The sequence below is a fragment of the Delphinapterus leucas genome, chromosome 1 (assembly GCF_059928025.1).
Source record: "Delphinapterus leucas isolate spDelLeu-1000000601 "Yukka" chromosome 1, BTC_Dleu_Yukka2, whole genome shotgun sequence".
Classification (NCBI taxonomy): domain Eukaryota; kingdom Metazoa; phylum Chordata; class Mammalia; order Artiodactyla; family Monodontidae; genus Delphinapterus; species Delphinapterus leucas.
Window position 1 is genome coordinate 185,653,212 of NC_143129.1, and position 136,856 is coordinate 185,790,067.

The 136,856-nt window shown below is 43.5% G+C and overlaps 1 protein-coding gene, 1 non-coding gene and 1 pseudogene across 2 annotated transcripts; 2 read left to right on the plus strand and 1 right to left on the minus strand.

Moving 5' to 3' along the window:
* Positions 1–17,072: 17,072 nt before the first annotated feature.
* On the minus strand, positions 17,073–121,650 carry LOC111187206 (calmodulin-binding transcription activator 1). The gene is given in 5 exon segments (XM_089901868.1): positions 17,073–18,440; positions 18,443–18,470; positions 87,651–87,769; positions 92,967–93,036; positions 121,530–121,650. Coding segments are annotated over 5 exon segments (303 nt in total). The 5' UTR covers positions 121,575–121,650; the 3' UTR covers positions 17,073–18,399.
* On the plus strand, positions 36,728–45,445 carry LOC149750843 (ubiquitin-conjugating enzyme E2 variant 1 pseudogene; annotated as a pseudogene).
* LOC115803911 (U6 spliceosomal RNA) lies at positions 50,763–50,869 on the plus strand. The gene has a single exon (XR_004024710.1). It is a non-coding gene; the product is annotated as a U6 spliceosomal RNA (small nuclear RNA).
* Positions 121,651–136,856: the final 15,206 nt, after the last annotated feature.

Below are 136,856 nucleotides of genomic sequence, written 5' to 3' on the forward strand. Positions count from 1 at the left end.
CTGCACTTGGCGTGGAAGACAACTCCCCTGTCGGGGGCCAGCCTTTCCGCCTCCTGTGGAAGGACGCCAGGCAGTGAGTGGGTTCCTCTCCATTCTCCTCCCTGCCCCTCCCCAGGAAGGGAAGCCTGGGAGAGTCCGATCACCAGGTCCACTTGGGACGTGACAGGAAAGAGGCAATCCCTCTTCTTAGCATCGACTCTAGAAAGCTTCCAGATCCCAGAGTGGTCCCTCCTGGTCGTCAGAAGAGATGGTGGGTGACTCGGGGGGCTCCTGTGGCCAGAGCACAGACACTCAGACAGGAAAGTACAGCACCAGCTCCGCGCCCCTTGAGGCACCTGGGGGAGCCCCGAGTGTGGGAGCGTGGAGCCTTTCCAGGGAGGGAGAGGCAGGCGCTTCCACCAGGCTGCCCAGGCGGACTTCAATAACCCTATGTGAGCCCCTCTGTGTATGAGGCCCTGTGTATGGGCCCAGGACACACGAGTGAGAGATCCAGTACTGTCCCCAGTGTGTGTATACACACTCACGAATTACTAACAAAGAAATATGTGAAGTGCCGCACCAACCCAAAGCAGGGAACAACCCACTTTGCCGGGGGACGAGGATAACACAGGAGGGAAAATGTAACTGAAACTCACGGGTGCTCCCATCACGCAGGGACAGATGGGGCAGGCACTGCATGGACCAAGGGCTTCACTGTCATTCTAAGGAGCTGAGGCTTTCCCCTGCGGAGCGGGGGGAACTGAAAGCAGAAGTGGGTTGTAGAGAAAGGGGGAAGAAGGCAGGGAGACCCAGGAACAGGTCAGGGGGTCACGGGGGCCCACTCTGGGGCAGTGGTGGGAGGGATGGAGAAGACGGAAGTGGGGGAGGGACAAGAAGAACAGGCAGAACTGACAGATGTTCATCCACAGACTCCAGAGAGCACCAAAGGCACCAAGGAGCGGTGGGCCTGGGCTACTGGTCTCAGGGGACACCCAGAACCAGAGGGAACAGTGGCTGGAGGATTGATGAGTTTGGTTTGGACAGTGAGTGTGAAACGCTCAGTACGCAATGAAACACAGATGTGAAACTCAGGAGGGAGGCGGGGCCTAAAGATACAGATGTGGCGTCATGGGTGTACAAATGGACACTGAAACCATGAGAAAGAAACAGTTTCTTTTAAGCCAGAGTCCTCTTACAAGAGAAAGAAGGCCAAGGACACACACAGAGGCCCTGGAATCTCAAAGGGGAGCCAGGAAAAAGGCAGCGTCTGTGTGGTGAGCAGGAGAGAGGACGGCGTCCCAGACCAAGGGGGAGGACGGTTTTTCTTCGAGGAAAGAAAGGGACAATTAACATCAACAAATGTTGCAGAGAGTCCTAAAATGAGAAGGTTCTAGTGAATGGGTGGGGAGGCAGAGGCCCGACTTCTATGGTCAAGGAGAAGACGGGAAGGGAAGTGGAAAGAGAAAATAGTAGGAGGAAAGGTCCGAAACTTTATAGCAAGTGAGAACAACAGCACATTTGTGCGTAAACGAGAAAGAGCCATTCAGAGTAGACATCTAGATCTTTACTAGCCTCAACTCAGAAGAGAAGTGTGAGCTGCAGATACCTTGGGAATCATCCAAAAAGTGGTGATGGTTGAAGCCGTGCCCATGGACGACACGGCTCATGGAGAGTCCAGAGAGAAAAGCAAGGACCCTGGGGTTTAAAGGAGCTGGAGCAAGAGCTTCTTTTCCAAACCCATCCCCACATCCAGCTCAATCCATAAGGCTGGGATTCCAGCCACATTTCCTTCTAGAAGGGGGTGCCCCGATGATTAAGGCACATGGAAAGTCTTCAAGTTCTTTGCAACACTGAGGTTCTATAAATGGTGAAATGGGTAAATAAAGTCAGGTCCTATGGGACCCAGGGTCAAAAACACAGGTTACTTACCTGTCCCTTTGATATTCTGAAGCTTTGAGACATGTCAAATCAATCAATCAGAAGTTGAGCCTTCCCTATTAACTCCAGGAGAATACTGGATAACATCAACGACATGTACCAAATAGCAACGTGGGTTGGGCTTCCCTGGTGGCGCAGGGGTTGAGAGTCCGCCTGCCGATGCAGGGGACACGGGTTCGTGCCCCGGTCCCGGAAGATCCCACATGTCGCAGAGCGGCTGGGCCCGTGACCCATGGCCGCTGAGCCTGCGCGTCCGGAGCCTGTGCTCCGCAACGGGAGAGGCCGCAACAGTGAGACCCGCGTACAGCAAAAAAGAAAGAAAGAAACGTGGGTTATGCAAAGTGCACGTAATGATAACCAAACAGAAGGGACAGCTAAAAAAAGTCAGGACTCAACAAAATGTCTACTACCCAAGTGAGATTTTAAGATGCTTCCATTAAAGTACAACTGCCATACAATAAAATGTAGAGACCTTAATCTGACGAGTTTTAACTACCTATGCCCAGGTGATCACAGCCCCAATTGGCATCTAGTCCTTTTCCATCACTGAGGCAGCTTCCTTGCTCTTCCCGATCACTTGCCCTCCCTACCCTCAGGAAGCCACTTTACCACCATAGATTGGTTTGTACTTCTTTTGTTTTCCAGATCCATCCATATGGTTATATCAGTAGTTCATTCCTTGTATTGCTCAGTGGTATTCCATTGTGATAACAATTTATTTACCCATTTTTCAGATGATAGGTATTTGGGCTGTTTCTAGTTTGGGGCTTTATATGAACATTCCTGCACAAGTCTTTTCATGAATGTGTATTTTCTTCTAAGGTACTGGAATTGCTGGATCATACTGTAGATGTTCAATTTCATAAAAAGTGCCAAACAGGTCTCCAAAGAGGTTGTACCACTGAATGCACGTAAAACTCCACAATCTCACTAATATTTGATGTTGGCAGTCATTCTTATTTGAGCCATTCTAATAGGTGGTATCTCATGGTGGTTTTCATTTGTATTCCCTGATGAGTCAGATGTCCAGCACCTATCCACATGTTTATTGGCCATCCGGAGATCTTCCTTTGTGAAGTAACTGCTCAAAAGTGCACAGGTGTATACGTTCTGACAAACAGGGTTGTGTGACCACAACCAGAATCAAAATATAGAAAATTTCCATCACCCCCAAAAGTTCCTGTGTGCCCTTCTTGGTCAACTCACCTCCACATCCAATGCCCAGCAACCACTGAACTGTTTTCTTTCCGTATAGTTTTACCTTTTCCAGAATGTCAGATAAATGTTATCAGGCAGTACATAGCCTGTTGAGTCTCTGGCTTCTTTCCACTCACAGAATGCATGTGAGATTTAGCCACATTGTATCAGTCTGCTTTTATTACTGAGTAGTATTCCAACAAAGGTGTTGATTCATGCACCAGTTGAACGAATGCCATTTGGGTTTTCAGCTATTGGAAATCATGAATAAAGCCACTGAAAACATAACTTTTCATTCTCTTAGGTAAATACCTAGAAGTGGGATTGCTGGGTCATACTGTAAGTAGAGATTTAAAATTGTTTTACAGGGTAGATTTATAAGACACTGCCAAACTTCTTTCCAAAATGGCTGTGCCATTCTGCCTTCCCACCAGCAAGGCATGAGAGTTGGTATTATCAGGTTTTGTTTTCGTTTTGTTTTATATATTTATATATCTATTTACTTGGCTACACCAGGTCTTGGTTGCAGCACACAGGATCTTCATTGTGGCATGTGGGCTCTTAGTTTTGTCATGTGGAATCTAGTTCCCAGACCAGGGATCAAACCTGGGCCCCCTGCACTGGGAGCGTGGTGTCTTAACCACTGGACCACCAGGGAAATCCCTGTTTGTTTTTGTTTTGAAGGCATTCTAACAGGTGTTTACTAGTACCTCATTGTGGCTTTTAGTCTCATTTCCCTGATAACGAGGTTGAACTTCTTTCATGTGCTTTGCCGCCATCTGTACATCTTAAAGTGTCTATTCAAATCTCTTGCCCATTTTTAAACTGCGTTGTTTGCATACTATTGAGTTTTAAGAGTTCTTCATATATCCTGAATATAAGTCCTTTATTAGACATATGCTTTGCAAAAGTTCCCTCCCAGTCTGTATCTTTCCATTGTCTTAACGGTATCTTTGGAAGAAGAGAATTTAAAAGTTTTTTTTTTTTTTTTTTTTTTGGCGGTACGCAGGCCTCTCACTGTTGTGGCCTCTCCCATTGCGGAGCACAGGCTCCGGACGCGCAGGCTCAGCGGCCATGGCTCACGGGCCCAGCTGCTCGGCGGCATGTGGGATCTTCCCGGACCGGGGCACGAACCCGTGTCCCCTGCATCGGCAGGCGGACTCTCAACAACTGCGCCACCAGGGAAGCTCGAATTTTAAAATTTTGATCAAGTCTGAAATACATTTTTTTTCTCTTGTGGATTGGCCTTTTGGTATCTAAGAAATCTTTGCTTGTTCCAAAGTCACAAAACCTTTTTCTTTTTTCTTCTGGAAGCTTTACAGTTTTAGAATCTAAACTTTGGCCTATAATTCATTTTGAGTTAATTTTTGTACATGGTCCAAGGTATGGGTCGAGAGGTTCATGTTTTTTGCATATGATGTCTAACTGTTCCATTATGATTTGTTGAAAAGACTATCCTTTCTCCATTGAATTGCCTTTGCACCTTTGTCAAAAATCAACTGACCATGTATGCGTGGGTCTATTTCTGTACTGTCTGTTCTATCCCATTGATCTATGTGTCTATCCTTTTGCAATACCAAACTGTCTTGATTACGGTAGCTTTATAGGAAGTCTTGAAAATCAGGCATTGCAATCTTCTAGCTTTGTTCTTTTTCGAAATTGATTTGGTTTTTCTAGGTCCTTTGCATTTCCATATAAACTTTACAGTCAACTGGTCTAAACTCTGACTAGGATGGCACAGAATTCATCAATCATTTTAGGGAAAGGGGGCATCTTAACTACATTGAATCTCTCAATCCGCAGTACAGCCCTCCATTTACGTAGCTCTTCTCTCATGCTTCCCAGCAATGTTTTGTAGTTTTCAGTGCAGAAGTCTTTACACACATTTACTCAGTTTTACTCTAAGGTATTTGATGTTTTTGAAACGATTGTAAATGGTATTGATTTTTTTAATTTTTCTTTTTTTTCCTAATATATAGAAATACAATTGACCTTACATCTTGCAGCCTTGTTGAATTCACTCATTCTTTCATGCGCTGCATATATGTATATATTTATTCCCCAGGATTTTTCATAATCATGTTGTTCGCAAATACAGGTTACATTCTGGAGATAGATTACTTTGTCTGAAACTACAAAGGATAGGTGCTTTTCAATGATTAGAAAGTGTTCCAAATTTCGGGGGCGGGGGAAGCCTTGGAGAAAATTTAACTGTGTAAGTTGAGATGGCAGATTTTTATCTCAGAGTTTTATTTCCTTCTCTTGTTCGATTAACGCCCTCTTATGAGGGAGGGTGGGAGGCTGTTTCGCTGCATGGCAGTGGGATGCGGTCATCCGGGCATTCGGGTGGACGGGACAACCTACACACAGCTTCAGTTACTCCTTCTATACATCGCCTCTTTCTCCGGTGGTGTCAGTGTTGGCAACAAGCCTGCAGAACACCAGCAGCCCAGGGAACGAAGCAGACGTCTTAGTGCCTCTCCACCCCCTATCACCTGGATATTTACCATAAGCTTCTGATAATAAGATCTCGGTGGGCCTGGTAAACAAACTTTGCATTTCACGTGTGATTTTTCAAAGAGCTCCAGGGAGTGGGGCTGTTAATAGCACTTTTTCCACCAGCACATGAGGCACGTGATAAAGTCTCAATTACAGGTAACCAATAATCCAATGACAGTAAACACATAGCAGTGTTTGAAATGTAAACACTGAAAAGACCCTTGTTGAACAGGAAGGCAGCATCAAGTTCACCAAGTTTATGGCTCAATTACTGAAGTCCACAAAAACAAGGAAACAGATTAACTGATGAAAGACTTGACAAGGGATTGGGTTTTAAATGTATTTCTGCCCCCATCTGATTTTTTTCCATCCTGCAATCTTATATAATTGACTAACGTCCTCAGTCAGATCTACGGTATCAACCACTAGGATCTGTTTGAAGTTAATAATTGCCTCCATCACAAAAATCAAGTAATTACTTATCATGCTAGCGTTTCTGCCCAATAGCTTCACATGTGATTTCTCTATTATGAGGCAGTGAGACTATATATGTGTGTGCATTTGTGTGTTATATATATAATTGTTTTAACAGAGAAATAACTCTAGAGCACTCCGCTGTCATTCTATCAAATGCAAGGCAAGTGATTGCTGAGTTCCCAATTACGTTCAACCTTAAATCACACTGCTTGCTCTGGTTGTATATCCAGCCCTACAGGGAGCTGTGCAAAGGCATATATTTGGCAAGCTTTCAAAGCACGGCTACAAAACACGTGCTGAAGAAAATGACTGAAAATATTAAGAAAGCAGTCATTTATTTTAGAAAGCCTGTTCATGTGAGACAATACGCTGCTTCCCAGAATAGGCTCCATCCATCAGGAAAACACTACAAGCCAGCACACACTGGCTGGGGCCTGAGGCTCAGCCACTACACTGCCACGATTATGATTCAACATCCTCAGTGCATCTAAGATGGATAAGCGGGCTGGCCACGCTTCCACGATGGCGGCCAAGCTGTCCAGGGTGGCAAACCCTCCCCCACCCTGGAGGAGCACCCCAAGCACAGATGATCTCACGGACCCTAGAAAACCACCTGGTTCTCCCTGTGGATCCTCACGAGAGCACTGAGGCACAGAAGAGGGATGGAAGGCCTGAGCACCTTGGTGCTGGGTCTAGATCAGCTACTACTCCATTAAGAGATAACAGTTCAAACAAAACAAACCAGGGCTCCATGGCAACCAAGTACCTGTTGTCAACCAGGAGGTCTGCTATGTGATTAGAGGCCAGTGGCCCTTCTAGGGATCAGGCTAGCTGGGCCAGTTAACCTTGGCCAACTGAAGTAAAGGAGATTCCATCTGAGATGAGACTCGAGAAATCTCTTTCCAGTGTCTTCCCTGAACTCCCCCTGGAAACCTTCTGTACCACCCTGAGGGGCCAACCCACAAGCCAATTCCACCCAGAATAACTGTTCCCAATGACTAGCCCATTTTCTCACTGTCTGTGAGCTCTAACTTACCTGCCTGAAAGAGAGAATTTATAACCTCTCCTTCTATCACTCCAACCTGAGGAATGGGCAACAGATGAATCTTGTAAAGTATACATAATGATTAGTTTCCTCTAGATCAGGACATACTAAAATTTAGCAAATATTTAAGTCTCTCAACCAACTTTAAGAAACATTTAGGGACTTCCCTGGTGGCACAGTGGTTAAGAATCCGCCTGCCAATGCAGGGGACACGGGTTCGATCCCTGGTCCAGGAAAATCCTACATGCTGGGGAGCAACTAAGCCTGTGCACCACAACTACTGAGCCTGCGCTCTAGAGCCCGCGAGCCACAACTACTGAGCCCGCACGCCTAGAGCCCGTGCTCCACAACAAGAAAAGCCACCGCGATGAGAAGCCCGCGCACTGCAAGGAAGAGTAGCCCCCTCTCGCCTCAACTAGAGAAAGCCCGCAGGCAGCAATGAAGACCCAGCGCAGCCAAAAACAAATTAATTAATTTATTTATTTAAAAAATAATAAGAAACATTTAATGAGCCAACCACAGTACCAAGACAAGGAACATAAAACTGCATCTTACTAACTGAACCACTGGAATCTCAGCTTTCCTAAGGCAACCACTTTGAATCGGTGGGGGGTTTCAGATACCACTAAACACAGCACCTGCAATGAAGACGGAAGTTACCGGCTGGTGGACAGCCAGAAATGTCTGCAAATATCTAAGACAAGAGAGGACATACCAGAAAAAGACAACCAAGCAGTTTGTGAGCATGAAGTCATTTAGGCTCTTTTAAGGGTTAGAAAGGAGAAATGAACAATGGTAAATGTGTGCTCTTCCCTGCTAACATCCAAGGCCAGGGAAATATGGCCAGGGAAATGCAACCAGTGTGTCCATCAAGAAGGGCCAGCCTCACTTATTCAAGCTGGATCAGACGGCCCTGTCTGTTTCATTTTCAAACAATTAAATAACAAGGAGCATACACACTAAATGTGTGTCACACACACTGTCAAGTGTACCATACACACTAATTTCTAATAAGCCACATGGGGAAGTCACTGCCCTTCAAATACTTAATGGGATTATTGACCACTAGTAGCCAGGTATGTACGGGAATAGGTTTAGAGTATTCAGTTGACTAAGCCAGCATGTTAATTTCAAAAGCAATCAACCAAAGGGTCGAATCAGGAAAGGGAGACCATTTAAGAGTATGCAGTGGATGGTTTCTAGTGTTTGTTATCAGAGAAAAGTGGCTCCAGTGGAGACAGGCTTATTGAGTGTTCGGTAACTAGGAAACCAATGACTGACAGGCACTCCCAACTCTTCTCCCTGCGACCAGCTGACCCTAAACACACACCAGCAACTCATGGTGGGAACACTGCCTGCTGTGCTGCCCACTTCTTACAAACAGGACCCTCCATAAACTGGTCAAAACCCATCTTCCAGCCCTATCTACCCACCTTCATCTCACATGTCTCAATCCTGCACAGGCCAGGCAAGACGGGAGCAGGCAGTCAAGTGCCTTGACTTGGGTGTGTTAGGCTCCGTCACACGTGGAAGGGGGAGACTGTCTTAAACCGAGTCCAACGAGCTGATGCTCGAAAACGACTCAGCCCCTCCTGCTCAAGGGCTCTGTCCACAGGTCTGAGTGCCAAAAAGGTCCATTTCACTATAAATCATCTGAGAAGTTACTGCTTCTATTCATACAACCTAACCACTGTAACAACGTGCTGATCAAGGTAGCAGCAAGAATGGAAAGCTGCACAGGGGAGATTTTGCTTAGCAGACGGGTCTCCTGGGCTCTACAACCCAGCCCCCAACTAGCGCATTTGAGACCAAAGTAAATGCTTCAATCACCAGCATGGAATGGCATGATATAGCTGAGATTCAGTGAGCTGGAAATATGATTCTTTTCTCCCTGAGGAAGGTGAACATGAAGGGTTCAATTAACTACTTCCAGGCACTGTCACCAACTTTCTAGGTATCAGCAGACTTACCACATTTTCCTCCTAAAAATCTGAGATGTCTCCAGGAGGAAAAACCAAAGAAGCAAAAAGAAAGCTCCCCACCAAAGTTTAGATTTCTGCAAATATCGGTATCTTAGCAGATTTGTTCCCTCACCCCAGAATGAAGGTTGAACATAGCGTCCCCATCACGCTCCTAAGAAACACGCCACAGGAGAAAACACAGAAAATGAGGCCTGGCTTTCAAGCTGGGTGCAAGTGAGTTCACATTCAGCCTCTGGCAAGGGAGGCAGTGCCGCCCTGTCCCACGGCCCCAGCAAAGACGCAGAGCACCGCTGGGGGGGCACCCACTGAGAGCCAAGAACGCCGGCAACATGAACTCTTCACGGGCGGGGGCAACCACATTCACATCCTCCTCAGGACACAGGCCCATTCTGCTGAAGTACAGCCATTCCGTGAATCCCGGAATGCCAACTTTCAATGTCTAAAGGCAAGGTTTACAGCAGTGTTTCCTCAACGGTTCCCCAAAGGACTTCAGGACTGTCCTTCTAGGGACCCAGTTATACCAGGTCAGCGCTCCCCTAGAACAGCAGTGATCTCCGGGGTTCCTCGCCTGCATCCACTTTATCAGTGATGATCTTCTAGCTGCTGGGAATACAGCTGAGGAGACAAGGTCCCTGCCCTAAAAGAGCATGCATTCTAGTGGGGTGGGGAGGAGAGAAGTAAGGAAAAGAAAGATAAAACATTCTAGACAGTAATAAATGCTATCAAAAACACACACACAAAACCTGCCAGACGACAGAATGACGGGGGACTATGCTAGATTGGGTTGACCGGGAAGGGCCTCTCTAGGGAGATGACATTTGAGGGGAGACCTGAATGGCATGAAGAAGCCAGCATAGCAAGAGGGGGAGGAGGGGAGGGCATCACGCAGAAGAAACAGCCAATGGGAGAGAAGCACACTTGATGTGTTCCGGGTACAGGCAGCGTCAGTGTGCCCAGGAGGAGGGCAAACGGCGGGAAGTGTGAGCCGTGGCAGGACCAGACCACGAAGGCCGACTGTACATCACACGGATGGAAAGTCACCGCAGGGTTCAAGCAAGCTAGTGACCTCATCCTGATTACATTCTGAATAACTCACCCGGGCCCCGCCCAGGGAGCCGAGGAGCCCACCCGGGAAAAGGTGATGGATGTCCAGGCAAAGAAAACGAAGGATGCTTGGACTCGGGAGGTCCCCGTGGAGACATGCAAAGCGGAACACATCCTGGAAGGAGAACCGAAGGACCTACAGATGGAGTCCACGTTTGGGTTGGGGGAAAGGGCAGAATCAAGGACACTCCTGAGCCTCTGGCTTGAAGCACTGCTGGGTTTGGATGTCAGCCCTCGTCTTCACTTTCACAAGTATTCTCCAGGCTCTTTCCACCAACAGTGAACTTCAACCCTCACCAGCCACCTTTTAACAGTGGACAGAGAATACTGCACCCCCTGCAAAACTGAAAGGCAGACTTAGGAACTAATACTTATAATCATGCTCCAAAATGAAAGGTAAGTTCCAGCCTAAGGGAGGCCTGACAAGAGTCCAGAAGAAGCTGCCTGAGCTACTCACCCGACTCCGCCCGTGACACCACCCTCTGGACCGGGAGACTCCGTTTCCTGGCTCTGCCCAGGCCCGCCAGACGAAGAGCTGCTCACAGAGCATTTTCAGCTTCCTTTAACCAGGCTTTTTAAAACAGATACTTTTTCTACCCTAAGTTTGTCACCATTTAAAATGTTGTACTGGTTAGTGGTAATTATGTAAATGGAAGCAGCCATGTCTATTTTTAAAAGGGAACCCCATTTTGCCTTCTTACATCCTGAACTGTTTAAAATAGCTAGTCCAGTGATGTTTTCACTTTAGTCGAACCGTTTGTGTGGATTTAAATACAGGTTCAGCAGAAACCAAAGCAAGTCACACATTTACTTTCTATTAAACATCTAAATCAGAAGATTAAAAGCCTATTTTACATTTAACAGAAAGAAGCCGTCAAATCAGCAAAGCAACAGCCTCACCGTATTTACTACCAAGCAGGGCTGAGGTTTGAGAGGTAATCAATTTCGGAAGGGAGGGATGGGTTTCTTTAAACTCTTCAAAAAAGGAAAAATACATTTGAGCAAACCTTTAATTACAGTATCTTTCAAAGAACCTACAAAGCCTTTATTCTTTCCAAACCTAATGCTTTTTAAAGGCAACTCTTGCCCCTTAATTCCACATGAAATATTCAGTATAGCATAATTAAATTTTATTCCACGCTATTTTTGTTGGATTCATGGAAATAAGAGGGTGGTAGCATTTTTTTAAAAAAACTTCCCAGCAACTTCACTTTCACAGCGAATGGCTGGTTCTCAAAATTGAATTTAAAATGCAAACCCCACTCCAAATGCATATTTCAGTCCCGGACAGACAGGTGGGTTGTAACACCCAACCTGCAAAGAAACGAATGCCCCCTCCTCCACTCACTAAACTGCGTGTGCCACAAGGTACCTCTGAACACAGATCTCATTTCTCAACGTGTAAATACTGGGGCCTTGTTTAGTTCTTCATATGAATCTATCCGGTGGGTAAAGAAAACAGAAAGGAAAAAGACAGGGAAAGAAGCACCCATCTGTGGCAGAAAGACGTGTAATCTCAATAACTATTTGGGTAACTGGATCATTTGTGGGGAGTGGGCTTGATGTTTTTGATCATTATTGTAACTTACATAACCAAAATCTTAATCTCTTTTCCAATCAGTGTCAGTAAGCTACAAGTGGACACAAATCATCTCTCTCTCAGACTGGTGACCCAGGTCACAGGACTCAAAGAAAGAGAAGTGGTAACACACTTGTCGAGTGATCCACAGCAAAGTCCACCAGCCACAGGAAGCCTGGGACCCCATCTAGCCTGACTTTCTGGCATCAGTCCCATGGGAGCCCCCCCAATGGGACAAAATCCTATTAAAACATGCATCTCCCCCATAATGTGCACAGGAAGCTAAAGTCTTCACTTTACATTTTGCAAACATATCAATAGGGACCATCTCAGATCAATGGTGACCCAACCTCTCAGTCCAGCCAGACCATCCCATTTGCTCTGTAACTTCCTAAAAGGCACCAAACCTAAAGAGGGTAACCAAAACAATGAAAACAAAGATTTATCAAGTGACATCCGACATTGCTGTAAGACAGCAGCGTATCCACCCAGGCTAGAGGCCATTAGAAAAGCCACTGGGGATTTATCCCAGATGCTGCTCCAGAATTCTGAGCTGCCAGGCTAGAACCGGGCAAGCACCTGGATGCTTTGTCAGCTTAAAAAAATTTCTTTAAAAAGATGGTTCTTAATGAGACTGTTAGAACTTCAAAAGATTAAAATGTATCTTAAAATAATAAAATAAAATGTGTCTTAATTCTTACACTTGACTTTGGCTTTGTAGATTCGTCTACTTTATTGATTTTAAAAAAGACCACCGGGCTTCCCTGGTGGCGCAGTGGTTGGGAGTCCGCCTGCCGATGCGGGGGACGTGGGTTCGTGCCCCGGTCCGGGAGGATCCCACGTGCCGCAGAGCAGCTGGGCCCGTGAGCCATGGCCGCTGAGCCTGTGCGTCCGGAGCGGCCTGCGTACCGCAAAAAAAAAAAAAAAAAAAGACCACCCACCAAACTCAGCCAAGTGATCAGTGAGAACTTAACAGCCTGGGAAAAGCTGCCACTACAGCCACCAATGGGTTCCTCTGAACTCATGGTTCCAGAAGGGTTAAAATGAGCTGATAAAAATAGAGACCTAACCAAAGCCAAACAAACAAACGTGACGACAAAATTAAATTTTTAAACCACAGAAACAGGTATTCGAATTTAAAGCATCTACCCCACCATATTTGCAAAAACAATTTTTTGAGACTCATTTTTGTTTTCTGTTCAGATCTAAATGTTTAAATAAGACGTCTGCTAGCTTTTCAAAAAACCTGGCCCATTTATCACTTTTTCGAACTACATCATCTTCCCATTCAAATATCTCAGTGACTCTTGTAGGAAAGATGCTGCTCGTGTCCCTAATGTCAAGGTGTCTCTGCAGCACAGTGTGTACCCAAAGATCACAAACAGGATGCCGCCTCAGAAGAAGCTGCAGTTATACTGGGGACTGTGGAGGCTCGGTGACAGCACAGGCCAGTTATTTCCCCTGAAGGCACAGCATAGGGAGACTCTGTTAAATCAAGCCTAATATTGCTGATTTCACAGTACTCAGTAAGGGTCTGGGCTGAAACAAAATTCATCAACTGTCAATTAAGTATTGAAGAAGTGTTTTGCATATTAAAAGCACAAATATCACTGGGGTGGAAGTTGGCCAATTTAAACGGGGGAGGAAAGGAGCATTTTCACAGCCACATCCTTGCAGGAGCACCAGGCAGACATGGGCTGGAGGGGCTCAGTCTATATCTGCAGGATGCCTCTACTGAACTTCAACTCCAACTCTTGCTATGTGACCTCAACCAGGGGTGACAAGGCTTCCCCTGCCTCTCTCTCGGGGTTGTTAAGAAACCAAATAACATGTCTGTGAAATCATTTGCTTAACCGTAAAGGCACATAAAATTTGAGTTGCTGATACTCTGGGTTTATATAATAATGCTAATTATAGGTTACTGATATATTAAAACTAGCCAGTGAACTTTTAACTGGGAAACCCAGCAAGTTTCTTCCTGTATTTCTGAATATTAGAAATATTGGGGGATGGGGGGGGGACTGAAAATGCATGTGCTTCTACCTTGACTTAAACTGATGGTGTGAGAAGTAGCCCTGAGACTGCAAAAATGCCCAGTTGAAATAATGACATAAACTGCCTATTTCGTCTTTCCTTTGGTTGCACAGCTCATTAACTGCATAAACAGGGAAACTATTTAGGTGTTAAGATCCTGGAAAATCAAAGAAGGTATTCTGATGTCAAACGGTCACAGACATGGACCAACGTAAAAACAGAAAGATGGTTTGGAAGCAAATGCCACATCTACAGCAAAACTCAGGTATTCAAGCAGTGAATTGGCACTTAAAGCCTAATTTGATCAAAGTTCACAGGGATTATACATGAAAAGTTATCAGGAAAACTCAACAGTATAAAAGTGAGGCTTGCAGGAAAAACTAGGTAAGGAGTATATGAGAACTCTGTACCATTTCTGCAACTTTGCTGTAAATATAAAACTATTCCAAAATTAAAAGTTCATTTTTCGAAATGATCTGTTAAATTTAAAAAGGGGGGAGAAGCTTGCTTTTGAGGAAGAAAAGGAAGCTAACATATTTAATAGCACTCTGTGCAGTTCAATATAAGATTTTTTCACATATGAACTCATTTCAACCTCACAACCATCTCTTGACACAGGTTAGAATCAGCAGCAGCAGTCCTACCTGACATCTAAAGAAACTCATAAAAGAATGATATTCCCAGGGGATCCCACAGTTTTTCAGAGGTGGAGGTGGCATCCAGTTCCTGGTCCGCCTGACCACAAAGCCCAAAGCCCAAAGCATAACCAGGTCTGGCCAGGGGACCTAAGTGGGAAAGGGGGGGCTGCCCTCTAGGGAAGATGGAAACGGGACACGGACGTCCACGTAATACTAATCTACTGGGCAGGCTCATCTCAGCCGTACCAGTGAGTCACCCAAAGGCCATCAGTCCAGGAAGTGACATGGTCCCCTCCTTGAGAAGGCAAGTTAAGAGATACATGTAAAAATGGATGTCCTGGTGCCCCACGGAAAACCTTGACGTTGGTATACCTTCTTACAGCAAATTCACCTGAAAATGTTTTCAACCCAGAAATTGACCCACAAGCTAAGCTTCTAAAGAAGGCCCCCTGGGTACTTCCCTGATGGCAGCAGTGGTTAAGAATCCACCTGCCAATGCAGGGGACATGGGTCTGAGCCCTGGTCCGGGAAGATCACACATGCCGCGGAGGAACTAAGCCCGTGCACCACACCTACTGAGCCTGCACTCCAGAGCCCACGTGCCACACCTGCTGAGCCCGGGCACGACAACTATTGAAGCCCGCACGTCGAGAGCCCATGCTCCCTGACAAGAGAAACCACCACAATAAGAAGCCCACGCACTGCAACGAAGAGTAGCCCCCGCTCGCTGCAACTAGAGAAAGCCCGCGCGCAGCAACAAAGACCCAACGCAGCCAAAAATAAATAAATATTTATTTAAAAAAAATAAATAAAGGAGGCTCCCTGAAAGGCTGTTACTAGTGAACTCAGGGCCGCAGCTCCACGGAATAGGAAACTGACAAGCACCACACACGTGAAAAATACAAAATCACAGGTGGGCATAAACCAACCACCATGCAACTTTTCAAAACCCACCATAAGGAAAGCTCAGAAATAACCAATTATAAGGTGGCTCCCCTTTAGAAGAGCCATCTGAAGGCTCATGGGTCACCCTCTCTGCCTGATGTCCTGTGTGCCACCAGAGGGCACTAACTCATGTAATCGCTCTTGAAATTCTGAAGTCACACATTTTGAACTGCAGGAATGCTGAATGAAAGCTAAATTTCAAATTAATGAAAGGACAAATTTGATAGGGGCTTTAAGGACTTGGTAGTCATAAATTTCAATTTAATTCCATAAAACTCAGAAGTACACATATGACGCGGCAGAGTTGGCTAAAAACAGTAAGTTAACCAACTCTTCAGATTTATGAAAATAATGGATTTCAAAATAGAGCTAAGAGTTACACATTTGCTCCTGCATCTTTTGTCACTGGGGCTGTCATTTGTATAACATGTCCCAGCAGCTCTGACATGTGTACACAAAAGAGCACAAAGAAAAACATTTCACTTCTTCGTTGCTTTAAAAAGCCACTCTTCATTGAATTACCAGTGGACATGTACCATAATAAAATTATAGTAGTTTATTATGCATGATTAAAACATGATTTAATCTTTTGTACGAAAATCCCTGTAAGAATAAATAGCGAACATTTACCAGTGCTCATTACGCCCTAGGTTGCTATTCTGAGTACATTACACTTATTTAATACAACATCCCTCTGAGAGGCTGTAAAACTCTATTTTAGTAAAAAGTTCAACCTTGCATTTCTTGAAGGCAATCAAGAATTTTTCTTTACATTTGTGTCTTCCACCGACGATTTATTTGTCCACAAGACTATAAATTCAGATTTGTGAGTTCTGCTTCATTAACCCCCTTCTGCAATTATTTCTTCACCCCAGAATTCACACTTCTTACACTTCCATGTGACGATAAGATTACATAATCAAGAGTTCAGTGATCAGTTTAATGAAAAATGCATTATGCCCTGAAAGGGGTTTTTGTTTTGCTTTGTGGTACATAAAAATCATAAGAATCTTGGCTTTTCACACTTAATTTAAAAGGAACTGAAACATATTTACTGTTTGATCAGAAATGCTGGTTACTTCTCTGTGTGACATAAAATGCAAGTTCAATTGGTCCTGCTTTTTCTGCTTTTAGTTGATTCCTTCAGTGTCCAATAAATAACTGAAGTTTACACTGAAATGGACAAAATTGGACCAATAAAATATGCTACACCTGAAAAGAAGTTTCAGTTCTTTAGGCAATTCGTCACGAGCTGGTGCCACAAATAAACTCACCTTGAGATAACAGCCCACATCACGGGATACTGTCTCCTTGGCTGTTTTTGCGGGAGAGAGAGAGAGAGAGAGAGAGAGAGAGAGAGAGGGAGAGAGAGAAAGAGAGAGAGAGGGAGAGAGGGAGGGAGGGAGGGAGGGAGGGAGGGAGGGAGGGAGGGAGGGAGGGAAGGAAGGAAGGAAGGAAGGAAGGAAGGAAGGAAGGAAGGAAGGAAGGAAGGAAGGAAGGAAGGAAGGGAAGGAAGGGGGGAAGAGGGAGGGAGGGAGGGAGGGAGGAGGGAGGGAGGGAGGATGGAGGGAGGGAGGATGGAGGGAGGATGGAGGGAGGGAGGGAGGGAGGATGGAGGGAGGGAGGGAGGGAGGGAGGAGGGAGGGAGGGAGGAGGGAGGGAGGAGGGGGTGAACAACCTCCTCAAAGAACAACATCTTCAAGAACAACATGGGTATTCCAGCCTATGCCAACACACAAAGAATAAAGATGGAGTCCCTGTCACATTCATGAAGGTAATCTGGAACAAAAGTACTCTGTTACTAATATCTAAATAAATACCTTCAAGTTCCCTCTGTATCTTTGTTAATGCCCATTTGATCTAGGAAATATTTTGGTTTACCTTGTTTACTTGATGCCAAATTTTATTCTCTTAAATGATTAAATATCAAGAAAAGATTTTAATGTCTGCTTATTTTCTACCTCCCTATTTTCTTTTTCTTTTTTTTTTTTTGTGGTACGCGGGCCTCTCATTGATGTGGCCTCTCCCGTTGCGGAGCACAGGCTCCGGACGCACAGGCTCAATGGCCATGGCTCAAGCGGGCCTAGCAGCTCCGCAGCATGTGGGATCTTCCCGGACCGGGGCACGAACCCGTGTCCCCTGCATCGGCAGGCGGACTCTCAACCACTGCACCACCAGGGAAGCCCATACCTCCCTATTTTATTTTTCAATGTTTCTTTCTAGACTCTCATTAGATGTCTTGATATTAAAATATTCCAGACATGACTCATGTTTTTCCTGCATCTATTTCTTCATCAGGAGGCATGGATACCATAACATGTAGTAAGTTTTATAATCCATAATTCCAAGTCCTGATGTGCTCTTATGAACACCCTCTACTAGTCTGACAGTCATTTCAATCACAACAAAATTTTTATATTTCTCCCCAAATTTCACTGCTTTATCATTTTTAGAAGTCACGTATAAAAGGCAAATTAAAAGGAAAACGTTCAGGAAGGATGCAGTGCTAGGTGACCCATTCACCCGTTCAGCAGCATTTACTTAGACTCCATGCTGTGCAGGCTCTGTCCTACGTGCTGGGGACACAGGGTAGACATGACAGAGGCCCTGCTCTCATGGAGCTTCCATTCTCCCAGGAGTCAGGCCAACAAACAGACTGTTGCTCTTACAAAAAGAGCAGCTCGCTAAGGGGACCGAGAGTGGCATCTGGGCATATGGGTGGTCACAAGGCCTCTGTGACCAGGTGGCATGTGGACAGAGACCCCCTCTACCTGAGCTAGGTCAGGCCAGAGATCTCCTTCATAATAACTCTGGATGAAGCAAGCCTGGGTCACTTTAATCTTTTTAGTAACATTCAGTTCAAATTAATTTCAGGTTTTGAGTACAATTAATTCACTAATAGAATTGTCTTGAAGCCAGATATGGAGCTGGCAGGATGGCAAAGCTCTCCCTACGAATTCTGCCAGCTTTCATTCCAATATGTCAGCCCTCACGGCTCCAACTCTGTGGATCCCTCTTCTTGCTGCGCCCATGAACAAGTGTGTGGTGAGAGCCTGAAATAAATAAGTGTAAAATGGGTCAAGACCGTCGCTTCTATTTCTGTTTTAAACTGAAGAAAGTTTGCCCCATTTCCAGAGGCAGAGACAAGAGACCTCTGGGTAAAGGCAAACTAAAGTATATATTAAACGTATATATATGTATGTATATGTACATGCATATATGTACATATATGTTCCCACACATCTGACTTATTTCTCTATGGTAACTCAAAATTGGTTCTTTTACAGCCGTTCTTTTCGTAATCATTACAGCATAACTTTTATTGGGTTGTAGATTGTATCTTTAAGAGGCCACAAAACTTTTTTAAAGGATCAAATTAAAAATTAAAGGTTTGAAGATGATCAAGGTTCAGATTCAATTAACATTAATTTTAGAAGAATTTTTTACTGACTGTGCATATTCAGTAAACTACTTAAGTTTTTGTTTTGTTTTTTTCTAACATAGCATCCCGGGGGAGTCATTATGTACAATCAGCTCTCTAATTCAGATTAACGTGTCTAAGTACACATTGATATAACAGAACACAATGTTTCGAGAGGCTCCCCTGCTAGAGACTATTAGTTGAAGCACAGGACTAAAAAGGTGAACTTCTTAAACTGAATTCCAAGCACTCCCAATCGTTACTTCCTAGGCCAGTTTCACAGGTTAGAAAAATACAGGATTTCAAAGGATACAGAATAAGGAAACGGACTACCAAGTTGCTAATTATGTAAGATCCCAATAATAAGCTATAGGTGATTTCTACAGTCCCCTTAAAATTACCCAAATGCACACTGATGGTGAAGGAAAGCCTCAGATCTGTGTTCTCGAATCTGTCTCTCATTTACAACCCCTTGCTTAGGTACTCTTGGGGGGAAGAGCCATAAAGTGAGTGATTTGGGGTAAGACACTGAACACTGTACCAATGAGTCTTACAAGGCAAGTTGGGAACGCATCGTGCTCTGGGGGGAGTGATGCTGTCTGATTTGTTTTTTGATTTTGGGACTGATTTCCAACCAGTCCTCAAATTGACTGAATATTAGCACGACCATTGAATTCCAGTGAATCGAGGTAAGTAAAAAAGAACCATCATATTCAGGCACGTGTCCAATGCTCAGAAGACAGTCAATTTCACAAGCCTTGAAGGCGTCCTAAAAAGGACACATTACAAGAAGAAAAGAGCTTCTTACAAGGGAAGTTCTCATGACATTTATATCTATTTCCCTAGGTGCTATCCAATTAAATAATTAGTTAAGACAGCAGAACAACAGATGGAAGGTTTCAAGGCGATCAAATGTAAATTTTATATATACATATATGTGTGTGTGTGTGTATGTATATATTTTTTTTTTCTTTTTTACCATAACGTGATTGTCTCTATGGAATCAGACAGCAGTTTCTGACTTGTTTTCTATCGCCCTTTGCCCATCTGCTTTCTGCTACCAAAATTTTAAGATGTGTATCAACAAAAACAGTATCTATTCTCTTCCCTCAAAACAGTTATTAAGTGTACCTCTCTGGCTTGAAGGTACATGACCACAGTGTGTCACCTGCCCCATTCAGCCACCCACAACTACATGCAGATGCTGGGCTGGGTGCTATGGAAAAAGAAATAGGTGAGGCCCAGCACCTCCTCCAGACTCACAGTTTAGTGAATTAAAGATGCCGATAAAGAGAGAAATTACAATACAAGGTGGCAAGGGCCCTCAGAGGGATATGGAAAGCAGTGCCCATGGTAAGAGTGAACCAACAGGTCAGGCTGTGCAGAAAGGGTGTGTGGAGAAGTGACAGCTGGGCTGGCCTCTAGAAGGAACTTCTGCCAGATAAAGCAGACCTGGGGAGGAAGGGCCAGGGGAGAGAAAGAAACAGCACGTGTGAAGGACAGAAGTGTCCGGCAGTGGGGGTGAGGTGAGAGGCAGCTGGTGCAGGCGTGCTGGGCTGTGGGCTCTGGTATTTCTCTCCCTGCACCTACATCTACATCCAGAGATGGAAGCATCAGGTTAATGAGTGCGTTACTAGTAAGGACAGATGCAGATGACACACAGAACCATCCAGAGAGCTGGCATGCGTGTGGGCTCCCTGCACCCTGAGGAGGCAGGAGGGGCAGGAGCTTGCCTACTGCAGCCCAGACACCTGCCTTGGCTGAGGTTACCCCGACTACGTGGTTATAGCTTAAATTTCAGCAGTAAATCTCTGAAGGAATAAATTACAAATTTAAATGTTATACTCTGGATTTTTTGAGGCTAGAATTATAACAAGAGCACGCTAGCGACCCACGTCTAAATTTTTAAAAAATGAACAGATGTCCAAATGCTCACCTTCCTGGTCTCCTAGACACGCTGACCCTCACTTTCTAAGAAACCAGAATTGTGTGTGTAGCAAATTAAGTAATTACGCTAACGATGATTTTAAAAAGCTAATCCTTTGGCTCTCTAACGTAACGTGTTATAATTTACAAGTGGCATCATAAAATAGCTCTTCTTTTGCTGGGATACATTCCAGTCCATTCGTCATAAAGATGTGTGTGTGTGTAAAGGAGTGACTTGATAAGTAAAATACCACTTACTGGGGAGGAAAACCTCAAAACAAACGGCAATTAAGCCATTAACGTTCTTTTAATTTCTTGCTTAACTTCCAGCTCTTGGTATTCATCTCCCCATCAGATGGAAACATTTTAATTAGAATAAAGAGAGTTTAACAAAACTTATATAATGAGTAAGCTTTCATTATTACTAAATTGTGTTTACTGAGTTTTTTCTTTCGTGTGACTACAATGGGCGAGAAGGCCATCATACTTAAAAGATAAACTTAAAATACAAAAGTGCACAGTCAGGGACCAAGCGGATTCTCTGTGATACTGAGGGCATCGCTGAAGCTGGGATGCTGAAAACACAGACCACCAGGTGGACCCCGCTTCCTCGTGATGTCAGCTCACATGGAATCAACAAGCAATGACGCCCTCGACACTAAGTCATCCAAGGGCCTATGGTTCACAAATGCTCGGCTCAAAGTGGGCTCCCCCTAATTTCGGGGCTGATAGGACTTTTGAGGATTTGGGGGTTAATCTTAATACAGAAAACAAACTAAAGGGAACCTAAAGTAATTTCAACTTGATAAAGGGACAGCATCAGGGTAGCCATTCACCGTTTCCCCGGGGTTCATTATTGGTATGGGCAGTATTAAGAGCGTGTGTGCTGCTGAGGTGTCCTGTTCACTCTTTCCAAACAGCTCATCACTTTCCCTAGCCTACAAGGCTAAAAAATAGCTTTCCGACCTCACCTTCAATGTTGATTAACCTTTATAGACACATTGTGGATCAAAGCCTATACATACACGTACACACACACACACACAGAGGCATACCTCGTTTCATTGCACCTCACAATATCGCGTTTCTGACAAATTGGAAGGTTGGTGGCAGCCCTGTAACAAGCAAGTCTATAAGCACCATTTTTCCAACAGCATTTGCCTATTTCACGTCTCTGTCACGTTTTGGTAACTCTTGCAATATTTCAAACTTTTCTATTATTATTCTACGATCTTTGATACTACTCTTGCAAAAAGATTACGACTCGCTGAAGGCTTGATGATGGTTAACATTTTCTAGCAATAAAGTATGTTTTTAATTAAAGTATGTACCTTGTTTTTTAGACATAATGCTATTATTGCACACTTAACAGAGTACAGTATAGTGTAAACATAACTTTTAAATGCACTGGGAAACCAAAAAAATTCATGTGACTCTCTTTACTACATTATTTAATTTATTGCAGTGGTCTGGAACCAAACCCGCAGTATCTCTGACGTCTGCCTGTACACACACACACACACACACACACACACACACACACACACACGTATGTGAAGTCTTTGCATAATAAAAGGCTGACCACGCCTGCCTTTTAAAAGCATCAGACGGCAGGCAGGTTCTGTATACTCTATTACATGGGACTGCCTCAAAGCTACTAAATGTGGGCTTCTGCAGGGATTCAAACACATTTAGCATTGTTAAATACAATTAATAGAATTTGAGGAATTTGAAGATTATGCCAAAATACAGGTAAGACTCTAAAGGATAAAAGTCAAAACCCCAGTGAAAAGTTGCCATTTTGGGGAGATCCTGCAAAATTACGGCCTTGTGTTCTGATGTTTTCTGTGACTCAGAATTCTTGCCTCAAGCCCCTAATTCCAAGGAGTTACCACTTGGATCTGACTTGAGGCAAGAACAATCCCCCAGAACCTCACAGATGCTTTGAGAAGTGTAACGGCATCAGGGGCAGAAGGGCTCCTTGGTGGGTAGAAAGTTAGAGCAGAGGCCACTGCAGCAGCAACCCTACCAACAGCCCCGGTCTCCCTCTCCTGCCTCTCCGACCCTGCTCGTCTCATCAGGACCATAAGTGGTTTCAGATCCGCACAGACAATCCTTCACAAACCCTGGCCTCCCTGTTCCTTGACCCAATCCCCCCCAGTACCCTTGGACTGTATTTCCACGATCATTCCCAAGACCTACGCTGTCCAGTATGGTAGCCACAAGCCACATGTGGCTATTGAAATGTGCCTAGTCTGAACTAAGATGCTTTGGAAGCATAAAATCCATATCAAATGTCAAAGATGTAGTACAAAATAAAGGTAAAATATCTCAACAATTTTTATATTGATTACATGTTCACATATTACATGGGGCTAAATAAAATATATTATCAAAATTAATTTCGTTTGTTTATACTTTTTAAAAATATGGGTCCTAGAACATTACAAATTACACATGCGGCTCACATTATATTTCTACTGGACAGCACTGCCCTAGACCTTGATGTTAACCATAACTGCACCCCTTGGTGATACCAGATTCAAGCATCCCACTCTCGGACTGTCCCTACGCCAACAATTCCATGGCCCCACTCCTGGAGTCCAGCGACCCCAGGGCTTCTTGTTGCCCCTCGTCTCCCTCGTGCTCCACTTTTGCTCCCGGCCAGGCTCAGAGTCCACTGCCCACCGTCACATCAGTGCTCAGCTCCCTTGCCCCTCCCTCCCTTCCCAGCACTTCCCTGGCAAAATAAATCCCCATCCCAGGTTAAATCCAACTCTCTGCCCTCTCCTGGCCCGCACTGGGGCAGCAGAAAATACAACTTGAAAGCACCTGCTCCGCTTCCTCTCCTCCCATTTTTGCTTGAACCAGCTGGAATCGGTGACGGTCCTCACCATTTCACTCATCCGGCTCTTATCAAAGTCACCAGTGACCTCCACGCTGCCAGATCCAGGGTCAGTTCTCAGCCTGTATCTGACCTGACGTTTAGCAACACTTGAACACAGACGATCACGCTCTCTGCTTGGAAACACTTTCCTTCAGGACACCCCGCTCTCCCCGGTTTCCTTCCCTGGCGTTCCTTCCCATCTCCTTCGCTTCCTTCTCACCCCTCCTCTTACCACTGGGTACCTCCCGCACTCTGTGTCTGAACTTCTCCATCCATCCACACCCACTACGGATTTCATCTATCCCAGAGCTTTAAGAACCGTCGATACGCTGACAACACTGAAGACTGGCTCAAGGCTAGGCCCCTCCTCTGAACTGTGACTGCCTACTGGACACCTCCACGCGGCATCATGAAGTTAACACAGCCGAGACCTTTCTCCTCACCCACCTCCCAGCCTGCTGCTCCCACCGTCTTCCCCATCTCGGTGGATGGGAACTGCATTTACAGTTGCTCGGTGCAAAAACACTGGCATCGCCCCCAACTCCTCATGTCTGCAGAGAGCCAATCAGCTCTCCCTTTGAAACACATCCAGCATCTGATCACTTCTTGCTGCTCTGGCCCAAGCCACCCCCAGCCCCTGTCACAGTCTCCTCATTGGTCTCCCTGACTCCATCCCTATCCCCCTAAACCAGGAATCAGCAAACTTTTTCTTAAAGAGCCAGACAGTCAATACTGTAGACTCTGTGGGCCAGATGGTCCCTGCTGCAACTACTGAACTTGGCTGTTGCAGCCTGGAAGCAGCCTCAGACAATACGCAGACAAATGAGCATGGCCCTGTGCGAATAAGACTGGAACTTAAACGGACACTGAAATCTAGACTTCATTCAAGTTTCAGGTGCCACAAAATATTACTATGCACCTTACTTTTTCAGCCATCTAAAAACGTGGAAAGCATTCTTAGTTTTCTGGCTGCACAAAAACAGGTGGCAGGCTGGATCTGGCGCTCAGGCCTACGCAGTATCGCCGACCCCGGCCCTAGACTACTCTCTGCACTGCACTCAAGGTGATCCTTTTAATCACGTTGTTTTCCAGCTCAAAAGTTCGTGGATGGCTCCCCTTCTCATTCAGTAAAATCAAAGACCTTCCCACGCCCTATAAGGCCCCGCGGGATCTCGCTGCTGACCGCCTCATCTGCTCCTGTCCACTGCTCACTCGATGTGACCATGGCGGCCTCCCTGCTTCTCTTTTGCTATTGCCAAGCCCACATCTACCCTGGGGCCTCTGCCTTTGCTGTTCCCTCTGCTTGGAATGCTCTTAGCCCAGATATCTACATGCATCAATGTGTCACTTCCTTCAAATCACCTTAGGAGAGACACCTGCTCCAGCCATGCCAGCCAAAGCAGCACGCGCACGCACACCAATATCCAGGGACCCTTAAAACGGTTTACCTTGCTTTGCTGTTCTGCGTCACACTCACTGTCTTATGATATTTATTTAGGTAGAAATAAACTGATCAGGCAGCTTTTTAACAGGGAGACAAAATAGCATAGTGTTTAAGAGCATGGAATCTGGAGGCAGATTACCTGGGTTGGAATGCCAACAGCACCATGTACTAGCGGTGTGACATTGAGCGAGTTACTTTTACCTCTCTGTACCTCAGTTTCCTCCTCTGTGAAATGGGGACAATAACAGCCCCTACCTCCTCAGTGTTCTGAGCACTGATGAGGTAATAAATGTAACTGGCACATGTAATCACTCAGTTAGTGTTACTTGCTTTTTGTTTATTGTTTACTGACCCTTCCCAGAAAATAAGCTCCTTATGACAGAAATGGCCTTGATTTGTTTACTGCTTTACTCCGGGCACCTAGGACAGTGCCTGGTACTAGGCTTTCCATAAATACTTATTGAACGAATGTATAAACCTTTGAATTTAAGTCCCTCTCAGAGAGGGCAGAACACTCCCCCACCCCCAGCACCACACTGATACCAGGAAGGGCAAAGCTTTCTTAAAACCCACCGCAGAAAGAGAAATAAAAACCCTACTATTCCAGGTGTGTTTGCTGATGTTTCTCTCTGTGGAGAAACCTTGAAGTGAGCCATAACCGCCGTGCTCCGAGGAGCACCAGTGTCACTTCGTAAGGGGCCTTCTACGATCTCAAACTGTGCTGCAGCCTCAGAGGTCACGTGTTCAGGTCTCTAACCAGACTGGAGAAGAAACAGATTCAGTAGTCAGGTTCAAATTCCGCATGCAAAATGCCAACGCAGTAGCACAGTTCTGTACAGGCCTGACCAAATTTCCTGGATACAAGCACAAAAGACTGCTTACTCAAAGTAGCCAACATTTAATTGACTTCTAAAAACAAAGAACATCTCGTCAAATAAAAGTCTTTCCCGAGCAAAAAGGTGGTAAAAACATTTCCATCCACCCGTCATACACACTCAGTCACTCACAACCATCACAGTACTATGGATTCGGCCACTCTCCTAAGAGGACTGAGTTTTGATTTATAAATGGTATTAACATGAGCTAAAGTACTTCCGAGTTCTACCATTCTGGGGACGAGTCTTTAATGTGAAGATACTGATACATATCCTGGTGTCACACAGGCTCTTCTTCCAGTGAGAACCCCCTACTTCCTTTAAAAGAAACAGGAACGATAGGGTCACACACCATTAAGCAAAGCAGACAACTGCCCTCCTGACCCTCTAAGATGTTTCCCTGTGAAATAAGGAACATCTTCAGTATTGGTTCTACCAAGTGGGAAACAAATGAGTGAGATGTAGGTGGTAAAAACACACCTATAGGGCTTCCCTGGTGGCACAGTGGTTAAGAATCCGCCTGCCAATGCAGGGGACACGGGTTTGAGCCCTGGTCCAGGAAGATCCCACATGCCGCGGAACAACTAAGCCCGTGTGCCACAACTACTGAGCCTGCGCTCTAGAGCCCGTGAGCCACAACTACTGAAGCCTGCAAGCCACAACTACTGAAGCCCACGCACCTAGAGCCCATGCTCCGCAACAAGAGAAGCCACCGCGATGAGAAGCCCGCACACCGCAACTAAGAGTAACCCCGCTCGCCGCAACTAGAGAAAGCCCGCGCGCAGCAACAAAGACCCAACACAGCCAAAAATAAATAAATAAAATAAATTTTTAAAAAAAAACCCACCTATATCCATTAGTAGAGAGTTCAGGTGTATAAGTGCCTCCCTGTGCTGAATGCCAGAAAACCGTGTGCCTAGATAAGTAAAAGACTATGAGGAAGGGTAAGAAACTGGGGGTCAAGGAGGGGATGAACCCCAAGAGGTCAAAGTGAACTGCCTGACCCCTGCCTGCACGGCTCTGGCCTCCTGCTGACAGGGACATAGCGGAGCAAATGGCCAGGGTCACTGGGGGCAGGTTTTTCCCCAGAAATGATAAGACCTGAGATCTGTCTTTTCCTGGTATCCCAGTGATGGTTTCGTTTTTTCATTCTGCAGTTGGCTGGTCACTCAGGTCACCGTGACACAGCACAGAGGACACACATGAGGCAGGCAGCACCCGTCCCATCTCAGTCCTGCACTGCTACATGGGGGCAAGAACCTGAAAAGTCAGGATGATAGCGTGCTAATTTAATACTGTATTTAGCTGATGATCCTAAATAACACTTTGTCAGCTTTTGTGATCTAGCACAAAACCACATGCCTTGTGATATACCAGCTGGGCTCTGGTAATGCCCTTGACTTGAGGCTTAAAAGCTTTGGCTGGGACATAACTTTGATGTATTGAATTTCCATTTCAAACTGCGATGATTATCCCTGGCTTTGGCATCGCACAGAGTGCTACCAAAATTAGATTATGGCTAGTTAATAAGACTATCTCTCCCCTCTGGTCCACTTCTGGGAGCGCCGCTGCTACCCTCTGCTTTGCTTGTTTGCAAGATCAAAAAGCCATGGCTGTTTAGTTTACAGGATGCGGGGATAAGAACCATCTGCCTGGTCTGGTGCTTCTTTAATTAAAACTTTAATTACAGATGTATCTCTGCACAGATACGTGAAGTCTATCAGCTCCTGTTCTTAATTACCTGTGCTAATGACAGCTGAAAGGAGAGTGAACGTTTGAGTGAACGTTTGCTGGGTGTCTCCTACGTGCCAGCACTTGTGCCACATGCCGTAAAACATGCCAGAGCAGGTACGAGAAACCCAGAGTCAAACGGCCGCCAACAACTTGCCACCCTCCCTGCCAGTCCTCTTCCCATTGCTACGGAAGAAGGAGAAATGTCCTTCGGGCTTCTCCCAGGGGAAAATGAGGGTCGGAGAAGGGTGAAATACTCCAAAGGATCCATAAGAAGAGAGAGGAGAACTCGGCACCACAGGCTGACTAATACCCACGTTCTGTGCGGGCACATGTGTCTATCACATGGTGTATTTCTGAACCCACCTAGAGACACGTGTGGAAAGTGGAAAGTCTGGTCTAAATCCTGTGATTCGGAGGCATGTCACCTGGTGCCACGGTAACCAGGGCCACGGTTTCCCAGGGAGATGACACCCACAAACGAGCACAAACAGGAGATGCTGCCCCTTCGCTCCTGACTGAGCAATGATCCTGCTGCCGCCTTGGCCTTCAGTCGCCCCCCTGCTGGCGAGGGCAGATTCTCACTGAAGAATGACAAAAAATAACTTTTCACACTTGGACCATGTTTCTTGGTCTCCTACCGCCTCCACAGGGGTTAAACGCCATCAGAACTGCCCCCCAAGGGGCCTGCTCAGCGCAGGGGCCCCTCCTGCCCACCAGCCTACCCATCAGGGCTGGGTATTTCTCTGTCATCTCCCGAGGCACACAGGTCACCGCACACGGCCACAGGGCATCCACGCGCCCCGGCGCTGGCTCTGCTCCCCTCCCCGGGCAGCAAGTCTGGACTGGCTGAGGGCCTCCGGAAAGGGCTCCCCCTCTCAGGAATGGCTCCTCGTCACCAAAATGGGGGGCCTGACCCATGACCTCAGACCTTCAGCAGCAAATACACTAAAAGCCAGATGCCAGTGCCTCTAGAGGGGTCAAGTCCATCGTTGGCCAGCACTCTGTCCTAGTTAGTGACGGCGTTTCTCAAACTGTCATGCCAGATTATCTGAATTTTCAAGACAAAGCACCCAACTTAAGGTTGATGATCACAAACAAAATCTGACAACTTTCAAGGTGACTCAGGGTAGCGCCTTCACCTCTGAAAGATCCCAGGACATACCGAGACGCGTCAACTGCTAGGAACACCTGCGATGTGCCCGACCCCTTGCGGGATTTCAAGTATTTACGGTCTGATGACAGATACACTCAGAAGCATCTGGCAGACGATGGAGAAACAGAGGAAAGATAAGACAGGGAAGGGTTGGGGGTTGGGGAGGAGAGGGAAGGAGGGTTGTAAAAAATAAATGCACGCAAGTAGGGCAGAGAAAAGAAAGTGAAAAGGCGAAGGAGAAAGGAGACCGCCCACTGGTTCATTTCGCCCCATGAGCGATCTCAAACCTGGTTTTCGTGATGGTCAGATGCCCACTTCCAGAAGACTACATCCCACCGAAAGGACAGCTGGGACTCTTCCCACAAAAAGGCTGCTGGTTGCTGGTGAGTGCACCACCACACTGGCCCACAAAGGCCCACTGTAGCTTACAATGCAGCTAACTATAGAATTAACGGCACTGGCCCGTGTTCTGGATTAGTGATAGCTTTTCCTTACTTAGGAGTAACATAAACATCCTGCATCTTTGTGCTCTGATCGATGGTTCTCTGCTAGAACAGGCAGCTCAGAGTCTGGGATGGGGCCAGTGCTCCACATTTTAAAGCTGTACAAGGGATCCTGGACGTGCAGCCAAGAGCAAGGAAGCCGCTGCTACGCAGCCCCTCCAGGTGCCACGCGAACGGCGGGGCCTTCCTGGTGATGCAGGTGGTGGGGTGCTGGAGGCCTCACTAAGTAAGTCTGGGGCACTGACGGCTGAGGGACACAAATGCATGTGGAGGAGGCCCCTGCAACCAAATGGCAGGATCTCCTGTCAGGGGTGCAGCCAGGTTTGCCGGCAAGCACAAGGCAGCAGGTACCAGAAGGGCAGCTCCTGGATTCAAGTCCCAGTTTTGCAACCTACTAGGGGTGTGACCCTGCACGAGTTTAACCTACCTGAGTGTCGGTGTTCTCAGGTGCAAAACAGGGTTAACAAACACCACCGACCTCATAGATAAATGTATATAATTATGTGGAAACGCTTGGGAATATGTGACACACAGCGGTGACTTTGTCCCCCTTATTCTACTGAGGATGAAGCAGTGAAGCCTCCTACAGCAAGGTAAAAATCTCTCAACACATAAATGCTTTCTGACTCTGTGAAAGCTCACTAGACAGCTGACTGAAGCTGAGAGAATGAGTAAGTGCTGACTAAGTAAAGGATGGGGTCTCTCCCACGGGTCTTTCCTGTGCCTCCATAGCCAAAAATAGCTAAAACAAAAGAACCTATCAACAAAGGGCCAATAAGCTCTTAATTATCTCAACTTTTCTTCCTAAAAGGTTAGGAGCCCAGATTTAACTTGCAGCACCTGAACTTACATTTTTTTAGAGGTGCCTGATTCCCATAAACTATCCAGTGCCTCCTCCTGTAAGCATGACTGGGCCTCCAAGACAATAGCAGAATACTAACAGGGATACTCTTTCAAGTTTAGTTTTCTGCAAGGTGTAGAAAATTCCATTTCACGAAATTCCATTTCATGGGAACTCCCACACTGCCTGGGTTTCTCCTGGCACGCAGGATCGGGCCCAGATGCCACGGCCATGGCCACACTGCCTGCCGGCCGCTGCTCTAAGTACACACTTGACATGCAGCCGCTCACCTAGGACTCTTCAGGACCCTCTGAGTAGGTACTGTTATTATCAACCCCACTTCAAAGAGGAGGAAGCTGCGGCACAGAGGGGTTAGATAACTGTCTCGATCCGACCACTTGCAAAGGGCCGAGGTGGGATGCGACGCGAGGCAGCCTGGCCCCAGCGCCCACGCTCCCGGCCGCTCCCCAGGGGATGCACTACAGCAGCCTCTCAGCGTGAAGACTGCCGCTGCTGAGAGCACAGCCCTCGCGTGAGGTTTACTTTCAAAGGCACCTTTCTTCTGGGTTCCCAGGGTGTCCATCTCGCATTTTCATTTATCCTGCCAACAACCCTAAAAAGCAAGTAGGAGACGTACAATATCTACGTTTCACACAGGATAAAACTGAAGTCGAATCAGTGAAATGTTCTACACATTCCTGTACGTTAAGTGGAACAACTGATTTCACTGTTTTCAACCCTAACGTGGAAGTCTTTTGAAGTCTTGCTATTTGAGTTTCTGAGTTTTGTGTGTCGCTACCTCACAAGATACCCCTGGCACATCCAGAGACCCGGCTGGTCCAAAGCAGGTTTTCTGACTCTCAGCCTAGGGTTTTCTCACTGAATCATGCTCACAGAAACTACATCCATGTGGCTTACAACTCACCAGAATTCCTAAATACTAACCAAATAAGCACTGCTCATTGAAAATAGGTAATGAAGGTGTCCGTATACCAGCTCTCTTCGACGTAACTGCAAAATAAAATTATCACGATAAAAACATTTCTCTTGGGTGCCTATTAACGTCTCCTTAGCTCCTACTGGACTTATGAATAAAGTATTTGACTGTCTCTAGAGGACCTAGGAGCCTTCGGGGAGATGTCAAGAGGCCCTGATTCTGTCAACAGGGAGCTTGTGACTCTCATCAGCTAGCTCCCCCTCAGGGGTCGGGCAGGTATAGGGCTGCTTAAGCAAGAGGAGTGCAGAAGACCGCCACTCACAGCCCCTTTCAGCCCTGCGACGACTGTTCCATAAACTCCAAGCTACACATTCTTCTTCTGGTGCTAGAAGGATACGGAATGCATTCCTATGCAACTCTGAAAGCGTTATCATAAAAAAAAAAAAGTCACCTTAAAATGCAAGGTTGGATAAATAAATGCTCCTAACTTCTGGAACATTCATTCCATGTGCTTTCTGGCTTTGTAATCATGGAATGTTTTACCTACTCATACGTCTCAGCTCTGATATTTTGCAATTCTGTGAAAAGATACCCAACAGGCCAAAGGCAATTTCCCAGGGATGTAAGTATAACAGACAAAGACGAGCTAGTAAGCCTGAAGAAGTGTTCCTAAGAGTTCCAATCTCCACTGAGCAGCTCACTACAACTAATTTTAATTTGTGGTTCTAATGAATGACATAAACTTTTATAGGTATCAACAAAGCTCAGAGAGGACTTAAATCCATTTCAGTGCTCATTTAACAGCTTCAGCTGTGTGCAATTAAAGCATCAGCATTAAATGTTGGAGAATAAAATAATGAGACACTTAAAAAATAATCTGTGCTTCAGCAGGCCATGCTGGAGATTTCACAGGATTTTTTTTTTTTTTAAAGAACATGAATTCTCAGGAATATCTTGTCAGTTCCAAGAATTAACTCAAGTTTCATTTTTTAGATTTCAGTTTTTTTGCTTTTGAATAAGAATTTTTTGAAAAGTGGAATACAATTAAAAATGCATTGTCTGAAAAACAGTCATGAAACAGCATATGGCATAAAGCAATCTGGTATAAGGACCATCACAGCTGACTGACCAGGTTTCAGCAGAGACAAAAGGCCACTTTTGATCAGGTTAAAAATGTTGCTCGTTCTTAACTTATACCTCAAATAAAGAATAAAATACTGAAGGAGGGGGAAAGGTGAATTTTGGAAATGAGACAACTTTCTTATCTTCCAGTCCGTACATGGAATTAAAGGGCTAAACTTTTCCTCCCACCAACACTTGAAAATATAAAACATAATGTGAGGTTGTAGAATGTGGCAGCTGAGGCCAGTTAAGTTCAAGTTGCCACTATTTCTGAAAGATGAGTTAATCTGCAAAGGAAGGGGTGTGTGGTGATGGTGAGGGGGTGTGTGGTGATGGTGAGGGGGTGTGTGTGAGAAGGGGCGGGGCAGGGGCATGGGGGGGGGCGGGGGGGCTCTGGGTGTCCGCTGTGTATGCAAGTTATGTGTGAACACCAAGTTCATTTGGCTATTGCAAAACATGAATAGAAGAGGAAATATACTGCATGGGGAAATGCACTCATTAAACTTAAATTTTAAAAGGATGAAAACACAGATTACACTTTATTTTTAAAACTGAAATGAATTTTAATACAGAAAATGAAGACAGCATTTTGCAAATTTATCGCTCAAAGGGGTATCTCTATTTGAGGAAATCAGCGTGTTACACTTTGAGAGATGAAATGTTACAGCTTGTACACCAAAATCAAAAAATGAAATTAAATTAAAAAATGAAATGGTTACCAAGGTAATGCAGGTCAGGGGATCAAAGGTGAAGGGTCACACATTATTAAAAAGAAATCCAAAAGGACGGCTGCATCATGATCTCTGCAAAACAAAGGAGCTCCAGTAAGTAAAACTAATATCTCCGAGAATTTAAAATCAAGTTCTTGAAAAGAAGACTCCCCTGTAATTGAACACAGTCATTCCTGATTCCGTGTAGAGCCATTTTTATTTAGGTACAACACCAAATTTTAATTACCTTTTTGTAAAAATTTAACCATTCAATCATATTAAAACCCCAAATATCCCCCATTATAAGTGACTAAGAAGTGCTGACAATTCCACTGGACCCCACACCCTGTTTTCTGGAAATGACAGTGTTTGTTAAGTTGCCAACATATCAGAAATCTAATTTGGTCACAGCGTGGTGAGTTTTTTTCCTCTCCTCAAGGAATGAGTTCCAAAATTGAGTTTTTGCAAATTTGTTTCATTTGAAGTAGCTGCATAAAATTTCCATTATTGGAACATTTAGTATAACAATGTTCTAGAAGACAGCAATAAAGTGATACGTGATAAAATAAACTGTGTAACTATATCTATTAAGATCTGTTCTCACATTCAACTCTCACTGCGGGACGGGGTTGGTGGGGCGGGGACACAACATTTTAAGCAAAATAACTTGCTGTCTCCACTGGAATTACACAGAATTAATAGAAGCTTGACACCAGCAATATCTTAACAACAGAAAAAGAGTATATGACAGTTTAGGCCTCAATTTCCTGTTATTATTTACTCATCTCCCTCATTAACAAACCAAAAAGGACATTAATAAACCTTGAAAGGACAGAAAGGGCTAAGGTTTTGTTCTGCATCATGTGGCCACCACGGATATCATGACAAACATACTTATTAACTTTGCGGCAATAGCAAGCATAACGATTAGGAGTTACAGTAAATAATTTCCATATTCCTTTCACTAGTAAATAAAATGACTACTATTAGTGATCTTTAGTCTCATCTCTGAAACTAAACTTGAGCAGGCTACACTTTCCTGATTTCAGGATCCAAATTCCTTACTTGTTGCTGGACAGGCAACAATAGAAATAACGCCTCTCCATCTACGAGGGTAAACGAGAGCACCACTAGCCAAAAAGAACTGTAAGTACCATTCGTTCTTCCAGTCTCCGAGCTTAGTTTCAATCTTACAATATCTAACATTTGAGTTTACCCTGATAAAATCAAATTCCCCAAATACTTCCATATTAAAATATAGACAACTGCCCCAAAGGATTTTATTAAGAGGAACAGAATACTCTTTCTGGTGGCTTAGAGCAATCAATAAATAAACTCTATAAAGATTGTGTCCCCCCGATTAGGTTTTGTTAAAAAATAACTTGCAGAGCTTCATGCACTAGACACAAGTGTGTTAGCGCCTCAAGGCCACATTTCTAAAAAACGACTTTCTTTTTAAGTTCCAGAGATACTGAAAAGTAAACTAGCATCTCATTTATCTGGGATGCTCATCTCATGTAAAGTCTGTCACATACGTATTTGTTGCTGGGAGGCATGCAAGCAATTTTGAACACTATAGAAGGAACCAATACCCCATCAAAACAAGGCATATGTTGTTTTAGTAGCACTGTTATTCAGACCACTTTAGCACGTTTGTAAGAAAAGGCAAGAAGCCAGCAAGTATACCGTTAGCCAAGTTTTGTTTTATTAAAATATTTCCTATTAAAAATGAGAAAAAGTATATTCAGATCAAATATATGTACCCCTTCATTATCAAAACACATGTATTTATTAAAAAACTTCTGGACAACAAGAGGAGAATACTTATAGATGCTTCTCGAAATTCTAAATCATTTCTAAAATTCACCGACTCAGAAAAAAATGTGTTAGCCCAAATTTTCTACTAGCTTAAGCCCTGCCAAAAGTTGCACACACCAGCCTATGCCAACATGATGTGATCCCCAAATAGAAGGAACTGCTCTTTGAGGACCTGAAAGCATTACAACCAACGAAATTCCCACAAATAATTTCACGGAAATGAATATAATCTAAGTAATAAACACAAACCAAACAGAACACTCCCCACCTAGGCACTTAGAAGTTCCAACAATTTGAATAAATTTGTGCCAGTAATGATAACATTTTAGGTGATTTAAGAAAATCTGTAATATGAAGGATTTCAGCTAATGTTTTCAAATGTGTTTGCTATTTGGGGTGGAAGAAGGGAAGGGCTACCAGGAAGGAGTTTACCACGTCCCTAATATTCAAGGATCCTAGAATATAATTTAATAAGTAATAAGAGGGCTAGAAACAGCCAGGGGCCAGCACAACTGGGGAGCACGGATTCAGCAGCAACAACAAAGAGCTGAGGCCAGAGCCCCTTCGTGGAGGCAGGTATCTGGGACACACATCCTTCTTCCCACAGAAACAGTCTGACACCTGCCCACTTAACCGGAAGTCTGTTGAAGCAACAGTTCTGCTCCAAATTCTAGAGGCTATGGGACCTGAGGAGCTTTTTGCTTTTTCCCGAAGGGCTGGCCTAAGCTGAAATGTAGGAAACAGAACATTCTACTAGTCCCATTCCTGGGCCCCAGACGGAGTGCCTCAAGGACTACGAATGAACTGGATTCATACATACCAATACATGCAAAGATTCAGGGTGTGGGGGGGGGGCGTTCTTTAACCCAAAACAAATCCTAAGTGGCAGAACTAGCATTTTTACATCAAGGGGTAGAGAAGGAGAGTCCTCTTCAAATGACAAGCAGTAACTGAACTAAACAGGGAATGCTCAAAAACCCTACTAACTCCTAAAACCTTAGGAGCATAACTAGTATACCCTATCCTCAAGCTAAAACCGGAAAGAAAACTGTACCACAGGGCTGGTGAGTTATGTTACTGAAATAAGAGACACACCAAGTTTCACTTTCACAAGACCAACAAGTCACTGGAGCTCTAGCAAAGAAGACTTTGCCAGGGAAATTCTCACCCATATTAAGCTCTCACTTCCTGGACAACTTTTTGTAGGGATATGTTTTCCAACATGCTCAATTTGTACTCTAAGTTTTTGGTGGGTTGTTTTTTGCGCTTTTTGCTTTGGTTTGGTGTTTTTTGTTTGTGGTTGTTGGTTTTTGGGTTTGGGTTTTTTTTATTTTGGGCCAAGGACCAGCCAGCATTTATAAGCAAAGAGAATTGGTTCATTTCTCAACTAAGCAGACACAGAACAAAGAACATCATTTCTAATACAGTTAAATCATGACAGAAATGCTGCCATTCTCACCTCAAGCATATTACTTTCAAAACACATAGAAGAACCAGAAAGAAATAAAGAGCCAAGAAAATTCAGAGAGCCAGAGAACCTACGAGACAGTTGAAGAAGCCCATTAAAATAGAGCCCTATATATTTTACTAATTCTTTACAAAATGGCTATTAACTCAACAGAATAATGCTCTCTGCAGCAGAAACTAATCTCATCAAGTGTATTCAGAGAGTAAAAGGAGAAATGTCCAGCCAAAAGTTTATTATAGTGATGAGGCAGAAAAAAAATTTTAATCTATAAACATAAATAAATAAATCACCAAAACGTCACTCAATAAAACACGTAACTCACTAGAATAAAATGCACTTGAGCTAAGTATATCCTTCTGTTAAGTGGGGACTATATTTCTTTTACCCTTTCATGTTAGAATTTGTTAGTTTCTTCAGCATATTAGAAACTGCCTGGCTGAAAAACCAAGAAAATAAAAGCATTTGGTCTCCATGTTTGTGGCTCCTCCAAGTGGGGCCCAGGGCAGCACAGCCAGCAAGAGGTACCCCGTCCCTGACCCCCTTCCCACAACAGACACCATCTCTGCCATTTTTTTCAACCTTTCTGAAAATATATTTCCTCTGTCAAGCTTCTCAAAGATAGTGTTCTAAAATATGTGCCTGTTTCTCAAAACATTTTATAGATGATACAGCAACATACACCTACAATCATCATATTATTTCCGTCACAATCCTCAAAAAGAAAACAAAAGCTAAAACTACAAGTTAAACACCTTTCTACCTAGGACTTTATCCTCAACAATATAATTTTTTCCCTAATAGCTTCAAAGATTTCACAAAAGGAGAAAGCAAGCGGGAGGAGGGGCTGCCAGGAGCACAAGGGAACTCTTAAGAGTGACGGATACACTCATCCTGGTGGAATGGTGATGGCCATGGGGTGTGTGCATGTGCACACTTCTCAGAAGTACGTGCAATTTATTATATGCCAATTACACCTCAAAAAAGCTATTTAAGAATGGGGTCAGAGACTGAAAAACTCTAAATTCACCAAGCATTGGGCAGAGGACTCAAGCACTGTGTAGAAGGCCTCAGGAGTGGAGAAAAAATTAGCCTTAGACTGAGCACTACTGCAGACCCACCTAACAAAGCAAAACCTTAAAGGTTCAAACTGCTTAAAAGTAACTTAGTTGCATCCCAGAACAAAGTTCAAGAAGAATTAAAGGGTCCTGCTCTCTTAAATCTTGTCTGTCAATCTCCCACCTTTTAATCAGATATGGTTGGGTTTTAGTGAACCATCCGGCTGTTTTCTATTTATTTCCTGTGTTCTTTGTTCCTTTGCTCTTCCTTTCTGCCTTCTTTTGGATTAATCAAGTATTTTTAGTTTAAAAAAAAATTTTTTTAAAGAATGGGGGGCGGTCAAAAGACAGGGACTTTGCCCTCTCCCTGCACACTTTAAACCACACAGCCATGCTGTAGCCACTATGCAGAAGAAGCCAAGAGTCACAGGGGAGACAGTGGGAGCCACCTTCCAAGCCACTGAACCAACCAATTCTGGAACCACCTGGTTCTGGTCTTCTTAGGTGAAATAATAAAAGTAATCTCATTGTTTAAAATAAATGCATATAGCACAGGGAGATCAGCTCAGTGCTTTGTGATGACCTAGAGGGGTGGGAGGGAGGCTCAAGAGGGAGGGGATATGGGGATATATATATGCATATAGCTGATTCACTTTGTTGTACAGCAGAAATTAACACAACATTGTAAAGCAATTATACTCCAATAAAGATGTATATATAAAAATAAATAAATAAATTTTAAAAACTGGGCAAAGAAACTGGAAAAAAATTTTAAGTGTGTATGTATATATTTTTTTAAAATTTTAATAAAATAAAATAAATGCATAAATACATAAATATTATAAATTTAAAACATTTGATACTGATTACTAGCTTTCATATTAGCCACAAACCTGAAATTACCATAGTTTCTAAATTGAAAATCAAGGCACAATATGACAGTTTCTCTAAGAGAAAATCAGCTTTAGACATACTCCTAGCTTTGCAAATGATATGCAAATTCACCAAATATTCTTAAATTTCTTCCTCAGATTTAGCATTTATATTATGTCAACTCTATCACAACTGAGACCCGTTCCTTTCAGGTACTATCCCCACTAGGGAAAAAGAATAATACAATATATGCCAAATTTCCCCAAACACAAATTTATAAGAAATAAAACAAAAGCGAAACAGACCCACCCACTGCTGACTTTATTTCTACATGACCTGTTTTCAAGCTTACTAACCTACACGCAGTGCTTACTTTAATTGCTGTACTGGCTTCCTACAATGACAGTCGGAACGATTAGACTCCAACATTTCCCACTTCCTCTAGTCACTGATTCTCAAGCTTCAGATGAATAAGAATCCCCTATTTAAACCAAGTCATTTGTAAAAATAGTTCTCAAGTCCTTCCTCTAAGAGATTACAGTTTAGTACATCAAAAGAAGAGCTAAACAATCTGCATTAGTAAAACCCCAGGTGAGTCTGACTAGAACAGTCCACAATCCTCACTTTAAGAAAAACTGCCCAGGACTTCCCTGGTGGCACAGTGGTTAAGAATCCGCCTGCCAACGCAGGGGACACGGGTTCAAGCTCTGGTCCAGGAAGATCCCACATGCCACAGAGCAACTAAGCCCATGCACCACAACTACTGAGCCTGCGCTCTAGAACCCACGAGCTACAACTACTGAGCCCGCACACCACAACTACTTAAGCCCGCACGCCTAGAACCCTCGAGCCACAACTACTGAAGCCCACGCCTAGAGCCCATGCTCCACAACAAGAGAAGCCACCGCAATGAGAAGCCCACGCACCACAACGAAGAGTAGCCCCCCTCACCACAACTAGAGAAAGCCGGCGCGCAGCAATGAAGACCCAAAGCAGCCAAAAATAATTTTATTTATTTACAAAAATATTTAATGTTTTATTTATTTATTTACTTTAAAGAAGAGAAAAGAAAAACTGCCCAGGTGGGTCCACCCCATCCTCCAGTCTCCACACACACCCGCCTCCTGCAGACATCCAGGCACAGATGTCAGAGCTGCCAAAGTGTAAAGAAACAAATTCCAGCTGCTATCAGCTTAAGGTGGCCCTTAAGTTTTTAAATGCCAATGGATGCCTAAAAAGTCTCTAAAACCCCAAAGAATAAAGCTATACTGAAAGATAGGGTAGCTATATAAGATACAGGGAGTTCTTTTCCAATTAGAACCAATTCTAGGTTCCAGTAATAGCTCTACCACTTACTACTTCTATGACCTTGGACAAATTATTTAGTTTTTTTAACTAAGTCACATTTTCTTCATTTATAACATGAAGATAACAACATCCCTACCTTATAGGGTTGCTATGAGTATTAATGAAAATAAGTAATATAAACTGAGTAGCATGGTGCTTAGGACTTAAAAAGCAATAAACATAAAGATGTGGCAAATATATACAATGGAATATTACTCAGCCATAAAAACAAACGAAATTGAGTTATCTGTCGTGAGGTGGATGGACCTAGAGTCTGTCACACAGAGTGAAGTAAGTTAGAAAGAGAAGACAAATACCGTATGCTAACACATATATATGGAATCTAAAAAAAAAAAAGAAAGAAAAAATGGTTCTGATGAACCTAGGGGCAGGACAGGAATAAAGACGCAGGTGTAAAGAATGGAACTGAGGACGTGGGGAGGAGGAAGGGACGAAGTGAGAGAGTGCCACTGACATGTACACACTACCAAATGTAAGGTAGGTAGCTAGTGGGAAGCAGCCGCACAGCACAGGGAGATCAGCTCGGTGCCTGTGACCACCTAGAGGGGTGGGATAGGGAGGGTGGGAGGGAGACACGAGAGGGAGGGGATGTGGGGATGTATGTATACGTACAGCTGATTCACTTTGCTGTACAGCAGCAACTAACACAACAATGTAAAGCAATTATACTGCAATAAGGATGTTTTTTTTAAAAAGCAACAAACACTGGCTCTGTGATTGCTATGATTATGATGCTGATCATCTTGCATTCTTCTGCTTATCTGATTCTTTCCAAGGTTTACAAGAGGGATACTGCTATCCCCATTTTTTCAGATGAGCAACGGTTAAGGTTCAAGACATAAATCTTAAAAATGTCAGAGCTGGAATTGAAACTCCATCTGTCCAGGTCTGTCCTACTCCATGGCTCTGACCCTGACAGGTATGGAAGGTGTTCCGCCAGCCCTGACAGCCTCCCATGTCCGTGCTCTGCAACAGGGCTCTGCACACTGAGGTTCCCAATCACGTTTGGGGAATAAGGCAATGAATGAATAGTAAGGTCCTCAGGGGCAGCAGAGGGGAATGTACTCTTCTACATACACTACCGTACCTATCCCACCTCCCCTTACACAATGGATTTAGAAGGATACATGTGGGACTTCAATCTGGGGAACCACAGATATAAATTCAAGAACTTGCACACAAAAAAAGGAAGAGTAATGATTTTCCACTCTGCAGTTCTACTCACTAATTTAACTTAAAGACAAACTCATTCGTTCAACAAATGTATATTGAGCACCTAACCATGGGGCAGGCTCAGTTACCAGGTGCCCGGGACGTGTGATGAAGAGCAGAGAAGACGTCCCAGCTTTGTCTATCTTAGCCACTGAGGCGAGGATTCAGACACAGAACAAGTCATTTCAAGCACCACGAGCAGAGTGCAGGATGCTACAGAAATACACAGCAAGGGTACCTCATCAATTCTGCTAGGGGGTCGGGCAATTTTCCCTGGGGAAATAATGTTTAGCTGAGATCTGGAAGATGACAAGGTGGAGAGGGACCATATTCTAAGAAGAAGAAAAAACGACACGTAAAAGGCAACGTGGGAGGAAGAACATGAGTGTAGAAGGAACTCGGGGGGAGAACAGAGAACAAGGGGGGGGAGGCCAGGCAGGAGGCCGGGGGGGTGACAGACAAGATTACACAGGCCTTGAGGACCATGTTGAGAAGTTGGACGGTATCTTAAGTATACGATGGAAAATTATTCAAGGGATTGAGAAATGGGGTACCATAATCCAACTGGCATTTTTAAAAAACCACTCTGGCATCTGGGCGGAGACTGGGTTGGGAGGGGGCAAGGGTGCAAGTAGGGACAGGGGCCAGGAGATCTCTAGAAGCCGTCTGGGCACAGGTAATTGTGGCCTGGACTGGAGAGGTGGCTGTAAAGAGTGATTTAGACTGGAAATTTATTTGGAAATAGAGCTAGTAGTCTTGGATTCAATACATAAAAGATGAAGGAGGTGTCAAAAATGACCTCTGAGGAGCAACAGCGATGCAAGATGGCAGCCACCACGGGCTTGGACAATTTATGAAAACCGAATATACAGCCTTAAAATAGAATGTGGACCTAAATACCCAGAAGCACCCCCCTGTGTAAGATCTGTAACAAAAATTAATATGAATGGAGTTAACAGTTCTAATGGAGTGGTGGACCCAAGAGCCATATCAGTGCTAGCAAAATGGCAGAACTCATATAGCATCAAAGTTGTCCTGCAAGAGCTTCGGCACCTAATGACGTCTAAAGAAAATATGAAACTCCCTCAGCCTCCTGATGGACGGTGTTACAGCAATTAATCAAAAAGAAAAACCACAGGCCCTCCCCTACCCCCCATTCGATTTAAGCAGTCTTCGTTTTCCACTGTAGTAAATTTTCTAGATACGTCTTGTAGCCCTCAAAGTACTGAAAAGGAAGCTCCCATTCAAAGGCAGTTTATCTTAAGATACTGTAAAGATACTAATTTTTTGTCCATTTGAAATATATAAGTTGTGCTGTAACAAAAAAAGAAAAAATGACCTCTGAGAGGAAAAAAATAGTAACTCTAGATTGGAGAAACCTGATAAGCACTGCCTCAGCCAGGTGATGGAGGTAAGAGCATCACAGTGAGAAGTCTTGTTGATAGCAGGCACCCCTGATAAGATGAGATGAGAAGGGCTCTGCACCTTCAAGGTCTTCCTTCCCAAAACACATAATCCCAGCCTAATCACAAGCAAAACAGCAGACGAACCCAAACTGAAGGACATCAACAAACACCTGATCTGTCAAGGTCACCAAAAACAAGGGAAGTCTGAGAAACTGTCACAGTCCAGAGGAGCCTGAGGAGACATGATGACTAAATGTCAGGTGGCCTCCTGGATGGGGTCCTGGAGCAGAAAAGGACATCAGGGGAAAACTAAGGAAATATGAAGAATGTGTGGAGTTTAGCTTATAATCCTATATCAGTACTGGTTACTGGCTGGGATGAACGTACCACCCTAATGTTATTAGGGGACACTGGGTGTGTGGTACGCAGGAACTCTGTAATATTCTTGCAACTTTCCTGTAAATCTAAAACTACTCTAAATGTAAAAGTTTATCTTAAAACTGGCCCCCTGGTCTGACTTAAGCACCTGGGAGGTGCCCTTTATTGAGACAGGAGAGACAGACGGGAAGACCACAAGCTCATTTCAGACACATGAAACAGGACAAGATCCTGCACTGGAGGAATCAGATACCAGGTGGGCAGCTCTGGTGGGGCCCTCAGCAGAGAGAGCTGAGCTCAAAACAAATGCAGGAGCCCTCGGCAGGCTGAAACTATGGGAGTGGGTAGGGTCACTGAGAGCAAAAGTTGATATCAGGAGGTGAAGGGCCTCGGTTGCTTCCTGAGAAATATCCACGTTTACCAGTCACACAAGAAGAAGGTCTAGTCTCAAGCCCTGAGGAAATCCCACCTTAGGTGCTGGTAGAAGAGAGCAAGATGGAACATCCAACACGGGGGAGAAGAACCCAGGGGTGCATATGCCAACCCAGAGGCCAAGGGAAAAGCACAGTCAACCTGTGTGAATATGTCTGAGAAATCAAGTAAGCCCTGGAAAATGCTCCTTATCTTTAACAATTCTGAGATCACTAGTGATCTATGAAAGAGCTTTCAGAAGAAGAATGGGAATTAAATTCAGACTGGAATAGCTGAGTAAGAGGTGAAAAAATGAGGAAAAACTAACTCTTACAAGAAGTCTGCCTCTCAGATTTGCACACCCATGGTCACAGCAACATTACTCACAACACCTAAAGGTGGAGGCAACCTAGGCGTCTATCGATGGATGAATGGATAAACAGTGTGGTATATACATAATGAAATATTATTCAGCCTTTAAAAAGGAAGGAAATGACATGTGGATGAATCTTGAGGACATTATGCTAAGAGAAATAAGCCAGTCACACAAAGACAAACGCTGTACAATCCCACTTACATGAGGCACTTAGAGCTATCACATTCAGAGAGACAGAAGTAGCAAGGCGTCTGCCAGGGCTGGAGGGAGAAGGGAGCAGGGAGTTAGTTGCACAACAGTGTGAATTTATTTAATGCCAAGGAACTGTATACTTTAAAATGGTTAAGATGGTAAATTTTACGCTATATATGTCTTAGCACAATTAAAACTTTTTAAAAAGAGGTCTGAGTCTCAGAATGTTAAATTCATATCAAGCTATAATGATTTACAATGAAAAATATTTGAAGCTGGATACTTTAACCTAGATCAGCACTTTCCAAACACGTCCCTAATGATGTGTGTCACAACACACACAAGTCACAGATGTTGATCCCCTCATGCTCTGCAAGGGGGCCTGGGCCACCCAGACCCCGGACCAGTGGTCTCTGATCTCAAGAGTACTCATCCATTAATCCCATATGCCTTATAAATACTTTTATTTTTGATGTGTTCTAAGATGTGAGAAAAGCTGAGAAACAATGGCTAAAGAAATGAAAATTACAGATTATTTCAATTCTATTTTCAGTGGCAAGAAAAGTTGCTTTAAATTAGTTTTCTTCATCAACCCACAACTTCTGCTGCCAAAAGGAAAAAAAAAAAAAAAAGAAAGATTGTCACCTCAACTTAGAGAAACAAATGAACCTCTACTACAAAGCCACACCTCACTTTCGCTAGATTTTTAAGGATAGAATAGGAGCAACAATTTTCTCTTCACACTAAGTCAGATCAACGAAAACTAAATCAATGTGTAAGGGACAAAAAAAGAAAAAGGAAAGAACAATGTGGTACTGATGCAGGCATAAGATAAGCAGATCAATGAACAGAGAGCATCCAGATACAAAACCGTGTATTTGTGGAAATTTAGCACAAGGTAAAGGCAACATTTCAAATCAGTAGGAAAGGATCAATGATTCGATAATAAGCATCTATTTGGGGAGAAAAAAGAAATAAGAAGCTCTACCTCACTCTGCCAATATATACAAAATGTCTATGTGTATTAAACATCTAAGGATAAAAATTCAAAACAAAGAAGAAAATCCAGGGAGAATAATTAATAACTGGGGTAAGGAAACCTTTCCTAGGTATGCTGTCAAGGCCAGAAAGAGTCAAAGTTTGAAGGCGTGACTCACAGGACTGACGTGAGGACGCAACAAAGACAAGACTGAAATACAGGGCTTCCCTGGTGGTGCAGTGGTTGAGAATCTGCCTGCTAATGCAGGGGACACGGGTTCGAGCCCTGGTCTGGGAGGATTCCACATGCCACGGAGCAACTAGGCCCGTGAGCCACAAGTACTGAACCTGCGCTCTAGAGCCTGTGCTCCGCAACAAGAGAGGCCGCGATAGTGAGAGGCCCGCGCACCGCGATGAAGAGTGGCCCCCGCTTGCCACAACTAGAGAAAGCCCTTGCACAGAAACGAAGACCCAACACAGCAAAAATAAATTAATTAATTAATAAACTCCTACTCCCAACATCTAAAACAAAAAGAATTGTTTTTAAAAAAAAAGACTGAAATATAGGTTTCTAGCCAGGAAAAAATTATACATACACACTTTTTTAAGAAAAACACATAGAAATCAGAAATAAAAAGGGTGAAGAATCTACGAGAAAAAAGAACAAAAGAATGAACAGACAATTCAAAAAAGTAACACACGTGGCCAAAACATGTTAAATCTCAGGAGCACACACAAAGAAATGCAAATTAAAAGAAGACATAGGGCTTCCCTGGTGGTGCAGTGGTTGAGAGTCCGCCTGCTGATGCAGGGGACGCAGGTTCGTGCCCCGGTCCAGGAAGATCCCACATGCCGCAAAGCGGCTGGGCCCGTGAGCCATGGCCGCTGAGCCTGTGCGTCCGGAGCCTGTGCTCCACAACGGGATAGGCCACAACAGTGAGAGGCCCACATACCGCAAAAAAAAATTTTTTTTAAAGACATAATTTTTTCACACACTGGACTAAGAAAGATTTAAAAAACTGATAATCCCTAGTGTTGGTTAGAGTTTAGGGAGCCGAACATTCTCATATTCAGCTACTGAGAGTACAGATCAGTGCCTCTCTAGAGGGAATATGGCAAATGCTTGTGCTCTTTGGTGAGCAGCTATGTTGGCAGGCCCTAAGAAAATAACTGGAGAGGTGTGCAGAATACTGGGTAAGCAATAAGGGACTGGTTAACAATTTTTATAGAAACTCCATGCTCTGCAAGTTATGTACATCCACCTCCACACATATGCACTGGCAGGCAAGATGACCACAACAGATTTTGGCATGGGGAGAAAAACAGAGAAGAGGTATCTGTGATTCCTTGGGGGGGGCTGGGGGGGCCGCGGAGGGGAGTGACACACACACACCACACACACATACACACACATATACACATGTATACATACATATATACACACACATATACACACACATACATACACACACACACACACACCACTTTAAGGCAGTATAATGCTTAAAGCAAGACAGGCTGGAAAAGAACTTCAATATATAAATCAACATATAATTCCAATTTGATTTGATTTTAAAATTACTAAAAACAGTCACCTCTCAATTGGGTAATGCCTGGAAGGATGAGTAGATCTGTAAACTATATTAATACAACTGAGAAACAAAGAGTGGACAAAACTAATGCCATGAAACAAAGCTAACTCAAAGAATTCCAAATATAATTGGATAATTAAATCCTTTCAAAGAAAATATAATTGTAATTTGAATTGGGGACATCAGTACTAATATCCCTACAACATGCAGACCCTCCCTACAATAAATCTTCATCTACAACTAATCTCCTTCGGGTCCCTCAGTGTGGGATAATAGTTAAGTATATACTGGTCTCTGGCCCCAGTTCCTGGCAGAGAACTCCTAAAACCCTTGTAATTTCCTAAGTGTTAAGAACATCTTTTGTTCCCATATTTGGTCTTTGACCTGTCCCTGACACAGGGCTCCTGAAACCCTTGTAAATTCAAAGTGATAAGAGCATCTTTTGTTCTAGTGAGGCCACTTGTTGCGGGGGGCGGGGGGGGGGCCGGAGAGGGGGCCCTCCAGGATGGCCCTGGATGGGGGCTGGTCGCCAGAAAGACCAAGCCACAAAAAGAAGCTTGGAATTTTCAGCCCCGCCCCCCATTCTTCAGAGAGGGAGGGAGGCTGGAAAGGGAATTAATAATTGATCAAGAGGAAGCCTCCATAAAACCCCAATAGCACCGGATTCAGAAAGCTTCCAGATTGTGGATGTGAACACATCCACACTGGGAGAGTGACACACCCCAACTCCACAGGGACAGACACTGCTGCACTGAGGACCCTCCCGAGACCTCTGCCTGTGTATCTCTTCGTCTGGGTGTTCATCTGTGCCCTTTAATAAAGTGGTAGTAAGTAAGTACTTCCCTGAGTTCTGTGAGTGACTCTAGCAAATTAATTGAACCCGAGGGAGGGGGTCATGGAACCTACGGTCAGCAGCACAGGTGACAACCTGGACTTGCGACTGGCATCTGAAGCGGGTAAATAGACTTTTTTTCCTACAATGCACTTGGCAACTCATTTTATTTTTATCCTCCCCTTTAGAAATTAAGCTCCCTGCAGACAGGCTTTTTTTGTTTGTTTTTTCTATTCCAGGAGTTTAGAAACTGCCTGGCACAGAGACACTCGTGTATTTGTTGGGTTAATGATGGCCTCCTCTCCTCTCTGTGGTCTCTCCCTCCCAGCACAGGTCGCTCACACCTACCAACCTGCTCTAGACGCCGGCCCAGCCGCCCAGCCTCCAGCCCGGCTCCTCTCGGAGGCGAAGGCACAGAGCCGCTGTTGTCTGCCCTCTGCCACCCTCAGCACACCCTGCCCTCCAGCCACCCTGCCTCTCCCACTCCTTCAGACGTGCCAGGCTCTTCACCCCGGAGAGCCTTCCCGCAAGCCTGCCTCTGTCCACAACACTCCCCTCGCTGACCACTGATCTCTCTAACCCTCCCGTCCCTCCCGTCACAAGAAGATCACTTCCTGGGAGTCTTTCCCTGGTTTCTGATCTATATTAGGTCCTCTGCTCTTGAACAACCTTTCACAACCTTCATTTTGTAAATACATACGTATTCTTACAATTATCTGCTTAATGGCTGTTTCCCTTTAAAGGCAAACTGTGTCTTGATGACCACGCTATACGTCCCCAGGGACTGGAACAGTGTCTGAAAAAAGGAGCTCAACTGACCAACTGAATGGCTGGCTGTCCTACTAGACCACAGACTCGGCAAAAGCAAGTTCAACGTCTGTTTTGTCCTCTCTTATGTATCTGGTGACAAATACGCTGTCTGGCACAGAGAGAATGTTTAACATTTATTAAATAAATGCTGAACGAATACAGGGGTTAGGGACACCATAATCCTATTCCTGAGGAGAGGAAAAAGAAAAAAAACTGCTACCACTGTGACATCTTGTTACACAGAGCCTTCCTTCCGGATGATCTTACTTAGGTGTGTTCCTCCACAGCATCCACCTCCTACAGCGCAGGCGTCTTCACCCGCATGTGCAGCATCCCCTTCGCTCAGCTCCCGCCGTGCGGGCCGCCTCCCAGGCCTCTGGAGATGACAGCACACACAGCCCAGCACCCCCCCCGCAGCTTCCCCCAGGGCGCCTCCAGTGAGACATCTCCCCACGAGGCACCTTCCTCCAGCACAGGAGAGTGGCTTATGGCAAGTTCCAGAGGGCGGCTTTCCATCAAGTTCCACCAGTGTGACACCACCACGACTTCTCCGCCTTGCAGTAAGCCTCACATCACAGCCTGCCCTGGGGACGAGGCCTGGGTCTCAGCCCTGGGCAGGGTGGGACTCTTCCTTGGGGGCTCTACCTCAGCTCTAGAGGATGCAGCTACGCTGTACGTCTGCTATTCTTATATCCTTTAGAGTTCTCTTCACTTTTTATGAGCCTATCCCTCATTACTTCCATTCCCTGTTATGGTGAAAATTGTTCATTTTTTTAAAAATTATGTTTTATATCAGCAAAACGAAAAGACAACCTACTGAGTGGGAAAAAATATTTGTAAGTAATATGACTGATAAGGGATTAATACCCCAAATATATAAACAGCTCATACAACTCAACATCAAAAGAACAAACAACCCAATTTTAAATGTTCATATTAGGGCTTCCCTGGTAGCGCAGTGGTTAAGAGTCCGCCTGCCGATGCAGGGGACGCGGGTTCGTGCCCCGGTCCGGGAAGATCCCACATGCCACGGAGTGGCTGGGCCCCTGAGCCATGGCCGCTGAGCCATGGCCGCTGAGCCTGCGCGTCCGGAGCCTGTGCTCCGCAACGGGAGAGGCCACAACAGTGAGAGGCCCGCGTACCGCAAAAACATAAAATGTTCATATTAAACTTTTTCTTTCAATTTACTCTTTGTTTTTTTTTTTCTCCTGCTTTGATCCAGACTGATACAGATTTGGAATTAATGTGTGTAGTGTAAGGGTCGCATTTCTTTCCCCCTCCCTACATGAGTATCTAACTAAACACATTTATTGAAAAGACTGTTCTTTCTCTGCCATCCTGCAGCGCCTCCTGTGCAATAAACCAGGTGTCCAGATACGAATGGATCTGTGTCTGGACTATTTTGCTTGGTTGGTCAACTTGTCTAGCCTTTTACTAAAACCATATTATTTTAATGACTATAGCTTTACAGTAAGTCTTGCTACCCAGTATAGTAAGTCTGCTCAGTTTGTTGTTCTTCAAAATGATTTTGGCCATCCCTGCTGTCTGCACTCCTATGTCAACATCAGTTTGTCAAGTCCATCAAGAAAACATCTGCTGGCATTCTGATTAGTACTATACTGAAGGCATAGTTGAATTTGGGAAGAATCAGCATCTCACAACACTGATTCTTCTAATCCATTAACATGGTATATCCATCTATTGATTTAGACCTTTAACTTCTCTCAGTGTTTATTTTTTCCCTGTATAGATGCCTTACATTTCTTTACATTTATTCTGAAAAATCTGACTGTGTATGTTACTACAAATGATATTTTTATTTCACTTTCTATTTGTTGTTGATACACAAAATTGCAATTGTGTCCAGAGTTACTTTGAATCTTGCAACCTTATTTATTAATTACAATAAGTTACAAGGAGATTTTTTTTCTACATACACAATCATGTCATCTACAAAAACAGTTCTATTCATTCCTTTCTGATCCTTGTACCTTTTATTTTTCTTGTCATATTGAACTAGGTAGGGTCTCTAAATAAAATAATAAAGTAGTGGTAATGGTGAAGATAACTTATTTCTATTCCCAGTCTCAGGTGGAAAACTTTCAAAACTTCACCATTAAACATAATGTCTGCTATAGGATTTTTCTAAGTAATCTCTATCAAATTAAGGAATTTACCTTTTACTCATAATGTCTTAAGGGATTTCATTTTGAACAGATGCTGAATTTTACCAAAGGCAATTTTTACATCGATTGACATTATCACATTATTTTTCTGCTTTACCCTATTAACTCAGTGATTTCTACTTATTGATTTTTCAAATAGTAAACCTATCTTTGTAATAAGTCTGATGCTCTGATTTAAATCTTTTGAAATCTGTCAACACTTGCTTTATAGATCAGCAATTTTTATAAATGTTCCATGTGTATATAAAAATCATGTATAATAGTTATTGGGTGCAGTGTCCTATTTATTTCATATTTCATTTTATTCTGTATTTCATTTTCAATATTTGTTATTTTCAATCTCCTAGGTCTCTCCTACTGTATCTAATCTACTGACAAACCCACTGTGACCTCAATTAGGTCAAGATTGTTAGGTGTGTTATTGAGATCATCAAGTGATTCTTTGTTTATTCAATCAGTTAGTTAAGTGTATTAAGACTTCCCACTATGATTGTGGATGTGTCTATTCTTTGTTAGTTTTGCCAATTTTTCCTTTGTGTATTTTGAGGCCATGTTTTTAGGCACGTACAGATGTAGAACTATTGAATTGAGTATTTTATCTCTAATAATGCTTTTCTGCCCTAAATTCCACTTTATTAACATAGGTACACCAGTTTTCTTTCGGTTAGTGTTTGAGTGATATGTCTTTTTCTACCATTTTACTTTCCTTCCACTTTTATGCATCCTTGCAAGCAGTACAGAGTTGTGATCCACCTTTTTTTTTTAATTTAATCTCTCAATCTTTGTCTTTTAATTGAAATTTTTAGTTCATTTTTATTTATCAATAATATAATTACTGTTCTCGCTTCGGCGGCACATATACTAAAATTGGAACGATACAGAGAAGATTAGCATGGCTCCTGCGCAAGGATGACACGCAAGTTCGTGAAGCGTTCCATATTTTAAAAAGTAAATAAATAATAATGTAATTACTGATATCCTGAATGTAAATCTATCATCTTACCATTTGCTTCCTATTATTCCCACAAACTCTATGTTCCTTTTCTGTCTTCTTTTGGATTAATCAAGTTTCCTTGGGCTACTACTACTAACTACTACTCCTCCTCTTCTTTCTCCTCCTCCTCTATATTTCCTCTCCATTAGCTAGTAGGTATATATTATTTTACTGTTCTTTTAATGAATATCCTAGAGATTACAATATGCATCCTTGACTTATCAAAGTCTCAAGCAGATTAATAATTTTACTACTTCCTGGACAATGCAAAGACCACAGGATACTAACCCTATTTACAACCCCACAACTCGTATGCTATTATTAAAATTTTTAATTCCATACATATTTTAAACCACACAAGACATTATTATTGTTGTTTCATATATCAACATTCATTTGCATTTACCCTCTCTTTGGTCTTCACCTTTTCCTACATCTTAAAGCTGCCAGCCAGGATCATTTCCCTTCTGCCCAAAGAAGAATCTTTATTATTACTCCCCTTTAGTGCAGGTCTGGTGTGTATTAATTTTTTCCATTTTGTTGATCTAAAAGGATGATATTTTTGCCTTCCCTTTTGCAGGATGTTTTGCTGGGTATAGAATTCTAGTCTGGCAGTTTACCTTCCTGAAAATACTGTTTACATTTTGAAAATACTATACTGCTTACATTTTGAAAATACTGTTCCATTGTCTTCTGACTTCTGTTGCTTGTGTTGAGAAATCAGCTGTCAGCCTTACTGCTCTTTTGAATGTAATACGTAATTTTTCTCTAGGTATTTAAGATTCTCTCATTATCTTTGGTTTTCAGCAATCTTACGTTTCAGTGAAATTTTATTTGAATTTATCTGGTGCCGGGTCTACAGTATTTCTTGATTTGAGAGGCTTGTCTGTTATAGAGAATTCTCAGCCATTATCTCTACAAATATTGCTTCTGTACTATTCCTCCTTCCTTTCCTACTCAGATTTCAATTACACATTGTTAAATATTTTCACTGAATCCCATGTCTCTTAGAATCTTTTATGTATTTCCCATCATTTTTCTCTCCATATTTTATCATTCTGAATATTTATTTTCAATTTATTACTACTACAAATCTACTGTTAAACCCAACTATTGAGATCTTAATCTCAATTCAGTTATAGACCTTCAATTCTAGAATATACGTTTTGTTCTTTTTTTTTTTAAGTTCTAGTTCCCCGATTCTTAATCTTATCTTTTATTTCTTTAAACATATTATATACTATGTCATGGTATTTAATTACTCTATTATCTGGATCGCTGACAATCCATTGGCATAGTCTGCTGTTCCTCTTGATTTTCTGTCAAATTGTCCTAAATTCTCATCTGGTGGGTAAGTACCAGACACTGTAAATAAATCTAGAGATCATTTGAGGCTCTGGGTGATGTTATCTTCTTCCAGAAAAAATTCACATTTGGTGCTGTCAAGATCACCTTGATCTAATCAAGGACCGAGGAGATTTGAAATTCAACTTCAGTACTTCTCAGGGATCACTGTTCCCAGGATACAGGCCTTTGGGACTCAAAGCCTAAGGAGTTTTCCAGGGCCCTTTCCTCCCTGACTTATATATACCTAACTCCAATTTTTGTCCCCCGCTCTCCAGTTCCTTAAATCTATCAAAATCTCCTCAGCTTTCCAACTTCTCATTTGCTTGCTTCTTCTTGAATCAGCAGATCGATCCTCCAGGGCAAAAGTGGATGCAAATCTGGTCTTGCATCTATGAGCTTCCTTACTTCCCCAGATCTCAAGCCCACAAATCTTCACTGTTTTGTTACCTCTATTACCTTCACACAAATTTTGTTTTAAATTTTGTCCAGCTTTTCTACTTGCAGGAAAGAGGGCCCAACCACTCTGTCTACCATTAGCAAAAAATCTCCCCACTCCCATATTTTCTATCTTTGTGGGTTGATATTTTGTGATTCTTTTCTGTCATTTTACCAAAATTTTGGAAGGCAGATAAATACATCTTCGATGAGTAACTGCTCAACCTGTTACTCACCACAGCTTAACCAGAAATCTCCAGTCATTCATTTTACTGATAGATCTTTTATATATTAAGGGATATTAAACCTCTGTCAAATATGTGACAAATACTTCTCCTAGTTTCCCATTTACATTTTAATTTTACGGTATTTTTAGCACATAGAAATGGTGAGTTTATATGTAGTCCAGTTTATCCATCTTCTCCTTTCTAATTCTGATGTCATGATAAGAACACTGAACAATATGTAAATACGGACTCATATTTTCTTCTAGTGTATTATCATTTCCACTTTTTACATTTATTAGACTTATTTTGGTATAAGGTATGAGACAGACTTAACTTATTTTTTTAATTGGTAAGCCAACTGTCCCAAATTCATTTAAGTAATTAACCCTCTATTTCCTCCTCTAAATAGTGTATAAATCTCTTATAAATCAAAAACTACTTTCTTGATATTTGTATAATTTTACTTTGCTATCTGGCACTGCTGACCCTTTTGTTCATTCTCCTTGCTACTCCAACTTCCCTTGGTTTCTGTAACCCCTCAGCTCTATTCCTCTTCAACTAGTCCTTCTGAGTCTCCTTTACAAGCTTAATTTTCTTCCCATTTCCCTTATTCAGTCTCATGCTCCAGAGAAGATGACGGAAACCGTTCATTACTAGAACCTTTCTCTTCTCTCATTCTCCCTACTCTCCTTGTTCACCTATACTGTCAGTTTCTTCCAGCTCTCTCTTGACTTCCCAGATCTATATCCAGCTACCTTCTAAGATCTCTTCCTACATGTTCCACATGCACTCTCTAAGACACACTATACAAATATAATTTCAGTGCCTCCTCAAACCTACTTTTCTTTCTGTATTTCATTATCTACATACCACCATCATCCAAGCCAGAATCTCAGTAGTTCCTCCTCTCCTTTGCCATCACATCTTAGAGGTCATGATATACCCTACTGATTCTAGGTCTCTGGTCAGATCCTTCTCTACTGCCGCTGCACTAAAATAGGTCTTAATTATCTCTGGTATGGATTCCTCCCCAATTCCCAACTTCCCTCCAAACCATTCTCTAAACTGCCCACAGAGTGACTGTGTAAAATGAAAATCTGATCATTCTACTTTTCTGATTAAAATCTTTCAAGTGATCCTGACTACTTGTAAGGTAAAAATGTAAACCCACATGGCATACAAGGCTTTCTGCGAGCTGGTTGTTGCCTACCTCACTAACCTTAATTCATCTCTCTCTCTCCTTAAACCCTGACCCAGCCATACCTAATTACTCAAGCAAGCCAAACTACTGCCTTCTTCCAATCCTTTGCTCATGTGGTTCCTTCAGCCTGGAAAGTTTTCTTGCTGATTCTTTGTCCAGCAAACTCATAATCATCTTCAAAATACAGTCTTAGTGTCATACTTTATAAAACATCCACCACTTATATGCCTCAAATTTATCTTGTACACACATACCTCACAATTCCATTTTATCCCTTATCACACCACTTTGCAATTATTTTTTATGTGTCTTCCCCATATGACTGTGACACCCTTTTATTCATCTCTGAATGGCCAGGCTTACCTCAGGGCTTGGGCACACAGTAGGCACTCAAAATGCTCACTGAATAAGAAGATTAACAGACATGATGCTTACTTAACAAACTGGTTTATAAAAATTATCAAAAATATATTTCTTAATGGAAAACTATGAAGAGTGACATTTGACTCAAATTGTAATCTCATTAGGTAACAAATGTATCTCTGAAGTTTTACAAATAGCTTAGAAGCACTCTAAGTAATACTAATGAGGCTCTGTATTATAAATTTAACCCGTGTAAAAATCACTTGTTCAAGGGCTCCTGTTAGTTAAGGAGTTAAGTCATCTCATTCAAAAAACATAAGATAGATAGATATAGTTCTACACCAAAAAAAGAAGCTAAAAGTCTACATAACTACAGCAAAAATTTTTCTAGTCTTTGCATACAAATGGTACAAGACACTTTGTTTTTGAACTTTTGTAAAAACCTTCACATCTATTTCCTAACTATGGTACAACTACAGCCCCAGGCAGGACAGCTGCATATCTTTCTTTATTTGGGCAATTGCTTCCTCATTACAAAGAGAATAAAAGAGCCACAACAAACATTCAAAAGAAAAGTGGCTCCATGTAAATGGAGAGTAGATAAAGGCATTTTCCAATAAGTTAGATGATTAAGAATGTTTTGATTTCTCAGATTATCAAAAAGGATTTGATATGAAACTTTTAATAAATTTGTAAAATGTACTTTTAAGCACAAAGAAATCTTAGTTCAAATTTTAAAATCAAATATATACAGTGAAAAGTGACAGAAATATCCCATTAACCTGTTTTCAAAGCACTCACAGACCTGTCAGGAGACGAGAAGACCTTGTTAAAAAACAGACCACAGGTACTACCCTCCAGTTCAGAGTGACATGGATACAAACTGATAGGAAGCCATGACTACTGAAACTTCCAGATCTCAAGAAGGAGCATTTCAATCAGCCATGTTAACATCTTCCAGTCATTAAAAAACTAGAAAACGAAGACTACAGCATACGGTACCCCCATAACCTTATAAACGGCACTGATTTCCCCGCCTACCACACTAGACTGTGAATTCATGTCTTCTGTGTGTTCTGCAATATGTGTTTACACAAGACTGTATAATAATAAAGCAAACACTTGTGGAACGCCCCCCCCAACCTACAAGGGGGAAGTTTTTAACACCCCAAAACTGCTTTTCACAACCCCTCCTCTCTCCCACAGGTAAGCACTATCCTGACTTTTGTACCAATTATTTCCTTGCTTTTCTTTAGAGTTTTCACAACCTGTGGCAATTTTCTTTAAACAGCAGCTTTACTGAGATGTAATTCACATGCCATAAGGAGTACTTTTAGGATATTCACAGAGTTGTGCGACCATCACTGCGGCAGTTTTTATCTCCATCGATGTGGTTAAGTTGGAATTTCCCAGGATCCCCTTCCCTGAGTCTGCCCAAGATTTAAAAGGTGGAACAGAACAGCCTCCACTCTCTGAATGCCTGCACGGTTAGAGGTGGTGACAGATAGAAACTGAGGTGCCAGAGAGTTCCAGCTCATCCACATGTTTCCTCTTTGGACACTAGCTTTAGTTCCCCTAACACTAGAAGCTGGGCAGCAAACACACGAAAGGATAGCCTGTCCTCCCAGAAGTCTCCCAGACCCCGGCAGGCTGCCTGGGCCACCCACCCCAGTGTTTCAGGAGGTGGTTCATGACCCTTCTCTGACCTTCTAATTCCTCCTCTGCGCTCTATGTTTTCACCTTCTCCCAGGATTATGTACAGACTTACTTCTGTAATAAATAAATCCCTTATTCCATAATACTCCCAGTGGTTCTGCTTCCCTGACTGAATCCTGATACACACCAGCTACTTGTTTCTCTAAACAATAGCTCAGCATTGACTCTTTTCGACCTTCGTAAACACAGAATCAAACACTGTATTTTGTGAGATTCCTCCATGCTGCTGCACACAGCTGTTCCTTGCTCACTTCTCACTGCACTTTAATAAACTATTTTATACCATATACCATTTCAATGAACTTTTTACTGAAATGTAACATACAAAAAGAGCACATGTCATAAGTGTACCTGTGTCTCTGTACATGTATCACACCCAAAATTAGAACCTTCCCAGCACCCCAGAAGCTCCACTAATACACTCTCCCTACTCCCCAAAGGTAACTACTCCTGACTACAGCCATAAACTATTTTTCCTGGCTTTGAACTGTTCTGAACTTGTAACCAGAATCATATAATAAATAAAGTTGAGTCTGGTTTCTTTCATGCCATACTCTGCTTGTGAGAGTTCTTCGTTTCTTGAATATACCATCAGTTCATTCATTTTCATGGCTGTTGAGGTTACAGTATATGAATATATCACAATTAATTTTTCCATTCTGTTGTTGTGAGCATTCGGGCAGTTCTAGTTTTGAGGAATTTGGAATCACACTCCTGAGGACATTCTTGCACATGTCTTTGGAACGTATACTTCTGTTGGGAACACATACTTCTGCTGGGAACATACATCAGGAGAGGAACTGCTGAGACACACAGTGCAGACAATTCTAGATAATTCTAGATTTCCAGCACTGATGTAGATGACCGTCAGCAGTGCGTGAAAGCCCCCACTGCTCTGTTCCCTGCCAGCACCTGACACTGTCTTTTTGAATGCAGTCATCTGGGTGTGTGATGGCATCTCACTGTGGTTTATTCTACGTCTGTCTGATGACTGATGAGGTGAAGCACCTTTTCCCATGTTTCCTGACCGTCTGTGAAGTGCCTGTTCAAGTCCCTTGCCCATTTTCCAATTGGGCTTGTCTGTCTCTTTCTTACTAACTTGCAGGATTTCTCAAAATATTCTGATTATATTACATTCTGTTGGCCAATCCCACACTTTGACTTGACTTTTCATTCACATAATACCATCTTTTGAAAAACAGAAGTTATTTTAATGTAATCCAACATATCAACCTTTTACTTTATATAAAGTTAGTGCTTTTGGTGTCTTATTTAACATTTATATACTACCAAACATGGGCAAGTGAACAAATGTTTTATAAATATTATGTTACGTGTTGCCCCTGTTAACTCATGGAATCCTCCAAACCATCCTACAAAAATAAAGAATGATTCTCCCGGAGACACAGGGTGCTGGCAATGGACTGAACAGCAGAAGGGAGGCTGCCGGATCCAGCAAACAGACTCTTACCAGCTTAGTGCTGCCCACTCAGCTGTGCACACTCATGTGGGAGTACAGCTCCCACCAAGAGAGCTCTTACCACCACACCTCATCCTTACCCACATACACGGAACATGCACAGACATACATATATACAACATGCACATAACATTTCTCACGTGCCTAGGACACTCCCAGCCCACATTTCAAAAATTAAAAAAGTCAACCTGGGGGGATCTTCAAGATGACCGAGGAGTACGACATGGAGATCACCTTCCTCCCTACAAATACATCAAAAATACAACTACATGTGGAGCAACTCCTACAGAACACCTACTGAACACTGGCAGAATACGTCAGACTTCCCAAAAGGCAAGAAAATTCCCACATACCTGGGTAGGGCAAAAGAAAAAAAGAGACAAAAGAAAAGGGACGGGACCTGCACCTCTGGGAAGGAGCTGTGAAGGAGGAAAAGTTTCCACACACTAGGAAGCCCCTTCACTGATGGAGACGGGGAGTGGGCAGGGAGGAAGCTTCAGAGCCATGTAGGAGAGCGCAGCAGTAGGGGTGCAGTGGGCAAAGCACAGAGATTCCCAAACAGAGGATCGGTGCCGACCAGCACTCACCAACCCAAGAGGCTTGTCTACTCACCTGCTGGGGCGGGTGAGGGCTGGGAGCTGAGGCTCGGGCTTCGGAGGTCAGATTTCGGGGAGAGGACTGGGGTTGGCTGCGTGAACACAGCCTGAAGCGGGCTAGTGCGCCACAGCTAGCCGGGAGGGAGAATGGGAAAAAGTCTGGAACTGCCTAAGAGGCAAGAGACCATTGTTTCGGGGTGCAAGAGGAGAGGGGATTCAGAGCACCGCCTAAATGAGCTCCAGAGACGGGCGCAAGCCGCGGCTATCAGAGCTGACACCAGAGACGGGCATGAAACACTAAGGCTGCTGCTGCCGCCACCAAGAAGGCTGTGTGGGGCTTCCCTGGTGGCGCAGTGGTTGAGAGTCCGCCTGCCGATGCACGGGACACAGGTTTCATGCCCGGTCCGGGAAGATCCCACATGCCGCGGAGCGGATGGGCCCATGAGCCATGGCCGTTGAGCCTGCGCGTCCGGAGCCTGTGCTCCGCAACGGGAGAGGCCACAACAGTGAGAGGCCCGCATACTGCAAAAATATAAATAAAGAAAGAAAGAAGGCTGTGTGCAATCACAGGTCACTAGCCACACCTCCCCTCCCGGGAGCCTGTGCGGCCCGCCACTGCCAGGGTCCCGAGATCCAGGGACAACTTCCTGGGGGGAACGCACGACGCACCTCAGGCTGGTACAACATCATGCTGGCCTCTGCCACCGCAGGCTTGCCCCACATTCCAATTATAACTACCGTACCCCTTCCTCCCCCCAACCTGAACGAGCCAGAGCCCCCTAATCAGCCTCTGCTTTAACCCCATCCTGTCTGGATGGGAATAGATGCCAGAGGGTGACCTACATGCAGAAGAGGGGCCAAACCCAAAGCTGAACGCCAGGAGCTGTGCTAACAAAGAAGAGAAGGGGAATCTCTCCCAGCAGCCTCAGGAGAAGCAGAGTAAATCTCCACAATCAACTTGATGTACCTGCATCTGTGGAATACCTGAAAAGACAACGAATCATCCCAAAATTGAGGTGGTGGACTTTGGGAGCAACTGTAGACTTGGGGTTTGCTGTCTGCGACTGACTTATTTCTGATTTTTATGTTTATCTTAGTGTAGTTTTTAGCGCTTATTACCATTGCTGGATTTGTTTATTGGTTTGGTTGCTCTCTTCTCTTTTTTTATTATTATTACTTTTTTATTTCTTATTTATTTTTTCATTTTAATAACTTTTTAATTTTTTTTTTCTTTCTTTTTTTCTCCCTTTTCTTCAGGCTGACAGGACCTTGGTGCTCTTGCCTGGTGTCAGGCCTGAGCCTCTGAGGTGGGAGAAGCCAAACTCAGGACACTGGGCCACCAGAGACCGCCTGGCCCCAAGTAATATCAATCGGCGAGAGCTCTCGCAAAGATCTCCATCTCAACACTGAGACCCAGCTCCACCCAACGGCCAGCAAGCTCCAGTGCTAGATGCCGCATGCCAAACAACTAGCAAGACAGGAACACAACCCCACCCATTAGCAGAGAGGTTGCCTAAAATCATACTAGGTTCACAGACACCCCAAAACACACCACTGGACGCAGCCCTGCCCACCAGAAAGACAAGATCCAGCCCCACCCACCAGAACACAGGCACCAGTCCCCTCTACCAGGAAGCCTATACAAGCCACTGAACCAACCTTACCCACTGGGAGCAGACACCAAAAACGACGGGAATTACGAACCTGCAGCCTGCGAAAAGGAGACCCCAAACACAGTAAGTTAAGCAAGATGAGAAGACAGAGAAATATGCAGCAGATGAAGGAGCAGGTAAAAACCCACCGGACCAAACAAATGAAGAGGAAATAGGCAGTCTACCTGAAAAAGAATTCAGAGTAATGATAGCAAAGATGATCCAAAATCCTGGAAATAGAATAGACAGAGTGCAAGAAACATTTAACAAGGACCTAGAAGAACTAAAGATGAAACAAGCCACGATGAACAACACAATAAATGAAATGAAAAATACTCTAGATGGGATCAATAGCAGAATAGCTGAGGCAGAAGAACGGATAAGTAACCTGGAAGATAAAATAGTGGAAATAACTACTGCAGAGCAGAATAAAGAAAAAAGAATGAAAAGAATTGACGACAGTCTCAGAGACCTCTGTGACAACATTAAACACACCAACATTTGAATTATAGGGGTCCCAAAAAAAGAAGAGAAAAAGAAAGGGTCTGAGAAAACATTTGCAGAGATTATACTTGAAAACTTCCCTAACATGGGAAAGGAAATAGTCAATCAAGTCCAGGAAGCACAGAGTCCCATACAGGATAAATCCAAGGAGAAACACGTCAAGACACATATTAATCAAACTATGAAAAATTAAATACAAAGAAAAAATATTAAAAACAACAAGGGAAAAGCAACAAATAACATACAAGGGAATCCCCATAAGGTTAACAGCTGATCTTTCAGAAGAAATTCTGCAAGCCAGAAGGGACTGGCAGGACATATTTTAAATGATGAAAGGGAAAAACCTACAACCAAGATTACTCTACCCAGCAAGGATCTCATTCAGATTCGACAGAGAAATTAAAGCCTTAACAGACAAGCAAAAGTTAGGAGAATTCAGCACCACCAAACCAGCTTTGGAACAAATGCTAAAGGGACTTCTCTAGGCAGGAAACACAAGAGAAGGAAAAGACCTACAAAATCAAACCCAAAACAATTAAGAAAATGTTAATAGGAACATACATATCGATAATTACCTTAAATGTAAATGGATTAAATGCTCCAACCAAAAGACATAGACTGGCTGAATGGATACAAAAACAATACCCGTATATATGCTGTCTACAAGAGACCCACTTCAGAGCTGGGGACACATACAGACTGCAAGTGAGGGGATGGAAAAAGATATTCCATGCAAATGGAAACCAAAAGAAAACTGAAGTAGCAATTCTCATATCAGACAAAATAGATGTTAAAATAAAGACTATTACAAGAGACAAAGAAGGATACTACATAATGATCAAAGGATCAATCCAAAAAGAAGATATAACAACTGTAAATATTTATGCACCCAACACAGGAGCACATCAATACATAAGGCAAATGCTAACAACCATAAAACGGGAAATCGACAGTAACACGATCATAGTAGGGGACTTTAACACCCCACTTTCACCAATGGACAGATCATCCAAAATGAAAATAAATAAGGAAACACAAGCTTTAAATGATACATTAAACAAAATGGACTTAATTGATATTTATAGGACATTCCATCCAAAAACAACAGAATACACTTTCTTCTCAACTGTTCATGGAACATATTCCAGGATAGATCATATCTTGGGTCACAAATCAAGCCTTGGTAAATGTAAGAAATCTGAAATCGTATCAAGTATCTTTTCCAACCACAACACTATGAGGCTAGCTATCAATTACAGGAAAAAATCCGTAAAAAATACAAACACAGGGGCTTCCCTGGTCGCGCAGTGGTTGAGAGTCCACCTGCCGATGCAGGGGACACAGGTTCGTGCCCTGGTCCGGGAGGATCCCACATGCTGCGGAGCGGCTGGGCCCGTGTGCCATGACCGCTGAGCCTGAGCGTCCGGAGCCTGTGCTCCGCAACGGGAGAGGCCACAACAGTGAGAAGCCCGCGTACCGCAAAAAAAAAAAAAAAAAAAAAAAAATACAAACACATGGAGGCTAAACAATACACTACTAAATAACCAAGAGATCACTGAAGAAATCAAAGAGGAAATCAAAAAGTACCTAGAAACAAATTACAATGAAAACACAACAACCCAAAACCTGTGGGATGCAGCAAAAGCAGTTCTAAGAGGGAAGTTTATAGGATACAATCCCACCTCAAGAAACAAGAAACATCTCAAATAAACAACCTAACCTTACACCTAAAGCAATTAGAGAAAGAACAAAAAAACCCCAAAGTTAGCAAAAGGAAAGAAAACATAAAGATCAGATCAGAAATGAAGGAAACAATAGCAAAGATCAATAAAACTAAAAGCTGGTTCTTTGAGAAGATAAAACAAAATTGATAAACCATTAGCCAGACTCATCAAGAAAAAAAGGGAGAAGACTCGAATAGAATTAGAAATGAAAAAGGAGAAGTAACAACTGACACAGCAGAATTACAAAGGATCATGAGAGATTACTACAAGCAACTATATGCCAATAAAATGGACAACCTGGAAGAAATGGACACATTCTTAGAAAAGCACAACCTTCTGAGGCTGAACCAGGAAGAAACAGAAAATACAAACAGACCAATCACAAGCACTGAAATTGAGACTGTGAATAAAAATCTTCCAACAAAAGCCCAGGACCAGATAGCTTCACAGGCGAATTCTATCAAACAGTTACAGAAGAGCTAACACCTATCCTTCTCAAACTCTTCCAAAATATAGCGGAGGAAGGAACACTCCCAAACCATTCTATGAGGCCACCATCACCCTGATACCAAAACCAGACAAGGATGTCACAAAGAAAGAAAACTACAGGCCAATATCACTGATGAACAAAGATGCAAAATTCCTCAACAAAATACTAGCAAACAGAATCCAACAGCACATTAAAAGGATCATACACCATGATCAAGTGGGGTTTATCCCAGGAATGCAAGGATTCTTCAATATATGCAAATCAATCAATGTGATAAACCATATTAACAAACTGAAGGAGAAGAAGCATATGATCATCTCAATAGATGCAGAAAAAGGTTATGACAAAATACAACACCCATTTATGATAAAAAAGCCTCCAGAAAGTAGGCATAGCGGGAACTTACCTCAACATAATAAAGGTCATATATGACAAACCCACAGCCAACATCATCCTCAGTGGTGAAAAACTGAAACCATTTCCTCTAAGACCAGGAACAAAACAAGGTTGCCCACTCTCACCACTCTTATTCAACATAGTTTTGGAAGTTTTAGCCACAGCAATCAGAGAAGAAAAATAAAAGGAATGCAAATAGGAAAACAAGAAGTAAAGCTGTCACTGTTTGCAGATGACATGATACTATACATAGAGAATCCTAAAGATGTTACCAGAAAACTACTAGAGCTAATCAATGAATCTGGTAAAGTAGCAGGATACAAAATTAATGCACAGAAATCTCTTGCCTTTCTATACACTAATGATGAAAAATCTGAAAAAGAAAATAAGCAAACACTCCACTTTACCACTGCAACAAAAAGAATAAAATATCAGGGAATAAACCTACCTAATGAGACAGAGACCTGTATGCAGAAAACTATAAGACACTGATGAAAGAAATTAAAGATGATACAAACAGATGGAGAGATATACCATGGTCTTGACTGGAAGAATCAACATTGTGAAAATGACTACACTACCCAAAGAAATCTACAGATTCAATGCAATCCCTATCCAACTACCAACGGCATTTTTCACAGAACTAGAACAAAAAATTTCACAATTTGTATGGAAACACAAAAGACCCCGAAGAGCCAAAGCAATCTTGAGAAAGAAAAAAGGAGCTGGAGGAATCAGGCTCCCTGGCTTCAGACTATACTACAAAGCTACAGTAATCAAGACAGTATGGCACGGGCAATAAAACAGAAATATAGATCAATGGAACAGGATAGAAAGCCTAGAGATAGACCCATGCACATATGGTCACCTTATTTTTGATAAAGGAGGCGAGAATATACAACGGAGAAAGGACAGCCTCTTCAATAAGTGGTGCTGGGAAAACTGGACAGCTACATGTAAAAGAATGAAATTAGAACACTCCCTAACACCATACACAAAAATAAACTCAAAATGGATTAAAGACCTAAATGTAAGGCCAGACACTATAAAACTCTTAGAGGAAAACAGAGGCAGAACACTCTATGACATAAATCACAGCAATATCCTTTTTGACCCACCTCCTAGAGAAATGGAAATAAAAACAAAAATAAACCAACGGGACCTAATGAAACTTAAAAGCTTTTGCACAGCACAGGAAACCATAAATAAGACAAAAAGACAACCCTCAGAGTGGGAGAAAATATTTGCAAATAAAGCAACTGGCAAAGGATTAATCTGCAGAATTTACAAGCAGCTCATGCAGCTCAACATCAAAAAAACAAACAACGCAATCCAAAAATGGGCAGAAGACCTAAATAGACATTTCTCCAAAGAAGACGTACAGATGGCCAACAAACAATGAAAGGATGCTCAACACCACTAATCATCAGAGAAATGCAAATGAAAACTACAATGATCCAATAAAGATGTTAAAAAAAAAAAAAAACTACAATGAGACATCACCTCACACTGGTCAGAATGGCCATCATCAAAAACTCTACAAACAATAAATGCTGCAGTGGGTGTGGAGAAAAGGGAACACTCTTGCACTGTTGGTGGGAATGTAAGTTGATACAGCCACTGTGGAGAACAGTATGGAGGTTCCTTAAAAAACTAAAAGTAGAACTACCATGCGACCCAGCAATCCCACTACTGGGCATGTACCTGGAGAAAAGCATAATTCAAAAAGAGTCATGTACCACAATGTTCACTGCAGCACTATTTACAAGAGCCAGGACATGGAAGCAACCTAAGTGTCCATCAACAGGTGAGTGGATAAAGAAGATGTGACACATATATACAATGGAATATTACTCAGCCATAAAAAGAAACGAAACTGAGTTATCTGTAGTGAGGTGGACGGACCTAGAGTCTGTCATACAGAGTGGAGCAAGTCAGAAAGAGAAAAGCAAATACCATTCGCTAACACATATATATGGAATCTAAAAAAAAAAAGTTCTGAAGAACCTAGGAGCCGGACAGGAATAAAGACACATTCGTAGAGAATGGACTTGAGGATGTGGGGAGGGAGCAGGGTAAGCTGGGATGAAGTAAGAGAATAACACTGACATACATACACTACCAAATGTAAAACAGCTAGTGGGAAGCAGCCGCATAGCACAGGGAGATCAGCTCAGTGCTCTGTGACCACCTAGAGGGGTGGCATAGGGAGGATGGGAGGGAGACGCAAGAGGGAGGGGATATGGGGTTATATGTATACGTATAGCTGATTCACTTTGTGACACAGCAGAAACTAACACACCATTGTAAAGCAATTATACTCCAATAAAGATGTTAAAAAAAAAAAGATGCTAAAATAATAAATAAAGTTTAAAAAAAAAGTCAACCTGACTAAAGATTAAATTGTATTTCCAATGCAATCTCATAAAAGAGTGAAATGGTACAGGTCTAAACCATTTAGACTTGGCATCAATTTACAGAAAATGACAAGCAGATAATTCAATGGTACAGATGAATAATGCAAAAAAAAAGAATTAAACAGTAAGAAAATCAAAAATTAATGAGTGGGCATGGAGGAAAAAAAATATTTTGGTAAAAGTTAGAAAGCAAAGTGAGATTAATCTTCACTATATATCTGTGAAATATTTTAAAAATCATACTAAATTTGTTGTCATAGTGAGATTATGTCAGTTTCAGACAGAAACAGTACGGTAAAAGAACTATGGGAATGTACAATGAGGATGCTTATAATTACTTTCAGACTAGTAAGACTATCCTCAATGAAAAGTTATGAGAGGCCATTAGTAGCCAATACCTACCCTCTCAACTCCCTCCATGAGGTCTGAGCTAACGTCTTGGTCATTTTTCCAGATCTTTCCCCAAGCCAACAATATAAAGTTTTCTAACAACTTAAGTTTCTCAGAAACTGATCATCTTGTAAAGTACGGTGTCCTTCCAAACTGGATGGCCACGTCATCAGAAATGCTCACTGTCACAGCGTTTTGGGACTGGGTGGGTAATGGAACAGACAAAAAAGAACCTTAAGGTATGAATAAAGAAGAGCATCTAACTGATGGAGATGGACTATGGGAAGGAAAGAAAAAGCGATTTGTTACAAATAGGTGTTTCATATCAGGCTGAAATATTCAGAAGGGAAAAAAGGATAAAGAAGGCTACAGAAAAAAACAGAAACAGAAAACCTCTGCCCTCACAGACACCAGACTTTGATGTTATCTGTGGCTTAAAGAGTTTTAATCCAAATTCCAAAGTGTCAGTTCGTTCCAATGATCTGTGTTCTAATAAAGTAACTGCACATTTAATAAAGCCCACTTATCTATTACAGGTGTTCCCCTCCAGATTTCCTTTTGCTTACTTTTAACAACAATTTGTTTAATTACAGTGAAGACTTCTTCTGAAAGCAGTCAACAGAAGATTTAAGGCGGTGATTCCCAACCTGGCTGCACTTTAGAATCTCCCAGGGAGCTTTTAAAACCCCAAGCCCAGGGCCCCACCCCAGAGACCTCAGTTTAATTGCTCAGGGGTGGGGTTCAGGCCCTGGTATGTTTAAAAAGCTGTTCAGGACTTCCCTGGCGGCGCAGTGGTTGAGAATCCACCTGCCAAAGCAGGGGACACGGGTTCGAGCCCTGGTCCGGGAAGATCCCACATGCCACGGAGCAACTAAGCCCGTGCGCCACAACTACTGAGCCTGCGCTCTAGAGCCCACCAGCCACAACTACTGAGCCTGCGTGCCGCAACTACTGAAGCCCGCGCACCTAGAGCCCGGGCTCCGCAACAAGAGAAGCCACTGCAATGAGAGGCCCGTGCACCACAACGAAGAGTAGCCCCCGCTCGCCACAACTAGAGAAAGCCTGTGCGCAACAACAAAGACCCAACGGAGCCAAAAAAAAAAAAAAAAAGGCTGTCCAGGTGACTCTAACACGCGGCCAGGAGTGAGAACCGCCAACACAGAGACAGAGCGCGGGCCTGGGAGCAGGAGCAGGACTGGGCTTCTCGGGGGGCATGCTGACCACTTTGCACAGAATCACGGAACACCCACACACACACTCACTCCGACACCCCAAAAGCTATCCCACTTGTTGCTAAACACCCTCTGAAGGGGCAGCACCGGCCCCATGTGAGAGCCGCCGGTCCAGAGCGTGCATGGACCTCGTCTGCACTAACTTGGTCTCCCCCTCTGGGCGGCAGCTTCCTGAGCTCCAGTGCCGGCGTGGATGACAGCAGTCGTGTTCTAACCTTGCTTGCTAACAGCCAGGGTTAAGGGCTGGCTGGGGCAGCTGCCGCTGGAGGTGGCCAGAAGCCCAAGCGGGAGGAGCTGGCCCCACTCCCCAGCTTCAAGCAGAGCATCTCCACTTTCATCTGTTTTACAGATTCAGCTTACCCATAAGTTTATGTTTGGAAAGAAAGGCTCAAACACTCAAAAAAAATTTTTTTTAAGTTTGAAAACTGCCAGACCTTCCAGTTCAAAAATACAAGTATTCAACTGAGAAACACAGTTCCAAACTGCAAGCTCCTGTCGTGTTCCTCCTGTTTCTAACCCCAGCACTTGGCACATGGTAGGAATTGTGTACATGCTGGTGAACGAAAGGAAGAAAGAAAAGAGGAATGAGGAGAAATCTGAGGAAGACGTCCTCTCCCCCTTGTTTGAATCTACTACCTTGAACGTCTTCAGGACCGCAAATTCCTAAAGAGGTAGATTCAGCTCCTGCGTGTCGTGTACAGTTTGGCACACGGTGGCCTGACCACAGGGATTCTGTATGTGAGGCGTTTCTCTGGAGAGGCATGTGGAAATTTGTTTCTTCTTTCAAGTATAGGTGTGTGGGTTGAGGGTGGGGTGGGAAGGAGCTGGACCAGCTCTACAGTGGCTCCCATGACCCTGGCCTCCTGTGCAAACCCCTCCCCTTGAACGCGGGCGTGACTGTGAATCGATTCTAACCAACAGAACACAGCCAGGGGATGGGAGTGAGTGCGTGCGTGTGATTCCATCACATAAGACTGTAGCATCCTTCTTGCTAGGACTCTCTCCCCCTTGCTGGCTTTTAGCCAAGTGGCCGTGTTAGGAAGACACAGGTAAAGAGGCACTGAGGGCCATCTTCAGCTGATAACCAGTGAGACACCGAAGTCCACAGTACATTGGCTCACCTGGAAATAAGCGCCGCCGACAACCTCCTTAGCTACAAAGCGTCTCCTTCCACAATCAAGCCTTCAGATAAGACTCCACCCCTGCCCGGCAACCTGACTGCATGCAGCCTTAAGGCAGCGGGCCCAGCTAAGCCGGGCCTGGACACCAGACCCACAAAAACTTGTGAGGTAAAAAACATATGGTGTTTAAAGCTGCTAAGTTTATGGTAACACCGTCACGCGGCAATAGATTACTGAGTGTAACTAAGGGTGGAAACAGCATGTTCCAGGGCCCTGAGGTGGGGAAGAGCCAGGCACAGGTGAAGACCTGGAAGCAGGGAGGGAGCTGGAGCTCAGCAAGCGTGGGAGGGAGGGAGGGCCCCGGGTAAGGCTAGAGAGAGGCAGGCTCCGCCGGGCACCTTAATGTGCTTGAGTTTATATCCAGGGAGCAGTGAAAGCTCCTGAAGAGTGCAAGCTGGGGAAGAAACGTGATTTGATTTGCATTTTACTATTTTAAAAAGGTAACTCTGGCTGCTGTGGGGAGAATGAACCAGAGGAGGTCCAGAGTCGAGGCATGGCAGGCACGTAGGAGGCTCCTGTGGACGTGCTGGTGAGCAGCGGTGACAGTGACGATGGGAACTGGAAGGATTAAACAAGTGAAGATAGAACAGGGGGTCCATGAACTTGGATGAGAAAAGAACTACACCCTTATGTCAGTAACCTCCAAATGAAATACAGTATTGTGTTTAATTGTGAATACAGGCAACAACTCAGCAATACGGGCAGTACCTGTGACTTTTGAATCTCAGACTCTTTTTTAATCCCTGTTACTATCATTACTGTGAAGTATCATTTGTGTTTATCATTACTTCAAATTTATGGTAGCTACAGACCCACCACTAGATCTGTTATTTAAGAACATTTAAGAAGTATATATAGCACCATGTCACAAATCTGTGTTTCATTAAGATTTTTATAACTATTCAAGACTGATTCTGAAAACATGTCCACAGGCTTCCTCACTCGAATGCAAAAGGGCCCGAGAAACCCTGTGACAGAGAGAGGAGGGGGGCGGCTTGATAGGGTTTGGGGCTGCACTTGCTCTTGGGGGTGAAATAAAAAATAAGGACCACTGTAGGGGCAGCAGATCTGGGGAAAGACCGATAGTTCAGTTCTGGATGATTATGTCTGAGGTGTAAGTAAGGCATCTGAGTAAATGAGGAAAAGTCAGGGCTTAATTTGAAACATGTAGACAGTATTTTGAGCTCTGTTAGGAGCTGAAACTACTTAACGAGAGAACGTTGTATGAGAAGAGATGTGGAGGGCAGAAGCCCCAGGGAACTTCACCCTGGAAAGGCTGGACTGAGAAAAGAGATCTGATTGGGGGGGGGGGGGGGGAGGTGGTCCGAGAGGCAGGAGGAACACCCAGAGGAGGGTGTCAGCACAGAGAAGCATCTCAGGAGGAAGGGAGGGGCGACCACGCTGAAAGCTGTTAAGAGGCTGCATAAGGTGAGGATCGTGTCTCCTGGGTTTGGCGATTTGTATGATGTTGGAAAAGATGGGCAGTTTCGGGCAGGGGAGGGAGGGGGGACAGGAATAGGTGAAGAATAACTGGAAACCGATAAAGTGGAAGAAATATGTGGATTACTTTCTTGAGAAGTTTTGATGTTGAGGATTTTAAAATGGGGCTATTGATGGAGAGGGAGGTTGTTTATTTTCTGTTGCAGACTGGGCACACCCAGAAGACCTCTGTACATGAATCAGAACGATCTGGTACAAACAGAGGGACTGATGATGCAGGAGAACACAAAACAACCGCCGGACTGAAGTCCCTGGAGAGGAGAGGGTCCGCGTCCAGAGCTCACGTGAACAGACCAGCCTCTGACAGGAGGGAAGACACAGTCCCGGCTTGGTGGCAGGTAGCTCTAGAGCACCCGCTGCCTTTATTTGCTAAATGTTGGGGGGGATTCAGGGGCTGAGAGGCGTGGGGTGGCGGTGACGGCGAAGGGGCGGTCTAGCATGAAGAATGCAGGCAGTATGGCGTGGTTGTGGCGAGTGAGGACACGCGCGGCTGGAGGGAATCTCACAAAACTGGGGGTAGTGGTCACTGCCCACTTGACGCTGGGGGTCAGGAATTTACAGAGAGACGCAAGTCTGAGTCTTTATCTTGTTTCTCCAGCAACACTGAGCTGCTTGGGTGAAGGCACAGAGAAGCCAGCAGGTAGGGTTCATTCAGGATCGGGATTTGTCCAGCTCGATGTGAGAGGAGGAGGAGAGGAGGACAGGAGAGTCAAGGTACCTGTAAGAGAGTGACTATGTACTATGAACTCTGGAATTTAAGCCGGAGAAGGAAGAAAGAACGGAAAAGAAGACCTCTCAGAGAAAGAGCATAAGTGGGAATTAGCTCCTAAGAGCAGGGGTAACCGTGGGCAGCTGCGGGTAAGGAGCAGGAAACACGGGTCACCTCCAGCAGGTGCCACAGTAACGAGGTAAACAGAGGGTCCACCAGCTGGTTGGAGCACCCGAGATTTCCAGAAGAGAGTGGACCGCGCAAACTTAATGCCTCGCCTCCAGGGAGATGACAGCTTTATGACAGCTTCGGATGTACCCATTCGTTTGAGACAGGTCCTCCAGAAGGCAAGCTCCACAGAGCAGGGACCTGTTTTGTTCGCCCCTGTTTTCCCCAGAGCCTAGTGTTCGATAAATACTGTTGGGTATGAATGTCATTAAAACGTAATGAAGTAAGGAAAGGACAGGAAGGGACTGCAGCTCTGCACTGCACATAGGACACACTCTCACCGAAGCACTGAGTCGTGGCCAGACCACAGCCAGTCCCCGAGGGATAAAAGGCACGAGTTCCACGCTGACTTCAGAAATGTGGCCAACCGCCCGTGGGGTGACAGAGCACCTGACGTGGTGAGGCGCGGCCGCCGATGACCAGGGCTCTGCCCACTGGCCCAGGGGCAAGCAGAGAGGCATCAGTACGTCTGCTCCTTATTTCAGAATAACCACGTTAACTCTTTCTTCAGGTACCTTCATGTCTATAAACCACGTCTTGGTTCAACTCTGGGTTCTTCATTCAGGTAAGCTATCCCAACAGACACTACGCTCATGCCTGCCTCAGAGAGGCCTCCCCGCACCTCGGTGCTACATTAGGGCTCCCACTACACGCTGCTCCTCTGGAATTCGTAGCACAACTTTCTCTCCTTCGCTGCAAAACTCCCGGAAGAATCCTTAACACCTGCCATCCTCGCCTCATTGGCTCTTCTACCCACATTCCACTGGAACCATTCACCAGGGTGACCAAGGGCCTCCCGGTGCCCAAACCCAGCGGTGGCGGCCCCGCCCTCACTTGACTTGACTACTCCATCCCCTCTGACGACACCCTCTGTGGCACGAAGAACAGTGCCCCCTCCCAGGATAGCCATGTTCTAATCACCAGAACCTGTAAATATAGAACAATTAAGGTTGCTAATCAGCCGGCCTTAAAATAGGGAAAGGATCCTGGACGATCTGTGTGGACCCAATGGAACCACAGGGGTCCTTAAAACTAAAGAGGGAGAAGAGAGAGATCAGGTCGGAGAAAGAGAAGTGACGGCACAGCGGGGTCGGAGAGACCCCACGTCGATGGCTTTGAACGGGGAGGGAGGGGCCCCGAGCCCCGGAGCGTGAGCAGCCTCTAGAAGGTGCAGCAGGCCAGGGAACAGCCTCCCCTGGGGCCTCCAGGAAGGAACGCAGCCCTGGCCACACCGTGATTCTGGCCCAGTGAGACCCTTGCCAGACGGCTGACCGACATACAGAACTCTAACAATAAATCTGCGCTGCTTTAGGCCACTCGGTTTGTGGTCATTTTGTTACAGCAGCAAATAGAAAACCGATACAGCCTCCTTGGGCCTCTCCTTCTCCCGGCTCCCAGCTCCCGCTTGCCTGGTTCCCCTCTACTCCCTGGCTCTCCGCAGCCTGCGTGGCTGGCTCCCCACCGCTCCACTCAGGGCTTATCTCCTCCCTTCTCCATCCATCTTTTGCCCCAGAGTGATCTCATCCGGTCTAGCAGCTCTCCAATTTATGTCTCCAGACAGGACCTCACTCAGGCTTCGAGACAGTGGCCCACTCAGCACAGCCACTTCAGTATCTAAGAGACATCTCCAGTGGATACAGCCCGGGAGAGCACTAGTGACCCACCCCCGCCACGCCCCCTTCGGCCTCCTTTGTCTCAGCTATGAACACCAGCACCAGTGCGGTAGCTGAGGCTGCAAATGAGGAACCCGTCTTGATCTCTCCTCCCCCACCCCCCATATCCAATCCCATGAGTCCTGACACCTCTGCCTCCAAAAGACACCCCACTTTTCACCTTCTCCACTGCTTCCATCGTCTCTTCCCAAGATCGCCAATTACTGCAACAGCCTCTAACTGGCCTCTCTGCTTCCCCATCAGTCACAGAGCAGCCAGAGAACAGCTTTGAAAATAAAGAATCCACATTATGCCTATCACCTCCTGATAGTTCAGCCTCTGATGACTTCCTGTTACTCGTAAAATTCCAAGTCTTTGTGCCTACAAAGCACTTCAGGATCCAGCCTCTGCCTACCCTGCCGATCTCATCTTCCCGATGTCCACTCAGCTCCAGCCACAGTGTTGCCTATATTGTTCCTCAAGCCAAATGCATTCCTGCCTCAGCGCATTTGCACTTCTATCCCCTCTGCCTAAAATGTTCCCCTAGATCCTCAAGCAGCCCGCCTTCATCATTCGGAGCTCCGCTCAAATGCCTCTAAACAAAGGCCTTCCACAACCAACCCACCTCACGTGCTCACACCTCAGTATTCTGTTCTGTTTTCTTCTTAGCACTCTCTGAAATTCTTATCTACTTACTTGCTCGTGTACTGTCTTCCCTTCTAAACTATAAGCTGCATGACAACAGGAACCTCGTCTGTCTGGGATCCTTAGCACCCTCAACCAGTGCCTGGCACATATTAGCCCTCAAAAATATTGCCGAAGGCATGAATGAAGGCATGAAACCCAGTGGAATACCAGCAGGCTGAGGTCAATAAACACGATGCTGTGGCTTACTGTCCAAAAGGCCCAAGATATACGCAACATATTAGGAGAAAAGCCAGGCTACAAAACTACCTGTATAGTAAACCCATTCTGAGTTAACGAATAATAAAATACATGCCCGCATCAGCACAGGAAAATGTCTGAAGAGGCTTACATCAGAAAGTCGACTGTTCCTCTCTGATGGCAGGCTTCGGGGTGACCTGGCCATCTTTCAACCTGGGCTGCACTGTGTGAAGTCGGGGTGGGGAAAGTCCTCCCTCCCCCAAGGCTTCCTGCCTTGCTTCCGGCCTCACCCTCACTCACCCTGACGCAGAGAACCGCGGGGTCTGAGACAAAGAAGTGAGCGTGCTGCCTCAATCCTCCCTCCTGTGACGGAGGGAAGCTGGAAGCTGCTCGCGTGCAGGGAGCACACGTTCCCACCCTCTCCTCCAGGTCTCAAGTTCTTCAGGGGCAGCTCCCGTAGATCTGTTTGGCGACACCAATGACTATCACTAAGCCGGGCTGTCGCACTCAGGGATGGCATATTAGCAGCACACTTGAGTAGAGACCTAAACAGTATCTGTTGTTGGATTCTTCACGCACTCGTTCATTTAAGGAACAGTCACTGAACACCGAGTAGGTGCCCCTAAGTTAATTCTAAGCTCTTGGGATCCATCAGTGAACAGAGCACATGAGGAGTCCCGTCCACCAGGACCTGACAGCCTAGCAGGGGCAGCCACACAATACACAATAAAAAGAAGTAAATTATACGCTATATTAGATGATGATCAATGCTGATTCCAAAACACTTATGTCTCACTATCCTCATTTATGAAATAAAAGATACATAATCACCACACAGCAGGTTCTCTGAATTGCCTGAGGAATGGATTGTTAAAAATTACTGGAAAATGCTTAAATACAAAGTCTTGATTGATAATAATTAAAGCATTTAACAAAAATGATTCTTAAATGATTAGAGTTAGGAAGTCTAAATTTTGCTCAACAGCACAAAAATAAAATAAAACTTTAAAATGCACATTAACAACTGGTCTTCTGATGCCGGGAAAGGGGAGCCTGTCACCACATGGTTTAAAGACATGTCAGGAAAAGTGGGAAATGACTACACTCTGACCTCCATTTTACAGATCCTGCTTAATCTGAAGCTATTTTAATGTATCCTTCCTCAGAAATGGGAAGCAGATGACATTTTCCCTTTCTTTCAATTCTTTCTAAACTTGTATTTAAGTGTTTTTTCCCCTTCTCTTTCTGAAAAGGCAGCCTTTCCTAAATAAGAACCCCAGGTAACATCGGAAAGCCTCCCTCTTGGCAGCTTCTCTGTCCCCCACACAGCGCACTAAGAGGGTGTGACCTCTCAACACTTTGTCCTTGACCTTCTGTGTTGAGACTTTCCCCCTTCCCAACAGTGATACCCACTGAACTCTTTAAAAGAGAACTATTGGGCTTCCCTGGTGACGCAGTGGTTGCGAGTCCGCCTGCCGATGCAGGGGACACGGGTTCGTGCCCCGGTCCAGGAAGATCCCACATGCTGTGGAGCGGCTGGGCCCATGAGCCATGGCCGCTGAGCCTGCACGTCCGGAGCCTGTGCTCCGCAACGGGAGAGGCCACAACAGTGAGAGGCCCGCATATCGCAGAAAAAGAAAAAAAAAAAAAAAAGAACTATTTCAGGCATGAGCTACACACAAAATGATGGTCTCTCTTTCGGGGGCTTGGCTTCTTGAAAAATTCCTGGAGCTAATAAGCGATTATACAAGATTAATAATAGAAAGTCTATCACTTTCCTATACATCAGAAATGAACGAGCGAAATTTGAAATTTAAAACACAATACTATTTACATTAGCACACCCCCCAAAAAAGGAATTAGGTATAAAAACAAAATATGTGTAAGAGTTATATGAGGAAAACTCCAAAACTCTGATGAATTAAATTTTAAAAAACTAAATAAATGGAGAGATAGTCCATATTCATGGATAGGAAGACTCACTATTGTCAGTTCTTCTCAACTTGATCTATAGATTCAACACAATCCTAATCAAAATCCCAGCAACAAACTGCTTCTAAAGTTTACAAGGAGAGGCCTAGAATAACCAACTTAGTATTGAATGAGAGGAACAAAATCAGAGGACTGGCACCATCCGATCTCAAAACTTACTACGAAGCTACAATAATCACGACAGTGCGATACTGTCCGAAGAAGAAGAGACAAATAGATCAGTGAAACACAGAATAGAAAGCCCAAATATAGACCCACGTAAACATAATCAACTGATCTTTGACAAAAGAACAAAGGCAATACAGTGGAGTAAAAACAGTCTTTCCAACACTTCCAGACAGTGTTGGAATAAATGGACATACATGTGTCAAAAACAGTGAATTTAGACACAGGCCTTACATCCTTCACAAAAATCAACTTGAGGGACTTCCCTGGTGGCACAGTGGTTAAGAATCCGCTTGCCAAAGCAGGGGACACGGGTTTGAGCCCTGGTCTGGGAAGATTCCACATGCCCCAGAGCAACTAAGCCCGTGCCCCACAACTACTGAGCCTGCGCTCTGGAGCCCACGAGCCACAACTACTGAGCCCATATGCCACAGCTACTGAAGCCCACGCTCCTAGAGCCTGTGCTCCACAACAAGAGAAGCCCCCCAATGAGAAGCCCACGCACCACAATGAAGAGTAGACCCAGCTCTCCGCAACTAGAGAAAGCCCACGTGCAGCAATGAAGACCCAACGCAGACAAAAATAAAATTTTTTAAAATAAATTTATAAAAACCAAAAAAAAAGATGCTCCACATCACATGTCACCAAGGAAATGCAAATTAAGACAACAATGAGATACCACTATGTACCTATCAGAATGGCCAAAATCCAGAACACGGACAACACCAAACGCTGGTTAAGGATGCGGAGCAAAAAGAACTCTCATTCATTGCTGGTGGGAACACAAAGCAGTGCAGCCACTTTGGAAGACAGTTTTGGCAGTTTCTTACTAAACTAAACATAGTCTTACCATACGATCCAGCAATTGCACTCTTTGATATCTACCCAAAGGAGATGGAAACTTATGTCTATGCAAAATCCTGAACATGAATGTTTATATCAGCTTTATTCATAATTGCCAAAACCTGGAAGCAACCAAGATGTCCTTCAGCAGGTGAATGGATAAATAAACTGCAGTTCACCCAGACAATGGTGTATTATTTAGCGCTAAAAAGAAATGAGCTACCAAGCCATAAAAGGACATGGAGGAACCTTAAGTGCATATTACTAAGTGCAAGAAACCAATCTGAAAAGGTTACGTGCTGTATGATTCCAACTCTCTGACATTCTGGACAAGACAAAACCGTGGAGACAATAAAGAGATGAGCAGTTGCCAGGGGCTGGGGGGATAAACTGGCAGAGCACAGAGGATTGTTAGGGCAGTAAAACTAATCTAATCATTGTGTGAAACTACACTGATGGACGCACGTCATTATACATTTGTGCAAACCCACAGAATGTGCAACACCAAGAGTGAACCGTAATGTCAACTATGGACTCTGGATGATGATGACATGTCGATGACGTAAGTTCACTGACTGCAGAAAGGTACCACTCCAGTGGGGGATGCTGACAGTGGGAGACAGTGCACAAATGAGGGGGCAGGGGGCGTATGGGAACTCTCTGTACCCTCCCCTCAATTTTGCTGTGAACCTTAAACCACTCTAAAACTTAAATCTTAATAATAAAAAACAGCAAAAAATAGAAGGCGTGGCCTGGGTTCAAGGGTTTCGGCTGTGACTATACCTGGAGCCCAGCCCCTCAGGCACCTGCTCACTTTAACTTCAGGCTCAGGAGGCTCTAGTTTCCAGCCCAGGTCAAGCTACTTTTCAGCTTCCTGGTTTCCTGGACACAGGAACCTCTCCCTTTTTTCCATCAACTCCTTTGGAATCCCAGTAAAGTGAATTCAGCGCTAAATGAAGCTTGCCTCAGAATTCCACCTTGGTTCTACCGCAGCTGCCCGACCTGGACGCGCACACACACCCACTAAACCCTGTTCAATTCCCCAGAGCTGGAGCTTCTCCCACTTTCCACATTTCTCCCCAAATGTAAACAGCAGGTTCTTTAAATGTTACATTTATTTCAACTCTACACTCTTCACCAGACCAGAGAACACACAACCACTGAAGCATATGAGAAAGCTCCATGAAATCCACACATCCTGCCCATAAAATTCTCCCTAACAGAGAAAACACTCTCCCAAACACATACTTATCTTTCATCACATTCACCCCAGCCCACCTGTGGTTTCTCATCCATCTAGAAAGGAATTCTTTTTGCACTTTTTCTTTTTCCCCCCAGTCTTCTAAAAAGCATTAAAACTAGAAAACAGGTTATTTTTTTAGGAACTTCTTTTAAAATCTCCAATAGGATTTCATAATCACCAAGACAACATAATTTATCATTAGAAACATTTGGTAGGTAGTATTAAAAAGACTGGAAGGTGGTAGACAAGTAGGTAGGTAAGTAGGTAGATGCTGTCAGCTTTAGGATTCGGCTGTTTTCAGCTATCTGGGCCAAATGGAGATAGAAGGAGGGGATGGGGTGGAGATTATCCTTCATGCTCCCTCTTAAAAAAAAAAAGTCACAAAAATTGGAATATGCCTCCACATACCCCTACCACTGCCACCCATACTTTAAAAAGGGCTCCCTATATTAACTTTAGGTAAATAACCCAAAAATAACTGCATTTCCTGACTTCTAGGCACATGAGACATGAGAAAAAGACTCTAGAAAGCATAACTACATCCCATATAGCCAACGCACACTGAAATATACCTGAGTGGTTGAGGGGTAGCAAAGCTGAGACTAAAGCCAAGTGAAGTTGCTCAGAATACGTGTCGGGGAGTCTGGGATTCCTCATCTTGATGAGTTTCACCTGGAACACGTTAGACACGCCCATTCTCAGGCCCCACCCCAGACCTACTAGGGCAGAAACGCTGGGGTGGAGCCCAGCAATCTGGGTTCTAACAAGCCCTCCAGGTAATTCTGACGCCAGCTCGGCAAGAAAATCACTAAGCTAAAGAATGCTGGGCTTCCCTGGTGGCGCAGTGGTTAAGAACCCGCCTGCCAATGTAGCGGACACACATTCGAGCCCTGGTCCGGGAAAATCCCACATGCCACGGAGCAACTAAGCCCGTGCACCACAACTACCGAGCCCGCGCTCTACAGCCCACGAGCCACAACTACTGAAGCCCGCGCTCCTAGAGCCGTGCTCCTCAACAAGAGAAGCCACTGCAATGAGAAGCCCGTGCACCGCGACAAAGAGTAACCCCCGCTCGCGGCAACTAGAGAAAGCCCGCGCACAGCAACGAAGACCCAACACAGCCAAAAATAAATAAATTTTTTTAAAAAAAATTTTTTTAAGAATGCCAGCCTTTCCAGGTGTTCTTCCCTCTTCTGTCTCAGCTGACGTTTCAGTGGGGCTCAGCTTCTCCTCATGGGAGTCACCACCACCAAAATCTCCCAACATTACTGAAAGCAGTGGGCTCTTTTATCCCCACACAGCCCATCGATAAAGTCCACAGAATATACAGAGTTTTAATGCAACTGAAAACTCTACAAGCCCCTACCATCCAACTTAAAAAATGTGGGTCCAAAATGCATCCTCATTTGCACTTTAACATTTTAAAAAACAATGTCAGGAGACAGCGCTATACATTAAGACCTGGGTAAAAGCACAAACTCTTCAGTTGTCAACTCCAGTGCTAGACGGGTATGAAAACTTGGAGAAGATACCAAAGAAGAACAGGCAGCCCCCTGAAGAGAGGCTGCCTGCCCCTTGAAGGTGCCGACTCCACCAAGGCCAGAGGGACAGAAAACCCCCAGAGGGTGATGAAAATGTTGTGGAATTAGATGGTGGTGATAGGCGCACCACTTTGTGTACATACTACAGACCACCGAATTGTACACCTTAAACATAAAAATAAATGAAAGGATGATTAAGAGTTGTTTTTTTTTAAGGCCAGAAACTATCAAACTCTTAGAGGAAAACACAGGCAGAACACTCTGTGACATAAATCACAGCAAGATCCTTTTTGACCCACCTCCTAGAGAAATGGAAATAAAAACAAAAATAAACAAATGCGACCTAATGAAACTTCAAAGCTTTTGCACAGCAAAGGAAACCATAAACAAGACCAAAAGACAACCCTCAGAATGGGAGAAAACATTTGCAAATGAAGCAACTGACAAAGGATTAATTTCCAAAATTTACAAGCAGCTCATGCAGCTCAATAACAAAAAAACAAACAACCCAATCCAAAAATGGGCAGAAGACCAAAATAGACATTTCTCCAAAGAAGATATACAGACTGCCAACAAACACATGAAAGAATGCTCAACGTCATTAATCATTAGAGAAATGCAAATCAAAACTACGATGAGATATCATCTCACACCAGTCAGAATGGCCATCATCAAAAAGTCTAGAAACAATAAATGCTGGAGAGGGTGTGGAGAAAAGGGAACACTCCTGCACTGCTGGTGGGAATGTGAATTGGTACAGCCACTATGGAGAACAGTATGCAGGTTCTTTAAAAAACTACAAATAAAAAAAAAAAACTACAAATAGAACTACCATATGACCCAGCAATCCCACTACTGGGCATATACCCTGAGAAAACCATAATTCAAAAAGAGTCATGTACCAAAATGTTCATTGCAGCTCTACTTACAATAGCCCGGAGATGGAAACAACCTAAGTGTCCATCATCGGATGAATGGATAAAGATGATGTGGCACATATACAATGGAATATTACTCAGCCATAAAAAGAAATGAAATTGAGCTATTTGTAGTGAGGTGGATAGACCTAGAGTCTGTCATACAGAGTGAAGTAAGTCAGAAAGAGAAAGACAAATACCGTATGCTAACACATATATATGGAATTTAAAAAAAAAATGTCATGAAGAACCTAGGGGTAAGACAGGAATAAAGACACAAACCTACTAGAGAACGGACTTGAGGATATGGGGAGGGGGAAGGGTGAGCTGTGACAAAGCGAGAGAGAGAGGCATGGACATATATACACTACCAAACGTAAGGTAGATAGCTAGTAGGAAGCAGCCGCATAGCACAGGGAGATCAGCTCGGTGCTTTGTGACCGCCTGGAGGGGTGGGATAGGGAGGGTGGGAGGGAGGGAGACGCAAGAAGGAAGAGATATGGGAACATGTGTATATGTATAACTGATTCACTTTGTTATAAAGCAGAAACTAACACACCATTGTAAAGCAATTATACCCCAATAAAGATGTTAAAAAAAAAAAAAAAAAAGTAAACTCCCAAGCTGGCACTCTCAAACAACTCTGGAAGCAACAGTGATCTAGCTTCCAAAACTGGATAGCTGGGCTTAAGACAAATCTTTAAAGGTCTCAAAGCATAACCTCACACGACCACCAAAGACACAAAAGAGGCTTAGCAGGTATCATACCTAACACTCAGCTGACTGGGGGCAGAGCCAAGACTATACCTGTTTCTAACCTGCCAACTCTGTATCCTTTCCAAGACATCAGTGATCCTTGGGTTCACTAAGAAAGTTTTCATTTCACATCTTAATTCACAATCTGAAAAAGTAAAACCTATAACAAATATATTCTAACACGCGAATTCATTGCTCAAGTCTATGGTTTGCAATTACAGTGGCAGGGGTATCCAGTAGTGTCATTTAAGTTGTTCTTGAACTGATGAGAAAAACCAGAAGTGAACTTAAGACTAAATGATGTATTTGCGCCAAGGCCTAATGACAGACTTAGAGAAAGGCTTGCTGAGCAAAAAGCTGTTTATGACTAGTTCAGTGGGGGAGGGGCGGGATAACTGCAGGGCACACAGTAGTGCCACGTGCCAAATTCAAAAGAACCTGCCTAAGAACAGTCAGGGTTATATTCATGTTGCAAGAGCCAATTTAGTTTGGGCAAAACATCATCCATTGCATTGAACTAATGTTCTTAATATAAATTTTATTAGTTTTGTGGTTTCTTTTATGTAATGTATATATCTATTTGAGTTTTATATTCACAGAAGAATTCTAAGAATTAAGAAATTTATCCTGAGTTTTTTGTGTTTTTCCATATTTCATTCATCCAGCAAATATTTACTGAACACTGAGTATGGGCCAAATATTCTTCTATGTGCTACATTTTGAAGGAATATAATAAAAATAGTTTAGGCCAAACTGTGCTGGGTCTACAGAAATGTTCTTCCTTTAAATAAGGATTTCTTTAACATCTTATTCAAATTTTATAAACACTACCCCACTCTGCAGGTAATAAGATCTGCTTCTTTTACTGCTCCTCAGAGCCAAACCCCATCCGTATTGATCTCTCTTCTCCTGTCTCCCCTCACTGACATGGAAGGACGTGCTGCCTCCAGCTTTCCAATGCACCCTCTGCTGCTACCTTTGCTACCATCAACGCCAAGGTGACGCAGGCTGTCTGACAAACAGGCCTGTGCTCATTTGGATCTCAGTATCCATTTACCTCACTTCATACTAAGTTAAACAGAGGAATTATGGTTAATCCAACTGCTACAAAATTAACATTTAATTACAAATTTGGTACCATATATAAAAATCAAACGCTTTCACTCTTAAAACCTGGCTCTGTGTATTGTGGGTCATGTGTGCATTTTCCTTTTTGTGATTTAACCAGAAAAGCCCTGCCTGGCCTCAGAGAATGACCTGGGACCAGTCAAACCCTTAACACTGGAGCTTCCTTGGTGGCACAGTGGTTAAGAATCCGCCTGCCAATGCAGGGGATATGGGTTCGAGCCCTGGTCCGGGAAGATCCCTACATGCCGCGGAGCAACTAAGCCCACGTGCCACAACTACTGAGCCTGTGCTCTAGAGCCCGCGAGCCACAACTACTGAGCCTGCATGCCGTAACTACTGAAGCCCGTGCACGTAGAGCCTGTGCTCTGCACGCAACAAGAGAAGCCACTGCAATGAGAAGCCCATGCACCGCAACGAAGAGTAGCCCCCGCTCACCCCAACTAGAGAAAGCCCACGCACAGCAACGAAGACCCAATGCAGCCAAAAGTAAATAAATTAAATTTTAAAAAACCCTTAACACTGCCAAACTATCTCACTCACCTTTATAATCAGAGTATAAAAATACTTTTCAGTTAAGCTCACATCTTGGAAATTTAAAGTCTTAAATGATCCCCCCAAAATATGGGTCTATGTTTCAAAAAGATAATATGTAAATACACTAGTAAAACCAATCAATGAAAAAATTACAGCCCTAAATCTATGACTTTATAAGTTATACAGACAAAAATTAAAAATACAAAAATACTCAAGAATATATGCCTATACAAAAAAATGATTTTAAAACTTTTTTAAAGTAAGGTGGCTTCTTGTTGTTAAAACAAAATAACCAAAATGAAATATAATTTTCAAAGTCATAAAGTCCATTTTTCTTACTTGAATATAAAAAGTTGAGGGAAAAAAGTATTCAGGACTTAAAAGGGTACTTCTCTCCCTTTGAAAAGCATTATACTCAAGTTTTTCTTCTTCAGCTTCTCTGGTATGGCTGAGAATGCATCAGTCTATATGTGTACTGCTCCCTCGATAGACATTTTTACCATTAAAGAAATGCATTTAACATGAAAATCTCTGAAGCTATCACTAACTACAAACCTGTGCTGCAACTTTCTTTAAGATCAATACAAACTGGAATTCTTTTTTGTTTGCTTACTCTGGAGAAACTTTGTATTAGAGGAAAAACAAACGAAAGAGCATTAATAGTTCAAAAAGAGCAGCACACAAAAATGATCTGAACATAGGTAAGGAGGACATTTTCATTATAAAAGGTTCATGGTGCTGCATTAGTTTGGCTTTGGAAGAATGCCATTTGAAATCCAGATCCAGCAAGTGGGGAATGCAGTAGTTACATTTTAAGTCAAACAGCTAATTAATGACTAAACAAGAGGAATTTCAGTCTGGACAACATATATGGAGCACTAATATGTGTAATTATGAAGTAGTCATTTGTGTAATCAGAAAGCTGCATTAGCATAATTATTTCTGGCTCTGGGCTTTAAAAATATTAACTTAAAATGCAGAAAATTGTAATAGCTCACCTAATGAAGATGTGAATACCAAACTCATTATGAAATAAGAGTTGGTTCTTTAACAAATGTACTCTGTGTTTAATACATCCTTTCTCTCCTGCCCAGGGTATAAAAATCAAGCCTATCAACCCTCCAGTTGTGCACAGGTACAAAATTTCTATTTTTTAATATATTTTCTTCCTCATCCAGAGCCCACATGTGAATATTCATTATTAAGAATCAAAACTCCTTCCCTAAGAAATGAGTGTTTGCTACTTTTTTTTTTTAATCCTCAGAAAAAAATACATTAAGTTTACGTATAATACTGGAAAATGCAAAGTGAAAAAAGAAGCAAATGAATAAAAACAAAAGGATTAGAAGTCACTAAACAGCACGAGATCTTGGGAAAGTCTTATTTGAAATCGTTCTTCGGGACAGAACTGTAGAAAAGTATGGACTCCGAAATCAGGCTATAGGCTTGGACTTCCAAGGCCACCACTTCCAGGTACTTTAACATCTCTGTGGCTCAAGTTTCCTCATCTATATTGTAAGAATAATCACAAAACCTACCTCATAGTATTAGTTCAAGGAGTAAATGTGATTATTCACAGAAAGAACTCAACAGTGCCTAGCATAACAGTAGATGGTCAATAAATGTTAGCTGCCATAATGACCATCATCACCATCTCCATATTGTTTTCAGAACCTGGGAAAAGAGTGTTTATGGCTGAGAAAGCATAATCTAAAATTGATTTGTTTTTAGATACAACAGTTATTTTGCAATTGCAAATAACATTCAAGAAGGGCAGGAGATCTTACTTATTCCAGTGAGTTAGAAAAGGTTAAAAGTGCTTAAGTAGGCCCTAAAATCGGTCTTATCTTCTAAGAGTCTTCCTCTTCAGTGACTTTCAGCTTTACCAAATTTGCATGTGAACCCACAGTACCAATCTTATATTAACTCTTTTTAATCCGAAACTAAATTCCAGAATGGATCTGCCAGGTATGCTAATGTGGTTAAGGGTTATGCGTCTTTAATTCTACGACACACAGTAGAATGAATGTTCCCAAGAATTAATCAGCAACGTAGAAGAAATGAAGCTCAGACAGAGAGAGACAGGCCCTGTCAAGTGTGCTACCTTGACCGAATTGTTTCACCACTTTCTACCCACACTCCCTCGTCTGTAAAAGGAAACATTACACACCTTGCAATATCATTAGAAGGCTCAGAACTAACGATACACAGCACCCAGTCACCAGCAGGGAGCGGGTGCTGATACGCGGCGACGTGTGAAAGGGCACCATCTCGCCCTCCCTCTCTCAGTGGATGCACACGCACAGTATACACGGTGGGTTTTCTCAAGTAACCGCAGATGTTACAACACAGGTCTGAGGAAAGGACCGTCTCAAAAGTACAGAGGAGTCAAATTATACCCAGGAACTCAACTGTATACACCCATCAGAGAGGAGAGAGAGAACACGGGTGACAGGGAAAGATGACAGTTGACGTCTCATACAGGCAACCCCGGCCGCCAGTCTACTTGGCGAACAGATGCTGTGCAGAGAGTGAGATGGAAAACACCCACATCGGCTGTGCTCGCAACTGCGCTGGTGCCACGTGCCCCTCCCAGTGCGAGTGCCTGGTCCCAGCAAGTGGGATCAACAGGAATGTAGTTTCTGCACAACACAGCCCCTAAGCAGCGGCCTACTCCTTCACGGGGTCCTCCGCCAGAACACGGCAAGCTACCCCAACCCCAGGGGGAGGGCGGGCCCTTCGCAAAGCGGGGTGGCTACACTCTACTCCCTGAACGACTGAAGATTCCACGGGCAATGCTGCCTGAACGTGACTGACTCCGCCTTACCCGGGGCCACAAAGCCCCACTGCGACACAGCCCCTTCAGGTCTCAGTGGTGACATTAAGGATGGCAGGCTGAAAGACATGGGAAAATGCCAAACCCAGCCAGGTCAGAGAAACAAGTACTTTCACAGGAGTACTAATTGTTTTGTTTCTATTACCCGAGCCAGTAAAAAAAAAAAAAAAAAAATGACATGTCACCATCACCACGTAACACCCTACAGAATTAAAAACTCCTGCTGTCATTCCAAGATTCCCGTTTTTTTCCTAAAGCCAAAAATCAACAAGAAAAAAAAGCCAAAGTCCTCCACACAGAAATACGGGCCAGCCTTTCAATTCAGTTCTGTCGTAGGAGTTTTCGTCGGTTTTCAGCAGGGAGATCACCAAAAGCACAACCGATGGCAAGGGAAGAGGGCGTGTGCCTTGGCCCCTGCCAGCCGAGCCCCCCTGCCACGGCCCCGCCTTCCACAGGAGCACACGCTCTTCTATCCACATTTCAGCAGCAGTGACAGCTCATGCAAACACCCCACATTTCTCAGACCCCAGTCTCACACTGCACCAGTCGGAAGGGGATGCAGTCTCCCCTCTTAGGACTTGAACTTAAGCCACACTGGGACCTAAACCAGTGGTCTCCGAGGGGCTAGGTGTACTGGGTCCTAGAAGAAAATGCAGAATGACTTCTTATCTGCCTCTTAATTTTGTCCTCTATAAAAATTCCTTATTGGGTTTTTCATAATGTATCTAAAATATTAGTAAGGTGGAACACGTAAATAATTCAGAGGTAAACAAATGTGTGAAAGTTGAAGGGCTGTGCTCAAAAGTTCCAAAAAAGTTTTGAAACCACTCATCTAAATAATCTACGAACTAAATTTCTGACACTGTTACCTACAGCTTTGCAAGACTCTTAAGACCACTAACTTTAATTCACTAAGCAATTGCTGGTTTCAAATATAATTTCAAGTCATAATTAAAATATTGCCAATTATATAAAAAGATAATACTGAAAAAATTATGTTTTGTTACATTTATTAAAAAACTGGAACTAATGTATAATAACATAGTATCAAATCCTGTTTCAGGGATTACTAAGAAACTTACTGAGTTCTTTAATATTTCATGACCTAGTTTTGACTTACTGAATGGCTCCCAAATTGTACTATTTTGCTGACAGAGTAATGATCTACGATTAGGACTAATTTTCAGCACCTTTACTTTGTTTTCATGTCTAAAATGTTTGAAACAGTTAATAGATGACTGATTAAAACAACAGGCCTTCAAACTAGCTGTTTGTCAAAACAAAAGTATTCTGTCTGAGGGGGGAAATATAATTTATTCAAATAATCAAAATATGCATACCTTAAAAGAAGTTTAAAATCAGTTGAGACAAGGTAACAAAACTATGAGGTTATTTAACTCTGTAAACTAGGATAAGTGAAGAGACTTTCACATAACCTCATAACTCAAAACAAAAGCATTGTAAGTCAAGAATTTGAGAAAACAATTTTTTAAAAATAAGGGTAAATAGGCAGCACTATTTTCTTCTTGTATCTTAATAAAACCGAGTGCCCAATACAGGGCAGGGTGTTATATTTATAATTTAACTTGGAAGTACTGATAAATGTTGAACCAGCAACACGAATTGATTGAGACCAACTTTGCAAAACCAATAACCCCAGCCATTTGAATTAAAGGAACAGAATTCCCAGCGTGATGGACACAGACCCAATTCTCATCACCACACTAAATGGGTATGACCCTAAATTGAAATAGTCAGATTTCAAAATAAAAAAGATGACAAAGCAATCCACCCCTAACATTAAGACTTCCAGATTAAGATTTACCAAAAAAGGAAACATCATCCAACAAAATAAACTCTGATTCACTCTACTTCATCAATCTTCCTTCTAACTGAATGTCAGATCAACAGCCTACTATACAGCCTTCATTCTTAATACAAATTCCTATCGTTAAGGTAAACCAGTTAATTCTCCATGCAAACTTTCTTCATCAGAGAGGACAAGAGCTATTTTGCTAATAAGAACCCTGCCCTTCCAAATTCTACAGAAACTTCACACTGTCAAGACACGGCACATTCTGTAGAATACTGGAGCTGTACCCTTATCAATTCATGACAACGTAAGAACTAAGGTTTAACTGAGATGCAAACAGAGTCAACCACCAAATGCAACACACCAAAATGCAAGAAAACACAAAGACAGAAGAAACTCATGCTACCTTAGTAAGTCAGCGTGCACATTTGATAGTTTTCAACACAAGCCAAGCAGATCAGAGATAGGTCAAAAAACATGTTGGTTTCTGTCAAATCCAAATTAAGTATTCTTCTCATTTACAATTTCCTAGTTCAATATTTTGAATTTAAAGCTAATATAAAGTAATACTATGCAAAATGACCTAGCGAGTTTGCCCTTAAAAAAAATTGTACCCCTAAAAATAGAAATTTATCTACCTCATTAGTGTTCCAACGGTGCCTCTCTTTGGGTAAACTTGAACATTTCGGCAGACATTCAAGCAGCTTTTTCGGTAAAAAGATTTTTACATGACTACTATTGCTGTTCCCATGATCATCTATAAAGAAGAAAACAATAAATTCAGAGAAGATCATAGAGAAAATCTCCTGTTAAGTACACTGGCAAGGTCAGAAACAGCAGCTGAGTTTTAGTCACTGGGAGACCAAGAGCATTATTCCTCTTAGTTAACAAAACTCATTTACACACTTATCAGATAGATGGCAGCAGGAATCTGGTCAAGAGGCTCTAAAATAAGATTGAGCTTTTTGCTCCATGGCGAGCAAATGAACAGGGAATACCCCAGCAGCTGCCCATAAACAGAACATTGCTTTTAAAGGGTCTTTCACCAGGTTTCCATGAAGTACATCAAAACTATAAAATGATTTAAACTCACAACACCTAGAAATCTTCTATTAACAGCTGAAAATGTTTTTAAGGTTTTTAGAAAAGAGGAATTATAATAAAATATGACTGCTTACTTTATTGATAAATTAGTACTACTTCATCCCCTAGAATACAAATGAGACTTATCCTTTCCAAAGAAAATTACAAATCTTATACATATAAGGAATTTAAACCTCCAGTTAGCTACCTAGGTAATACAGAGGCTGGCCTTTCTAGCCTAAATCTAAAAACATACACTTTTAATTAATTTGATTTACATATATATCTATACGATTAATGTATTCATCAAAACGTAACTCCTCTAAATCAGTGAGGGAAAAAGCTCCTTACTTTCAGACTAGATGGTATGTCTATCTGATAATCAGTCTCCCTGATACTTTCTAAAAGAGATCATTTCCTTTTTTCATTCACTTATTTATTTACATATCATTTCTTGTTTCATTCCTGTAACAAAGTCCCTTTGCCTGGCTCCTAATTTCTTGCCAGGTTTGACACATTTAGGTCAGAGTTTCAAATTACCCACTCCAATTTTTTTTTAATGCCAAATGGAAGCCCCAACATCCAAAAGGTACAATGCATAACTGGGTGCCAAGGAGCAATATATTAAAATACTGAAGACTGAATTCGCTCCAGAAAGTCACAGGTGAAATGACTTACTCTGATATCAGTAAGGTAAGAAAGGACTCGAAGTCAAGAGCCCAGGATTCTGGCCCAGTTCTGCTACTTTCTAATTGTGTGACCTTGGGTAAGTTACTTAATATTTTCAGCTTTCCCAAATCAAGGAGAATGAGATAATCTCTAATTCTCCTCCAGGCATAGATCCCTAGAGAATTTACTGTCACATTCAGTAATTTTAAATGCCTTACAATTAAACAACCTTATATGGGCATACAGGTATTAGTTAAGAACGTTGAAAGTGAAATACAGCAGTATATTTTTCCAGTCATTTACTACAATTTTGTTTAGCATAGACTATTTTTTGAACATGCAAAAAACATAAAAGAATAAAAAATACTTCTACAGTCATAATAAAATCTTCTCCAAACACTTTTCATCTGATTAACACATTTCTTCTCAAGGAAAAGATCTTAACAGGGAAATACTGGGTACAGAAATAACATCTAAGAAATTTACTACATCTTCCCATAGGGAAGAACTTGAGAGTTTTAGCATATTAAATCTTTTTTGGTCCATGAACTACACAACCAACTGAATTATAATGCCTATCCTCTATTTCTACAAGCAGTATAAAAACTTGAAAAACTTAAAAATTGACTGCAAAATTTTAATTTAATAGCAAAATAAAATTAAACTTTTAAAAAACCTTGCTACAAAACCAAAAAACAAAAAGGGTTTAAGTAAAAGCAAGTTCATAGAAAGTTCTGTATTAATTACACACTATAAAACCTTTGTAATTTTATGTGCTTATGCATGCTCCCTGCACTTCATCCTCCCAAGGGAGGTACCATGGCCATAAAACTTTAAAGTGCACAATACCAAATCACATGAGCCTTTACCTCCCTTCTCTCTTTCCCTAAAGTGGTTTTACTCTGCTCTTTAAAAATCTCCCCTGATGTGTAGAATCTTCAAAGTAGAGGTGAAAAAATTCTAAAATCTATACTCAATTCCGATATTTACCGATTACAGGGTACCTTCTATGAAAACAGTACTATGCTAGATGCTCAATCAATTGGCTTACTTTGAATAGTATATGAGTAGTCATAGCTCTGAAAAAACTATTTACGTATAATTTTGACAATGAACAGAAGGTGAAAGCCCCGCTTCTGTTTCTATGTCTGTGGTCACAACCTGATGTTAATCATCTGTCCTCCGTGAAGACCCAGCTGTCCTGCGGCACAGGAAGCACGTGAGTGAGTGTGGGGGTGTGTGTGGGGGGGGTGTGGGGTTGGGGGGGAGAGAGAGAGAGAGAGGGAGAGAGGGACAGAGGGAGAGAGAGAGGGAGGGAAAGGGAGAGAGAGAGGAGAGAGAGAGAGAAAGAGAGGGAGAGAGAGAGGGAGGGGGAGAGAGAGGGAGGGAGAGGGAGAGAGGGAGGGAGAGAGGGAGAGGGGGAGAGAGAGAGAGAGAGGGAGAGGGAGAGAGAGAGAGAGAGAGAGAGAGAGGGAGAGAGAGAGGGAGAGAGAGAGAGAGGGAGAGGGAGAGAGAGAGAGAGAGAGAGGGAGAGAGAGAGAGAGGGAGAGAGAGAGAAAGAGAGGGAGAGAGACACGGAGCGAGCGAGCACTCTTCTCAACAGCACAACTAACTGCTAGAGAAAAGGCTTCTGTCTTCCACTCTGATACCAAATCAGGCAGCAGTGAATCGGCCCAAAGGCTTTTAAAGAGGAAAAGGAGAATAGCTGTGTGAGCACTGTCTCAATCAAGTTCCTAAATTTAGCACTATATGGGGATGTGCGGCCATGGGTTCAAAAGGAATAGAAGTATGACAGGCCAACGGGTTCCCCTTAATCAGTTTTTAAACTGTGCTATTTCCAGAATTTTAGGTTCATGCTGTATATAAATTGGATGTTTTTAAGAAACATAACAATGGGTAAATTTTCCCACTGTGCATTATGAAGAGGGCAGTTTTCACACTGGGAAAAGAATATCAGGAATTCAAACAGCCAAACTGTTAAAACTCGTCTTTTCAAATTTCAGTTTTTCTAGTTAAAATGGAATAAAGAGTAACTTTGCTTTCACATTAGAAAAGAACTGCTCACATGGCTATACTGTATAAAATTGTGTTGTTTAATTAAATGTTGTTTTTTAATGTTTTTGGAGTACCTATAATTGATATCATAATTAGATAACACATGTACCAGTTTTTAAATCCTTGTCTCAGTACAAGGATTCCAACAGTATCTTGAGTTAATGTTAAAAGTAAGTTATACAGTGGTTTCAACTGCATCTCGGTATTTAAATCCAAAGTTAAACTGTGACACTGCAAAATGGAAGTGTCAACCAAATACAGTAAAACACTTCACTATCATTATCTAGCAAAATATGCGTGTCTGATACATGACTTCACAAAATAATTTTCTAACCTACTTCACAATAAAAAGAACTTGTGAAGCTCTTGAAATTGACAGATGACTTGTTTGGCTGACAGCTATTAATTCCAGAGAATGAACCACCTTTTCCAGTCAACCTTCAAATATTTTCCAAATAATAACTTTAGAGGCATCGTATAACTCAACTAAAACTTTCTAAAATGTACGAGAATGCTCATTCACTTAGTTAATTAGGCAAAAAGCAGAATTCTTATTTTCATGTTTTATTTCTAAATCTGAGATTTCACATTACCAAATCCTTCATTTAAATCCAAAGAAATGTATTTGACCTTTTCCTTGGAACACACTGTTGACTTCTACAAGGTAAATCATAACTGTATTAAGTCTAACCTGGAAATGATGTATCCGTTTTATTTTGATTCATAATTAATAAAAATTCAATAATTTTGGTTTTGTGAATAATTACAAACACTGTTATTCAATCAAGTTGATCATGATTAACCTCTCAACCTCTAGAACAAACCGTTCAAAATAAGTTGGTCTAACAGTGTACCAATTTGCTCAATCTTACTGGGAATATATCTGATCCACAACTTGGAGTGGTAAAATTAAAAGGAAGCGCTACAATTTTCTGTTTAGCTCTAATTATTATGTGCTTAGATTTAATTAGTAGGATAGGAACTGATTCAGGGAAACATAAGCACATATTGTTAAATTCAAGTCAGCACAGTGCTCACAGCAGCAAATACTGCCATTACTAATCTAGGACCTTCAAATCGCTATCCATCCAAAATAAATATTAATTAAGCACCAACGATGTGCCAAGCCTTGGTATGATTTCCTCTCTTCTTCTTCTCGAAAGAAATTCTCCAAAATTAATTAAACTCAGTTGTAATTATCCAAAAGATTTTTTTAAAGGTTAAAAAAAATAATAAGTTTTTTTAATAGAAAAGTGTAACTAGTTTTGCTATTTCACAACCCCTTTCCTCTTCTTAGAGTGCGTGTGATCATCAAATCTTACCCTTTCTATTTTTAGGTGGCCAGATACCCTCTCCCTGTCAATCATATTACCAAACCTCTGACCCAGGTCTAGGTCAACTCAAACTCAGGTTTAATAAACTTCTCACTATTTACCTGAATTTTATATTTTCAATCTAAAAACATGTAGGTGGGGGCAGATAAAGCGGCGAGGCCCAGAAGCCTTGCGATCAATTGCCGTCAATTTGGGTTTGGGGCATCCTCTCCTGCTTCGTCCCATTCAACTTCAACCTGAGCTACATGTGATCAAGTACATTTATTTTCTACCATTTATGAGGGAGCAGACATTTGTGGGACTCTATATCAGGCATCCAGAAAGGATTTTACATTGTCCTCCTTCATTTAATCGTCACAATAACCCGTCTGGGCATAATCACCCCCATTTTACAGGTGAAGAACCTGAGGTTCAGATCAATTTGCCCAAGATCTACAGCTAGTAAGTGGCTCAAATGGGATTCAGACATGACCTCTGGCTTTTCCGGCAATACCACAAGGCTCCTACCCTAAGTCACCCAGAATTTGACACTAGAATTACAGAATCGTTGTATTAGTGTATCTAACATTTGCAGAGTGCTCTGAGTTTTCCATGTGATTAAACCCTTTGCCTTTGTAATCCTCACAGAAACTTTACGAGGGGAGTATTATTTTGCTACCCCCAGATGGATTAAGTAACTCATCTAAGATCACACAGCAAGTTAAAGGCAGAACCCAGGCCTCCTCATCACAGGCTTTCCTGCACTACAGTGATGGAATTACTCTCACTGCCAAGCCCACCCCTTCCTGTAAGTCAAAAGCTTTCGAATCCTACCTTCTATAGGTGGCACGGTGTTGAGAACACAGTAGGTGCTAGTTCCGCAGAATACACTTTGGGAAACGCTCTAAGGAAACAGAAAATAAAATGTAAAACTAATCTTTGAAAAAGATAAATACTGGCTCTTCTGTGATATTCCTGCCAAAGATGCAAAACCTGAATCTAATCATGAGGAAACATCGGACAAATCCAAATTGAGGAACATTCCACAAAATGGCCTGTAGTCTTCACAAACGTTAAGGTCATGAAAGTCAGAAAGGACTGAGAACTGTTCTGGATCAAAGGAGGCTGAGGAGACAATCAAGCGCCACCCAGGGTCCCCACGGGGCCTTTCTCTACAAGGTCAGCACTGGGTCAACTGGCACCACCAGAATAGCTCGGAGGATTCGATGGTAGAGAGGTCTGTGCGTTCATTTCCTGATTTTGATCCCTGCATTGTGGTGATGGAGGAGAATGTTCTTGTTTGTAGGAAACACATAATAAAGTACTGATAGTCAAGGGCGATGAAACATACCGGCAACTCTCTCACATGGGGAAAGAAGTTCTCTGCGCTACACCTGCGATGTTTCTGTAGGCTAAGAGTGTTTCAAAATGTAAAGTACACGTGTGTGAAAAAAAGATATATGCTGCTGAACCTCTAGTACCTGTGCAGTTTTTTTTTTAACAGGGAGCATATGTGCTGTACGTACAGTAAATTGTTACTAAGAAGAACCAATGCCATTTCATTCTGCAGCTCAGTCAACATTCAACGACATCATTACCGCTTCCCAACAGCAAGGCCCATACCTGACTGATTCAAACGGACCTGTGAGTGCCAACTAACAGCATGGCGGGCGGAGTGAGTCAGGGAGACGTTGGAAGACCAGGTCTCTGCTCTCAGGCTGCTTCATGTAGATAAAATTAAAGCTTTCATATAAAAACCTACACCATGTTGTACAGCAGAAACTAACACAACATTGTAAAGCAGTTATACTCCAATAAAGATATTAAAAAAAGAAAAAACCTATACCACAGTAACTTTTAAAAGTGGGGGGGGGAATTTCTCTGAGTCTTGCCAGCCAATTAGTCTGGGTCCCTTTTTGTTCAGTTGCAATATTAAATAAAATTTTAGATTATTCCTCCAGCACTATAAACCACAGATTTATATGCCTAGAAAACCAAAGACAGTTCAACAATCACCCTCAACATTTCATGTTTAAAATATAAAAAACTCAGTTCTCTCACTTACTAGCTGTCCTTGGGAAAGTAATTTAACCTCTCTGTATTACCTCATCCAAAAAAGTACAGAGAATTGGATGGGATAATGCACACATAAGGGCTTTAGATTCAAGAGTACCACTCAATATAAAATGCCATTGTTACTACGGTTAATGAGGATAATCTTTTTTTTTTTTTTTTTTTTTTGTGGTACGCGGGCCTCTCACTGTTGTGGCCTCTCCCGTTGCAGAGCACAGGCTCCGGACGCGCAGGCTCAGCAGCCATGGCTCACGGGCCCAGCCGCTCCGCGGCATGTGGGATCTTCCCGGACCGGGGCACGAACCCGCGTCCCCTGCATCGGTAGACAGACTCTCAACCACTGAGCCACCAGGGAAGCCCCACTGAGGATAATCTTTAACAACGTTAACATTTTCTGGCAATACACTGATGGCTGCCTGGACTTTTTGTGCCGCGAAGAGTGCTGAAATCTGACTAAACTCACTCCCCTGAGGCTCTGATCTTCCTCTCCCTTGGAGCCACGGGAAGTGGGTGCTTCACCACAGAAAAAGTCTTTCTCCACAATGCGACCCCTGCTACCAGGATAACCATCAGCTCCTAATCATTTATTTCGTGTTTCTGGAAGATTCTTGTTCCAGTACTTTTACTGTCCTTCTTCTGCTTGATTTAATCAATAGTGGTAACCACTGGTTAGCAATCCGGGCCTGAGGGTTCTCCCTGTGAACCATGGACTGACCTCAGCATTCATGTTCCTTTGGAAAATTCAACATTAGTCTCTCCCCCGACCGAGTGTGGGATTCTAGACTTCAGGCAACATCTTTGAGAGTCGCCAGCAACAGCCTTCTCAGCACCGTAATGCAACATCTCATCTTAATGTGGTTTCCAAATTGAAACTTGAAATTTTACGGTGTTAAAAAGAATGTTTTACGTTCAAGACTTAACATTTTCTGGCTTCCTATTACCAAAAAACAAGATAGCTTAGGTTTACCACTGATCAAGACATCTCACAATGGTCTTCTCAAAAGTTTTAAAAACCACTAATGTACAGTGGAACACATTAGTGAATGACTTCATAAAAAGAACTTTTACACCTGACTTCAAAGTTTGATGACAGGTAAATCAGTGGTAAAATGTATCAAATAACAAATCAAAAGAATTAAACGCTAAAAACAACATATGTAACAGAAATATCACAAACAACCAACCATGATTTCTCAATAGCACTAGCGTAATAAATGAAGTCTTAATAGTTCATTTAACCAGGAAAGAAACTCACTCACATAACTTGAGAGTGAAATCAAATGACATCCCACCCTAAAAAACACAATGTTCTCAAAGCAAATAAGGCGAAACAAGCAAACTCACACAAGCAATGGCTACCTTGTATGAAGTACCCCGGGGCCAGCCTCTGAGCTAGGTCCTTTCACCGGGCCGAGACCTGGCTCTGGAAGCCAGACTGGCTCCGGAGTGCAGAGAGGGGCACTCACTGGTCGGAGGATCTGGAGCCACGGGGTCCTGAGCCAGGCCCACCACCGCCTGCTGGCAAGGCCGGGACAGACAGCTGAGCTCTCTGCGCACAGGCAAGGGCCGAGTGGGAAAAGTACAAGCTCTAACGCCAGCTCTGGATTCCAGTCTGCATGCTGCCCTCCCTGGCTGGCTCTCAAGTCTGACTCGGACCTCTCTGCCCTGGGGGGCCTCCCGCTGACTGAGGCGAGAAGCCCAACTGGTGCTGTCTGAATAGCCTGTATTTCCCTCCTGCCGGATGCCTCCATCTTTATCATAACTCCTTCCGTGTGTTCTACACACATGAAAGGAGCACCTCACGTGTGCCAGACACACCGTCCTAGGAGCTGGGACCCAGCAGTACACAAGACTAACAAAGGTCCCACACTCATGCGGTACATGCCAGTGGGGGAGGCAGGTGGTAAGTGGGATAAATGCTGTGAAGGAAATAAAACGGAGTGATGCTCTACAATGAAAAATCAGGTAGGGAGAGCTCTGTTTCTGAAAGTACATCCATGTGTGGAGCAAAGGGACTACTTGATTAGAGCATCAGGAAACCCGGATTCTCTCACTAACTAGGTTGAGCGGCTCTCAGCGTGGCTGCACTTCAGTCATCTAGGGAGATTTTTAAAATTCTGATGCCCAGGCTGCAATCCTGACCACTTCAGCCAGAATGTATGGAGATGGAACCCAGGCATCAGTATTTTTTAAAGGTTCCCAAGTGATCCCAAGGTGTATCCAAGGATGGGAGCCACTGAAACAAACAGCTGTATGACGCTGCTAACTCTCTGACTTTGCCAGTTTTCTCGAGAATAAAATCACAGGTTGACCTTGAGCAGCGCATCCCCAACTTTAACACACATGTGGGTCATCTGAGGCTCTTGCAGGTTCTGACCCACAGGTCTGAGTGGTGCCTGAGTCTGTGCCTCTGAGACACCCCCGTGATTCACGGCCACACCTAGACTATCAGAAACTGGATGATCTAAAAGATCAGGAATTAGATCTAATAAAGATCCAGTCCCAACACTCCTGACTGCACAATTCCATGGATTCCTAATAGACTGAGAAAGTACTTTTGTCTGTTAACACAAACTATAGTACAAAACTATGCCAGAATATCCAAGCAAGAAAAGCAAAAGACACTACAAGGATGGTTACTCAATTAAGTACAGTCCAATGTCCGCTAGAAGTACCCAAGAGAGGACACAGAAGCTCTTTAAAGTATTCCCTGCCTTCAAAAGGTATATCTAATTGGAGACAATACTAAAAAAAAAAAAGAAAAAAAATGTAATGAAGAAATAATACATGATTTATTAAAGCCTGAAGTGAGGAGATGAGAGCAGTATGGAAACCTAGTAACTATCTGTGTACCAGCACAAACTCCTTGGAGGCATGAAATATGTTTTATCCATTTTTGCCTCCCTTCAGAGAACCTAGGTCAGAGGGTTACACATAGCCACATTCGTTTATATACTAAAATATATATATATATATATATATATATATACACACACAATTTTGGATGATGGAATAAATGAAACAAAATGCTATATAATGAGAAGTGATTACTGGCTTTTGGACAGAGAAGCTGCATGATGAAAACTGTATTTACAGTTCTTTGAAATAAGGACTGACAATGCTTAAGTCTCCATAGAGTCCCTTTAAAGCTAGCTGAGGACCCACATAGCTTATTAAAACAAAGGCAGAGAGGTGCCCCAATGAATGCAATAAACCAGCTGAATCAATTAAAAGTGATACATTAAAAAGGTTTTGTCACATAGTTTTAAACTGAGCCTTGAAATTCACTGATCATTACATATAACATGACATATAAATAATCAAAATTAAGGCAGAGTCCGAAATTCTCAGCACCTTTACTAAACTCACCAGTTTTGCCTAGCATTCTAGGCATCGTGCCTAGTTAGGCAGGCTAACTCTTAGAACAAACTGTGTCATGGCTCAAATACCATAAATATTTACTTCCTGCTCGTGTAAAGTCCAAAACAGTAGATCAGGAGGCAGCTCTCCTCCAAGCAGCGGCTCAGGCCCCACATCTCCTTCCATCTCATGGCAGGAGCCTTCCTACGTCACTGGGCTCTTCTGCATCGGCCAGCAGAGGGAAAGGACACGGATAACCGAGCCGGACGGTTCTACGGGCCAGGCCTGGAAGTGGCACACTTCTCAGCTCTCACGCCATTGGCTAGGATATGGCCACAAAGCCACACCTAATTGCAAGGGAGATTGGGAAATGCAGTCTGGCTACCTGCCCAGGAAGAGGAGCTAGGTTTTGCGATCAGCTAGCAGTCTCTGCCACAATGTCATCTGTAACTGTTTGGTTTTTTTTTTAATTATAGAAGAGTCATTCCTTCCAGAAATACCTTCTAAGCCTACAACCTCCACCTTTAATCCCTAAGGCCATTCAGCATCTAAACCCAATCTAGCAGTTTTTCTACTCCGATAAATATTTTTCTAACATATTCAAGATAAGACTACATCCAGGGCATCCTTGAAGGGATGTCTGGCTTTTTTGGTACTTAATGTCTGGCACATAATAGAAGCGCAAATATTCGTTGAATTCATGGACGAGTGGCATTCCCAGAAGTTCATGGAAAGGAAAAAGAATGGTCCCATCTCTTGCCCTGGTGACGGTAGGATTTACTGAAGACCAGCACTCTTTTTAAGAACCTCTGTCTCCCTCTCCTGAGGCCACCCCGAGTTGCCACCTGTCTTCCGGAACATGAACAATCAAGCAGTAAGACAAGAGCTACTTTCGACCCAGTAAGAAGAACTAAGGGGGTGAAAATACTCTACCATGTTGACAGACAACAACAGAGCCAATGCTACCATTGAGAGCACAGGGCTGCTCAACAAAGAGGAACACAGGGTCTGTCCGAGACCAGGCTCTGGAGGCCTCGATAAAACCGGGCTAATGACCTCTGAGACTAGAAAGCCAACATGCACCCTAAACACAAACCACAAAAGGTTAGTGGAGGAAAAAAATTACATGGTATAGTACAAAAATATTTTGTGCTCAGGTATTACCTCTTTTCAAGAAGTTCAAAATATACCGTAATTGCTACTATAATAACCCTTCCAATACTCCTATGGGATAGAGACAAAATTAAAGTGTGTAATCAAGTTAAAAGGAAAACGTCTGTTAGGTGGCTGACTTCCTACTACTGGGGCCAGCGCAGTAAGAAAGTGAAGCAGTAACCTCTAAGGTAACTGGGGCACAAACCATTTTAGGCTCTCAAATTGAGTTCAACACCTAGAATTGAGTTCAAAAGCAAACAAGTTGCTAAAACAAACCACAAAACAGTTGAAGGGCTAAGAAGCTAATACAGGAACTAATACTACAATATATCAAGCCTGATTTATGACCTGAGAAATCACATTAATTGATTCACTATTACCAGAGATTCATGTAAAGCGTATTTAAACTGATTTCAGAATGAAAAAAAAAATTCCTTCTAGGTATGAATCGCAATATCATTAGAATTTTTATAAATTTAATTTGGCTAGGAAGCCAGTATACTCAATACTCTGAAAATAATCAAAGAGCACTTATTAAATGTCCTCACTTGTATAAATAGATTCTAGTAGAACATATTCAGAAAAAAAAAAACAAACACTATATGAAATTTAAAATTACACTGTCTCAGTAGCACTTACCATTACTAATACTGATAACTTTTTTAACTACTCAAAGAGAGATATAAAATATCAACTCAACAAGCTAGGCATTCCATTTGATATTATGTACATATAACAAGCATTTTCACATTTAAAATCTTATTCTGGCCCCAGAAGGCAGCAGAGCAGACATGATGTCTGTTCTAGAAAAGGCATCAAGGCACAGGCAGAGACACTTGCCAAGGGCCACAGGCTGGGAGAGGACAGAGCAAGAACCAGGAGCAGGGCTCCCTACACGACTCCTGGGCTGTTCCCACAGAGCACAGGCTCTCTCCCAATAATGCAATAATGCTTCTCCACAAAGAACCAATGCAAAAGTTGGGGCAGAAAAAGTTCACAAGTTGCTCTGACAGAAAAGCCAAAGCACACGAGGAACATGGAAGAATACCTAGGAATGCAAGCTGGGAGTTCAACATCCTAAAGGAAAGGCCAGCAACACAACAGCTACACACACACAAGTCTGGATGTTGATCTCGTAGAAAGATTTTCCGTGCTTCTCAAACATTTTTCAGTCCATGAACCACAGACCACCCATAACCTATCACTATTTGCTACGGCCCCAAAACTAAAACCTCATCAAAACCAAAGGGGAGGGGACTTCCCTGGTGGCACAGTGGTTAAGAATACGCCTGCCAATGCAGGGGACACGGGTTTGAGCTCTGGTCCGGGTAGATTCCACATGCCGCGGAGCAACTAAGCCTGTGTGCCACAACTACTGAGCCTGCGCTCTAAAGCCTGTGAGCCACAACTACTGATGCCGGCACGCCTAGAGCCCATGCTCCGCAACAAGAGAAGCCACCGCAATGAGAAGCCCGTGCACTGCAACGAAGAGTAGCCCCTGCTTGCCGCAACTAGAGAAAGCCCACGCGCAGCAACGAGGACCCAATGTAGCCATAAATAAATAAATAAATAAAATTTTTTTTCAGAAAAACAAAAACAAAGGGGAGGAGAACACTGTTTCTCATAGCAGAGCAATGAGGCGTCCCCTTGAATGGAACCTGGCCACGTGGGGCCTCACCTCATCCAAATATTGCCAGAACTAGGAAGAATGCCAAGACGCTCTCAGCGGCCAAAGACATCTGTCCACGCGCAAAAGCTCACACACTTCACTGTGAGAAGGGCTCTCTGATCCACAGTCCTAGCTTGATTACTATTAAACCATGCATAGTTCTAATAAGCTTAATTATCAGGTTGCCAAGCCCAGAGAAGATCAGAAGCAACAAATCAGAAGGGGAAAGGACAGCTAGAGACTGACAGATAAGTAGAAGCAAAAGTGACAAGGGACAGCAAGGACACATTTTTAAAAAACAATAAACTAGATACAAGGACTTGAAAGGTGCAGCAGTTTGGGGTCATTTATCATAAAAGCAAACAGTCTACTGGAAAAGTCCTAAAAATATCACAGCATTAACTAAAGCCCAGTTCAGTAACTTAGGTACAACAAAATGAACCCAAGTTAACAAGTAAAATGTACGCTACAGTCCATGTGCTCTACTGAACATAGGGGAAAAGTGGCAACGCCTTTTGTTTGCAAATCTCTTTACATTCCATAAAATACTTCCATATGAATTACCTGATTTTATCCTTAGCAACATCCTAAGGCAAGCAGGACAGATACCCCATTGGCCAAGAATTTGCTGATAAATAATTCAATTTTTGCAAAGCAGAGGGTTTATCAATGACAATTACAATACAGTCTGTTAATCCATCTAATGGGAGAGAGCACTGCAAGAGGCACCTACGCCTCTCATCGGGGATGAAGAGAGACGGCAGGGAAGGCTTCCTCAGAAGGGTCCCCAACGTGACGTACCTGAACCCTCAGCTGGAACTGCACCTCCAAAACTTCCCATCCTGCCCTATAGGGCATCTTTCCGAAGAACTGCCCTATGCCCCCTAGGGCCATCATCCCTCCCTACCACAGTGGACTGCCCATGACCCCCACCCCCTGAAGTTAGCACACACTCTTGTATAACCTCCTCCCCTTGAGTGTGCACTGGACCTAGTGACTTTCTTCTGACAACAGAATGTGGCACTGGGACATCACTTCCATGAATGCATCGCGCCTCCTGTCTTGCTAGCAGACTCTCCTTTGCCGGTTCTGATGAAGCAAGCTACCGTGCTGGCTCTGCCCATGAAGGAACCACGTGAGCTTAGAAGAGTACCCTTCCCCAGTCGGGCCTTCAAATGAGCCCTTGACTGCAGGCTTAGGAGGCCATGAAGCAGCAGGTCCAGCAAAGCCCTGCCTGAACTCCGGACCCACAGAACCAGATAATAAATGTGTCTTTTTCTAAACCACTAAGTTTATGGTAATTTGTTACAGCAGCAAAGATAACTAATACACTGATCAGGGCCCAGTGATTACTTTTCTCACCTTGGACTTGATCAATCATTTCACTATCATTTTACCAGCACTCTGCATTTACCACCAAAACCCTGGAAAGAATTGTCTACTCTCTCACTACCTCTTTCTCATTCTCTCAACTCACTATCAAATTGACAAAAATCAGTACCTTTTCCTTAGTCTTCATTCTACTCAACCTCTCGGCATTACAACTGATAACCTCCTTACAACCCTTTGCACTAAGCGTCCCTGACTTTATGTTCTTGTTCTACCACACCTCTCTGACCATTCTTCCTCCGTCTCCTCTGGTCCTCTCCCCTCTGGTGTCACTTAAATGGAAGCATTCACCACATTTCTGCCCACAAGTCCCTTCTCTTTTCCCATGACAATTTCACCCACTACTGTGAATTCTACTCCTAATTCATCTGAACTGATTCATTCTTTCAACCAACAGGCACTGTTCTGGGCACAGAGCTGTATAATAGCCACAAGCAAGACAATCAAGGTTCTACGTTCATGAAACTTACATACTCTGCCAGAGGCTCTATTTGCCCCTCCAGGTCTACTCACCACCCTTCTCCACCCCGCCCTGTGCCAGGGAGGCTGACCTCTATGGACTCCATCACCAGGGCTCCCTTGCCCTCTGAAAGTTCAATGAAGAGAAAAAACAGGGTGATATGAATGATTCCCTAATCTCTGATCCACACTCCCAATGTCATACTGTACGCATACATGATAACGCTACCCCAATTACACCTAAAACAGAACCGATACATTTGCATCCAGTCTCCCCCAAAGATATCCCTCCTTATTCCTCCCTCCCTCAGTTAATGGCCTCACTAACACCAGCTGTTGAGGTTCACAAGCTAAAGTCACCTCCAACTCTTCTCATCCCTCAAGGCCCACGGTCAGTCAGGCACAAAACTGTGCCTCTCTCACACATACACATACAGCTCAGTCGCACCAGCTCCTTTTTCCAACCCACTGCTACCGACGTTCCTACCAGGAGCTACTGTCTCCCAACTCCAGTCCTTCCTCTTTGCTCATTCATTCATTCAACCAACAAACATTTACTAAGCCCACCCCAGGTGCCAGGTATTCAAGCCTCTGACCACTAAAGATGTAAATCTAACTGAATGAGAAAGAGAAGTAAACAAGCAAGTTCAACACAAGTAAAAGATCTAGGACCAGGAAAACCATAAAGTACTGTGGGTGCACCAGGGAAGGGCACACAACCCGATCTAGGTCAAGAAGGCTTACTCCGCAAAGTGTTATTTAAGCAGAAACCCAGAGGACGAGGAGAGGCAGCAAAACAGAGCATATGTGTAAGTACGTGTGTATTTGTTTTAGAGGAAAGTGCACCTCCTAAGCTAAGGCGATGACAGTGCGCAAGGCCTAAAACCAAGAGGAAGCATGGTGCCCTGAGACAACCAGAATCTAAAAAAATTCACCACAGCTGGACAGTGGCGAGGACACCGGAGCAGTAAGCAGGCGGTCCTTATTAGCACCTTCAAGCAGAATTGACTAACCAATCAATCCCACTCCTCCGCTAAAAAAACAAACAACAAAACAAACAACAAAAAATCCTAAAAGCCTCTCCCAAAGCAGAGAGAGTAAACGCCAGGCTCCTCAGTCTGACTTTCCAAGCCCCTACAGCCCGGCCCCTACCTACTTTGCCCGGCTCATCTACCCACATGCACCAGGCACCCCAGCCTCCCCGGTACTCCTGGCTCTGTGCCTTTGCTACATTTCCTCCGCTTGGAATTTCTCGTCGAATCATCATGTTTGCCCGTCAATAATGCCAGGTCAAATTCTACCTCCTTCCAGAAGTCTTCCCAGTTCCTTCCAGTGCATGATTACACCACGCATTATGACCTGCCTTGACTCAGTTACATCCACATCTGTGCCCCTGCAGGGTGGAAGCTTCTGGAGTATTATGAACAGAAGTGAATCCTAATTTCCAAGACTAGGAAAAATGTTCAGAAAAATATTCAATTTATCAGCATTGCACTTCTAAGTAAACAACCAAAGAGGGTCACGGAAAAATAATTATTTTTGAATTATATAAATACAATCGATCACAAGCCTAAATTTCTGTATGTTTTCAGTAAGTATCTCTAAGTAAAAATGGCTACACACTGCCTCATAAGATAAAAAAACAGTAAGTAGATAAACTCAGAAAGGTTGTTACTTGCTCAAAGTCACAAGGCACTTAAGGGGTAAAGACCAGAGTCAAGGCTTCAGGGACTCCTCAAAAGCTACAAACAGGGCTTCCCTGGTGGCACAGTGGTTGAGAGTCCGCCTGCCGATACAGGGGACACAGGTTCGTGCCCCGGTCTGGGAAGATCCCACATGCCACGGAGCGGCTGGGCCCGTGAGCCATGGCCACTGAGCCTGCGCGTCCGGAGCCTGTGCTCCGCAACGGGAGAGGCCACAAAAGTGAGAGGCCCGCGTACCGCAAAAAAAAATAAAATAAAATAAAAAGCTACAAACAGCCAGATATAACCACAGTATCCCCATGAATCTCCCTAACCAGCCATCCGATTACCTAAAACGTCCTTCCTTCACTCTTCCCTCAATTAATTCCTATTTTCCTTCAGAGTTCAGCTCAAGAAGGCTCCTCCAAGCTTTCAGATGAGCAAATCCCTTTCTGATGCACTGCACTCGCCTACATAGCGTGGACGTGATACAGCACTAAGAAGGCAAGTGCGGTGTATCAGTTGTAATCACACATGGCACCTTGATTAACGCTGGTTTCCCTGTCAGCTGCGTGAGGACAGGGACCATGACTGTCCTTCTCTGGGCCTGGCACTTTATTACTATGTGCTGAGTAAATGAGCTGCCTTAAGAGTGTAAGAGTAACTGATAGTCACATGGCCTCCACAGGACTACAAGATCCTAAAATAATTTCTGACACCTCCAATAATAATAATGACAATTACATAAAATTTAATGTCATATTACTGTAATATATTCTAACTCTTTTATAATTAAATATTCATGAGTGGAATCTGTTAATTCTCTATTAATCAGAATGAGTGTTAACCAGAATACCACATTTTTTCTAAACACGCAAGGCATCAGCAAACTTTCACATCAAAAGAACACACACCACAAGAAGCCGACCTATACAGGCTATATGAGTAACTATTTGCTGCCTTGGAACCTGAAAAGTCCAATTCCAGCCTCATAGGGAATTAGGTTTTTCAACAACACAGCCTACTATATTAATAAGTTTAAACAACAATTTTTTTTTAAGGCAAGATGCTTGGGGGCTTGAGTTAGGCAGGACTAGTTCCAGCAGATCCATAAAAAGGATTTAAACTCCCCAGATGGATCCACCCATTTAATATATAATCCCTATCAATATCAAAACAGCCTTTTTTGTAGAAATTGACAAGCTGATCTGGATATTCATATGGAAAATCAAGGAACCCAGAATATTCAGAACAATCTTGAAAAAGAAGAACGGTTGGGGGACAGACACTTCCCAATTTCAAAACTTAACTACAAAGCTACAGTAATCAAGACAGTGTGGTACTGGCATAAGGATAGACATACAGATCAATGGATTAGAACTGAGACTCCAAAACCAAGCCCACACACTTATGGCCAACTGATTTTTGGCTAGGGTGCCAAGATACTTCAATGGGAAAAGAATGGTCTTTTCAACAAATGGTACTGGGACAACTGGATATCCACATGCAAAAAAGGATGAAGCTGGAAGCCTACCTACCTCACAACATACAAAAACCCAAAATGAATCAGAGGCCTAAATGTAAAAGCTAAAACTATTAAACTCTGACAAGAAAACATAGGTGTAAATCTTCATGACCTTGGATTAGGCAATGGTTTCTTAATTATGACAGCAAAAGCATAAGCAACAGAAGAAAAAACAGATAAACTGAACTCAATCAAAATTTAAAACTTTTGTGCTTCAAAGGAAACCAGCAAGAAAGTGAAAAGACAATCCACAGAATGGGAGAAAATATGTGCAAATCACACATCTGATAAGGGATTGATATCCAGAATATATCAAAAATGCCTACAACTCAAAAGCAAAAAACCAAACAACTCGATTCAAAAATGGGCCAAGGCCTTGAATACACATTCCTTCAAAGGAGACACACAAATGGCCAATAAGCACAAGAAGAGATGCTCAACATCATTAGCCTTTAGAAAATGCAAATCAAAACCACAATAAGATACCACTTCACATCCACTAGAATGGCTGTAATCAAAAAGACAGATAACAGGGCTTCCCTGGTGGCGCAGTGGTTGAGAGTCTGCCTGCCGATGCAGGGGACGCGGGTTCGTGCCCTGGTCCGGGAAGATCCCACATGCCGCGGAGCGGCTGGGCCCGTGAGCCATGGCCGCTGAGCCTGCCCGTCCGGAGCCTGTGCTCCGCAACGGGAGAGGCCACAACAGTGAGAGGCCCGTGTACCGCAAAAAAAAAAAAAAAAAAAAGACAGATAACAACAAGTGCCAGCAAGGATGTGGAGAAATTGGAACCTTCAAACATCACTGGCGGGAATGTAATATGATGCAGCCACTTTAGAAAGCAGTCAGGCAGTTCCTCAAAAGTTAATCACAGAGTTACCATATGACCTAGCAATTCCACTCCTGGGTGTACACCGGAGAGAAGTGAAAACACGTGTCCATGCAAAAACATGTACACAAATGTTCATAGCAGCATTATTCATAGTAGCCAAAAAGTGGAAATAACTCAAATGTCCATCAACTGGTGGACAGATAAATAAAATGTGGTATATCTATATAATAGAGTAGTATTCCACCATAAAGAAATGAAGTTCTGATATATAGTATAACGTGGATGAAAACATTATGCTAAGGGAAAGAAGCCAGTCACAAAAGGCCACATACTGTAGGATTCCATCTATATGAAATGTCCAGAATTGGCAAATCCATAAAGACAGAGAGTGGATTTCTGATTGCCTAGAGCAGAGGAGAGGGAGGAAAGGAGAGTGCCACTCACGGGCAGAGGTTCCTTTCTGGAGTGATGAAGATGTTCTAGAATTAGACAGTGGTGATAGTTACACAACTGTGTACATATACTAAACACCACTTAACTGTATATTTTAAAAGGGTGAATTTTATGTTATATGAATTATACCTCAATAAAGCTGTTACTAAAAAGGAATCAAATCCCTTTATGTATCTTTAAAACATTATATACGTTCCTCTTTTGCTAAGCAGAGCATACTTAGCATTGCTTCTGTGAATACGCTCAAGGTCATCACTATGAAACATCCGTTACTAAGCAGCTGTATATCCAGACTTCATTGGTGTGCTGGCTACTAGCCCTTTTACATAGACCTCCAAACCACTGCTTTCAGCCTTCTACTGTTTACTATAACTTTACTTCCTCCTTCTACCATGAGAAATCAAGAAAAACCTGAGATTAGACGCAGGAAGGATACGAAGGAAAAGCCAAACAAGTATGCATACAGGTAGCCACCTGTGCTTAAGACAGAGGCTGTTCCGTTTCCTCCCTCCAGACTCTCTCTTCAGAGGCAGTGTCTCCAACCGCCCAGGTTTAGTGGTCCACAAGAAGGGGAAAGGCAAGGGAGCCCACCCAAGCATCTCAACCGTGGGACACCTCAGAAGACACTGGCATCCCTCAAACTGCCTGGTTCTCCCTGAGAACCACCAGGGCAATGGCTGCCAGGCCACCAGGTTCCCACGTGTCCCGGCTGCTTCACCACCACTCCAAGCACGAGCCCTGGGACAGCTGCTACACCCACTGCTGACTTGCTCCACACACAAGTGGGCTGGCTGGCTGAGGATGCTCCGCCTCATAGCTGTAGCCACAGGGAACATTTTCTCTGCAAAAAGTTTACTCGCTATAGCGAGTGGACATGAGAAATCCATTTTGGAGTCAATATTCTTTCTTTTACACTGTCTGATGGAGACAGAGGTCAAGGCATCAGGACCCCCTGCTACAGTCCCCTTCTCCCACAATCCTTCACCTTAAGCCCCTCTAAGTGATCAGCAGCCCAGCAACCCTAACCAGCCCTCTCTCAGCGTGCACCGGACCGGGGTGAACACCCAGCCTTGGAACAAAGCAAGTGGCTGAGAGGAGTCAGTCCAAACCTCAGTCTGGAGTATTTTAAACACACGCCATAGAGACTGGAGTCAGATGACAGTGAGCCCTGGAACCAGAGTCAGGATGCACAGAAGCCATGACCGGGACCCCTGCCCACTGCGTGCAAACTACGGTGAGGCAAGAAGCCTGCGTGCGAGTGAGAAGCCCTGTGTGCAAGGAGAAACGGGGAGCAGCAGAGAGGGGGGCCGGCAGAGCCATGACCCCCGCTCAGCCCCAGGGGCTCCAGAGGAAAAGGCCACTCCAGGCTCTCCGGGTGCAGTTCCCAGACTGTCCAGTTGGCCTCTGCTCTCCTTATACAAAAACCACCTTCACTTAACCTAAGTGGCTTGTGTTCCCTGCAAGAAAAACAGCTCCAACTAAAGGAGGGCCAGCTTCCGCTCCCTGACATCAAGTGTCCTAGTGTCCACTTTCTATATAAATGAACCTCAAAGCCATCTGATGTTCGTTTAGTGTGTGTGTGTATGTGTGTGTGTGTGCGCGCGCGCGCATGCAGGGATCAGCGGGGGGGGAGCAAGGGATTTTGATGCTTTATTTAAGGCACAACCTGCCAACTTAGTGTAATGAAAACATTGCCACACATTTACTTTTAGCTCCTTATAGCTGCTTTTCTCATTGGGTTTTAAATCCATTTGGGGTTATTTTTTTAATTGTGGAAAAATACACATAACCTAAAATGTACCACTTTAACCCTTTCTGAGTGTACAATTCAGTGGCATTAAGTACATTCACGCCGTTGTGCACCATCACCGCTCACCACTGTTTATCTTTAAAAGCGCTCTGAAAACCACGACTTTCTCATTCTTTTGTATTAAACAGGGATTTCCGTCTATGCTCTGTCATCAAGCGACAAGGTGGTCCTCAAGGCGCTGGAGGGGAGACGGCAGAGAACACCCGCAGCCACCTGGAGCAGCCCCAGGGCGGCTAAGTCCATCCTCGGCTCCTCCAGCCCCGGCCACGGAAGCTGGAGCCTAAAAATACCGGCAGAGGACACACACCGGCTGTCAAGGAGATCCAGCCCAGTTAGAAAGGCTGCCACTATCACCTGATTTGCATCAGAAGACACCCATACGGGCAGCAATGGGTCATCTGTAGAATAATCAGATTCAGTGGAAAAAGACTGATGGTCCTTGCCTCCCAGAGTGCCTGGAATAAACCTCTGGGCCTTGAACTTGGTCAAGTAATCCATGATCAATTTCTAGAGGACCCCTAGGAAGAAAAACAAGTACTTCAAAAATGCTGAGTACCCACTCGCCACCTTCCGCTTGTTATAGTTCTCTTTGTAAGCACAACAGCCTGTTACCGATAAAATTAAATGAGGAAGAGACCTCCATCAGAAGCTTTGTCAAAGCAAATGATTCAGCCAGCACATTTCATAATGGCAGAGACAGAAAGGATAAGGCAGAGAATGTTGCCAAGAACACCGGGAACTTTAACTTGACCCTCAGTATCTTTAAATATGAAAGAAACTTTCAAAAACTAAATTATATTCAAGGTATCTCCAAACGCCAGGCCTGGAGCAGCCCAGGGAGTATGCACAAGTGAAGATGCTATATGACCAATTACAGTGGACTCACCGGAACTCCCCAATCCACAAGAGTTTCTTAGTAGGAAGAGTCTAGCAATCGATACATCCTAATAACAGTTATACTAATCAACTCCAGGAAATGAAGTTAAATGAATATAAATAATACTACCTTAAACATAAAATGTCTGAGGTTAGCAGACACTTTTGCATCTGTAATCGTGTATTATTTAAGTCTGTTTTTCCAACACTATAAACTCTCATCCATATTAAAGACCTGAAATGTGTCATAGGGAATAACTAAGCAGAATGAACATTTTTGTGCTGTGCATCTTTAGCAACTTTAACAATTTCTTTTGCAATTTTTAACTCGCAACGTGTTAGACCTAAAAAATTAAGCCCTCTCCGTATACCAGAAAGGAGGCACCTCGGTGACTATAGTTCAAATTCCTCGTACACAGACGGCCTGACCTGGAGCAAGTACCTCAAAAGGAAAAGAGAGTTACACAGAATAAGACGGCTGCACACCAGCACAGCAAGCCATGAAGCGAAATCCCACACATGCAACTTCATTTTCTTAACATCATAAGTCAGATTGGGAAGGAACTTTAGAGGCTGTCACTAGGACTACCCTCTACCCAACACGTGAATCCCCTTAAAAGTATGACCGACTAACTCATTATACGAGAGCAGAAGCCTAGGAAAAGCAAGATGAGATGCTGAGCCAGAATCAAGAGTGACGAAGTAGGATCTGGTAAGGAAGAGAAGGCTGCAGAGGCCAGGGAGAGAGGATTCTAGCACCCAGCCTACAGAAGTGGCAGCAAGCACAGCAAATACACCTCTAGCTGGGGTCCTTGCTCCTGTTCGCCAGTGTTCCTGGCTACTGAAAGAGAAGAGTACGCGCTGGGAACCACAGTGGACTTGTTCTCAAAGCCATACAGGAAACCTAAGCCTTTGCGGCCAGAAGACTCATCTAGCACTGTTTGGTTCAGGGTAAGACAAAAATGATATTGCTGGCCCTACAGCTAGGCTGCCCAACATTTTGAAATCTGATACCAAAACCCGTAACTTTTCATAAATCCTACAGCAGCACACAGTAGAACACCGTTTTGAAAATGACTGCGTGTTTACGGAAACCCTCTACCATTAAATATTCCTTTCTTCAACAGTATTTACAATTAGATTCCTTCCTGGAGATTGTGTTTAAATAATTTTAAAATGATTTAGTTCTTAGAGAAAATAATAAATGTCATTTAAGTCAGCTTCAAATGCTTATGCATGTCTACTTGCTCTCATTTTTTTTCTCAGAGCATCTACTTAAAGGAGAAAGCTAAATAACAGACCACAAATCTCTGTTCCCCACCAGAAAACTTGGCTCAACCTAAAGGAACACCAAGCTCTCATTTCATTTAAGGCTGGGAGAAGACAATATCTCTGAGTTGTCAGGAGGTTTAAAAAGTCATCTCAGGAGTAACACTGGGTATCAATCAAAATGGTTGCAATTCGAATCATCTCTAACCATAAATTGTAACTGAGCCAAAATGATTTTTAAATATAACACATTTTACTTCTAGATGTTTCTTGGCAATTAAATAACTGGAAAGTCAACAAACCCCCAAGAAACCAGAGAAAATGAACTTTTTTTTATAGCTCACCATTCATCAACTACAGGAGGCCCGAAAGATGCCAGACGCCAGAGGCTCAGCCTCCAACACGGCCCTGCAGAGGCAAACTCCAAACAAGATTTCTTCAAGAACTGCTCTCACGCAGCACTAAATTACAAGCAGTGACCTCCCTGGAGGAGAAGCTAGAGTCAACAGCTACAGGAGTATGTGATCTAGGAAGATAAAACCCAACTCCGACACAAGAGCTGCCATGCCAGTTACATAATTATAACCACAACATACTGAAACTCTAAGTATCAAACAATAGTTATTTAAAATATTTCAAGAGGAAGAGAATCCCTCCCCCCTCAAAAAAAATCCAAATGTATTCCAAAAGTAATTTGCATAGAATATAATTTAATCTGCAGGCCTAACCTCTCTGAAATAAAGTAGAATCCTCTGATTTAGCCAAATTACAACAGAAATGCTACTTTATAACAAAGGAGCTACAGCACAGCACCCTGAACTTCATGGGAGAACAAAAATGTAGTGTCAATATGTTCACAACACAGCTCAATCCACAAAATCATGAGATAATTAAACTGACTGTTTTTAGGATTCAATCTGTTTCGCCAGAAACCTTGTCCAAGCTACACTGATGCAAATCAGCATGAGCAACTCCAGCTCTGTTGAAACAACTCCAGTATCTTATCTTTTGTTTTACCTTTTATCGCTGATTTATGGGCTGATGGTAAACTGATTTGTCCATGTGCCAGAGCTCAGCTTGGGAACACAGAACAAGAGAAGAGATTTGGAAGAACCAAACTCATGAATGAAAACGCTGACGTCATAGTTCAGCTCCCAGCAGAGCTCAGGGTAGTCTGTGAAGAAACAGTGCATCTTTGGGGATGTTAAGCCACTAGTCATTTAATAAAGGATATAAGATAGAAAAAGCCCTTGCTCAAAACAAGGGAGGGGAAAAAAGAGAGGAGAGAGAGAGAGAGAAAGAACCACATTAACAACCTTTTCCCTAGGCCAAATATGAAAAATACACAGTGCACATGCCATGAACAATCATAACTTCTAAACCATGGAAATATTTCATATCATTGTTAAAAGTACTATTTTTTTTAAAGTATGGTTAGCTATGTCTCTAAATAAGAACAAAGTCTCACTCGCATCTTAAATCTTCCTCCCTCCGTGTGCCATCACATTCAAAAAAGAGCACACAACATAGTTTTAGTTCTTCACTAAAACCTATCTGGCATTGCCAAACCATGCCTAATTTTTTTTTGCGGTACGCGGGCCTCTCACTGTTGTGGCCTCTCCCGTTGCGGAGCACAGGCTCCGGACACGCAGGCTCCACGGCATGTGGGATCTTCCCGGACCGGGGCACGAACTCATGTCCCCTGCATCGGCAGGCGGACTCTAAACCACTGCGCCACCAAGGAAGCCCCATGCCTAATTTTTAAACAATTCTGAATATACAGGGTGGGACTCAGTGACCTCAGGCAAGCTACTGGAATTTTTATGTAACAGGGGAAAAAAATGCTTTTATCTAATGATGTAATATAAACTAATAAAAAAAGAGATTATAAAAATTTGATTTAGGGGCTTCCCTGGTGGCGCAGTGGTTAAGAGTCCGCCTGCCAGTGCAGGGGACACAGGTTCATGCCCCGGTCCAGGAAGATCCCACATGCCGCGGAGCGGCCGGGCCCATGAGCCATGGCCGCTGAGCCTGCGCGTCCGGAGCCTGTGCTCCGCAACGGGAGAGGACACAACAGTGAGAGGCCCGCGTATTGCAAAAAAAAAAAACTGATTTACTTAGAACTATTAAGAATAGCTAGTATGTGGACTGTTCACATTTTTCATCTCTTGACAGAACTTAAAATACAACTACTAAAAAAAAAAAATACAACTAGTATTACAAACTTCTATGAAGTTTAGACACAATTTACTAAAATCCTATTATTCAGGACACTTAAGTAACTGATTCCTAGATTCCTAATGTTTCCCAGGAAATTTAAGATTATTACAGTCTTAGAAAATAAGTGACCCTCAGAGCCTCGATCACCTCTCCAGAGCACAAAACTACGGGGACATTTTCTCTTCTTTACCACTCACATGGCTTAAAATAGCCATTCACCCAAAATGGATTTTTTTTTTTAATGTAAGCAGTAAACAATTCTGCCAATAAACATTTTAAAAAGATCTTATTAAGTTAAAATGCAAACATACCGGTTTTATCTGAAAATCTAAAATGTTAAAAGAGATCATCTCACATTTCCACCACAAGTATCTTTGATAGAACATCACTACCCCCTTGTGGATTCACAATAAAAAATCCTTATCTTCAAATTTCACTTTTTAAATGTTTCATTCTGCTGAACTTCCATTAAAGTTTACATTCTCTTCACTAAGGGTTACTTTATTTCAATTACTTTTTAAAAGAGAAAAAACACTTAACATTTTAAAATAACCAATCCCATCAACTTCTTTATCTTCTAAGCATCCCCATTTTGGGGAGTGTTCTTCATACAATAAGTATATTTGCCGATTTCAGCATGGTAACCATACCAACGTTCCATTTTTTTCCTTAGGATTTCTGAATTTACAATCACAGTCATCATTTTGAGATTATTTTTTAAAAATAAATGGGTAATTTCTTCACTATCGCATCTTTTCCTTCTCTTTGGTAACTTCCCACTTTGTACCAATTTCTTTTTATTGCTTCCAAATGGTTTGATATCCATGTGCCCCAGAAAACCAGTGGGGCACATACCTCCTCAAGAATAACTTTTCAGGGGACTTCCCTGGTGGTGCAGTGGTTGACAGTCCGCCTGCTGATGCAGGGGACACGGGTTCGTGCCCCAGTCCGGGAAGATCCCACGTGCCGCGGAGCAGCTGGGCCCGTGAGCCATGGCCGCTGAGCCTGCGCGTCTGGAGCCTGTGCTCCGCAACGGGAGAGGCCGCAACAGTGAGAGGCCCACATGCCGCAAAAATAAATAAATAAATAAATAAAAATAACTTTTCAGCTAAGAATTAAAAACCAAATCTAAGTTTTAAAAAGACTAACTCGATTGTATTGCTGTACCCTCAGAAATGCTTTCTGGCAATCTAAATCAACCCTGATGAAGGAAAAAAAGATAGTACCTGTTTTTCAAAGTAGAAAAAAGCCTTTGTTTTCTTTCTCTCTTTCTTTTTTTTTAGTTGCAGGAGTACCTCTGGCTGTATCTGCATATCATTCTAATATAACACAGATACATACTGTTAAACGTATGCTGTGAAAAATATTAAATAGACTTAAATATCTGGTTTATCACTTGTTACAGACACTAGATTTAGCTGAAAGTTATAAGTCATCTCCGCAATGATGTGCAGGCCACAGAGAGAAGGTCCGAGTCCTGGTGAGTCGGACTGCCGTTTCAGAGAGTTAGTGCCCCATTTTCTCATAGATGTTGGACACAAAAGTAGGGACACAGTAACTCACTATTACCATGAGAAGACAAATTCCAGTATTCACTCTAAAGGTTAGGTGGAAATAAAGGAGGAAAAATCCACTTGGCAAGTGTTTTTAAGTGACTAAATACATGATCTTACCTTGTGGTAACTGCTAAGGAAAGATAGGAGAGACTGGCACGGTCTGTTAAATGACTGAATGCTCTGTGTCACCTGCCAACCCCACTGAAGGCTGTCTATGCAAAAAGGAGCGACTGACAACATGTCCGAAGCTAGCAGCTGAGCCGCAGAGGAGGCGGGGTCAGAGCCGGCCTTCATGGTTTCCTTTTTGGGGATTTTGTTATGAGTGCTGTTTTTAGATTTGGGCGGTGGGGGTGGGGGGGGTTGTATTTTGGGTGACATTAGGAAGTGAGATCACGGGTGAGATTAATGCCACTTAATCAGTGTCCAGGTGGTGACGTGTTTAAAACTGTTCAGAACTCAGCCCCAAACATTTACTTGAAGGCACGTCACATCAGGCACCTGTAAGTACAAAGCCATACTGCAGAGAGCCGAGTGAGGGGTCCAGCCCCAACCAGCACGTCTTCCTCCCCTGCCGATACCCTCTCCTAACAGGCTCAGAAAGGGATACGTTCATTACATGTCTTGAAGGGCCTGGCTAAATCTGAAAAAGAGAAATAAAATGGGACTGCACTTTTCCAAATGAGGGACTCATGTGGAAGAGAACATGCAATTCTACCAAGAATGAGCAAAACACTGGGATGAATGTAGAAGAAGAACCATTTCAAAAATATCTCTGGTCATTCCAGCTTACGGTATGTCAATTATCTGAAAGTAAATGAACAACCCTCTTAAAAAAAAGTGAAAAGGGAAGTAATGTGGCTGACACTTGGCCTCTCTTTGCAGTGGGGTACATAATATTTCTTTTTTAGTCCAGGGTAATGAACTAAAAAATGCTCAGGAAGCATTACCAATCTTTACACGAGGAGGCCCATGACCTTCTACAAGCAATGGCGTTCAAAGCAGAAAGATGCAAGAGAACCTCAGAAATACACAGCTAGCATACTGATGGGGAGAAAAAAAAACACCCTTTACTGCGTCCCACCATATAAAAAATTCAAGGATGGCTGTCCTTGTCAATATATACAAAGAAACACTCTCCTTACAAATACATGACAAATATCACAGGATGGAAGACCATCTATGTGTTTACAAGTCCCAATGACAGAATGGTAACACATCTTAATCGCAGGACTGATGGCCACGACATCCATGGATGGCACAAGATACAGGGATCTAATAGCGTCTGATCAACTATATCCTGAACCTGATTAGGTATTCAAAAAATAAATAAAAAGAAAAGAAAGACAGATTACACACTATAATCTGGAATAGGGGGTGAATGACCGTGCATCCTAACTCATGTTCTATGGACACAGAAGCGGAGCCAGAACACTTCCTGCCCTCATCCTCAAAGACACCAAAGACCAGAGATGGTACTAAGACAGGCAGCGTGATATTAGAAGACCCCACACTACCTCGTGAATGAAGGCCCCAAATGAAGTATCAGTAGTATACTTGCTGCCTCTGCCCAAAGAAGTGTATCGTTATCAAGCCAAAGAAACAGAAAGAAGTTGGCTAAATGCAGCAAAAACAAAAATTTCCAAAATTCTACACGGGGAGGCCCAGGCGCCAAAAGGACACAGTGTTTCACCGAGGATGCTATCCAGTTACAAATACTACCATCACCCCTTACCTTGTGGCTTAAATCCCATTCCATCTCCCTACAAGAAATAACACTGCCTCTTACTACAGGACAAAAAGAATGGTGGGCATCCCTATTTACTGAATGACAGAAAGGCTATAAATACAGTAATCTACAATTTTTTTTTATAATAACAATGAGAAGGGCAATAAACAAACCTTGTGGGAAGAAAGGGAGGTAGGATTTAAGTCACCTAGAACATCAAAAAGAAAAAAAAAGATCATGGTAAGTAATTCTAGAAGGTACAGAACATTTTAGAAAATGATCTGTTATAATGGAAATACAACAGAAACACACATCACCTTGTCCCCACAGAAAATATTCAGTCACATATTCACACAGATAAAGGACAATGGCAAACCCCATACTACAACAATCTTAAACAAGAGCTCTTCTTAAGAGTGAAACACTAGCAAAATTGGTTTCTACAGATATTGTAGAGGGGAAATCTGATTTAACATAGGAGGAAAAGAAAAAGTACATTTCAGGTTAATTCTTTATCATTACTCTCATCATTAGCCACACCAAACCTACACCCCAAAACACTATAAGGCTATTTACCAAAATAAAGAAAAGACACAAATAACAGTACCAATAAAAAGTGTAAAGAACTAAAAGTCACATAATAAACAAAAGCAGTGATATGTATACCAGATACCTAGCCTAAGAATGGTCACTACAATTAGGCGTAAAATTTAGATATAACACTTCCTGGCAGCGAAAATGTACCAGCAGCGCATACTGTCCTTACTATCTGATAATATGAAATTTACCAGTTAATCATGAGAAAATGTTCTGTCACTTCCTTCTATAAAGGATGTATTTGATTTCACGTTCTATACAATCCCTACTATGCTGCTGTTCAAATGTTATACAAGCGCCCCAATCAACATATATCTAAATGACCTAGAAGTTATACCTAGACATTTAGGAAGAAGACTGACTACTTTTTTCTACACACACACCCACACCCCCACACACCCCACACACAGTCTGAAGGAAGGCTGTTGAGTGCTTCTCCCAGTCTGCCCTCCACCCTCTCCACCACCCCGACTCCAGCAGGGACAGGGAAAAGCTCAATGGGATAGTACACTATTAGAGTATCTCTTTGTAAGATTACAATCCAAACAAGTTCAGAAAAGAATTCCTTACACGAATACATAAAAAGACAAGCACAAGATACGCAGCGATGTCATTTGCACTAAAAGGCTAAGAAGACCCCTATGGTCTCAAGCAGAGTTACATAACCTGCCCCCCCACGCACACACAGATCCCTGCACGTAATACAAGCTCAGTGAATGAAGGTCTCCAGGATGAATGCACTCAGTGATGGGAACATGGATGTAAAAACAACTTCTCTCCAAAAGGCCAAATTCAAAGGTCGCACAAAGGAGGCAATGCGCGCAACTAGGAGGGGAAAGGAAGAGAACATGAGAATCACCTTCTGTTGCTTTTTCCATAAGGAAATTAGAAAGAAGTACAACTGCACACAAAGATGTATTTCCCCAAAACTCAGGAAATGGGAAACGAAGAATGGCCCAGAGGAATGAGGAAGGGAAGAAATGTTAAGCTAGAAGATGGGCCAACTGAGAAGCAGCCAGAAAGAAATATAATCCCACCAGGCACAGGGGCCACACCCAGCATAAACAGAGAGCTAAAATAATGCCACCTGACTCTAAAGAATAGGTTATTTTAAGAGGAAAGCCTAAAAACTAAAGAAATGGAAAAATGTGGATAAGCAGGATATATAAAGATGTCTCAAAGAGGAGGCAAGAGCAACCCTACTGTTTGGAAAAGGAAAATCTGACCCAACCTGACCATGAGTACAGGTTGCCGCGAACACGTCAACATTCTGAATCCACTGAACAATGAGATGAAGAAACCCAACATTTCCCAGGCGCAGGATAAGTCAGGTCTTCAAAAAGGCCAGGGAAGAGATGTCCCGTGGGTCACCCAACCTTGTCCAGAAAGCTGGGGGTAAGGGGAGAGGGGCCTGCGGGCAGGGGAGAGTGATGCTCTAACAGAAAGATATAAAAAAGAAAAATCATTAAGAGAACAGAACCTGTCTACCTGACCGTGCACTGGAAAAGTAAGAGGAAAAAGCTGATCTCCAATAATCTACGGGGACAGGTGACACAGAAAGCACAACTGCATCAAACTCCAAGAAAGGAACATTAACTTTGCACACTAACCTCCGGTGTGTTCCTCTAACCTTTACCATTTTCGTTCTACTGCCCACGGAATGGAGCACCCTGGTGGGCAGGGAAAATTCCAAAAGGCAGTCGGTGGTACAGGGAAGAGCAGGAGAGGATCCACCACTGGAAGAGAGAGGACTCTACTGGGAACATGCCAACATATACATCAGATAGTCAACTCTTGTTTTCCCAGGGTCGTTAATACTACGCCCTAAAAATACACAATTCCATCAACTGAATACAGATGCAGGCAGAATAGAAATAGCATAAAAACTTTAAAAAAAAAAAAAAAAAAGGAAATTGAGGTCAAAAGCACAACTTTCAGACAATGGGTATGATACCCACCGGATAACTCAATACTGACTGAGGGGCAAAGCCGTGAAGTCAACGACTCATGCTGAGCAATCCTCCAGGTAACCTTGCCCCGGACTCAGTAACCCAGGTAGAGAGTCTCCTGGCTAGAAAAGCGCTTCAAGGTCCAAAAGCGCAGTCTTGACAAAGCTTGTCGGGGAGGACGGGGCTCCACACTCGACCTGTCCCAAAGTAAGACTGGGCTGCTGAGTGAGGCACCCAACAACCATTCATTCCAGCTATGGGAGGGAGGGGAGGGAGGGGCCCCAGAGCCAAGGGGAAATGGCCAAATACACAAACTGTGATGCTCAGAGAAAACCTGGAGAATCATCCCTCCCAGCCTTCCACAAAGTGTCACAGGCCTTCCCAAAGGTACCTTTTCCTAATGTGCACAACCTCTCTCAATTATTTAAATGGCCAAAATAAAAGTGACATATTTATGGCCATTCATTCCTAGTTCTGTCACAGAAACACATATTCTTCTCACCTGCCCCTATCCTGTGCCCAAAATACATGAAATCTCTCTCTCCTACACGGCAGTAAAGAAGTCAAGATGGGAACTTTTCACCCCGTGAAGAACCAAGCAGAGAAGACCACCCCTAAATTCAGAATGCCTAAGTTTTGGTGCACATGGGCAAGCCCTCTACACTTTGTGTATTCAGGGACTTGGTGGACATTCAGGATGTCATTCTGCTTATTCAGTACAGTACAAATGACAAAGGAAAGAGCGGTTAAGAATTGGCCATTTATCAATGAGTCTTCTGACTCCTCTAAGCCTGAAGAGTTACCAACAACAGTGATACATAGCTATGTCCTTACACGTCAAGGTCCCCATATACACCCAAGATGTACAGAGAGTCATCTAACCCTTCCAACTTCCTGTGTATAGGTAAAGGATATGATTTCACATATAAATACATGCCTATGTGCATATATACATATAAACAAATGCATAGTATCATTTTTTGCCAAAAAGGAACCAGAGCAGCAAAAAAACAGAAAGCATCTAAATTCCCCCTTCACCTGGAACCTATAAGATTGAAAGAAATGTTTGCATCCCACGAGAGACAACACCAGGGCCCAAGGAAGGTTCTAGTACAACAAGGAGCACACTAGCAACCTCTTCCCGAATGGCATGTGGGCGACATGGGTGTCTACACTCCCTTTTCTGGATGGAAAGGCATATGGCTTCTTCTTACCCAGCCAACATGAATACAATTTAAGAAAATTAGAAAAAGTCAAGGTAACAGGCTCACTAAATATGGCTGACTGGGAAACAGAAGCCATAAGGAGGATATGAGTTCTCTTAAAAAAGAAATGGGAAGTTTATTTCCAGGGAAGGTTCAAAGTCTCTTGAATGTAGGATGTATGAAGTCTGGTTCTCACTGCACAGAAGACAGTAATCCGAACACCAAAAGCCAAGGGCACATGAACCTCTTTCTGGGGGGGGAGGGTAGCGTCAACTGATGAATGCTGCCCCGACCTAAGAGCGAGAGTAAACTGGAAGCAAAAATAGACCCGTTTCCCTCAGACACAGGCCGTCACTGCCGGGACCCCGGCCCTGTATCTGATGGGGCAACCACCCTCACCCAGACGAGAAACTCCAAGGAGAGAGACGTGTCAGGGGAGAGAGACAGATGGGGAAAGGAGCAGTGGAATGTCCAGTTCCTCCCAAAAGAGAGAGAGGGCAACTCAAAGGGTATTCAGGAAATGAGCTCACCCTAACCCAGGAAAGTGTGCGGAGAGCGTGCATAATCTGTAAGAAGTATGTGCTTTCCTATTTAGAAATGACTTCAGAGCTGCACAGGGCCCCACTATCCACTGGGTGAGGGAAGAAGAACATGGGGAGCCCGAGTCCCCTTGTCCTGACAAAAGGGTCAATAAATGGTGTGCAGAGGCCCCAAAAGATTCCACAGAGGATGAGAGGATGATACGGACCCCTCTGCCAAAGGAGGATCAGGGTCACAGAAGGTAAAGGGCAAGGGAATATGGAGATCAACACTTGCCACAGAAACGAAGACCCCACCCTCCTGGCTGCTAGGGGTGCAAGGGCAAGAGTAGGATGGGAGCGACTGCTGGGGGCGGGGATGCTGCGCAGGCCCCCTCCCAGGAACGGAAGGGGGAGGGGTCACACGAGGCCCTTCGGCCCGGGGACGCTCAGCAGGAGGGGGTCCCCCTGGTGGGGAGAAGCCCGGGGACCCCGCCGGCTCTGGGAGGCGCCCACGGGGCTCCAGGGTGAGGCTGGACAGAGACTGCCCGGCCCCGCCGCCGAGAACCAGGGACGGCGAGGCTGAGCGCCGGCGGTGCCCCGACGGGGACCGGTCCGGGGCAGCGGGGCGCGGGGCCGGAGGGGGCCTGAGGAGGATAAACTTTCCGCCCCGCGGCCCCCACCGGGCCCGGCGCGGGGGGCGGGGGCCGCGCCGGGCCCGGGAGCGGCGGGGATGCCCGGTCCGGGTGGGGGAGGCGCCGGCCCTCCCTCCGCGGCTCCTCCTCCTCGCTGGGCCCGGCCCCCGCCCGCCGGCCCCCCGCCCCTCCGGCCCCAGCCCGCCCCCGGGTGGGGGTGTGCGGCGCCGCGCTCCGCCGCCCCGCGTGTCACCTCAGGACCCGGCCGCGCTCCGCCCCCCCACCCGCCGCCCCCTCCCCGGCCCGGGGCGCCCGCCCTCCGCCGCCGCCACCGCCGCGCCCCCGCGCTCCCGCCCGGCGCCGCCGATGCCCGGGATGTCCGGCGGGGCCGGGTCCCGCCGCCCGCCGCGCCACCCCCGGCCCCTCACGCTCCGGCTCTTACCTTCCGGCTTGTTTTCGGCAGCCATTTCCCCTCCGCGCGCCACATCCTCCTCCTCCTCGCGACCGGGACCCCGAGCGCGCGCCTCGTACCGCCGCCGCCGCCGCCGGCCCAGCCACCCCGCCGCCGCCGCGCACCCGCCCTGGCCCCGCCCCGCGGCCCACGCACTGAGCCCGTTGGGCCGCGCGGCTGCCACTCATCGCTCCCGCCACCAATCGTCCCGCACCAGGGGTCTCACTACTCTCCGGGAGGAGCGTCCTACCTATCCGGCCCATTGGCTAGTCACCACCCAACGGAATGAAAGGATTGGTCAAGAATCAACGCCCCCTCCCCACCCACTCCCAGGAAAGCCCGCCTTCCAGACCTAAACAAAGCTTTCCAGTGGCCAGAGCACGAAAGAACTGCCCAATCAGGAAGGGGCCGACACGGAATATTTCCTCGAGGCCGAGACGTGGCGTTTTGATTGGGCGTTACTACAGTGTTTCCCAGGCCGTCCAGACCAATCAAAGGGGGTTCCCGGAACTCGGGAGCGGCGAAGGGAAGCCCCGCCCCCGAGCGTGACCGTCATGAGGAAGGCGCTCGCTCATTGGAGCGCTGGGGCTTTTCCCGCGTGCTCCCGGGGCTGAAGGACGTTCCCGGGGAAGCCGCTGCCGGCGCGTGGGGTCCCGGTGGCAGTGGAGGACGCGGCGGAATCTCCGGGATCCCTCGGCCTGTCGCTTCCGGGGGGCAGCGGGGGCCGGGGGGCCTCGGGGCTGGCGTCGGCCGGGCGCCGCACTCGAGAGCCGGCCGGCCCTGGGGTCCGGGCGTCGCTGCGGGCGGTGGGGGAGGGGCGCGCCTCCGCCAGGTCCCGCCCCTTCCCCTCCCCCCTCACCGGCGCCCCGCCCCCTCGGCCCGCGCCGCCGCGGCCCCTCGAGCGGGTGCCTGGCCCGCATGTGCCTGTCGTTGCCCGCCCCCGGTGTGCTCCGTTGTCCCCTTTTCTAGAGGCTTAAAATACTGAAACTTTATTTTGGTCACGTTGGCCATGTGACCCGCAGAGCCGATGACTCATAGATGCCTGTCCCAGGATGAGGCCGCTGAGCAGAGTCTTATAGAAACGTTAAGCCTCGGCGAGCGTGCTCGGTGGGCGAGGCAGGCCAAGTTTGCTTCGGTCCTGGGCTCACATTCGTGGCTTTTCCGATCAAATATTTCGGCGTCCACCTCACTCACGCCCTGTGCGAGGTGGGGAGACAGCTGGGTTTCAGTCGCGGGGAGAGAGCTCAGAAGCGGGTTAGGATCCACCCTGGGGGGGAACAGAAACACCGCTGCAGCTTCTCTGGAAATCCGTCCACATCTAGTAAACCAGCACACACTGTACAGACAAGGCTAAAGCCAGATGAGATGGCAAAGATGAAAATGCCCCCTCCCAGAGAAATTCAGGAATTGTGCACGTGGGCAGGTAAGACCGGAAACAAAGGAGAGGGCTGAAATCTCCAAGTTTTAAGAAAAGGAAGAAAAGTTGAATGAGAAGCAGAGCTCCAACCGCTCTGTGTGAATCTTGTACGGTTTGCAGTGAGAACCTTTCAGTCCTTTACATTTTGTTTTGTCCTTTGCTTCCCGTGGATGACAGCTAGCAGCAGCAGCGAAAGGTCCTCGTTTGAGTATTTTGGCACCAAGATTGATTGTCAAAGTGAATTTTGTGCCAGTCCTAAAAACATGTGTTCTTTTTCTCGTCTTCACAACTGAAAATTTCTTAAGTTTTTCAGAAGAAGTAAAGATGTCCCAAAAGAATGTTTTGTATTATACACTAATTCTTCAACAAACTTTCATTTTATGAGGGTCAAAAAATGCAAAATTTTAACAACTAGGATACAATATTTTATCAATTAGCATTCTTAATACCACCTATGTTGACGATCTGTGTGGTGAAACATATTCTTAAAAGTGCTGGTGGCATTGAAAATTAATGTAACCCTTTTGAAAAGCAATTTTACACTATGTATTAAAAGCCATAAAAAGTCTGCATCTCTTGACCCAGTAATCTTACTTCTGGGAATCTATTCTAAGGAAATAACACTAAATGCCAAAAAGCTATATGTGTGAAGGTATTCTTCACAGAATCACTGTATTTATTACAACAAAAAAAAAATTGTGCTAATGCTGGATGTTTAATAACTAAACTGTGTTGTATCTACACAATAGAACATCATGGTAGTCACAGACATTAGACACAGAAAGAAAAGTTTACCCGTTGCTAGGTGGGGGGAAAGAAGTTTTCAAAATTATGGCATTCATTTGTTACATATGATGTGATTCCAGGTAGAAAAAACTGCATTTTGTAAAAAGACTGATATAAAATACACCCAAGAAATGATATTTGGGATATTGTGAGTGGTTTCTCTTATTGTCTCTATTTCATATAATATAGCTATGCTGTTTTTATAATTAAAACATATACTTAAATTTAAAAATAATGTTATCCAGTGTGTACTGGAGACCAGACTCTGTTAGATCCTGAGGATGTAAGGTTGAATAAAATTGAGTGTCTCCCTCCAAGGAGCTCACAGCCTAGCAGGGTGAACAGATGTGAACAGCAGCAGGTCAAGGTGCAGTGGCGACACAGGAGAAGGTAATGAATATCACCTGGGCCTCAAGTGCAGCCAAACAGTGCTGCTCTTATCACTAACTTTTTTTGTTTTGAAAAATGTAGTTATAAAAAATATGATGTATGTTAACATGTAATGGGTTTCTATTTTTAATGAACTAATAAATTTTTTTTGTATTTCTATACAGCCCATACACAACAGATAAACAAAACAAAAGCTCTTTGGAGTCCTCAATTATTTTTATGAGTGTAGTAAATGTATCCTGAGACCAATGAGTTTGAAAGCCTCTGGGCTGGAGAATGAGATGTTTTTGGGTGGACTGGCTGGCTGGCGTCCTAGACCATTCCGGAGACTGTAACAAAGTACCAAGGATTGGGTGGCTTATAGCAACAGAAATTTACTCCCCCCAGTTCTGGAGGCTGGAAGTCGGAGATCAGGGAGCAGAGAGCAAACTGTCTCATGACTCTTAAAAGGACACTAACCCCATCATGGCACACCCCATCCCCCATGGCCTCATTTAATCTAATCACCTCCTGAAGGCCCCACCTCCTAATACCATCACATGGCAGGTAGGGTTTCAACACATGAATTTGGGGGGAAACACAAACATTCAGTTCATAACAGCTGGTGTTTGCCTTTGCTTGGGAGGGTAACCAAGAGGTGGGTACTTCCAGTAAGGGAAGTGACCTGAGTTGCTAAAAGAGCCCAGTTGGAAAGCAGAGGAGTCAGAAGATGTGCTGGACGCCCCATTCCATCCTTTGAATCCTTGGCCATTTTGGCCGTAATGTTCTTCAAGGAAAGAATGTTACTGTCCAGGACCAGATGGACATAGGTAAATAGTGGGAATATTAAATGGTTACTTTTTACCTCAAAAATATTTGTAAAAGAGCTTTGTTTCCTGGTCAGCTTTCTGAAGTAATTAAAGTGACTATTATTACTGCTGATGATAATAATAAAAGTGCTTGGACTTGCTTCCTTAAACTCAAGGTACCGAAGCTCCATGTTACTGGGTTGAGAGACGAAAGCAAGGACTGAACTGAACCCATTTGAGAGCTTAAAGACTCCTAAAAGGAAAACTCACCAACACAGGTCAAGAAAGAAAGAATTATTCTATTTATGCCTTCCTTAGCTTAGAAAGGTAATGATGATATCCAAAAGTCCTGCTTCCAATAAGTTTCTCCCCATGCCTTTCCTTTAAGTAATTTTTTAAATTTCGAGATCACTGTAGATTTGCATGCCATTGTAGGAAATAATACAGAGAGATCCTTTGTCCCCTCACCTTTACAAGATAAAAAATAATGAAAACTTGTGAGCTTCTGAGAACAAACCTTTCACTAATATTCCTTGTTTTCCCTATCCTGCAAACACTCATCTTCCCTCCTCCCCCCATGTCCGTTCAGCAATTCTGGCAACCATTGCAACCTCGGAATATCTACCATCACTATACAAGAGTAAAGACTCGTCTGATACCCCAAATATAAGGAGATCTACGCCTAGTAGACCTGAATTTCAGCTCACTTGAAATATAATTTGAACATAAAAGGCCCGATTTGCAGACCAGTAATCTGCTGAAATTTTGAAATGAATAAGTCGTTTCCCTTGTTCAGTATTTACTGAAGTGTAGTAAGGCAGAATGGACAGTAGTCTAAGGACCAACCACACCACTAATGGCTGTTTTGTTTTCCTTTTAATATTACAAGCCAGAACAGGGACTTCCCTGGCGGTTCAGTGGTTAAGACTTCGCCTTCCGGTGCAGGGGGTGCGGGTTTGATCCCTGGTTGGGGAGCTAAGATCCCACATGCCTTGAGGCCAAAAAACAAAAAAACATAGAACAGAAGTAATATTGTAACAAACTCAATAAAGACTTTAAAAATGGTACACATCAAAAAAAACTTTTAAAAAATAATAATTTTAAAAAATACTAGAACAGCACATTATCCATCGCAATAGGAGTTTCAAGAGATGTTTTTTAATAGAATACTACTCAGCCATGAAAAAGAATGAAATAATGCCATTTACTGCAACATGGATGGAACTAGAGATGATCATACTAAGGGAAATAAGTGAGAAAGAGAAAGACAAATATATGATATCACTTATATGTGGAATCTACAATATGACACAAATGAATGTACCTAGGAAACAGAAACAGATTCACAGACATAGAGAACAGACTTGTGGTTGCCCAGGGGGAGGAGGGGTGAGGATGAGATGGAATGGGAATTTGGAATTAGCAGGTGCAAACTATTATATATAGAATGGATAAACAACAGGTCCTACTGTATAGCAGAGGGAGCTGCATTCAATATCCTGTGATGAACCACAATGGAAAAGAATCTGAAAAAAGAAATGTATGTGTATGTATAACTGAGTCACTTTCCTGTACAGCAGAAATTAACACAACATCGTAAATCAACTCTACTTCAGTAGAAAAGGAGATGTTGTTTAAACAATCATAAAATCTTTCCACATCACCCAACTATTGCATACAACATACCTGAGTGCACCCGCTCTCCAGGGACCCTCCCTGGAGTTACAGCTAAACACCTTTGATAGAATGTATCTCACCTCCATACCCTAATAAAGAGTCAACCCAGTTTTTTCTAGACTTTCCCTTTAAAACTGGAGTCTTTCCCCTCCTTCTTGAGTCTTCTGGTCTGAGAGCCGGATAGTTCCTTTTATTCAATCCAAACTCAGGACCAAAGAAATGCCTTTTTTTTTTTTTCTAAAGAGGGAAAGTGCTAAAGAGATGGGGCTTTGCTGGTTCGGATGGGCGCTTCATGACTTCCAAAGTTAACAGATCTAGGAGACCAGCAAGACAGTGGACTCGGGAACTAGACTGCCTGGGTTCACATCATGACTCTTGTTCACCAGCTGTGTGACTTCCAGCAAGTTCCTTCACCTCTCAGATTTCCTAACCAGAAAATGGAGATAATAACAGTACCAGCCTCAGACAATTGTTGGAAGAATTAGTTGATCTTTGTTAAGAACTTAGAATAATGCCTTGAACTTTGTTAACACTATATATGTATTTATTACATAAAATAAAAATACCTCTGGCCAAAAAAAGAAAAAGAAAAAACAGATCTAGGAGACCAGAATGCCACCTCTGATTCCTGGCACCCAGAGAGACATCAGTGGAGCCCCAAAATCTCTATAGAACAAGGACTTGGGGAGAGCAGTGTGATTGGAGGGAGGGGACACGGGGACTTCAGCATATGCACAGCGGGGCCCAGCTTGCACATCCATTGTCTGTTTATCCGGGGTGCTTCCAGGAGGCTGAGGGGGATGGTAAGTTTGCTGAAGTCACCCCCAGCTACCACTGAAGACTGGTGAGACCATGTGGAGGGCTCACATGTTTGTTTTCTCTGTTTTCTCGCTTATTTGCTGCAACACGTTCCAATGTAATTTATGTCGACTCTCGGTCTCCCAGGGAAACTTTGTTTAGTTGCTGCAAGTAAAATGACCTGTCAAAACACCTGAAGGGAAAAGCTGCCACTCTGTCAAAGACTATCAAGTTTTCTTTGACAGTCACTGAGAAGCCAGTGCCCAAGAAGAATCAGACCGATGCTATCTACCCTAGAAAATAAAAAAGGTGTAGACTCAGAGGCATTTCCTTGTCATTAGCTTTTCTGTTTTTCAAACGAAGTGAGCAATGTATTTTTCTTTGTGTATTAATCTGTGGCATATTACACAGCCGTTAAAAAGTTGGGGGTAAATCAATGTGTGCTGTTATGGAAGGTTCTTCAGTTTAAATGTGTCACTGAAAAAAAAAGAAAGGCACAGGTTATAATGTGTACTATTCTTGTGTATGTATAGATACAACGTTCATTGCATATATAGATATTCTTGTATATACAGAAAAAGTTTCTGGAAGAATAACAAGAAAGTATTGCCTGTAGTTGCCTTTGAGGGTGGAACAGAAAAAAAAATAAGGCTTACTCTTCATTTGATATGGTTTAAATATTTTTGCCATGTACATTCATCCAACAAATATTTATTGGGTGCCTCCCATGTACCAGATACTGGTTCTAGGTGCTGGGGATACAACAGTGAACAAAACAGACAAAAATCCTGCTCTCCTGGAGCCGATATGGAAGTGGGAGAGACGTGATAAACAAGCAAATGTATGATCGCAGGTTAGAGAAGGATAAATGCTGGGAAAAAACATAGAAGGAGAGGGTGGAGGGATGAAGGTGCTACTTTAGATAAGGTGAGGTCTCAGGCCTGAAGGAATTGAGGAGAGCCAGGCAGTTATGTGGGGGAGGAATATTCTGGGCAGAGGGAACAGCAAGTGCAAAAACCCTGGGACAGATGCACACTTGGGGTGTTGTAGGAACTGTGATGAAACCACTCAGAAGGAGCTCTGGAACAAGAATCCAAAGAGGAATCTAACGCCAGTTCACACAGGACTTTGAATTCCACGGTCCCAGAAAGCTGATGGAGGGTATTGAGCTGAGAGTATTATCTCAGCGGTGCTGTAAAAGGATCCCCCTGCCATGATGTGCAGAATATCCTACAACGGAGCAAGAAAGGAAGCAGAGAGACTTGTTGGGAGACTCTTGCAGTCATCAAGACTTGATGGTGGCTTAAACAAGGTGCATTCGTTTCCTGTGGCAGCAGTAACAAGTTACCTTAGTGGCTTCAAACAACGTTAAGTTTCTTCTCTCACAATTCTGGAGGCCAGAGGTCCAAAAGTCAGTTTCACTGAGCCAAAATCAAGGTGTTGGCAGTGCTGTGCTCTCTCCGGAGGCTCCAGGGAATAACCGTTCTTTGCCTCTTCCAGCTTCTAGTGGCTGCCAACCGTCCTCGGCTTGTGGCCACCACGCCCATCTTTGAGGCCAGCATCAAATCTCTCTCTGCCCCATCTTCACATTGCCCTCTCCTGTGTGTGTGTGTTCCAAATCTCCCTCTGCGTCTCTCTAATAAGGACGCTTGTGATGGCATTTAGAGACCACCCAGGTAATCCTGGATCATCTGCCTCATCTCAAGACCCTTAACTTGATCACATCTGCAAAGACTCTTTTTCCAAATAAGGTCACAGTTACAGGTTCCGGGGATCATGACCTGATATCTTTGGGGGCCATCATTCAGTCCAACATACCAGGGCGGGGCAAATTTTTTTCGGTAAAGGACCAGGTAGTAAATATTTAAGCTCTGCAGACCCTATGGCCTCTGTCACAACTACTCAACTGTCACAACTGCCATTGCAGTGCAAAAGCAACCATGGACAATATGGAAATAAATAGGTATGCCTATGTCCCAAAAGAACTTTACAAAAACCAGCCGCAGGTCTTAGACCAAAGTGGACGTCCTAAGAGGTACGTGGATTTGGAATATGTACTGAAGGTAGAGATATTGCCCAGCTTTTGCTGATGAACTGGAAGTGAATTATTTAAGAAAGAAATGCTTTGGGCCGAGGTTTCACTCTTAGAATTTTGCCTGAGCAGCTGAGTTAATAGTGTTGCCACTTAAAGACAGGGACAGAGCAAGTTAAGGATAAGAATTCCATTTAGGACTTTTAAATTCTGAAATGTCTATTACATATCCAAGTGGAGATATCAAGAAGACAACTGGATATATGTGTCTGAGGCCCAGAGAGGTTGTGGCTAAGAGATACAAAATTGATGAGTAACCAGCATTCAATGGCATCTACAACTATGGAACATGATAAGGTTTCCTAGGGGAGGGAGTGTAATTCACTCTTTTACTCAATGATAATTTTCAAAAAATTTTTAAAACCATGAAATAAAGTGAATATGTATGGAGAATTTTCTTTAGCTCTTTAATTAATGAGGGAACTAGTAAGGCGTTGAAACCGGTTCAAAGGAGAATTTGAAGAACACAGGTATGTATATTCATGGACAAGGAAGAATGCTTGCTAAAAGACGCAAAGTTCATTCACATCCTACAGGGCAATAAAGTGTCATATTTGGGGTTATCTTTCCTGTAGGACAAAAATTAATTACATCCATGGGCAAGAATCATTTGCATTACTCTCAGGTTTCTACTTCTGCTGAGTGCATAGAAAAGAGTTAAAGGTGCTTGTTCCTGGAGAATCAGCTCCTCCCCAGAGGGTCCACTAGGCGATACCCAACACTGTGCTGAAAGGATGCTCTTCATTTCCAAACCACAGGCAAATTTTTCCGGACATTCTCATTCAGCATTTTTAAAATTTATTTTATTGAAGTATAGTTGAGGGACTTCCCTGGTGGTCCAGTGGGTGGGACTCTGTGCTCCCAATGCAGGGGGCCTGGGTTTGATCACTGGTTGGGGAACTAGATCCCACACGCATGTTGCAACTAAGTCCACATGCCTCAACTAAGATCCCACGTTCCGCAACTGGGACCCAGTGCAGCCAAAATAAATAAATTTTTTAAAAGAAAGAAGTAGAGTTGATTTACAATGTTGTGTTACTTTCTGCTGTACCACAAAGTGATTCACTTATACATACATATATTCTTTTTCATATTCTTTTCCATTTTGGTTTATCACAGGATACCGAATATAGTTCCCTGTGCTATACGCAAGGACCTTGTTTTTTATGCATTCTCTGTATGATGATTTGCATCTGCTGACCCCAGACTCCCACTCCATCCCTCCCCCATGCCTCCCCCGCCCTTGGCAACCACAAGTCTGTTCTCTATGTCTGTGAGTCTGTTTCTGTTTTGTAGATAAGTTCATTCGTGTCATATTTTAGATTCCACATGTAAGTGATATCATATGGTATTTGTCTTTCTCTGTCTGACTTACTTCACTTAGTATGATCATCTCTAGTTCCATCCATGTTGCTGCAAATGGCATGATTTCATTCTTTTTTATGGCTGAGTAATATTCCACTGTGTGTGTGTGTGTGTGTGTGTGTGTGTGTGTGTGTGTGTGTACCACATCTGCTTTATCCATTCATCTGTCAATGGACATTTAGGTTGCTTCCACGTCTTGGTTATTATAGATAGTGCTGCTATGAACATAGGGGTGCATGTACCTTTTTGAGTTATAGTTTTGTCTGGATATATGCCCAGTAGTGGGATTGCTGGATCATATGGTAGCTCTATTTTTAGTTATTTGAGGAACCTCCATACTGTTCTCCATAGTGGCTGCATCATTCGGCATTTATGGAGCATCTACTAAGGGACAGGCACCCTTCTGTGAAATTAGAGTACATCACTGAACAAAACCCAGATCCCAGGTCTCTTGGTGCTTATTTTCAGGAGACAATAAACATAATAAAGAAATAAATTCAGGGCTTCCCTGGTGGCACAGTGGTTGAGAGTCTGCCTGCCGATGCAGGGGACACGGGTTCGTGCCCCGGTCCGGGAAGATCCCACATGCCGCGGAGCGGCTGGGCCCGTGAGCCATGGCCGCTGAGCCTGCGCGTCCGGAGCCTGTGCTCCGCAACGGGAGAGGCCACAACAGTGAGAGGCCCGCGTACCGCAAAAAAAAAAAAAAAAAAAAGAAAAAAGAAATTGACATTTCTACCAAGACTCGAAAGAGGTGAGGGGGTTAGCCATGTGGATATAGAAGAGAAAAATGCTGAAAATATAAAAAGAGTTTGGAATTTTTAAAAAAAGGTTAATTTTGTTTTTAATTGGTGAAAAAAAGCAGTAAAATTGGAATCATAGGTTGAGTCAAAACATTTTGTTTTCCTTCCTACGACTCATTCTTTCAAATTCTAAGCAGACAGATGCTGTGAGTACGAGATAAATGTGAAATCAGAAGAATAATTTTGGCCTGATCTTTTCCCCTTTCAGAAGGAAAACTGGCTCTTCGTTTTTATTGGAGGAGAGACCCATCTGCCTCTCTGTCCCACCCACAAAGAATCAGCCTGCATGCGTGACGGTACTTAAAGGAAAATGAACATTTTAGTAGTAAATAGCAATTCAGTAATAGGTTTCTTTAAAGAGAATATCCGCTAGTTAATGAAAGTGCCGCTCCGGAGTAGATGTGGAACTCCTGATCTGATTTCCAAAACTCTGCTGCAGTCAACGTGGGAAAATTAAGTTTTGTTTCTCTGCTGCTTATTTGGAGAGAAAGGGGGGCTGGGATTATTTCCATTTTAATTCAAACTGTGTAACGCAGAGCCTTAAGACTTGTGCAAAGATTTCTCAAAGCACAGTTTTCTTCAGTGACAAAAGCTTTCTTTCTTTTCTCATCTTGTCAAGCATAATCACTCACAGATAAAATCAATTTGCTCTTCTTGCCTTCACGTTGGGCTATTTCCTTTTACCAGCTGACTAACGTTTTCTAGGGCAGGTTGGAATTAATCATTCAGCATCCTGAGATTTTTCGGGCCAGCCAGGGCTGAGGATTAGAAACAATAAAACCAGGGTTTGCCTTCTAACAGAAGACCTCACACTTGGCCAGGTGTCGACCTGAGACCACCTGAGTTTGGGAAATTTTAACCAAACAGCCCAACCTTGATTCTCCAGATCTGGGAAAATGTGTTCATTTGTCACCCTATAACTAGAAGTCATTTGTACTAATGATTGCAGAACTAGTGACCGTTTTCTGCTTTCCCAAGAGGCCCCACCATCAAATGCAAGCACACTTCATTGTTTTTAATCTCTGAGTCCCCTTGGGCCTTCTAGGGAATTCACTGAAAATCCCAAACCCTCCTTGGCGTTTTCACCCCTGTGGCTCGAAACCTGAGTGTTGATTTTTCATTGGGCATCTTCAAGTGACCCGAAACACCATGTTCTTTCCACCAGGGTGGTGTCTTAATTGGCCCCTTCTGCAGAGCCAGCCTCCATCTGCCTGTGCTTCTAAAAACAACGGGCCCTCTTGTCCTTCTCACATCTGGTGCTTCAAGACCAAAAGTCAGAGTGCGGGCCCCAGCACACGGGAGCGGCAGGCTGGGACCAGCCAGTGCTTTTAGGCTGGTTGGACAGGGCTCTGGAACAAATGTCAAGGGATATTTGCTGCAAAGAGGCTCCAGAAATAATGTAAAATTGTTCTGTCCTTTTAAAAATGGAAAATGCCTTGGCAGGGTGATATATTATTTGCCTGGCTGCATTTTCTCTCTGTCTCCGTCAAGGCTTGAAAAGTACTGGCACTTCTGCCTTTTCAAGCGGAGCTCAGTGTAACTGGACCACATCTAATGCCTCTACGATGCAAATGAAGATTGAAACTGTTGTTTCCTTTGATGTGTGCGACTAAATGCTTAAAGAGGATATTTTCTTTTCGATCCTCCAGTGGATAGAGCCTCTTTAAAAATACCTGTTGGCTCCCTCTTCCCATTGGCAATGGAGGTAATTCCTGCACTGGAGTCTGGGTACCGTCATGATGAATGCCTTGCTCTGGGAAGAATCCCCTGCCCATGTTTGTGATGATTGTTGAAGTTCTAGAGGGAATTAAGAAGTGTGAAAGGCACATTAATGATGGGTACCTGCAATGAACCTCTCAGGCTCGCCTGAAAAAGTCCGGAGAGCACATTCTGAGAGCAAAGTTGGGGAGGCAGATGAGTCATGGCCAGATTCTCTAGCTCTTTCTGGCACCCAGTAGCATAAAGGACCGGGGAAGCAGGTGGAGCTGCTGATGGAGAGGGAAGCCAACCCACACGCTGGTCATTCCGTCTCACCCCTCATCTTCCCTGCCAAGAGGGGATCTGATCCTAAACAGCGCCGGTAGCATCCAGGCTCTTCGCTGAATCTGGGTGGTCTCTGGAAACACACAAACGCAGGCAAGGAAATCAATAGCTCTGAGCGCTGTCAGAAGTCATCAGCCTGCAAACTGGCTGTGCTGGGCATTTTGAACCACTTTCATAATGAAGAGAAGCATAATTAGAATCCACCTCTGTTCCTTTTTCTTGCACGTCCATGTCAGCGAGGCAATCTATAAGCAAAGCTTATGTTTAAAAGCAAAAGCACACAAACAAACATTTGGAACTTGTGATTTGGATCGTTTAATTTACTTTTAATGTCTCTTCTTTCCCCCTTTTCTCTAGTAAATGTTTGCAGTGTCTCACCTGGAGAAGACAGTGGAGAGCGGGTCATTTTGGACATGGTAGCTCCAGGATAGCAGGGACTTTGCCACAGGTACTGCTGTGTGCCTGACACCAAGATTGGACCAGGTACAGGACACTGTGCAGTAAATACTGAATGAATGAATGAGTGAGTGAGTGAACACTCAGCCCAGCCCTATCCAAAGGAACCAAGTCGTTGCAGAGGCAGGAAATTCACATAGAGGAGAAGACAGCCCTTGAATGGATGCTGTATCCATCTGCTCAGGCCGTGATAACAAAGTACCACGGACAGGTCGGTACTTTCCTCTACACCCAAGCATTCACGGTGTCCCTCTTGTGTGTCCAGATTTCCTCTCCTTATGAGGACAACAGTTACATCGAATCAGGGCCCACCCTAAAGACCTCATTTTAACATCATCACCTTTTTTGAAGCCCTACCTCCAAATATAATCACGTTCTGAGGTACCCGGCGTTAGGACTTCAGGAAACGAATTTCAGGGGAGCACAATTAAGCCCATAACTTACATGGGCTATTCTCACACTAACATTCAACACTTTGGTGCTTCTTAAAAGAGCATTGGTCCCATTTCCTGCCATATTAACTGAGGCTACATTTCCCAGGTCTTTCATCCCACACTCAACAAAACACGTTATACAAGTATCCCTTCAATGTAAACCCGGGTGCACTTTGTCTTTTAAGATCCTGGTTTTCTATCAGCTTTCATCTGTGTCCTGAGAGGCAGTGGGACATGTTCTCAGGTGCTGGTGCCCTCCTGCCTGTGCCCTCACCTGGGGCAGGTCACGCAACATTGCTGGGCCCCAGTCACCTCATCTTCAGAAAAGGCTTAGTAATCCCTGCCCTGCCTGCCTCATAGCATCACTGTGATGGTCCCACGATGTCATGTTTCCATGTTAAACTGGGTACACGTGCCTGCAGAGGTGTATAAATCTCTGAATACACAAACCCATCTTTCTAGAGCAACTGTTTCAAAATATGATCTTTATATTAAAATAAGCACAGATGCACTAGGAAGCAGAATGGAAAATTGGTGTGAAAGGCAAATAAAACTGAAGGTTTCAAATAAATCATGTCCTTGCTGCCACCTAGCCATTTCTGCCACACCAGGTACTTGGGTAAGAACAGTTTCAGCAGTGCTGGTTATGCCCGTGAAGATATATGAGGCTGCCCTCCATGCATCAATATGGAACAATTGTTGAGATATATTAAAAAGTGAAAAAATCCAGGTGCAGAACAAGGTGATCCCATTTGTTTAAAAAAGAAAGATGTTGGGGGGGGGCATTTATAAATGCTTGTGAATGCCGAGCGCACTTCGGAGTGATACCCAGGAAAGTGGTGACGGGGGGTTACCTCTGAGATAAAGACCTGGGGTCCGGAGACAGGGGTGGGAAGGAGGCTTCTCATCAAAAACCCTATCTGATTTTTTTAACATATACATGCTACCTATTTTTAAAACACATTGGGTTTTTTTTCAATAAGTTATTTGATTAATTAAGTAAAACTCAGAAAGTCAGTGGGAGTAGCAATACATTTGGCAGGGCAGTTACAAATAAAAACACATTGTTTCTAAAAGCAGCAATTCTGCTTTTAAAACGAATTCACGGGGACTTCCTTGGCGATCCAGTGGTTAAGACTCCATGCTTCCAATGCATGGGGCGTGGGTTCGATCCCTGATAGGGGAACTGAGATCTCACACTCTGCATGACACAGCCAAAAAATAAATAAATAAAAAGAATATTGCTACCATGAAAGCAAGAGAAATGACTATTTTAAAATAAATAAATAAAAATAAAATGAATTCACTATTATTATTCAAATGATAGTTATCTTCTGAAGAAAAAGCAAATACTGGACAATAATTATTAAATATAATTAAATAATTAATAATAATATAATTAAATAATTATTAAATATCATTGAATTACTTAATAGTGAAATTAAACATTTAAATTCCCTCTCTCCTTAGCATCTGTGAATTACTTCTCTGCTATTTCTTCCCTTGTCCAGGAAAAAAAAAAATTGCATCCAATTTCACATCATGCGAGATTCTGCCTACACGTAACATTTAATCATGAAAGTTTAGTTCTAAAACAACAAAAATTGAATCATTAATTTCTTTAGTAGAAGCCTACGTGATATGTATGCATAACAGGGACACTGGTGCCAGGTGATCACGAATAAATAAAGATGGTATGAGATGCATGCCGTCCACTCATTCATTCATATATTAAACAAGCACTAGTTGGGCACATACTCTGACACCAAGCACTATGGACCTGTGAATCCAGAAGTAGATAAAAATTTTTTTTAAAGTTTTGCCCCTGTTGTCCTCATCTATTCTAGTCCAGTGATAGAGACAGAAGAAAATACATGATTACATCTCAGGGTGAGAAATGTTTGCTCGAAGGAGTCTGGAATAGCCAGTGATGGTCATATGGGGGCCAGGATGAAAAACATGGACTTTGGAGTAAAGTGACCTTGAAGTTGCTCCCGTAAGCCTCAGTTTACTAAGTAACAGTAAGGAGTTAACGATAGGGTTGGTGAGAGTGTCAAAGGATTAAAAACAAAGTTTAAAGGACAAAGTGCTTATAAACCATACACCCCTGTGCCTGACACAAATATTAGCTTTTCAAATGCTTTTTAACTCCTGTTTTTAGTAGATGATTGGACATACAAGTCCAGAGCTCAGGGAAATCTGGATTAGGGTTAAGGATTTGAGAATCCACACCGTCCAAGCAGGAGGTGAAGTCAGGGTGTCGATGAAGTTA